At 53.9% G+C, this 123,450-nt stretch overlaps 1 protein-coding gene across 6 annotated transcripts; it reads left to right on the top strand.

Annotated features, from left to right (window-relative positions):
* The first annotated feature begins 3,444 nt into the window (after nucleotides 1-3,444).
* LRP5 (LDL receptor related protein 5) lies at nucleotides 3,445-116,484 on the top strand. Of its 6 annotated transcripts, none has more exons than XM_032490025.1 (23): nucleotides 3,445-3,592; nucleotides 45,423-45,819; nucleotides 52,062-52,259; nucleotides 59,106-59,302; nucleotides 60,348-60,479; nucleotides 75,760-76,156; nucleotides 77,347-77,518; nucleotides 81,792-82,008; nucleotides 83,746-84,035; nucleotides 85,663-85,889; nucleotides 87,038-87,222; nucleotides 89,744-90,067; nucleotides 92,135-92,334; nucleotides 96,211-96,419; nucleotides 97,910-98,100; nucleotides 98,751-98,960; nucleotides 101,315-101,440; nucleotides 104,765-105,001; nucleotides 106,904-107,071; nucleotides 107,936-108,172; nucleotides 108,421-108,560; nucleotides 114,282-114,379; nucleotides 116,107-116,484. In XM_032490025.1, the coding sequence occupies exons 1-23, from the start codon at nucleotides 3,460-3,462 to the stop codon at nucleotides 116,366-116,368; spliced, it is 4,947 nt and encodes a 1,648-aa protein (XP_032345916.1). In that variant the 5' UTR covers nucleotides 3,445-3,459; the 3' UTR covers nucleotides 116,369-116,484. The 6 variants fall into 6 exon arrangements, with proteins under 6 accessions (XP_032345916.1, XP_032345917.1, XP_032345918.1 ...); XM_032490026.1 differs by having other exon boundaries at nucleotides 106,931-107,071; XM_032490027.1 differs by having other exon boundaries at nucleotides 106,961-107,071; nucleotides 116,107-116,368.
* Nucleotides 116,485-123,450: the final 6,966 nt, after the last annotated feature.

Raw genomic sequence — 123,450 nt, forward strand, 5'->3', positions numbered from 1 at the left:
ATCTGCTATAAGGGTAGCTTAATCCAATTGGACTTTAATGTTGCAAAGTTCCAAAAGTTTAGTCCACCCTGACCACTAGGTAGGCTCTGGCGAGGCGACAAGGACACTGTCCACAATTGTGTGGCAAGTACTGGGAGGCTCTCTCCTTTCCGACTGCATAACTGCATGAGGTCACATTTTCTTCATATGCTTGAACCCGAGTAACATTTTGCAATAAACCGAATGTGGAAACCAATACGAGGAGCCAGACATGAAAGAGATCTGCAAAAGTTTAAATGATGCCGTCTTCTCACTAGTTTCTGATTTGGTAAATAGAACCATTTTTCATTAAAAAGAGGTATTTGTGTCAGCATGCAAGGGTGCTTGTTGTTTTTAAATGAATAGATAATTTACAGATTTCTCAGTTTTAATTTCTATTGTGGTAAAGAGCAGATCAAACCCTTACAGAGCTCTTCAAGACCCTCAAAAAACCATGAGTGTAAAGGAGTCCTGAGACCACGACGTGTGGGGCCCAGCGCTCCTGTAAACGCTCCTGTTCCTCAGGGTCTGACCCTCCTCTGTGGTCAAGCTCACCCTCGCCCCTGACTTCCCCACATCTATTGCCTTTGCTGTGAGTTTCAAGGGTCTGTTTTGAAACTCAAAAGCCAAGAATTGACTTTCGTTTATTTGGCATCTGGCCACCAGTGCCGGGATTGGCATGGACACCTCGCAGCCCTCACAGGACCTGCCACACCGCCCAGGGCACACAGAGAGCATTGTGGGCGAGAGAGAGTTACTCCCTCATTATCTGGGGCGGCGGGGAGAGTGTGAGGCTTACTTGTTCTTCATGGAGATCAGAAAACAGTTTTGTAACATTTAATGAGATGGAAAAATGTTCTTGTAATTAAAGGCTCTTGAGAAAAAAAAAAAAAAAAACAGCAGGCACATTCTCAGCCCGAGAACTTGGCATTGGCTGTACCCTCCGTCTGGAATGTTCTTCCTCCAGATGTCCTCTTGAGCCATCCTCCCTTCCTTCTCGTCTTTGCTTCTTGGTCTGCCTTCTCCATGAGCTCTTTCCTGACCATCCTGTGTTCTCCCGATCCCCCACCCCTGTTCCACATTTTAGTTTTTATAGTACTTCAAACATATTACACAATTACACTTGTTAGTTATTCTGCCTCCCCTGCCTCTAAAGTGTAAGCCCCATGACGGCAGGGGTCTTTGTTTGGTATCCAAGGCACTGGCCCGGACCATAGTAGGTGTTCAATAAATATTGGTGGAGTGAATAAATGATGAATAAATGTCAGGTTGATATAAAAGGAGAAACATTCATCCAAATCTGCACCCACAGAGCACACAGGAGCTGCAATGTTACGTCCCACCCTTTGTCTCGGATCTGATTGGAGCCCTCATCCCTGAACCTTTTTCAGCTTCCAGCTCGATGCCACAGCTGCGGAACCTGGAGTCTGAATAAAGTCTGACCCAGGGTGACTCCCATACGTACGAGGCTGTAACTGGAGGGACCCAAAGGTGTGCGGGCAGGGGTGTTCATTACAGCATGAGGTCTGACACTAAACGGCTGGACGATGGCTAAAAACTATTTGGCATGCTTAAATAAAGTGCAGTATGCCCGTGAGAGGAATTTTAAAACAGCTATTAAAATAGTGCTTTTAAAGAATCATTAATAATATTGGGAAATGCTCAGGACGTAGCATTAGTTGAAAAAAAGGCAAGATAAAAATTACATATAAAATGCGCAACTGAAATAACAAAATAAATGACAATCGTGTGCAGTTATAACCCAGAGAGTAAAACCAGCACCCATGAGTCCATGTTCGTGTAAGTAACTGGAAAAGTGAATCAACGGGGAGGAAGCTGTTACCTAGTTTCTTGGGCCCACGTCGTTCCCTCCCTCCCACCAATTGGATGTTTCTATCATTTTGTACAGCAATTCGTTTCAGTTTAACCCAATTATCATTTTCTTTACTCATCCTTCCTTGGTGTAACTCAGACCTGGTTTCCCACTGAAGGACATTCTCAAGCTGCTTCTCCACTGAGGGTTTGTCTGTAAACTCTCTTAGTTTTGTTTGCCTGGAAAAAAGTCTTTACTTGCCCCTCATTCTCTGAGACACTTTTTCTGAGTTTAGGACGCCAGGTTGAGACTTCTCATTCCCTGCTGGGCACTGTCGGTCTAACTGGCATTTCTTCCTCGGCACTCGGCCATTTTCTCCGGCTGGTTTTAAGAACTTTCTCTTTGGTGTTCTGCTTTCCTGCTACGCTTGCTATTAATTTACTGCCTCTCGGCCCCAATCCCACCTCTCACGGGGCTGAAAGATGCTGGGGGGACAGCAGAGGTGGAGGGGCTGTCACCCTGTTTCCATGTGCTCCTCCCCTCGGGCACTGGCTGCTTCCTAGCAGAGGGTCACCAGCGAGCGGCGTCACTGTGAAAGGGCTCCGTGGTCCCCCTGGGGCTGGGTTTCCAGTGGGTGCTGCGGGCACACCCGTGGACTTCCTGACCCCGTCCTGCCACCCTCAGTGAGGTCCGGTCTCTGCCCGGGACCTCCTCCCATGGGTCTCTGTCTCAGGCTTGGGGCTGGGTGCTCCTTACACACACTATTCCTGCATCCTTCACACTTGTCTTTATCTCTTGCTACCCAACCCCCCCATTACTCCATCCCCTGCCATAGTTAATAACGCTTTAGAATAAACTTTCCCTGTCCAGTGACTGTGTGGTTCCTGTCTCCTGATCAGACCCTGAATGATACACCTATGACGTGTCCAGGTGTGGATTTCTTTCTTCTTTTTCTTTTTAAACTCCTGCTTGGAATTCACCGAGCTTTCTGAGGCTGAAGTCTTGGTAACTCCATTACTTCTGTAAAACTTTCAACCACTATAACGTTGAATGTTGCCTCTATCCCCCTCTTTGATTTTTCCCTCTAGAGCATTGATTTTGTCTGTTAGATCTTCTCTCTCCATCTTCCAGAGGTCCTCATCTCCCTAAAGAAAACTTCATTGAGCATGCTGCACAATTTAAAGTGTACAATACAATAGTGTTTAGTATATTCACCGAGTTGTGCAACCATCACCACAATGTTAGGACATTTTCATCACTCCCCCGCCAGAAAAAAAAAAACAAAAAACAAACCCACACCCATTAGCAGTCACTTCCCAGCCTCCCCTCCCCAGCCCTCTGCCTCTGGCAACCACGCACCTACTGTCTGTCTCTACGGATTTGCCTGTTCTGGACATTTCAAGGAAATGGAATCATAATAATTAAAATGCCTGGCTTCTTTCACTTAGCATGATGTTTTCAAGATTCGTCATGTATTATTGGAACTTCATTCCTTTTTTGGATGAGTAATAGTCCATTGTATGGGCATATCACATTTTGTTCATCTGTTGATGGACCGTTGGATTATTTCCACCTTTTGGTTACTACGAGTAAAGCTGCTATCAGCATTCAAGTTTTTGTGTGAGTTTATGCCTGTTTCTCTTGAGTGGCCTCCTAGGAGTGGAACTGCTGAGTCACAAGGGAACTCTGTGCTGAACTCTTCCAAGGAGCTTCCAGGCTGTTTCCAGAGCGGCTGCACCATTTCACATTCCCGAGGAACGGGTGAGTCCGCTTCCTTTCAATTTGTTCCTCTCTCCGTGCTTCCCTTGGTGCGGCGCGGCGCAGCCGCCCCTCTCCAGCACACTCTCACGTCTCGCCAGGTGTCTAACCTAGTCATTCCGATCCTAATTTCAATTATAATTTTTATTTCTGGAATTGGTCTTTAGCCCTTTTCTCCAACATGCCTGCAAATCTGGTGATTCCTTGCCTCTTTGTCATACTTTGAATTTCCCCTTTTCTCTCTTTAAATGTTTGAAGAAGATTTCAAACCGACAGTTTGAGAGTCTGCAGTTTTTATGGCTTTGAGGCTACAGTTTGCTTTTCCTGCTGACTCTTGCTCATGGTGGTTCTTTCCTGCTGGGCTCAGTGAGTTTTGTAGCTTTATTAGTGGGAACTCTTTGAGGACTGGATCTGAAGTGCATTTGCTCCAGAGTTGCCTCTGCTTTGCCAGGCTCCAGGGCACTCTACCAAGAGGGACCATTTTAGCTCCCATCCTCAGGGTGGGTCTTGAGGTGGCTTCTGGCTCTGAAGCCCTGGGACAATAGCGCTATGCTGAGACACTCACGGAGATTTTTTTCTCTCCTTTTCACTTCTTCTGTTCTGCTCAGAACGAAGGCCAACACAGGGACATCTTCTTCCTCCCTCCCATCCCCAAGACACCCCGTGGGGCAGGTTTTTCTTGTTGTTCACTCACTGGAAATGTCCTTTTTCAGAAGATTCTCAGATTTTGGGCGGTTTCTGATCTGACCTTCCACCTTGCTCAGGACCTGACCTCCGTTCCTGCCTCCAATGTGCTGTTAAACCCAGCTCTGAGGTTCCTGGGAGCAGAGAGGCGCCCCCAGGGCAAGGCCAGCTGCAGTCTGCCCTGACTGATATGTAAATATAAAGATATTATATATATAAATGTATAATATATAAATAAATATATTTTATACACATATATAAATAAAAATAAGTATAAATTTATATTTATATATAAACATAATATACAAATACAAATAAATATAAATTTTATATTTTATATTTATGTTTATAAAAGGAGAATTTCAAATTTCAAATATCTATAAACATGCCAAGAATAGTACAAGGACACCAACAGACTCATCACACATTGTTAAAAACCATCAGCCCATGGCCAATCTCAAAGCCCACCACCCAAAATTATGCTTCTGAAGCAAATTCCAGACATCATACTATTTCATCTGAAAATACTTCGGTGTGCGTTTTCCAGAGATGAGAACTGTCTTAAAAACATAGCCACAATATCTGTACTCACACCTAAGATTTTAGATAATAATTTCCTAATATCATCAGTGTTCAGTTTTCTGCTGTAATCAGTGTTCAAATCCTCAGTTGCCTCACAAATATGAGATTGCTTTCTTATTTTTCTTATTTTCTTACTATTTTTGGTCTTAATGATGCCCCCTACTTTCCTGACAACTCTACCACGCATTAAAAAATGTTTTAAATTAAGACTGCTTGTGATATTTTTATGTGTTTTGTACCAGGTGGCATCCTCTGGGTATCTAGTTGGTTATTTTGCCAGAAACAAGCTCCTCACCATGACTTGGCTTTTGAGTATGTGCCTAGAAAAAAAAAGACTGCGAGGGAATACATAAAAATGCTAACAGTAGTCAGATCTCAACCATGAAATGAGATTTGATTTTTGTTCCCTTCTTTATCCTTTCCTATATTTTCCAACTTTTCTGCAATGACCATAAATTAATTTTATAATCAGAATATCAAATATGAAATAAATCCAGGGAATCTAATTAAAACCATAAGCACTGCCACCTAATCCCAGCCCTTCTCCAACTTTCAGCCTCACTGACATCAAACTTCCTCTAGCACAGGGCTGCCCCAGGCCACTTGCACATTCCCTGGACTCTTCACCAGACTATTGGGGTTGGCAAGGGGCGAGTAGGGGAGAATCCTGACTGCATCCCCCCTGCCTGCCGATCGGCTTGCCCGCAGCTGAGGGTCCTGAGCCTCTGGGGAGGGTCAGGACAGGCTGGCAGTGGAAATCTGCCTAGAGCTTTTCTTCTCATGTGATCTGGCAAACATGACAGGAGAAGAGGTGGGGGAAGCAGCTGTCAAAATGTTCACAGCAGCCCCCACCTTGATGAAGGGCATCTGGGAAGAAGTCAACACCTCTGACCCTGCACAAGTGACTCAGGCAGTAGTTTGTGCAGGTTTGGGTGGGATGGAGAGGGCAGAGCCCTGGGTGCAAATCACAGCTCTGAGACTGGCCCAGGTCGTGGCCTTAGGCCAGGTACTCAGGCTCTCTGAGCCTCAGTTTCCTTGTCATAAAATGGGGATGATACTAGAGTCTCCCCGCTGGGGCATCACGAGTGCTCAGTGGCCAGCCCGGGTCTGCAGACCTGAAAGTGTGAAAGTCATGGGCAGACCAGGGAGGCTCAGAGCGGCTCCCTTGAGGGGGACCTACCCAGATGTTATGAGGTTTGAGCTTCAATGCCTAGGCTCCCTCCTCCAGGCACATGCCAGGAAGCCTTCTGTGCCCTGGTAGCAACATTTTATATTTGCTGCCTGGTGTTCTTAATCCCCAGGACAGCCCAACCAGACAACGACTTTCTCCACTGGCACAGATTAGGAAACAGAGGTCCCCAGGGATTCCACAACTTGCCCAGACTCCTGCAGCGGGGACTTGACTCTGTCCCCTCTTCTGGGAGCCGAATTCTCTCCTTTTATCTTGACAGTATCAGGTGTGTGCAGTCGTGTCTCAGGTGAGGTCCTATTTCCTGGCACTCCTCCCTTTTTGCTTTTGTTTTTGGGTTTTTTGCGTTTTAAAAAGTTAGTTGTATAGAAGTGTAGGTGATTCACAGTGTTGTGTTAGTTTCTGGTGCACAGTGTGGTGATTCTGTTGTACGCATATATTCTTTTTCATTATAGGTTATTACAGGCTATTGAAAATGTCCCCTGTGCTCTACGGTGGGACCTTGTTCTTTATCTGTTTTGTGTAGTTTGTATCTGCTAATTCCAAACTCCCAGCTTATTCCTCCTGCCCTTTCCCCTATGGTAGCCGTAAATTTGCTTTCTATGTCTGTGTAAAGAAGTTCATTTGTATTATTTTGCAGATCCCACATGTAAGTAACATCGTATGCTATTTATCTTTCTCTGTCTGACTTGACTTCACTTAGTATGAGAGTCTCTAGGTCCCTCCTTGTTGTTGCCGGTGCCCCTCCCTTGTTTGTTTTATGAGGGGGAGGTAATTACCTTTATTCATTTATATTTGGAGGAAGGACTGGGGATTGAACCCAGGACGTCGTGCTCGCTAAGCACGCACTCTATCACTTGAGCTGTACCCTCCCTTCTGATGAGGTTTCTTTGCTGATTCCTGGAGCGCCAGGAAGAGCTGGACAGGGCGGGGTGCTGCTGCCCCCTCGTGGCCATATGAATCACTGCAGGCCCGAGCCAGGAACACCGGGCCCAGAAAGTGCCTGAGCCACCCTGGCTGCCCAGGGCCTCATTCCTCTTTCCGGCTCCCCCACCTCCTCCGGCTCCCAGGGCGCAGTGGGGAGGAGAAATAACAAGGTCTGCAGCTCCATTCCTTACTCCCTGAGGGAATTCAGTCAAGTCACCCAACCTGCCCTGGCCTCAGTTTTCCCCTCTGTAGAATGAGCATAAGTGAGATCTTCCCCGAAAAGCTCTTAGGAGGATCCCGATCCCGTGAGTGAGCAGGGGCCCAGTGATGCTCCTGGGGAAATAGAAAACAGGGCCTGGAGGACTCTTCCTGCAGCCTCCAGCCCAGCTAGAGCAGCGGGAAGCCCAGGGCATGCCCATTCCTTGCAGGGAGGAAACAGTCTTGGTACAAAGTCTGCAGAGCTCTGTTGGCTGGGAGGTGGGGGCTGCACATCAAAGGCGCCGCCTGCCCGGCCCGCTGTGATCTTTGGTCAGAGAATTACCGACAAGCAGGGAAGGACATGTGATCCTGGTCTGGGAGGGGCCCTGGCAGGAGGCACGTCCCCCACTGCCAGGTACCCCCAGCACCAGCTCTCAGCCTTGCCTGCTGAACCTGGTGGGGGCAGATGGACGAGGCCCTGAGAGGCCCAGGGTCTGCTCCCTGCTTTGCGAGGGTTCATGTCCTTGCTGCCCGATGCCCCAGCGTGAGCATCATCAGACTCAATGCCAGCCCCAGCTGTCCTGCTGGACCTACGAGGCCAGAGAAGCCCCCTCACTCCCAACAGGGCCTGGGGGCAGCTGCTGCTTCTAAGAGCCCAGCAGGGAGAAGGGCCCTTTGTGGGACTAGCAGGGAGCCAAGACTGCCAGGTATCCTCAGCCACAGCCCTGAGACCTGCACCCTCCTTTGTCACCTTCAGGCAAAGCCTCCTGTCCTGGGGGCCTCCCATGACTTCTTTCTAGAACCTAGAATTTAGAATCACAGCTATTGGGGATGGTCAGATCCCCCCAGACTCAGCTCCAGGAATATCCCTAAGAGGAAACTGCACGAAGTTCCACCAGGGTGGAGCCCTCATTTGGGGCACCCACCGTCTTGCCCCTACAGCCTGCCCACCTAATGGTCCCCTTCCCCTCCCACACCCCACAATCTAGCTGCTCGTGGCCCCGGTCTTGGGAGTCACTGTTCCAAACACACGCCTGCCTCCCAGGGGGAGTGCCCAGCACCTCTGTGGCTGCCTATTCAAGCTGACGCTTTGTTTTTCCAATTTTCTAATTTTTAAATTAAAAAAAAAGAATTGAAGTATAGTCAATTTACAAAGTCGTGTTAGTTTCTGGCGTACAGCATAGTGATTCAGTTATACACACATACATATATTCCTTTTCCTATTCTTTTCCATTAGAGGCTGTTACAAGATATTGAATATAGTTCCCTGTGCTGTACAGTAGGAAGCTGACCCTTTGCGAAGGCCCAGTTCACCTACTTGGCCCCCCACATCGGCTAGAAGGGACCCCCTCCCCGTGAGTTTCTGCAGCAGCTACCCTCTCTCCTCTGCCCCCACCTCACTGGGTGAAAGGTGACCCTAATAACTGCAGCAGAGGCTTGACAGCTAGACCCAGAGACCCAGTGGCCCAGAGGAACTGTGCCCGGCCTCGGGGAGGGAGGAGATGCCAGCGGGAGAGGAGGCTCCGATCCTGGAACCCGGCAGTAGTAGGGGCCACGGGGCACTGGGGAGCCATAGAGGATTTGTGTGAAGGTAGGGCCACTGTCAGATGGGCATTTTAGGACCATCATGCTGGCTGCGCTGAGGGACAGACCACAGTGGGGAGGGCTGAGGGGGCCTGAAGCTAGCTGTGGAGATGGAGAAAAGTGGCCCCTAGGAGGGCCATGCCTGAAGCAGGGGAGAGTGTGTGAGCAGGAGGGACAGAGGCTGGGACCGACAGGGAGGGAGGCGTGGGTGGAGGAGGAGCAGAATCTAGTCGTGAGATGCACCAGGAATGGCCCTTGGAGCTGGTAGTGGGGAGGTCATCACAGGGGCAGGACTGGATGAGCAGGTGGTGAGGCCAGGAGGCAGTGAGTGTAGACGGTGGGTTGTAGGGGCTTGGCGGCTGAGGGGGCAGAGAGGGGAGAATGAAGGGGAAGGGTGAGTTTTTGTTATACGTTAAGAAAAGAGAATCTTGCTCTTGTATACAAGCTGAGTGGGTGGAGCCTAAAGAGGGGGCATGAGCTGGCCACTGGCCAGGCAGGAGGGGCCCTGCAGGGGGGCCAGGACCTGGGAAAGGAGAGGCAGTCAGTGCAAGGGAGGGGATTAGCCCTACGGAGGAGGGACATGGAGGAGCACCATGGAGGAGCTGGGAGACTGAGTTCAAATTCCAGCCTGGCCGCTTTCCACCTGCCTGACCTTGGGCAGGTGCCACGCCTGTTCTGAGCCTGGTCTCTCTCTCTTTTGGGGTAGAGTTTAAGATGGGACTTTCTGGCTCCACTTCATCTGAGACTGAAGGCCTAAAACAAAATAATAAGTGTCATTTTGCTGGGGGCTCCAAGCTTTAGGGGGCCCCCACTCTGCCCCTCCAGCCTGCCCATCACCCACAGGAGACATGCTCCCTGGTGCCCACCACCACTCACCTTGCCCCAGGCACTGGGACCCCCAAGTCCCTGCCCAAACAGCACAGAACCCAAGTCCAGGCTGTGTGGGTGCCCCCCCCAGACCTGTAGTCCCACCACAGACCTCCCCTGGGGCGAAAGTCCAGGGAGGTCCTGGGCTAGGTCTCTGGTCACCTCGCTCCAACACAGAGGAGTCCGAAAAGTTCTACATAGCGCTAACTTCCTGGTGTTAATGACTGTGTATTTGTCCAGCCAGGGAGGAAGAACATTCTTTTTACTCCATGGTCTATGGTCTGATTTATCACTTTTTTTGTTTTTTACAGCCACCACCCATAATTTTATGACTGAGGTTCAAAATTGGTTAAGGGTTTTGCCACATTTGCCAAAAGGAGAAATATTTAAAGTATGTCACAGACAGTATGATGTGTCTCCATTAAATAGTTTGGGAGAGATCTCCTAAGAACATTCCCCGACATTAACAAAATAGTTTTCTAACATCTTAAAAAAAAAACCTCACGGGGGTGGGGAGTATAGCTCAGTGGTAGAGTGCATGCTTAGCATGCACAAAGTCCTGGGTTCAATCCCCAGTACCTCCCTTAACCAAAAAAAAAAAAAAAAAAAAAGAACCCCAAAAAACAAAAAAAGACAAACAAGTATTTTTAATATCATCAGTTATTTTTTAAACAGGATCTAATCAGTCAGGCTATTTCTTTTGTCTCTTTTTATCCAGAAAAATCCCTCCACCTTTTTTTTAAAAATAGCATTGATATGTTGAGAGTGATTGATAATTTTAAGTGGCAGGCCTAGACTTTCGTCCCGACCCCCACATGCTTGGGGTGAGGGTCCTGCAGACAGGAGCCTGATTCCACCAGCCGGAGGGCGACCGACTCACCCCTGTTTGCCTGGACCTTCCAGTTTTAGCCCTGAACGTCCTGTGTCCCGCAAACCCCTCAGTTCTAGGCAAACTGAGATGGTTGGTCACCCTAATTAGTCCACCGTCCACCTTGAGAGTATAGAAGAGTCCCCTTCATCCTGAGACTAGCAAGAGGGGCTTCAAGGAACCAAGTGGACGTGTGTCTCCTGAAGCCGTTGTCTGGCTGGAGGACAATGCGTGGCTCTGCTGTGCGCTCCAAGCCTGATACATTTAAGGCCAAGGCCATCACTGTAGCTGCCCGGCCACTGAGGAACTGCATGGAGGCTGTGCTTCCTGGATGACTGGGCAAAGGCATGTGTCGCGGGGGTCAGGCACCATCTGAGAAATATCTAAGGTTTCACAAAGAGCCCAAAAGAGAATGATCAACATTGGGAATCCCCCAAAGCTACAGGGTCCCGATCCTCCCTCCATGGCCAGCTCCAGGCTCACGGAGGAGAGCAGAGATGGGGCTGGCCCTCCCCACTGCAGCTGAGCTGGAGGAGGGGAGAAACTGTGACTCTGAATAAACCTTCGTTTTGATCATGAAACCAGAACTGGAATGGCATTTCCTGAGCTGACACTATTCCTGGGACTAGAAGTGACCCAAGGGCTTCACTGCACCTGAGAGTGACCACAGGGAGGTGTGGCGGCCACCTGAGGTTTCCAGCTGGGTGCAGGGAAAGATGCTCCCTGACTCGGTCTGTGGAGTCCTGCTGTTCAACTAAGTGTGTGTGGTGCCCCCGGCCCTCAGCCAAAGCCAGGTGCATGCAAGCCACCACGTGAATCCAAACAGCTCCTCAAGGTCACAGACGACTGGCTGCCTGCGAGGTCCAGTGGGCAAGTCTGCCCCCTCAGCCTCTTTCCCACTCAGGAGCAGGCAGAGTCTATAAAATGGAAATCAAAGCCCATGCTCCCTTGCTCCTGGCCTTCTGATGATCCCCCATCTCACTCAGAGGAGGTGGTCTCCAGGTCTCTGCTCCTCTCTGACCTTGGCTGTCTCTGTATCAGCTCCTCCGGCCCCCTCACTGTACCTCAGGGTCTTTGCACTGGCCTTCCCTTCTTCCAGGTCCCTGTACAAAAATCACCTTTCTAGTGAGGCCTGCCTCCCCTCTTGACCCTCTTGCCCTGCTTTATTTATTCTGGAACAGGTGTCACCATCGGGCCCCCTATAGCAGGTGGGCAAACACTTCTGCAAAGGGCCAGGAGGCAAATCTTTTAGGCTCTGCAGGCCACATGGCCTCTGTTGGGCCTCTTCACCTTTGCCACTGGGGTATAAAGTAAGTTGGAGATGATAACCTGGACAGATCCTCACTTCTCTGACCTCAGTTTCCTTCCCTGTAAAATGGGTTTGTGAAGATTAAGGACTATGTTAGATTACTGTGGCTGCTGTGACAAATCATCATGAACTGGACAGCTTAAAACAGCAGAAACGTATGCTCCTACAGTCTGGAGGCCAGAAGTCTGAAATCGAGGTGTCAGCAGAGCCTCGCTCCCTCCAAATGCTCTAGGGGAGAAGCCTTCCTCACTGCTTCCAGCTTCTGGGCACTCCAGGTGTTCCTTGGCTTGTGGCCACATCTCTCTGATCTTTGCTTCCATCTCCACTTCTTTCTCCTCCTCTCCTATTATCAGGACACTTGTCATTGGATTTAGGGACCACCTGGATAGTCCAGGATGAACTCGTCAGCTCAAGATCCTTGATTATACCTGCCAAGACTCTTTTCCCAAATCAGTTAATATTCATAGGTTCCCAAGATTAGGATGTGGATATACTAATCCACATTAGTATATGTGGGGGGAACCACTCTTCAACCTACTGCAGGTGTCTTTAAAGTGCTTAAAAAGGAAAATGAAACCTGAATGTCAATTCCTTGATCTGTAGTGAAAATAAAACTGTTAAATAAAATGAAACTGTTATAGAAAACTGTGTGGAGAGGGTAGAGCTCATCAGTAGAGCATGTGTTTAGCCAGTGCAAGGTCCTGAGTTCAATCCCCAGTACCTCCATTAAAAAATTAGATAATATGGAAACGAATATATGTATGCATATGTACGACTGAAACATTAGGCTGTATGCCAGAAATTGATACAATATTGTCAACTGACTACACTTCAATAAAAAAGGAATGCAAATAAATATATAAAAATAGATATACATAAATAAATGAACCTAATTACCCCCCCAAAACCAAATAAACAAACAAAATTGCCAAGTGGACCAGACTCTCCCGTGGCCGCCCCTGGCATTCTCCCCAGGACACGAGTTACATGCAAGCCAAACCCTCGGGAGGGCTAAAGCTCAGGGCTGCAGAAACTAAGGGACGGATGGTGACTATTGGAAGAGAGGACAAGTTGGGGTGCCTGGCACATCCACCCTCACGCCCTGTCGTGGGCTCTGGTTAATCACAGATCGCACTGACACAGGGCTTCCCAGCGTAAAGAACACGTCTGCAAGTCGTCTCTCATCTAAGGCTCACATCGGCTCTGAAAGATAAGAAGTCAAGCCAATAGCATTCCCATTTTATGCATGAGGAAACCGAGGCTTGGAGAGGTGAAGTTCAGCCTGTGTCCCTCACACCCCAGCTGTCTCTGCAGAGACCATGGCCCTGCTACCAACCAAGCCCGGACTGCCCACCACCGCGCACCGGTGGCCACCCTCCCTTGCCTGCTCCCAGTGCCAGATGCTGGGGGTGGTGCTGAGGCAGGGGAGAGGCCCGAGGGGATCCAAAGGATGGCCAGTTAGCGGATGTTCTCCCCCGTGTGCCTCCACCAAGTTGTCCTCAGGAGGATGCTTGAGGCTCAGAGAGCCCGGAAATGCTGGAGCCCAAGGACACACCTCTGACCACAGTGGCCAGGCCTGCCAGGAGGGAGGGCTCGCGTGCCCAGAATAACTCTCCAGAGTCAGCATGTTCCAGCTTGGGAGGGAAACCAGAAAGTCATTATTCCCCACGTGTCGTGGGCTGAGATGTCACCCTGTGATGGGCCCTACATGGACCCCGGCTGAGCCCTGGTGTCCAGAAACGATTAGATCTGACAGGTGCTGAGCCCCTGTTACTTCATGGGGATGGAACCTGCATCTGAGCAATAACTTGAGAGAAAACTCTTTCAAAAGCAAGGCCTAAGAAAAGTTCGGTGGCGTGATGAGCTGTGACAGGCAGCCTTCTGGGGAAGTGGAAGCTTAGCACATTCTCTGGTTGCTTCTGACATTAGTGAAGAGTCTAAAAATTACTGCCCTCATGATGCTGGAATTCTGCAGAGTTAAATAGTGACTAGTTCTCATTGTTCTTTGCAAACAACTTTTCTCAAAGTTCTGATCAGAGTTCTGCCTTGAGACCTGAGGCACAGTCCTTTCCCTCTCAGGGGGTCTCTGACGGCCCCTCCACAGTTGATACCCCACAAGTTGGCACAGGAAACCCCAGGGCACCCCAGGAGCTACTGCCAGCCTCTGCCATCCCCTGACTTAAGTGACCTCTTCTATATTCACTGAATTCTCCCACTCTGAGAGTTAAGCTGTCTCCCTCCCTGAGAATAAAGAATTTCAATATCTGTTTATATTCTTGGTTCATTTTCCTTTTCATCATTTGCATAACTGAGCACAGGGTCTTCATCTTCTCTGTATCAGATGTAGAACTTCGACTTGAACTTTGGCCCAGCTGTTGTAATAAATGTCCACTAGCAGAGCCCTTGCGGTGGGCCACCCCAGGTGCCCAACCTCTCATTCCCACAGCCAGCACCCTTAGTGAGTCCCATTAGCTCTTCCTAAAACATCCTGAATCCAGAGTCTTCTCGCAATTCGTAAGCCCCCCACCCACTGCCCGTCAGAGCTGCCATCTCTCCTGGCTGCTGCTATGGTACACACCTGCTGACCAGTCTCCTGCATCCCCTCTTTTCTCCAGACAGTCTTGTCCCCACTCAGCAGCCAGCTTGCTCCTTTTATAAATGTAAATTAGATCTTTTCCCTTCAATCAGTCATTCAACAAACATTTATTGAGAACCTACTATGTGCCAGTCCCTGGTGTAGGCTTGGGGGGCCCACATGGAACAAATCAAGTGGATGTCTCTGTTCTTGGGGCACTTCCATTCTAATGGAGGGAAGAAAAGTAAACACAAGTGGGTTGGCTGATGGTCAGTGCAAAGGGGAAACGTTAAGCAGAGAAATGGAGCAGGGAGTGCTGGCAAAGGGTGGGCAGTGGAGGGGCTGTGGTTTACAATTTCCAAAGGAGGTCAGGGAAGGTCTGGCTGAGGAGCTGAAGACGTGAGGTCATGAACCATGTGGGTAACTGGGACGAAAGAGTTCCAGCAGAGAGACCAACAAGTGCAAAGGCCCTGAGGCAGGAGTGTGTCTCCTGTGTTTGAGAACCAGCAAGGAGGCCATGTGGCCAGAGCAGGGTGAGAGAGAGGAAGGAGAGTGCATAAGAGGCTAGAGAGATAAAGGGAGAAATGTGGCTAGATCAGTCCCCTTAGGTGCCATAAGGCTTTTTGGCTTCTATTCTGACTGGTGTGGGAGCCATAGCAGGTTCTTGAGCAGAGGAGGGATGTGAGCTGACTTGTTTTGACAGCTGCTGTGAGATTAGGCTGAAGAGGGTCAAGGCTGGACAAGGGAGACCCAGCAGGGGTGGGACATGACCCAAACTGGGATGGTGGTAGTGGAGATGTGAGAAGTGTTGACAGTCTGCCTCTGTTTTAAAAGTAGAGCCAACTAGGATGTGTAACAGGGGTTGGGCAGAGGGTGTAAGAGAGGAATCAGCAAGGATTTTGCTCCTTAAACCCCTAACTGGCTTCCCATTGTCTTGGGATAAATTTTTGACTCCTTCTCCAGCTCTGATGTGCCCCAGCCCCAGCTGGCTTGTCCTACTGCTCCATTTGCCTCTGCTGGCTCTTTGGTGGTAGCTCGAATGTCTCTACCTCCCTAAGTCAGAATTTCCCTAGATCTTGCAGCCCAGGACACTTCATTCTTCATGGCATCCCTCGCTCGGTTAATGGTGTTTCAGTTTGTTTGTTTGCTTTGGTTTTTAAATTGATCTATCTTCTTGTTTTTCTTTATCTCCTTCCCTAGAATATAAACCCTGTAGGACAGAGACATTCTGCCTGAACACTAGCTTTGTAACGTTGTCACAAATATATGAAAAATGCCCATATCCATGTGTACCTGGTTGTGCATGTGAGCTGCAGCTAGTTCTTGGCACCTGCAAGGCAAGCATTGATCTCCCTGTGTTATAAGGGCAGAAGGTGTCCCAGGAAAGGTTATATTTGGACCCACTCAAGGGCACACCTGGTTCTAGGAAGCAGCAGAAGCAGAGTTTGAACTTGGGCCTCTGGGTTCCAGAGCTCGTGATGGTCCTTCCCAGCCCTTCTTGTTCCCCGAGAGATCTGTGGCTGAGCTTGCTGCTCAGGGGGACACAGAGCAGCGAAAAGGGGGGTGGGGGGCGGGGCTCAGTGCTTGCTTGTTGAATGAATCACAGGTGAGGTCTGCCATCCTAGAGGGGCTTTCTCCCTAAGGCGGCCTACAAGCACATTCGGAAGAACAGCGTGTCTACAGCTCAGTCTTCGTGTACCGTAATTAATGTAGAGGGTATACATTAGTTTAAAAATAAAACCTCAAACCCACTCCTGCTCCCAGCCCGAGCAGCCCCCGCCTCTCTCCATCATCCGCTTCGGTCCCTGCCCCGGCACGGACTCGCGGTCGCCCTCCTTTGTGCTCCCCGGCGCCCTCAACAGTGAGAACAGGTGTCGCGGGGCCGCCCCGACGGGACCCTGCTGCGGGAAAGCGCGTAGACCTGGCCCGGGGCCCCAGGCTTCCAGCCTCGAAACTGTTTCACCGTGTGCCCTCGGGCAACCCTCTTCGCATGCCCCGCCCCCTGCCTCAGTTTCCCCATCCTTCAAGCCCGATCCCGGCAGCTCCACAGGTGACACACCTGCTTCCGGGTCTCGATCTGCCCCCGGGCCCAGCGGGGTGGGAACCCGGCGCCCGACCCCGCGCCCCCGCGGAGCCCGGGTGACAGGTCCCAGGGGGCGGGGGGCGCGGGAAGAGCTGCGGGGACCGCGCGCAGCGGCCGCCTAGCCGCGGGCGGGCTCCGAGGGGCGCCCGCGGGAGGGCGCGGCCGGCGCGGGGGGCGCGGGCGGGCGGCGGCGGCGGCGGGGGGCGGGGACGCGGCGCGGCTTCCGCTCCCGCGCCTCCTCCCTCCTCCCCCCGTCGTCCTGGTCCGCGGCGCCCGAGGGGGGAGGCGGCAGGCGCCGGGAGCTGCGCGAGGAGCCGCCACCGCCGCCGCCGCCGCGCCATGGAGCCCGAGTGAGCGCGGCGCGGGCCCGTCCGGCTCCGGACAACATGGAGGCGGCGCCGCCCCGGCCGCCGCCGCCGCCGCCGCCGCTGCTGCTGCTGTTGCTCGCGCTCTGCTGCAGCCTGGCCCCCGCCGCGGGTAGGTGGGCGCGGGCCGGAGGGACAATGGCCCGGGCACCCGGGCCGCCCCGAGGCCAAGTGCGCGGCGCCGCCTCGGAAGCGACTTTGCAAGTTGGGGGCGAGTTGGGGCGCGCGCCGCGGGTCCCCGCCGCGCCCGCCGCCCGGGGGCCGCGCGCGGACCCTTTGTCTCGCCCGCCCGGGCTCCTCCCGGGGACGCCGGGGCCCGTCCGCGTCCCGGGCGGGCGAGGAGGGCGCGCGGGCGGCACCCACCCCGCCAGGTGCGGCGCGGGCGGGTCCTCACCTGCCCGGGCCCCGGGGCGCGCTCAGAAGTGCGCCCGCCTCAAGCCGGCCGGGCGAGGCCGTGCGGGGACCGTGTGGACCCCGGCCGGCGGGCAGGCACAGAGCGGGGACTGTCGGCCCAGAGGCAGGCCTCGCCGCCCTGTGTCGGGAACTCCTTCCCGACCCTGTTTCCGATGGCCGCGCGGCCGGCCTGCGAGCTCTGGGAACTGATTTAAGTTGCAGAGAAAGTTCTGAACCGGGAGCCCGGCCGCCTGGCCTGTGGCGCTGCCCCTTTCATTTGCCTTGCTGACTGTTTCCAAATGTACTGACACCTGCCAGGTGCCCGGGCGACCGGTCTGGCCCCTGGGGCCCTAAACAGTGACGCCTAGCCCCGGGGGCCGGCTGCGTGGGGCCGCCGCGCGGGGCGAAGTGTCCCAGAGCGCGGCGTGGGGCCTCCGTTGTACACACCCTTCGGGAGAGCGGTGACCGGGGACCTTTCTCTCCAACTTTTGCCTTGTCCGGAGGGTGGAGTTGAGGTCAGGAGGACTCAGGAAACTAAGCGCCTTGTGAAAAGCTACACATGTTCTTTTAATTTGGAGATTGCCATGTGGTTTTTGAAGCAAGCCTCTTGCTACCTAAATCATTCTCTTCCGACCTGAGTGTTTTGTTTTTCTGGAGTGTGGCGGGCCAAGTGGGCACGGGAGTCCTGTGCTCTCCAGGCTGCTGTTCTGCTGGTGGCAGTGGGGGGAGGAGGGGGGCTCGGATCCCTTTGTCTGGGCCTCTTTAAGGCAAACAGCTGTCTCCCTGAATATTTCCAGTGCGGACACTGCGGGGAGGTGTCCTGGCCTGGCTCTGTGGTCACACTCCTAGCCCTGCGGCCCCTCCACTGAGGTTTGGGGCGCGGAGAGGGGGTAGTTTCCTCCAGTCCTCTTGCCTCCGGGAGGCTGTTGGTGGTTTCACCCCAAATTTGCCTCCCTCGGGAGTGAGTTTATATTCTTGGCCCTGTCTGATACAAGCAAAACAAGGTGACGACGAAACAATGACAGTATCTGGGTAGTTCAGGCCAGCGCTTCTCTTTCCGGAAATGCCTGGATCACGGAGGCAAAAGGTTTTTTTGTGTGTGGGGGGGAGATGTTTGTTTTAAAGGTGGGGTTTCTCAGCCGGCTGTGTTGCTTCTCACTTCGTTGCAGTTTGGATTTCCTGTAGCTTTTGGGGTAACGTTGTTGGAGCTGAATGCCTGTCGTGCGGTTCGAGCCCCTAAGGAGACGGAATCACACATCTGTGGAGTTCAGTTGTGTGGGAGGCAAAAATAGAGCTGATTATTTTAACATTAGGAAGCATGTCAACACAAGGTTTTTAGAGTGCTGGCTAATGTGGTAATCTGGTCCTAAAATGGAAGGAAAAGGAGGGATCTTTCTGCAGAACTATTTTGACTGTTCTTGGTATGTCATGTCTCTGATTTCTGTGTTAGATTTATGCCTCAGTCCGGAGTGGAGCCAGTAAGTTGGTAACTAATTATTTTTCCTGATTGCTTCCTGTTGCAATTTGAAGCTGTAAGCCCACGAAAGTGCTTTATTCTAGTGGTCCCGGTGCTGGGAACGGCCTGCTCCAGCTCCATGGTCCAGGCCTCTCCCCTTTGGCCCCGCAGCGCTTGCTCCAGAACCGCCCCCAGGGTGGTTACTGCAGATACCCACTGGGAGGGCCCGACAGGTGGGTACTGAGTTAATGGAATGCTGTGTAGAGTCCACTGAGAGTTCCCCCAAAGGACCCTCTGCTTCTCAAAGCAGGGCCCACCTACCTTTAACCCTCCCGTTCAGTTCTAAGTCCACCCGCGTGATCCAGCATTTGCTGTGGAGATCCCGTCCTATTTGGAACCTGTTTAATTTCAGCTGCACTGTGTCACCACTCAGGCATTTAGCAGAATTTGCACACGGGGCAGGGGGAGGCGCTTGCAGCTAGGTGAGGTTCTCAGCACGGCTTCCGGCCGTGCAGTTCGGGCTTGCCGGGTCGGGGCGGGGGCTTTAGGGGCGGACCGCGAGGGTCTCCGTGCGCGGTAGCTGTTTGATTTTGGACAGCTTACTTAGCTTCTCTGTGTCCAGAGTCCTCACCTGGTCCCCCCCACCCCCCACCCAACATGATGGGGAGCCCTAGATGCTGTGTGTGAAACCCTTAGCACCATCCTGGGACCAGTGGTGGCAGAACTGTGGTGCCTGTTGTGTAATGGGATCCTTGATCTTTCTGGCCCGGAAGGTCTAAAAGCTGTTACCACACAGTCTGGATTTTTCGCCTGCCTGGGACCTTGGACATTGAGTCCACTGTCTGGCTCATTTATCGCTGCAACACTGGGTGAGGTGTCTTGCGGTGGTTAACAGTGTGGGCAGATCCTGAGTGCCCAGGTCTGGTCCCAGTCTTGCTTAGGGTAGGGGGACCTTGGGCAGCCAACTCCACCTTTGTGTGCCTCAGTTTCCTCTTCTGTAAAATGGGCATTGTCGTACTTCCTTCCACTAGTTCAGTGAGCTGACCCACTCGTGGCACTGGATCAGCTCTTACTATTGTTGCTGTTACTCTCAGTGCCTGGAACTGTGTGGAGCGGGGATAGAACTGGATAGAATGGTGGAGGAGGCCCAGGCCTTTGCTGTCAGGGTGTCCGGTTGAGGGGAAGGCAAATAGCAGCTGACTGTGCAGCTATGGGAGAGGTGGGCCCAGGGGCCCCTCCCTCACAATCCCGGAGCCCTGTCCTCAAGGACTGGGTGGGCTCTGCTGAAAGAGGCCAGATCACACTGCAGAGTCTGGATGTGATCCAGAAGGTGATGGAAGCTTCCGGAGACTTGAGTTTGGGGAGAGGGAAAGGCATCGCAGGCTGGAGTCAGGTCAGTCCTAGGAGAAAGGTATTGAATTGGTCTTTTTTTTTTTTTAAATTGAGGCGAAAAATCACGTAATGTGAAACTAACCATTCTAACGTATACAATTCAATGACATTTAGTACATTCACAATGTTGTGCAACCATCACTTCTGTTAAGATACAGAACATTTCAATGGCCACAAAATTAAACCCCATACCCATTAAACAGTAACTTCCCATCCCACCCACTGCCCAACCTGTGGCAGTCACCAGTCTGCTTTCTGTCTCTATGGAATTTCCTGTTCCGGACACTTCATATACAGGGAGTCATGGGGTGTGTTGTCCTTTGCATCTGGCTTCTTATTGGGTGTAATGCTTTCGAGGTGCGTCCACGTTGTGACATGTGTCAGTGCTCCACTCCTTTTCAAGGCTGAACGGTTTTCTATCCTATGGATAGAGCACATTTGCTTATCCATCCATCCATCCATCCGCTGATGGGTTGACCTTGGTTGGGTACCTCTCTCAGCAGGCATGGGCTAGGAGCTGGTTGCCCTAGTGGGGTTTGGATAGCGGATGCTGTTTAAAGCTGGGCTGGACATTGGCTGATTTGCTTCAGAGATGGGAGAGCTGATGGTGAAGGGAGCTGAGCCAGGGGACACGCTAAGACCAGTGGTGGCCCTCAGGAAGAAGGGGTGCTGGGATGTGGACTTAGTGCCATGTTCAATAGTATAGAAGCCCTGAGAGAAACTGGACATTTGTGGTTTATGTGGCCTTTTGGACACATAACACGCTGTCAAAATGGGGAGGCTCTGATGGGAGTAAGGGGCCCTGTCTAGCCCCTTCCCCGCCTGGGCCTGGGACACATTTGCTCAGGAAGTGGTGGCGTGTCTGCTCTGAAGAGGAGCCGGTGGCTGTGTGCAGGTGGTGGCACAAAGAGCTGGTCCCCAGGTCCCGCCTGCTGCCTCAGGCTGCTCTCTGTCTTCTCTTCAGCTCTGGAAGGTGGTTTACTAGCTCTCAGCCTCAGCTTCCTCATCCTCAAAATGTGGATGTTGGCTTGTGCCTTGTGGGGTGCTGGCTGGGGTTCAGTGAGGCGGCATCTGTGAGTAGGAACCTGGAGGCCCTGCCCTCCAGATGGGCCATCGTGGGAAGGATGCAGTGGCAAGAGGAATCCCACCCTAGGTGTCCCGCTTCCTTTTTTTTTTTTTAAGATTTTATTTTATTGAAGTATAGTTGATTTATGATGTTGTGTTAGTTTTAGGTATACAGCAAAGTGATTCAGTTACATATATATTTTTTCAGATTCTTTTTCATTATCAGTGATTATAAGATACTGAATATAGTTCCCTGTGCTATACAGTAGGTCTTTGTTGTTTATTTTCTATATAGCAATGTGTGTATCTGTCCATTTCCTTGTGAAAGAGACCAAGGGTCAGAGTCCCAAACACTGACTTCCAGTGTGAGGCTGGAAGGAGAGGAGAGGTGTTGAGGGCTCTGCTTGGAGCTGCTTTGCCCCCAAGGGGTGGGCTCCAGCCGGGAGCAAACCTGGCTGCTGACCCTCTCGGGTAAGTGGGGGGCTGTGTGCCCCTTGCCCAAGTCCATTCTTCCCATTCTCCAGCTCCGAGCAGCCCTCCTAGGCCTGCCTTTGCCTGTAACCAGGTCAGGGCCAGTTACCCTCTGCTGGCCCAGCCACGGGTTGCCTGCCGGCTGCGTGTGGACCTCAGGCTCTGGTGGCAGCGGTGGCAGCCGTGTGGTGCTGGAACTGCAGGTCCTGATGGCATGTGTGCCCAGAATCACACATCTGCTGTCCTCTGTCCTAGCTTGAGATTTCTCTTGCCTAGGACCCCCCAGGAAATTGTCATGGTGACGTCACCTCTGAGCCTTTTTCCATTGGTGGGAGATACTGCACCTTCTGGGTGTCTTCTTATTTGCTTTCTTGATTAGTATTTGATTCAGTGTGGATTTTTTTCAGTGCTTTCAGTTTACCTTGATACAATTTTTCCAGTGGTTAAACTGAAGCAAGAAAGGGCCTCATCTGTCATCCTCCCTGGTCCCGCTGTCCCTGCTCTGCCGGGTTGTGTGGCTTCCCTGAAGCCACCTGGCTCCACCCTTAAGCCTCCGAGGTCCTGCCCCATCAGGTCTGGAGTGTGGCCTCCCGAGACCGTGGCAGTCCCCAGCTCTGCCGTTCTAGCCTGTTTTTTCCCACTTTAATTGTAAGTATACAATTTAGTGGCACTAATTTATTCTCAATGTTGCACAACTGTCACCACTATCTAGTTACAAAAAGTTTTTCTGTTACCCCAGACAGGAACTGTGCCCAGTAAGCAGTCATCCCCCGGCCCCTGGGAGCCTCTATGCTGCTTTCCTGTATCTGTGAATCTGCCTGTTCTGGGCAGTTCATGTTTGTGGAATCATATGCTGTTTGTCCTTTTGTGTCTGGCTTATTTTATTTAGCAAAATGTTTTCAAGGTTCATCTATCTTATCAGAACCCCATCCTTTTTATGGCTGAATGACATTCTGTTGTGTGGATGGAGTACACTTTTATTGGCTCACCTGTTGATGGACACTTGGGTTTTTCCCCCTCTGGTGACTGTGAATAACGCTGCCTGTGAACATGGGCGTGCAAGTACCTATATGAGACCCCACTCTCACTTTTGGGGTTTACACCAGGGAGTGGAACTGTGGAATCACACGGTCACGCTGTTTAATTTTTGAGGAACCAGGAAGCTGCCTTCTGTAGCAGCTACAGCACCTGGCGCTCACCCCCAGCACTGTGCAGGGGCTCCAGCCTCTCCCCTTCCTGCCTGTGCTGGTGATTTTCCTTCTTTTTGGTTCTCACCCTCCTAGTAGGTGTGAAGTGGTACCACCTTGTGGTTTCGACTTGGTTTTCCTGGTGGCTAATGACGTTGAGCATCTTTACAGGGGCCTGGTGGCCACTTTTTTAATAGATGTGTATTATTAACTGCACAATACACAGGAATACATATAAACAGCCTCAACCCTTCACAGCATGGTCCCTCTTTCTGTGAAGATGAGTGTCTTTTACAGCCTATTTTATTTCTCTCCTCGGAGAAGACCACGTCTTCAACACATAGTTGAACGTGTTGTATTGCTTTGGAAACATCCTCATATTTTTTATGTAAATCCGGTCGCTCTCTCCCTGTCATTCTACAGCCCATCCTTTTCACTTGCTGAGGTACCGTAAACGTTTTCTGTATCCTTGCTTTTTAGATTTTGATTCCTTTTTAAAAGCGAAGTAGTATTCCGCAGCATGGCTGCATCCCGCTTTGTGGCTTTTGCCCAGCTGAAAAGCATTTAAGTTTTTCCAGGCTTTATTGCTATTACAGTGCATGACAGTGAACCGCGTGGCTTGCGTTTACATTTATCTGTGCACGTGTGTTCAGACATTTTTTTAAGTTATCCCTCATCAGAGAGTACGGTCATTTATAAAATTTTAAGAATATTGACAGATTCCTCCAAAAAGGCTACATCAGTTTCTACCCTGCCAGGTGTCTGTGAGAGTACACGCCTTCCCCTCTCCCCTCCAGTGCTGGGAATTACCAGATTCAATTTTTTAAAAACTCAGTTTGGTTAAAAATGGTAACATTCTGCTTTGCACGTCCCTCGTTACTGGCTTGTTAGCAATGTTCTTAAATCCTGAGCCCATTTTCCCATTGAATTGCTGCTTCTCTTTTTCTTACTGATTTGTAGGAACTCTTTATTTGGTGTGGACATTCATTCTTTGTTATACCCAGGTTTTTCTTCTGGTCTGTAGCTGGTCCTTCATCCTTGTTTTTGGTGGTCTGTTTTTCCAAAGACATTAGAAAGTTTCATCTGACAAAACTCAGTCTTTTCTTAATGGGTTCTGGGTTCCGTGCCTTGTTTCTTTACCACTAGTTTGTAAGTACATCTTCCTTTATTTTCCCCCAGGACTGTTACCGTTGCGTTGTTGTATATTCATACGTTCTGTCTGATTTTTTGCGGTGAGGGCTATGATATGAGGTAGGGGTCTGAACTGATCCCCCCAGTAAGTGGACAGGGGGCAGTCCCAACACCCTGATGGCATGGCTCATCCTGTGCTCATTCATTTAAAACGCCACTCTTCCACGTCCAGTGTCTGTGGTGCTTGGCACCTCATTCTGGAAACTTCTGTCCTGTACTGTTGACCTGTGGGTGTCTTTCTGTACCAGTCGCCTGCTGTTTTGATCTCCGTAGCACCATAGCATAGTTTGAGATGGATTGTGCCGTTACCCCTTCATTGTTCTCAAAAAATTGTGTTGACTCTTCTTGTGCATTTACTGTTTTGCGACGGACTTCAGAGTCAGCCTCTGAGGTTTGACCCTTTGGTCTCTTGATCCGGGGGCAGTAAATGGTGAACATTCAACAGGTGTCAGGGCTGGACTGTAACATGGTCTCTGACAAGCAGGCGGGTCTCCGGCTATGGAAATAAAGCCATCTGCCACTGCCATGGAGCTGGTCTTCCCATTTTCGGTCTGTGTTAGCACATGGAGGACTTCAGAGGTGACGTGGGGGCTGGGTTGCCCGGGACGCTCCTGCCGTGGTCCGCGCGGGGAACAAGCTTGAGTGCAGCTGACTCCAGCGCCAACCCGGAGGCAAGTGTAATTACTGCTTGAATAATTGCTCCCCTCCCCTTGTTCATTCCAGAACAAAATGTGAGCAACTCTGAATTTCTTCCCTGGGCTGTACCCCTCTATTAACTGGGGTGGGGAGGCAGTTACCTGCCTAGCAGAACTCTCAGGAAATTGCTCCGTGGGCAATGCGTGGCCTGAGTGCGTGGCCCCCGGCCAGGACCCGTGAGCCCAGCTGCCTGGGTGCCTTCCAGACGTGCTGCTTGTGGGCAGCTGCCACCGCGGATTCTGCCCTGAGGGAGCAGGCGTCCTCCGAGATGGGAGCCCAAAGGATGTCTCACTGCAAGGTGGTTTCAGAGCAAGGTGTGCTCCCGAGCTTGCTTTTGTGAGGGGGAGGGCGTTTCTCTGAACTTCCCCCGGAGGGGATTTGGTTCCCCGCAGGAGACGGAGTGGGTGGCACCAGGGTGTATCGGATCCCTCCTGACTCAGGCTGGGAGCACGGAGCCGACTTGGATGCCTGCTCTTGCTCTGCTCCCTGGATGCATGTCAGGAAGCCTGTGGGGTTCCTTCCTCCTGCACCCAGACCCTCCATACTCTGAGGCCTCCCCCATACCTCCGGCCCGGCTGTATCCCATGGGAGACTAGATTCTGAGTGGAGGATTCCGCCAGTGTCTGATTGGTTTCTGCTTTCTCGAACTTTCCCCTTGCCCATTTATCTTTCTCTCTGGCCAGATTAGTTTTTCTAAAACTAGTTTCATCATGTCCTTCCCCTTCAAAGAAAAACTGCACTGGCGTCTCGGCATCTAAAGTTGAAGCTTTCTGGCCCGGTGTTTTGTCCTGCTCCTGAGCTGGTGTTGGCCCTCTCCTGTGCTCCCCGGGGTGAGCGCTTCTCTGGGCAGGTCTGGCTCCTTGGAGTCCAGAACCTTCCAAGGTCCACCCAGCCTGAGAAGGCCTGGGAACAGAGTGTCTTCATCCCCATCCTTCTGTCCCTGGTCTGGTGTCTGGTGCGGAGCACACACTCCATGTAGCTGTCCCGAGGGTTCCCTAAGGCCTCATCTGTCCAGGAAACAGGTCTTCCCCAACCTTACTTCCTCTGGCCCCTCAATCTCCTGCCTGAGAGCTCCTGCACCCAACCCCCAGCTCCAGCCCGCTGTGTTCCCTAGTCCTGCTATGTGACAGAAAGCTTCTAGGGCTGGTGTGGGGCCCCCTCCCCTAGTTAGTGCCCATATTTCCAAGATGTGCATTCTGAGGAGACCTGCTACAAATAACACTGGCCTTTATTTGACTTCGAGAAACCCAGTGCATCCCAAATGTCTGTGACCGTGAAGCCCTGGGTCCACGTAATACTTCCCTGCCTACCGCAACTCAGACTGAGGTGTCATGAGGGGCTTGGCACCTGTGCACCTGTGTCCTGCACCTGTGATTTTTATCATTTTTCTAAAACCTTTATGAATGTTTTCAATCATGCAAACACGTGGAAAGAGTGGCACAAGAATTTTTATGCTAAAAAAGGTAGTTTTGGTGTTTTGGGGTTTTAACTACAGAGGAGGTAACTGGATGAGAGATATTTTGAATGTGCTTTCAGGAGTTTAAGCATTGAGAGAGCATTGCCCCTTCAGGGTTGCCTCTCTGAGCATCTGATGCTTGTTCCAGTCACGTTTTCACTGCTCATGTCTCTGCATGAGTTTGCTCAGCACCGATTGATTCCCGGGGCCTGTGCTGCATCTCGGGCTAGCAGGCAGTGCCCAGGTCCCAAGCCTGGCTGCTGCGGGCCTGCCCTGCTGCCGCCTCTCCCTCAAGAGGCTCACCATGCTGGTGATGGCCACTGCAGCCCTGGTCCTTGCCTGGCTCCCTGCTGCAGCTCTTAGGCTGGCCAGGACCCACGAGCTGCTGGCTGCCTGCTCAGGGCGCCGCAAGGGAGGGGGGAATCTCTGCTGGCTTTCACAGTGTCACCTGTGTTTGCACAGAGTTCTCTCCAAGCGGAGTGTCAGTTCACAGGGCTGGGATGCTGGCTCTCTAGCCCTGCCGGGGAAGCCCCAGTGCAGGGGAGCCGTGCGTGCACCCTGCCCGGAGAGTGTGGGCAGTGGTCTCCCCTCGAGGCAGCTCCTCCCCATCTCCTTTCAGAAGGCACTAACGGAGGATTGCTCCGAGCCAAAGAGCAGTTTCCATCCTTTTGGCTACCATGTCTAGTTTTTAACAAAATTTTCCCTCTGTTTTGAAAGACTTTTTCCTTCCAAGGAAAGTACATTTGTGAAGTAGTAACCTTCCCTGCTCATTGAGCCCAGACGTGCACAGTCGCCAAGTAGAGCTGGTCGGGGTTCCAGAAGCCCTGTCAGAAGCAGAGGCTTGCAGGGTTTCCACGAGCCCCTCACCGGGGAGTTTCCATCGGGCTTTTCAGCCAGGAAAGCCCCTCTTGGAGCCAACCCACCTTGTGGCCCCTTGGGCTGTGGACCTGGACTGGGAATAACTGATTCCCAGGGTGAAGCGGGATCTGCTTCAGGATCCAGGCAGCTCTGGCCACAAGGTGGGTGCTGGGCTCCAGGCAGCCCCCTTGCTCTGCACCGCCTGTGAGGGTGCTGGAGGATGCGCTCACAGCTCTCCGCCAGGCAAGCTTTTCTTCCCCTGGGCTCTGTTTCCCTGCAGGGCCCAGGGCTTGAGATCACTGGCCTTTCTGTTGCTTCTCCACTGCGTACCCGGTTCCCCATCCTGGCAGGATGGTGTGCCTGAAGATGGGACCCCCCTATCCCTGGACGCCTAAAGGGTCATGTTAGGGCCTGTGGGCGGAGTTTTCCAGGCTCTCCGGTTGGTCGTGTGATCACTAATCTGATCTTACACAATAAGGTTAAGGTCTCTTCTGGATGGCTGGGATCTTGGGGGATGTTGTGTTTCTGATGGGGAAACTGAGAGGTTCGGGGTTTTTCAAGCTTCATCAGCTCATATCAGCAGCGCAGGACCGTGATGCAGATGCGGGTGCTGAGTTAGGAACACACTCTGATCTGTGATCAGTGGGTTCCCGTAGCACCAAGGGACACATTTGGTGGACACACAGCTCCCACTCTCTGTAGGCGTGAAGAGGATAGGTGGGCCTTGTTCCGTTCTTGCCTGTACGCAGTACCTAAGGCCGGGTTGGTCACCAGTGGCCACTCCAGGAGGCCGCCCCATTGTGGTCAGTGTGGCATGGTGTGGGCTCCTCTCCGGAAGCTGTGTCCAGTGCCAGCCTCTGAGCAGATCAGCTGTCTCAGGCACCCCTGGCCTGAGGACACACTGAGCCCCCAGTGTGCTGTTCCTGCCTCCCCCAGGTTTGCTGTGAACAGCTGAGGGGGCTGCCGGAGGAATCCCAGGTAGTGAGCCTGGGGGCCCCGGGGGGCAGTCCGCCCAGCCTCCCAGACCTGGAATCCCCGGGCACATGCAGGCCCCCTCCCACCTGTTTGGGCTCAGCTCACATTCCTGGCCCCACTCCCAGCTCTGCAGCCTTGGCCAAGCGAGCTAACTACGCTGTGCCTCAGTTTCCCTGCCTGTCAGCTGGGGGGTTAATCGTAGTGCCCCTGCATAGACACGCTGGAGGATCCAGTGAAGTGAGGCTGTGAAGTGCTCAGCATGGGGTGACTCTGGTGAGTCCTCCATAATTATTAGCCATTAGGATTATTATGGCAATGATAATTGTTATTCTCTGGGGAGAGAGCCCTCCAGGGATTCTGCAATCAGGTTCAGCTCCAGCTGAAAAGCGGCTTGGTGGGAACCTCAGCTCGGGGCCACATTAGAAGGTGAGGACTGAGCTGTGTTAATTGCCCCATGTGGCCTGATGTCTCTGGTGCCAGATTTGCTTCCTTGCCAAGGTCAAGCCAGCATGTATTTTGTAGCTGGAAGCCTGGTGGGGTGGGCTCCAGGAGCCCTGGGGCTGAGGGGGTAGGAGCAGTTGTCTGGGGCCTCTGCTTTGTCAGAGGTGTGGCTGGCTCAGCTCCCTCCTCTCCCTCCTCAGAGGACACTGTTGGGGTCCCTGCTTCTTTCTTTCGCTGTTGCCTTTCTTCTGCCCTGAGAAGGAACCAGCCTGGCTGACTCACAGGGCCTCCTCTCCGGTGGGCTGAGCAGCTGCCCGCCCTCCTCCAGCCCTCTGGCATCGCTGGCCCGCCCTTCGCCTTCCTACCCCACAGCTTCCCCACTGGAGGCAGAGGAGGGAGCCTGCATGCCGGCTCTTCACCCTCAGACTGAGGTCCCCGCTCCCTGCAGCTTTCCGCTCTGGGACACGAATGGGCAGCGCCTTTCCCCTGGCGGCTGACCGGGTCCTGTGCCCAGCAGGAACTCCACATTTTACTGAGGTGCTGCTCTGCAGATCCTGCATCTGTACCATGGAGGGTGGAGCCCACCTCTCTGTCCGCTGCAGCCCGCAGGATGGGAGCGGAGCCTGCCGCCCCGAGCTCCCGGCCCTCCCTCCGCACCTGCTCTCTGCACCTGCCCAAGTGGACCTGCCTCCTTGGCCAGGAAGGGTCCAGGTTCTCCTGACCCCATTGTTGCCTCTGGCCCAGGAGTAATTTAAGCCTCTGGCAGGTGTGTGTGGACTTATTCCTGTGCACACAGCACAGAACCAGGCCCCTGGAGTAGGATGAGCACAGGCAGATGGGGCTGCATCCTCACAGCTGGCCCAGGCCGGTCCAGAGACCTGATTGTCGGCCAGCAGCAGCTGTACGGGAGGAGAGGGCTGTGCCTGCTGCCCAGGGGTGCTGCCTCGGCTCTGGCTTCCTCTGGATCAGTCCCTCTCTCGGGAAAGCATGCTGGCTTCTCTTCCAGAAGTGTTTGCCTTCTGGAGGGTTATTCCTCCACTCCTTTAACCAGCCCTGGAGGCAGGGAGGCCAGCCTCATCTCGTGGTCACTGCTGAGGCTCAGAGTGGAGACATGAGTTTGTGGAGTGACCCAGGGAGGAGCAGGCGCTCCCTCCCTCCACCCCCAGACTCAAGGCTCAGTGTGTGACAGGAGCATCGGGCTCCATCAGACCGGAGACCTGTAGCTCCACACTTAGAAGCCCTGAGGCCCCCACAGAGCCCACAGTGTCCCTGTGAGGAGGGTCCCCAGGGGAGCATGGAGCTGGGCTCTTGGGTTACTACATGGCCTCAGCGCATGGTAGGTCCCATCCCGTAGGTGGAGGCACAGGGATGGTTCTCTTCCCTGCCCCGCCTGGCAGGTGGGTACCAGGGGTGGGAGCCCCAGAGATGAGCAGGAGGGACTGTGACTCCCAGCCTGGCTGGGCTACCCCTCCAGAGCAGGGTCCTGCTTCCTGGGCCCTGCTCTCTGCCCAGGAAGAAGCCGCCAGGACCGCCAGGCTGTGGTGTGCGTCTGCTGCCTGAAGACAGAGGGTTCGTCCTGGAACGCACGAGGCCACAGTCCTGAGGGGACCCAGACAGAGGCCGAGGGGCCACGCTCCTCCTGGAAGGGTCACGGCAGCCCTTCGGGGGGTGGTCCGCCCCTGTCTGGATGCTGTTCCAGATTCCAGCCCTTTCGCAGAGAGCTCTGGGGTCATTTGATTACCCTGTTAGGTAAAATGAATGAATTTCAGGTGCTGTGGAGAGGACCTGAGATCTTTGATCTCTCATCACTGATTGGCTGAGGGTGACTTTGGTCCGGTTACCTGGTCCCCTCGTGCCTCAGTCTCTTTGCCTGTAAAATGGGGTGACAGCAGCCTCACCTCCTGGGAGGACTAAGGGATATCGGGTACACATGATGTGACTCAGAAAGGGTGGTCTGACGTGGGGAGACAGGTGGCATCCAAGAGCAGTGACTGAGAGAGAGAGGCCAGGTTGCCTTTTCCAGGTTTTCTATCTGGCGAATTCCTTTTCATCTTTATGTACCTGTCTGCAGGGTCCCCAGCATGCTGGAAGAGCTCTGCGGGGGCCCTGAAAAGCCCTCGCTGTGGGCTTCTCCACGTTTATGACCCCTCACACCTGATGCTTAGCTTGGTTCCCAAGGTAATCAGTGTGGACGCTCGGGGCTGAACTTTATAGGGGGCCCCCAAATGTGCATAGCTATTTGGAACTGGGACCCGCCAGCTCCTCCGAGAATGTCAGTGCCCTGAGAGGCTTCAGCAGGGACCAGGGTGGGGTTGAGGGCAACAAGAGGTTGGAGTTTTCTTTCATCTGATGGTTTCCGTCTGTCCCCTTCCTTCCGGGACAGAGATGTCCTGGGCCCGAGGGCCCTGTTTGGCTCCTAGGGCGGCCTGTGGGCCTCGGCAGCCCGGTGACTGCTTTTTTCCAGGAACAGCAGATCATTTGAAAACAGAGCCTCCCCATTTTGCACCATAAAAAGGAGATTTTGTAGAGTGATGGTCAGTTTGGCACATCTTGGTTATGATTATGATTTTGCAGCTACTCAAAGAAAGTAAGAGCCGGTACAAAGGAAGGTGTGTTTGTTTCTGAAGCGCGTTTCCTTTTCCAGATGTTCTTTTCTGCCAATTCCAAAATGCATCCTGAGCTCAGCTCTCCAGTTTCCTCTCTGCAGGGCAGAACAATGAGGTCTCTGTAACCACACGGGGGACACCGCCTTCCTCGCCAGTGGGCAGGGGGGAGCGGGAGGGGGCCCCCCTTCCCCCACCTCAGTGCCAACCTGGTGAGGGGCCCTGGCTGACTGTCGGGGGCCTGGCAGCCTGGTTGCCCCGGGGGGTGACTTGAGGGTTGTGACTTAGAGGCCCTGCAGCCTGCACCTTCGTCCCCAGTCCTTGAGTTTGCTGAGTGGCCTGGTGCTCGGTTCTGGTGTCTGCGTCGTGGTTGTGCACCCTGGGACTTGGTGCCCTTTCTGTCCCCAGGAGTTGATCCGACCCCTTTCTTCTTCCTTTTGTCTTTCTTGCATCATATACCGACCGGTCCCGCGCCAAGGGTGGGTCTCCAGGGCACAGAGCATGTGCAGAGTCGGCTGGAGAGCCAGGTAGAACCTGGTGGACATCACCAGAGCCCAGGGGACCTCAGGTGCTCCTTGGCTGCTTGGCCTGTCACTTCGTTACTTGAGACCCAAGGTGTGTGTGTGCTTCTCGGGGGAGCTGTGAACCACGTACACCCACGCACGCACACGTGCACACCCCCCACACCCCCCACACCCCCCACACCCCCCACTCACAGAACCCTCAGAAGTGCCTCCCTGGTTGCTTTTCAAGGACAGCTAAGAGACCCTGAAAGCTTGCACCCAGGGCATTTCTGGTACTGGTTTCCATTAAAAGCCATCTCTGTGGGATCACTTTATTCGGGGTGTGCATTTACTGAAAATCTTTATTTTTTGATTGATGTATCCTGCCTTAGATCACCTGAGATACAAATCTCTAGACTTAACAGATAAAAATAGGTAACCCTAATTGCATGTTCACAGAGTACCAGACAGGTTCTGAGAGATGCTCATTGATTCATTTAACTCTTCCGGCCTCTCTGGGGGCTGGGTACTACCGTGACCCCCGTTATACAGATGAGGGAGCTGAGGCTGGGGGGCTGAGGAACTTGCTGGGGATCTCGCAGGGACTAAGGTGGGTGGGCTGAGGCTCCAGTGCCTACCTCTTAATTGCTATTCGAATTACAAAAGTGTTTTCTTTTCCTCTGCAAAGGAAGTTGACTGAAGAGCCCCCAGTGCATTTAAATAAGCATAGCGCGGAGCCCTCGGCCCAGACCTCACTCTCCTCATATAACAGACGAGGAAACTGAGGCCTGAAGAGGGCGGCGCCCTCAGATCCCCACTCCTGCATGAACCTAGGGGTGGCCACCTGGAGCCTGTTAAAGCTGGGGCCTTGGGACTTCGGTTGAAACCACCTGAATGGACAGGCAGATGCAGCCCCAGGGCCCAAGTCAGTCCCCATCCCGGGACTGTCTCTCCATCTTTGCCGTGGCCTTGGGCCACTTCTGGAAGCCTGGCAGGCCAGGAGCCATGGAACCAAAATGGTATGTAATCAGAATGCTATATTTTGTCGAAAATAAGAATGTTAGTAATGGGCTGGTTTCTGGCAAGTCAAACTGGGACTCTGAAATACATATTTTTCCCTTGCTCTGCCCTAAACCTTCTAATTAGTGAAGACGCACATTTGCAGACATAAATCAAATGTCATATTCCCTAAAAATTTGTCCTAGGTATCACCGAGTGGGTAACATTCCACAGCCGCTAGATTAGAGCTTGCAGAGTGAGTGCATGTGCATGCGTGTGTGCGTGTGTGCGTGTGTGGGTGTGTGTGTGTGCGTGTGTGGGAGGGAGGGACAGAGGTGCCCATTGGTGAGCCCTCGCTGCCTGTTTCCTTCTTTCTCAGGCTCCTGGGCCTCTGCTTCCAGCCCCCCAACCCCCGTCAGCACCTGCAGGGCCACTGCGGTGGAGTATTTGCGCAATTAAAACATAATTATGGGGGAAATGGCTTTCAGAGGGAGGTACTTTCCCTCCCAGGAAAATGTCCACTGTACACAGTTCCCTAACTAGACCGTGGCGTCCACCACCAGTGGGCTCCGGTAACCAGCTGGGTTTTGGAAGAGGCCATTTGTCTCTGGTGACCGGCCCCAGCACGGGATGTGTCCTCCCCTCACTGCTGTTTGGACTGGACGCCAGACGCTGGTTGTGAAGCAGCCCTGGGGGCTCAGTGAGCTTCTGGGCCAGACATGACCACCGGCCTGGGGGTCCTGGTCAGCTGGGTCACTTGTTCTACACTGTTGGCTATGGGGTGTGGGCCAGTGCCTTGGAGACTGCTGGGTCATCTGTGTCTCGAGTGGTTTGTTCTAAATGATTTCCTCAGATGGACAAAGCGCCCCCATAGAGGCTGGCAGCCACTGGCCACGGCCGGAGGGGTCTCTGCAGCAGCTGCGTGTGTGGGGAGAGGGGGACATAGAGGCCCCAGGAGCCTGGGCCTCGGTGGACATCAGTCTCCTTGTGTGTGAGGGGTGGGGGAGGTGGCTGGCGGGGGCTGGGAGGCGGCTGGCGGGGGCTGGAAGCCAGGGTGCTGAGCTGAGATTCCAGGATCTAGGGTTTTTCCAAATGTGTCCTCTGGGTCAAGACTGAAAAATGTTCATGATCAGATACATCAGACAACAAATCCTGGGATGTAGGAAGAGAACTAGTTTCCTCACTGCAGGACTTCTCAGAGCCTTTAGAATGGTGGTCACGTGCCTGGCTGTGTCCCCCTCAACCTGGGCACCCTTTACAGGTTGGGAAGAGAGGGTGATGACTGTTGCATGAGCCGGGTTGTGCCCAAAGTGACACATGACATCTCCAGCACTGTTCTTTATTGTCACCCTCACTTTGATGTGGCTTCTTCAAGTTGTCACCTCTGGGCAGTGGTCCTCACTCTCCCCTGAGTGTGTGGGCTGAGCTGGCGCAAGGTCAGAGAAAGCCCCCGGCCACTCTCATCAGGGGATTTGGTAGGATTTGTCGACTTTTACGTTCTTTGAGGTACTCGATTGCTTTTGGGATTTGTCCCCTCAAATAGATTCAGAGGCTAGAGCCCGCAGGGTGATGTGGCACAGTGGGAGGCAGTGGAGGGAAAAGCCCAGCTCAGGCTCAGGGCTCCCCCGACCCCTGCCACTTGCTTTCTGCGCGGCCTTGGTGATGGTCTGAGCCTCAGATGCCTTATCTGCTTAAAAAAAAGATAAGCTCGCCCCTCCCTCAGCAGCAGGTCAAGAGTCTAAGCTGGGCAGAGGTGGAGGGTGGTGAGCACGCCTGCGGCAGTAAATGCTGCTTCCTCCCTCTGCCTGGCCCCCTGGGGTCTGCTGTCCCCCTTGGGTGTTCTGCTGGGGACTGGGCACTGGGTGTCAGCACTTGCAAGATGGGGATTCAATGACAATGTGATGTCCTGGGCTGGGGGTGACCCTCTGCTGGGTGAAAATTAGGGCCACACAGTCATTCCTGGAACAGGCCCAGGTCAGCTGGGTCAGGGTCAGGACCTTTGGAATGGCCCTTGGGAGCGGTGGGCTGCCCTCATTGGCGCCCAGGGGCCCCTCTGGCAGGCACCGGGCCTGGGTCAAGTCCTGGGCCTTCGGTCGTTCCCTAGGCCTTCCAGAGCGGCCGAGCCTGGGCTCTTCCTGGGATGGAGGTTCAGTCCGGTCCTCGGCACGGCCAGAGTGTCCTCCCACGTGCCCCAGGCAGGACCTTAGTGGCCTGCGTCAGGGCCCTAGCCCCCCATGCAGGGGACAGCAGGCCCTCTCCAGCCCATCTCTCTGTTTATCGGGAGGCCCATGTCCTAAGTTTCTTTGTGCTCTAAGGTATCTAAAATAAGCTATCTTATTTTCTTTTTATCTTTTGCAACTGATTTCTTCTTTCCTGCTCCACCCCCCGCCGAGAACCTACCCCTGAGCATCTCCTGTTCACCTGCTTCCCTGACCTTTGAAATGTGGTCACTGCTCAGGAAGCTTGCCTGGGCCCCGGGGTTAATTACCACCTTCCTATAGGGGTGTGCGTGGAGCGTGCGTGCGTGCGGTGCGTGCGTGTGTGTGTGACCGAGGTGGAAGGGAGAGGATGCTTTCCCAGCTGTGTTGGGAGCCCAGGCCCGGCTGAAGGTCCCGGGGGGAGTGTGTGGATGGGGGCAGCAGGCGGAGAGGCCCCGGGAGCCGGGCAGGTGCAGGGTGAGTGTGGGGAGCAGGGTGCCAACCACGTGGCTGGGCTGGGACAGGGAAGGGGGGATGAGCAGTGACGGCCTTTGCTCTGCACCCAGCGATGTGCTCAAACCTCGGGAAAGCAGTCTGATGAATGTCCACAGCTCCGCGTGTTAGCCCAGGTCAGGCAGAGAACTTCCAGTGTTCCGGAAGTTTCCTCCAGCCACTTCCCAGCCTTCACCTGTGCCCCCCCACCCACCCCAGGAGGCACATTATAGTTTTGTCTCTTCTGAACGCCCCCACCCTCGTGGTCGTGTAAAAGCTCTTTATAACCTGAGCAGCCTTGCTTTGGAAAGAGGCAGGCTGTCCTTCAGGATGGCTTACAGTCATCTGCCAACCGTGGCTACGTCTGTGACAGACTGAAGCACAGTGTGGTGTGTGTTCATTATTTTTATGCAAGTATCAGCAACTCGCGCTCAGTTAGTTGATCATTGTGACAGTGCCCGGAGTGGGGAAGGCGGAGGGGGGCCCTCTGACAGCAGCCCCTTCGGCGGCTGGCCGTGCTCTGCGTGGGGCCCTGTGGGTGGCACCCCCACCCCACCCTGGGGAGTAGGGTGTGGGCCCCTCCTGGTCAGGGTCCAGACAACACACTCAGGGAAAGTGGAGCAAACTGGGCGGCTTTGGAGGACCCAGGTTTTCACCTGGGCCAGGTGTAGTGACCTGGGAGGGTTTGGGGAGAGGGAACAGCTAAAGGCATGAGGGTGGAGAGGGTGGGGTCTGCTCTGGTGGGAGTTGGTCTGTGCAGGTGAGCCTCGGGGCCTGATGCCAGGTTGAAAGAACCAACAGAGGAATTTGAGGGTGTTCCCTGGCTCAGTGGGTCCTGAGATGGGTGGATGGATGGACGGATAGATAGATGGATGGATGGGGGAGTCTTTGGAGGGGGTTATGATAATTCAGCCAAGGTGAGAGCCAGGAAGTAGACTCATTCTTGGGCATCCAGAGGTGGTATCAAGGATTCCACTTGGGCTCAGCTTTCTCAGGCAGAACATCTGTTTAGTTAAAGGAAACCTAAGACTTTATTACTGTTGTAAACGTCATCTCTCCTGTAGAGGTTTAGACAGCACGATGGTGTCCCCCAGTTGAGCCTGTCTTAGCTGGGTAGAAGCCAGCCATAAAACACAGGGTTCTCTGGCTGGAATTGTGGTCCTTGTCTTTGCATGAGGGTTCACGTGGGCACAGGATGCAAAGGCCTTGGTGAGCCGAGTGCCAGGGATGGAAATGTGGGGCAGGGAGGCCCCTGGCTTCGAGGAACTGCCCACATAAAAGTGAGCCTGGGTGTTGAATATTTCTTCTGCCTTAATTAGGAAAGTTCCATGAGGAGCTGATGTGTGACTGCTGAGAATGCTGCTAAACCAGCAATGACCGTGTCCAGACATTTAAGGTGTCTGAGCTTCATTCTGGGCAGACCAGCATGGGGTTCTCATGTGGCACTTGGGGAGGAGGGGCTGAATGATTCTGAAGTCAGAGCTGGGGAGGCTAGTTCTCTTGCACTTTAGGGGACCGCACAGGTTTCTCCTCGGTCCCCATCATTTCAGCCAGATCAGCACTTCTCACCCATTTTCCTGTGGAGGGGAAATAGAACCTTCCTGCCTGAGGGTTGGGGGAGGCTTTGCTCCACTCCAAACCCAAGTGTCTGTGATGTTTCCTGTTTCATCATAAGATTCATGGGAACTTTGCAATCTCTCTCTGTTATTGTCATGGTAGTTTATTTTTTTTAATGGTTTGCATTTTATTTGGAGCACCTGAGATTGTATCTAGGAAACAATGGGCAAGATTGTGTGCAAAAATAAATACAAATTTGTGGAGACACTTAAGAAGACCTAAATAAATGTTGATGGATAGGAAGACAGTCTCATCGGGACGGTCCCCCCAGATGACCTGTAGATTCAACATGATCCCCAGTATTGTTTTCCCCTTCCTTTTCCTGGTGCAGACGTGATGGTGCCTGGCATCCACGGAGGTGAGGTGATGGCGGTGTGCCATGAGGAGGTGCCTGCCAGTGGGAGCACGGCCTGGGGGAGGTGGGGTGGCAGGGGGCAGGCCAACAGAGGCTACAGGAGTGGTTGGGAGTTGGTGATACTGAGTGAATACGTAAATATATTGACCATCACAAAAGCCGTGTTTCCACTTTGAAGAAGGTACTGACAAACATAGAAAGAGTGGAGATTAGAAGGTACCCTGAGAAAATGTTTAACATTGCAAGTTCTGTGAACTCGTGGATTTTTACCACGTGTACACACACACACACACACACACAGAAATAGAGAAATATGGTGGATGTGTGTGTATAAGTGTGTACGTATATACACATAGTGGATATTCTTAATTTACAGGAGTCCCGTCCTGTCAACTCACCATCAACTCACCACATACACCAAATGAGCAAAGACTGAACACTGGTCCTCGGGAAGATACAGGGTTGGATTCCCTGGAGCCTTTGGTCACATTTTCATCTACCAATCAATACACAACCTTGTTTGATGTTTCTGTTCTTTTTTTTTTTTTTTTTTTGCGGGGGTGCTATCTGTTTATTTATTTTTAGTGGAAGTGCTGGGGATTGAACCCAGGACCTCGTGCATGCTGGGCATGAGCTCTGCCACTTGAGCTATGCCCTCCCCCCTGATGTTTCTGTTTAAAGATGCCTACTTTAATACGTATTGTTGATTCATTCACACTGAACCCACAACCAGCGGTGCCTTCAGCTCATGTAACATACATTTCCTCCGTACACACGCCGCAGCACTGCCGTCTGAGCACTAGTAGCACCTCAGCCCTGTTCCCGGGGCTGTTTCCAACAGGGAAATCACCCGTGAAAAGCAAAGAAATGTGAACATTGCAGCGCTAACTAGACCTTGGAGAGGACACTCGTTCACAGTGTGAGCTGAGACAGGAAGGCAGAGCTGGCCGGTTCTGCCTCGGCTGGGAACCGATGTGTTGGGTGACTCCGTTTCCCCGCCACTCTATGCATGTGTGTGTCCGGGAATGATCACGGAACTCCTGAGCGTTCGTAAGGTCATAAAAACTCCTGAGCGTTGAGCAAGTGGGCGACTCTCCAGGTGGAATCTGAATGAGGAGGATACACTGTGTTCCTGTTTCCCAGCTCTGTCTGCTGAGGCAGCTCAGAAGCAGTGACTCCCAGGAGCACTGAGCACACCCAGCACCCAGGTCTTGGCTTCTAAGGATCACTCTCCACTGAAAGGAACCAGGGCTCTTTGAGAAAAGGCCGATTCTCAGGCTGGGACAGGGAGAAATACACAAGAGCCTGGAACTCCGATGTCCCAGAAAGAAAGTAGAGAAATCCTTAAGGGACGGAGAGTATGTGCCAAGAGGACACAAGAGCCAGTGTAAAGGGATTCTCACTGGCCAGACCTAGGGAACATTTGGACATTGAAGTAAGTGCGAATATTAGCTCTTAACCTATTTTAAGAAACAGGAATAGATGAGTCTATGCTGGCTTCAATGAATGCATAAGCAGAGTGTAGCAGACATGCTTTAATGACCAGCCAACATTTAAAATCAAAATCACGAGTGAAGGCTATAGCTTAGTCCCGGGTCATTCCAGTGGCTTACAATATTGTACAGCATCACTACACCGTCAGTTTTGCTTATTTATAGTATTATTTTGAATTGTGTTGAAAATACACGTAACTTAAAATTTACCATCCCGACCACTTTAAAGTGTCCAGTTCAATAGCATGACGTCCGTTCTCATTATTTGTGCAGCCGTCCCCTCCGTCCTTCTCCCACCATAATTTAATGCACCAGTAAAACCAGGCTTTTGCACCATAATAGAGCAGTGAGCACCATTGTACAGCTCTCTGTCCTGCCAGCTAAGCTTCGACATTTTCGCTTTTTTCATATTGTAAAAACTTTAAAAAGAATGCCATAAAAAACCCCAGCAGATCTTGTGGAACTTGGGGAGCTGGCTGTATAAGGTGTAAGGGGACGTAGTGGGTCCAGGGCATCCTGAAAGATGTGAATTAGGAGTCAGCAGTCGGGCTGCTCAGGCCCGGAGTGTGGTGCAGGGCTGGACAGGTAGGTAACAGTGGGTACTCGGGAGCAGACCAGGCATGGCGGAGGGGTAGCACCTGGCCAAGGGTGGCGAGGAGGAACTCCTGTCCCTGGGGACGCGGGTATGAGAGGTACACAGGAGGGTAGTGAGTACCCAGTTTGAGACGCTCAGGCAGGCAGAGCCGTTTGGCGTCAGGAAAGTTGTGGGCAGAATTAATTAACTTGAGCGCAAAGCTGCATCTTGGTGTCAGGCCTCAGCATGCTTGGCATTCGCTAAGTTGTGTTCATCCTTCAAGTCCCTGGTCTCCCTCCTCCAGGAAGCCTGCCAGGGCCACCCACAGCCAGCTTTTCCTCTTCCAGGAAGCCTGCCAGGTTTACCCGACAGCTCATGCTCCTCCAGGCTCCAGACACCTCCTGTCCATGTCAGTCATCTGCCTTTTCTTCTTGCTTAGATAGTTGTTTAAGTGCACGTGTGTGCGTTGTGTATAATGTGTGTCCTGCCCAACTGCACCGTAGGCTCCTTGAACGTGGCCCCATGTTGTCTTCCGTTTCTTGGTCTTCCCCGTGGGGCTGGCATGGGACAAAGAACCGTTCCTGACTGATAAGTCCACAGTTTGTGCCCAGGCCCCAGCCCGCTCCAATGAGCCATGTAACGCTTGGTGAATATCAATAAGGCACGTACTGAAAACGCTGCTTATTTTGGGGTGGTGGCGGAGGATTGGATTACCGGGAGCTGGGTTGTGTTTAGTGTAACCATGTGAACGGTGTAAAATACAGACTATGGGAATGGAAGCCCAGACATCTGCTCTGAATTCTATATATAAATACTGGATGTGCTTACATGGGTTAAAATGGGATTGTTGGCGCTGGGATTTTCAGGCTCCTGGTTCTACTGTGGTGGGGGTTGCACGTTAATCACAGGTCCTGGTACCCAAGCCAGGAGGGGGAAAGAGTGGCCTTTTCCTGACACTGCTGGACTAAGGGCGGTGGGAGTGGTCTGCTCGCCCTCCCCAGGCAGGGAGCTGCGGAGAACCCACAGGACCTGTGTGTGTCTGGAGCGCCGTGCTGAGAAGGGGCTGCACGCACCAGGGTCACAGAGAGGCTTGTCCGCACCCGCGGAAGCCCCTGGGAAGCCAGGTGAAGGGAGAATGTCACCGGGGGAATTCAGCGGGCTTGGGCGCAGCAGTGCCTTTAAAAAATTATTTGTTATTGATGTGAAATTCACAGAACATAAAATTAACCATTTTAAAGTGAATAATCCAGCGGCCTTTAGTATATTCACAATGTTGTGTAGCCACCACTGTCTAGTTCCAGAACATTCCAACATCCTATGGGAAACCCTGCCCCCATTGGAATGTTCCGCCTTGTTCCCTCCCTCCAGCCCCTGGCCACCACTGATCTGTTGTCTGTCTATCTTTATGGATTCGCCTACTTGGGACACTTCATGGGACTGGAATCCTGTGCTCTGTGGCCCTTTGTGTCTGGCTTCTTTAACTGAGCATGTTTTCAAGGCGCTCCCACGTTGTGGTGGGCGTCAGTGCTTCGCTCCTCTATACGGCTGAATAATACTTCACTGTGTGGACAGGGCACATTGTGTTAACCCATTCATCTGTTGATAGACATTTTGGCTGACTCTACCTGTTTGGCAATTGTGACAAAAATACCGCTGTGAACACGCGTGGACAAGGATTTATTTGAGTCCCTGTTTTCAGTTCTTTGGGGTACGTGCCTCGGAGTGGAATTGCTTGGTCACATGACAGCTAGATGTGTGACTTTTTGAGGATCTGCCAGCCTGCTCTGCACAGCAGCCCACAGCAGCCAGCGGTGCCTTTTAACTTGTTACCCTTTCCCTCTGGACAGATGAGGAAACAGGCTCAGAGTGGAGATGAAAAGTCTTGCCCCAAATCTCACAACTGGAGACCAGGCCTCCAAGTCTGAGTTCAGGACTCAGAGCTGGCCCAGGACTGGATGAAGGAAACATGTAATTAATTACTGCCCTGGCTGGTGTTGACTGCCTGCCTAAAATGTGCTGCTGCTGGCCTGGGGCTTTGTATGAACTGCTCTGTTTAAGGCTCGCAGTCTCCGATGTCGGGGTGCAGAGATTACCCCCATTTCACAGACAGGACATTGTGAGGTCAGGGAGGCCCTGGTCCCCGGGGCTGGCTCTGGGGCTCTCACTTGGAGGGCCACTCTGGTCTGTGTGCCCTACGTGGTTCTGAAAAAAAATACTTGCACACATAATGTCATAACAATGTAAATGGAATTTGAGGTTAAAATATTTAAATTGTATTTATCCAGAGACTCAACTAAGTCATCTTTCATTGTCTGGTCTTCTTTTCAACCTTTGTCCCACCTGACAATTTCTCATGCCTGCAACTCCGGCACAAGTCAGGGTTTAAAGTGCATTGTGTGTGTGTGGGTTGACTTGACACGTCTGATGCATTTTCTGATGTTGCTGTGGTCATTTTCGTCATTTCTTATTGCTTTAATGGGCACAACTTCCTCCTGAGAGAGCAGTCTAGTTACCCTGACGTTGGAGATGCTTTGTTTATTTTTTCTTATTGTAAGGAAGGCTGCAGCAAATATTGTGTCTAGGACCTTTTCCTTCCTTCAGGTGTTCCTTGGGATAAAGTCCTGGGAGGCTGATCCCCGAGGAAGGTTTGAACGTTTTATGGTCCTTAATACCAGATGCCACAGAATTTTCTGAAAGGGTTGTTCTTGCATCTGTGGCTGCCAGGTGACCCCTCGCAGGGGTCCTGGAATGTGGTGGTGGCCGGGCCAATGGGCCAGCTCTCAGCCTGTCCTCTGCTCCTCTTCCTCCTCTGCCTTGTTCCTTCTTCTCACTGCCTCAAAAGCTTGGGCCACCTGTCAAGAGATCATCCCTGGAGTGACCTGGGGCAGGTCAAGGCACCTTTCCAAGAGCTGCAGTCTCCTCCCTATACAGCTGAGACTCTGACCTTCAGGGTCTTGAGCACATGGGCACGTCCCCTGGGGAAGGAGCACATGGGACCAGCATCTGCTGCCTCCTGCATGCTTCACCTCAGGACCTTTGCACAGGCTATTCACTGCCATGGATGCCCTCCCTCCTGCCCTCTCTCGCCCCATTCAGGTCTTTGCCGAAGTGTCACTTTTTCAGTGAGACCTTCCTGACCATCTTATGTGAAACTGCAGCCTCACTCCCAAACCCTTTACCCGGCTCTGTTTTTCCAAACCACAGCACTGATGTTCCAAGGCACTGACTGCACCACCTTACCCATCATGTGTGTTGCTTATTGTCTTTTCCCCCTCCTGTTACAGGACATGAGGGTGAGTTCTTGCTCTGGTCGCAGGTCCCAGCCAGGCTGGCATGTGCTGCATGGCACCCTGCCACCTGCCCACTGGCCAGTCCTGCCCGGGTCTCAGCCCGGCGCACCTCTCTGCCTGCCTGTCCCTCACCTGGCTCCTCTGCTCCTGCTTGCATCCCCCAGCCTCTCCCCTCCCCGTGGAACACCCTGGGCCCCGAGAAGGCCACATCTCCTGGATAAGCCAGGGCACCTGGGACCCTGGTAGACTTGGGGCCACATCAGTCAGGCAGCCCTCACCCTGAGAGGCTCCCCCCTCATTACGAGTTCCCCAGGTGATGGGAGAGTGAAATGAGTGCCTGGAAAAACTTGGGGATGGAGTGTGTGGTGGCTTCTAAAGGTCTTCGAAGCAGAAGCGGCTCCTCCCGGGGAGAGCCTGCCCGCCCCGGCTGTGCCCGCCCTTTGGGAAAAGCACAGGAAGTTGAAATCTTCCCTCCTCATCTGCAGCCTTTGAAGGGTGCACCTGAACTGCCCAGAGTGTAAACTGGTGAAAATGTGGTCTTTCCAGTTCGGGGAGAAAGAACAGAGCAGAAGTAGGATTTTTTGTGCCTGGGGCAGCTTCCACGAGCCTCCCCCGTCTCTCCCCAGCCCGGGTGCCCCGGCCCCCTGGGATTTTTGCTGCTGGGAGAGGTTCACTGGGTTTCTGGCCAACAGTTGGGGCTGATAACTCGACCCTGGAGACCTCCCTCCAAAGTGCTTCCCCTCGGGGCTGGAAAGCCTCGCATCCAAGACTCCTTGTCCGTGGGGCCGTCTACATGTTGATGCTCATGCCAGGTGAGTTTGGTCCCTCACTGCGGTCACCAGCTGCCACTTGAATACCCATGGCAGGGGTGCACTTGCCCGCTCCTGAGGTGGTCCCTTGCATCGTCGCCCAGAGATGCCAATTTAGAGTAGCGAGTGAAGTCAGTGTCCGCCCTGCTGGCCTTGGCAGGGGTTCCCAGGCTGAAGGCAGGCCCACCCTGGTAGGGGGATGTCACAGGGCCTTGGTGTGTGCACCTGTGTCTGTTTCTGGGGAGAGGATCGGTCAGCTTTTCAGAGGGCTGTGACCCCCGGGAGGTTAGGAACACCTGGTGGGTCCTGCCTTCGCTGGACGAGGGGGTATGTGCTAGGCCACCTTGCCAAGGGGAATCTCAGGAGCCTGGGCACCGGATCCCTCACAGGCAGGGCGGCATGACTGGTTGTCCCTGCGCCGGTGGCCCGGAGGCCCTGGCGACCGTGAACAGGCATGTGCTCTGGGAGCACCCGTGGCCTCGCATGTGCCGTGGGGTGTCCGTTTGCGGTGGCTCTGCTGCCGTGTTTTGCGGGCCTCCAGATCTCACACGCAACTCTTCCTGGGAAGGCCTGTGATCCTCACAAATTTTCCTCCAAAGTCTGCACCCTCCCTGATCCTGAGCATCACCCGCCTCCCACTGTCCTCTCCTACCGGCTGGCGTCCAGCCCTCAGATGTCACCTGACTGCTGGCCAGGTCTCTGGAGGTGGGTGTCACTGTCTCCAGAGCCTCTGGCTGGCGGTGAGACCCCTACCCTTCTGGGCAGCTTCCCCCTTTCCTTCTCAGCTCTTGCAGGGCAGAGGTAACTCACTGTCTTGAGGTTGAGGTGCTATAGGCTGGGTGAGGAGCATGAAGTGCATTTATGGAGCAGCTGCCATGTGTGGGCCCTGGGCGGGCCAGGGCCTCCTTAGATGGGCTGGTGAACCCTCCTGGAGTGCCAGGCTCCCTGGGGCCCTCAACATACTGTAGCAGTTGGGAAAATGGGGAAACTTCTATTTTTAATAAAAAACTTTTAATTGAAATGTATACACAGAAAAGTGACATTTTTACAAACTATAAGTGTTCCAGAGTGTGGAGGCCTCTGGTGTGCTGTTGAACTCAGCTCCTTTTGAGGCCTTGTCCTCCCTTCTGTAAAATAGGCATACTGTCATCACAGCCCAGGCCTGTGTGCAGAAGGCCCAGGAGGCTCAGAGAGGAGCCCACCCAGCTCCGTGTGCTGTGTGTGACCTGCAGAGAGCTGTCAGCCTGATGATGCTTAGGACAGGGAGGGGTGAGAGTCTAGGACAGGTGTTCTTTAGTGGCCATTTCCTCCTTGCAAGAGGTCAGAATGCCAACTCAGATGTAACTGTAACATCCCATTGTTTGATTTTTACAGTGTCCCTTCCTGCCACAAATAATTGTAGACCCAATGTACTGATGGCCAAGTTGGGAGGGGTGGACCGTGGACGGTCCTGACCTCGACTCCCCATGTGTCCTCCCATCCTGCAGAGGAGGGGCCGGGATTTGAGCCAGGCATGCGCCCTGGCCATCTGCCTTACTCTGAGCCACACAAGGAGCTGCTGAAGAGGTTTGAGCTGAGTGATGGTGTCCCAGAGTGGGAAACGGAGGGCATGGTCCCCGAAAGGGGCCTGAGCTCAGGCAGTGGTCCACGGATTATAAAGGAATCCTGAACTTTCTCTGGTGTGGGCTTCACGTCCCAGCTGGGCCTCTGCCAGGCAGCATGGCCAGGGCTGTGTCCTCGAGACCTCCTCAGGCTGACAAAGTGGATACAACCCCTCTGCAGCCCCGGAGGACCAGTGCGGCCTCGTCTTGGCATCCGTGGGCAAGGTGGTAGGCATGGCAGGAGGAGTCACTTGGGCCTGGGTGGGACCAACAGTAGCCCTCAGTGATTTCTAACAACAGCACTGTCTGCTGCATTGGAAGAGCCTCTAAATGGGTGGCTGGGACCTGCCTGAGTGCCCTTCCTGTGGTGGCTGGGCAGTGGGAGGAAGGAGCCAGAAGCCAGGTGGGTGCTGGGAGTGATCCGTGCTCACAGCCCCCATCCTGGGCTGTGTGGCCTGTGGCTCACGGTTTTCTTCTGCTCCCACAGCCTCGCCGCTCCTCCTGTTTGCCAACCGCCGGGACGTGCGGCTGGTGGATGCCGGTGGAGTCAAGTTGGAGTCCACCATCGTGGTCAGCGGCCTGGAGGACGCAGCCGCCGTGGATTTCCAGTTCTCCAAGGGAGCTGTGTACTGGACGGATGTGAGCGAGGAGGCCATCAAGCAGACCTACCTGAACCAGACGGGGGCTGCCGTGCAGAATGTGGTTATTTCGGGCCTGGTGTCGCCTGACGGCCTGGCCTGCGACTGGGTCGGCAAGAAGCTGTACTGGACAGACTCGGAGACCAATCGCATCGAGGTGGCCAATCTCAATGGCACGTCCCGAAAAGTCCTTTTCTGGCAGGACCTCGACCAGCCGCGGGCCATCGCCCTGGACCCCGCTCACGGGTAAACCCGGTGCCTTTCCTCCTGGGTAGGGGTGGGTGGGGTCCTGGTTTCACTCTTGAATTTACTTGAGCCCAAGTTCCTTTTTCAGAGACAACTCGGGAATCGTAAAATGAATTCACCTTTCACATTTGTTTTTGGGAACAATTGCCCCTTGATACCCTGAAGTCATGTTTCTTTTTTGAATTTGTGGCATCTGAGGCAACAGATGTGCTTGGCTGTGGATTTGAATCGTTAAACATCTCGGTTGTGTGTGGGACGGTGTCCAGGGAGGTGCAGGCAGTCTGACAGTTCAAACGTGTACCTTTCACCTCCTTGATGACTGTGTTAGCTGAAAACGGGTGGAGAAAGTGGAACTCCTTGTCCAGAAATAGACCTTGCTGTGGGATTGTTTCTCTGGTCTCTTGCGGAAGCCCTCTGCCCCTCTCTGCTTCCCAGTCTGGCTGAGCTGGCCGTGACCCACGAAGACACAGGGCCCTACCACGAGTTCCAGGTGGGGTTTCATGAGTGGCGGTAACGCTGAGAAAATTTGCACAGTGGAAGGCTGGGATGGAGCGATGGCGGGGTGAGGGCCGGCATCACTGCCCAGCCAGCCAGGCCAGGCTCACTGCAGACTTTTCTGAGTGTGAGAGCTGTTGGCTCAGTCACCCCTCAGCCCTTCAGCCCCTCCTCCCGCAGCCTGGGAACGACACACTCTTAGCGGCTGTCAGGCATCTTGAACAGAAACACAGTAGGACCCTGGGTTCCGGTCCTGATGCCACAACTTGCTGTTGCCCCTGGCAGTGCCCTCCCCTGCCTTCGGGGGTGACACTGGCTGTGCGGCCTGCAGCCGGGCTGAGGGGTCCTGTCAGCCCGCCCCGGGGTGGGTGGGATGAGGGCCAGGGCTGTTTGTGGGTGGCTCGGGGAGCAGGCTGGGTGAAGGGGGCGCTCTGGTGGTGGAGTGAGCCTCCTTATGTGTGGCTTCTTGGCATGCTGACTGAGAAGGTGCGCTAGCCCGGCGTTTGGTGTCGGGGGAAGAGCTGGTGCTTTCCGGAGCTCCTGGATTGAGCACGCGCGTGTGTGTGTGCGTGCGTGCGCGTGTGCAGGAAGGTGTGGGGCTGGGAGGTTGTGGGCGTGTGTGTGTGCATGCGTATGTGTGTGTGTGTTCCAGTGTGCCTGTGTGTGCACCTGTGCGTACTCATGTTGTGCCTGTTACACACGCACTAGGGGTGGATGGATGGAATTTACTGCCCCAGGAGCTGACTTGCTGAGGTCAGGCCAGATGAGCCTGGTGCCCCCACCACTGAGGAGCACCCCAGCCCTTGCGTCCTGGGGGGATCCTGCCAGGCAGTGGCTTATCTGTAGGCCCTCCTTACCTATCCTCCAAGAGGGCTGAGCAGCCTCAGCTGCGGAGGGCCAGGCTGACCTTCCAGGAGGGTCCCTGTGCTGCTGGTGGGCCTGTCCCTCTCTCAGGCCTCTGCCACGCCGGCCTGCAGTGGATCACTAACCATCTTCCAGGAGGCTCCACGTCTTCCTGATGTGGCTGAGTCCTGCTGGCTAAGAGGGGCATATGTCAGCAGTGGGAGAGGCTGAGGGAAACCCCCTGAGATGCACTGTGGGGAGAAGACCATGAACGAGAGCGGTGTGTGCCCCAGAGGAGGATAAAACAGACCCCGGCACAGGGAGGGCGAGGCCAGGGGCTTCCTGCTGCAGGTCGGGAGCCTGGGAATGTCTCTTGGTGTTGTTTGGACAGGGACCTGAAGCAGAGGTGGGCAAGAGCCACATGGCCACCTGGAGGAAGAGTGTTCCAGGCAGAGGGCACAGCCCACGTGAAGGCTCTGGGCTGTTGCAGGAGTGGGAGTGGAGTGAGGGGGTGGGCAGAACGGAGTAGGTGGAGGGGCAGGCGGGCTTGGAGTGGAGTCGTCGCTGGGTCTGACTCATGCTTAGGGGGTCTCTGGCTGTTGGAGTGAGAGTAGACTTTGGGGCGGGAGCTGGGAGCTCTGTGGGCCGCTCTTACTGTGATCCTGGCAGTAGACAGTGGGCACCTGGGTCGGGGGGAGGAACAGGCAGGCTGAGGGTGAGTAGACTTGGCATCTGTTTTGAAGGTGGAACCACCTGGATTTGCTGGTACTTGGATGTGGGTTGGGGAGAAAGACTAGAAGCAAGGATGGCACAGTGCTGCTCTGTGCCTCAGTGTCCCCATCTGTACAGGGTTGTGACCATGTCACATGTCATGCAGAAAACACCAAGACTAGTCAGTGGCTTCAATAAATGTTAGCTGTTGTTGTATGAAAAATGCCGCCTCCACCTGAACTGTGGGCTCTACATCCCTGCTCTGATGACTCTTTTTTCTTCCTCATGGCCTTTTGCCATGTTGGTTAGGAGGAACTTGGCACTTGGTTGGGAGGTACTCAGGAGGTGCTTGGCTGGGAGGTATTTGGGAGGTGCTTGGTTGAGAGGTACTTGGTGCTTGGTTGGGAGGGGCTTGGTGCTTGCATCTAGGTTGACTTTCCCATCCAAAAGAGTTCATCAGTCCCTGGCTTTTCGTATTAAATGTTTGAAATCTTTTCCGATCTTTCCTCTGAATTCTCCCCCCAGATCTTGCTGGGATCACACCCCTGCCCCCAGGGGCAGAGTTGACTTTGGTGTTGGTGCCCTGGGCAGGGTTTCTGAGGGCCCAGCCCCTCCCCACAAGCCCCCTTCCCCAGTAATGATCTGAAGTGTGATGGAGGGAGAATGGTGGTGGTGAGTGTCCCACTCCCAGACAGGATGCAGGTGAGAGCTAGACTGGGGTCCTGAGTTTGTGAGTGTGGTTGAAGTTAGCAGTGCCTGCTCTGTCCCCATGTTGCTCAGGTCAGGGGCTCCAGGCCAGTGCACAGGGGCCATGGGCAGCATCCCCCTCTCGCCAAATACTGGCCTGAATAGTGGCCCCTGGCAGAAGTTTGAGTGAGTCCTGGGGGCAGGACTGCTGTCCTGAAAGCAGAGACAGTGCTTTTCATAGTCTGTCCTGGCCACAGACACAAGGCTGCGAGGAGCATCCTCCCGGCCCCGGTGGAGCCTCTGCCGGCTCCTCGCGTCTTCTTGTGATGCAGCCTTTCTGCATCATGACTGGGCTCCCTCGGATGGGAGGTTACTGCCCCAGATGTCTTCGGGAGGAAGGTTCTCAGCCTGAATGTCCACCTCAGTGTACACATGACCAGGAGCCCCACAGCTGGGAGGGCCCACGGACCCCAGGGACTGGACCTGGTCAGTTTCAGCCATGTGGGTGGCAAAGAGCAGGTGTCCAGGCCAGGCTGGGGGGGCCCCTCCGCTCCCAGCACCAGGTGCACTCGTTGGGGGCAGAGTGGGCCCTGGGAAGGACCCTCAGACCCAGAGGACCTGGGGCCAGGAAGACATCCAACCAGCACTGGCGGGGCAGGGGTGGGGTGACCCAGGCCTGCACCAGCCCACGAGGGGCAGCAGTGGCTCCTGGGTCTCAAGTTAAAGACAGGCTGAAACCCAGCCTCCTCTTTAAAATGTAGAATGGCCCTTCCCTAAAATAACACACAGCTGCAGCCGCAGCCTCTGCCCTCCGCGTGGACACCAGGTTGCAGGGCTTTTCCTTTGAAGTTGATTTTCCTCCGTGGAATTTGGCCGGGCCTGTGGCAGTGTTCAAGGCTCTGCACGAGCTCCTTCACGCCAGCTGGGCTCTGGGAACGGGGCAGCTCACAAATTCCCCATTTAAGGAAACCAGCCGGCCTCTGTTATGAAACCCGGGGGAAGGAATTTGAATTATGCTCCTCGTGGAGGTCCTGAGCCTTCACACTCTCCAGCCTTCCCTGTTGGCCGCAGTGGAGCATTCGGGGAGGGCATGATTAGATGGCTCTGAGATTTATTCTCCTGATACCTTCTGGGCAGCCGGCAGGAGGGCTGGGCTGTTTCCAGGCCACCGGGGGTGGGAAAAGCACAGGGAAAAAGGCGTCTGCACCAGGCGGGCGGGAGCCTTTGCCGAGCTGGCCCACAGCACCTGCGAGCCTCGGGCTGCTGGGAAACCCACTAGCACCCAGGCCTCCTGGCCAAGAGGTGAGTCAGAGGGTGGCCAGACTCTGGCCTCAAGTGGAGAACCAGGCTGTGCCCCCGAACATGTGACCTGGGGCAGCACAGTCCTTCTGAGCTTCGGTTTTCTCACCTGTCCGATGGGGATAGTGATTCCCGCTTTCCCTGCGTTGTCACTAGATGAAAAGGAGCGGTTAAGAGGCTTTTTGGAGAGGTGTTCCGATGAACTGTGCTCTCTTCTCTGTCCCACAGGGGCTGAGAGGGGAGCATGGTGACAACAGCTGGGTATGGTTGGCCCCTCGGACCCCCCCATCCCTGCACAAACTCATTCTCATTCATCTTGTCACAGCCCCTCCAGCAAGTGGCCATGGCACCAGCTCCAAGTGACACCCCCCGGGAAGGCTGCATGGCCCCACAACTTGGGGTGGCCCTCGGGTACCCGCAGCTCCTGGGCCACAGTGCTCCCGTCGGGGGGGAGTGGCAGCTGTGTGTGTATCACTTTCCCTCACCCGCTGAACAGAGACCCCCCATGGGCGAGGCTGAGCTTGTTCTCCCGTGTCCCTGATGGCTCCGCTGATCTCTGATGGATGGCAGCTCAGGGTTTGCTGAAAGGGATGAGCCTCTGAAGATGTGGAGGCCAAGAGCGGGGGAGGGGGAGGTGTGGGTGGGGAGAGTTGACCGGGAATACAAGCAGCTTGAGGGCCCACTGAATCCAGGACTTCTGAGAAGTGACACTGTTCTCACTCACACGATGTCTATGGCCCTGCCTCTACCGTCTGTGCTCCCGGCAGGCCTGCCCACCGTGGCATAGGTGGCTCCCTCCCCGTCGGAGTTCTGGGCCAACTCCCACTGGCCGAGCGTGAACTGGCTGCCTGTCTTTAAAGCAGTCACCGAGGCTAAGGGTAATGGGATTTGCTTATTGTTCAAGGCTGATCCTTGCCCACCCCAGGAGATGGGAGTCGGGGTGACCACACACCTGAAGAGTTTCATGAACTTTGAGTTGGGAAGGTGGTCCTCAAAGGTAAATCCAGGCACTGTCCCCCTTCTTTGCGGAGAGACACTGGTGTCCTGTGACTTGTCCACAGCTGCTGGGATGGGAGCCCTAGGGGCTCGGATCCTCCAGGCTAGTGAGGTACCCCCTCTTCCACTGGAGAGCCACACCCAGACTCTAGGGACACCGTGCGGGGGCCCCTCCTGGAGAGCTGGCACCAGTAGGGTTTGAACCCGTCACCCTGGATGCCTGATGATACTGTGTATTGTCTCTGCTCACATGGTGGGATGTCAAATAAGGAAGCCTCTAAGGAGGTGGTGGTTTCTCACTGGAAACTCTGAGAACATGGTTAAACAGAGCTGAATCACCCACAAACCCACTCAGGAGTAACTTACGTTTCAGTGTATACCTCACCGACGTGTTGTTTTTAATAGACTTTTTTTTTTTTAAGCAGCTTTAGGTTCACAGCAAAATGGAGGGGAATGTACAGAGAGTTCCCATATGCCCATGTTTAATTGGTGACTTCTGACAAAGATTTAATGTCATGTACCCACCATTCTAGCAGCCTGCAGAATCATTTCGCTGCCCTACAAATCCTTTGTGCTCCACCGCCTCCTCCCTCCCCTCCCCTGGCCTCCCCCAGCCTTGTTACTGTCTCCGTAGTTTTACCTTCAACAGGGCATCATACCCCTGGAATCATAGTATGTAGCCTTTTCACGTTGGCTTCTTTCACTTAGTAATTTAATATGCATTTAATATTCCTCCCTGTCTTTTCATGGTATAATAGTTAATTTCTTTTTAGCACTGAGTAATATTTGATTCTACATGCTTTAATTGACTTTTAGAAGTTCATTTACAGCATTTGCATGGTAGCAAAAATTTCGGAAGCAACTCAGACGTCCAACGTGGAAGCACTTAAATTATTTACAGTACTCTATTGCTACTAAAGGAACAAGGAGGATTTCTATCAGTAAAAAGAAGCAGGTACCCAGACTATATCGCTAAATGAGAACAGGTTGAAACAGCATATTTGATTATCCAACTTTGAAAATTAGTATATTACTAACTGCTTAGCAAATCAGAAGTAACAACATCCCAGGCATGGTGGTTGTCTCTGCAGGGAGGTTTTAGGGCAAATTCATGGTATCTGTTTCAAACACTTGCATTTGTATAGGCAGAAAACAAACCAAAAGCAGATCTGTGCTAGCTTCTGTCCTCATGCCTCTGCCCCCTTTCCTAGGTACATGTACTGGACAGATTGGGGTGAGACACCCCGGATCGAGCGGGCGGGGATGGACGGCAGCACCCGGAAAATCATCGTGGACTCGGACATTTACTGGCCCAACGGGCTGACCATCGACCTGGAGGAGCAGAAGCTCTACTGGGCCGACGCCAAGCTCAGCTTCATCCACCGTGCCAACCTGGATGGCTCGCTCCGGTAAGTGCCACCCTTCTGGGATCTGGGCCAGTCCCAGCGGGGCCTTGGAGGATCCTTCTTAACTCAGACCTGTGGTCTCGTACCTGTAACCCTGGGGCTTGAGGCATTCAGGACTTTTCAGAGCTGAGATCAGTAGCAGAGTGCACAGGCCACATCTGATGTCACACCTGGGCAGGGTTTGGGGTGGCACCTGCATCTATTTTATAGGGAGATGTAGACTGTTCACTCTACGTGGGATGGAAACGGCTGGAAAGGGCCCCACCTTGGCGTCCAAGTGTTGCCACACAATGAGTAACAGAGTGTTTTGGGTTTTACAACTGCAGATAAGGGCTTGTGGACCTAAGACCCAAGGCGCTGACGGGGCTATGGATTATTCTCTGCTCCCTGTCCTTATGCAGCTCTGTGTCTGGGAGGCAGGTGCAGGGCCAGGCATGTGTTCACAGCATTCCCAGCTTGCCAGAGGGCCTCACACGTAGTAGGTGCTCAGTAAAATAGGCTGAATGAATGAATGGATGGAAAGCAGTTTTTCCTTGTTGGTAATTGCTTTCAGAGCTCTCTGGGCAGCTTAACAGCACCCCCCCCCCCCCGCTGCCATGATGCTTTACCTGTGGGAACGTCCCCTGCAGGAACAGGTGAGGGGCAGTTTATTCACTGACCGAGTGCTGCCTGCTGGCTCTGTGCCAGGTCTTGGGGATACTCCTGGGAGGACAGACCCCGTTCCTGCACTGGCGGGGCTCCTGGACCAGGGGTAGCAGATGGGTGCCGGTGCTGAGGGCGGTGGTGGCACTGCGTGGGAAGAACTCAGTGGCTGGATCCTGTAGACACAGGCGGACACCCACTGGAGCAGACGTGAGGATGCGACAGGTTTGCTACCTTTTGTCCAGGCCGTGTGCAGTGGTCGTCTATTGCTGTGTAACAAAGTACCGTAAACCTTGGCAGCCTGAACCAGCAAACAGACTTTTGTAGTGGGGCATCAGGAATTAGGAGTGGCTTAACTGGGTGGTTCTGGCTCTGAGTGTGTTCCAAGGTTATAGCCAAGCTCCTGGCTGGGACTTTGGTCACTGAAGGCCTGACTGAGGCTGGAGGATCCACTTCTAATGTCCATCTCATGGCTGGTGGCCAGGAGGCCTCAGTTCTTGTTGGACTTCTTAGAGCTGAGCTGTGTACCCCGGCTGATCAGAACCATTCTGTCCCATTGTCCCTGAGAGCACAGACTGGCCCGGGGCCTGGTTTGAGATTTGAAAAGTGTGGCAACCTGGGGAACTGTGGTCCTTGGAGAGATGAGTGACCCTGGAAGTTATGACAGGTGAATATTAGAGTCTAGAAAGGCTGCAGGCCAGGAGTGCCCTGGTCAAGGGATTGTGACAGGGGACAGTGAGGATAATGGTGGCATTTAAAGCATGGTAATGGTGGTGGTAGTGATAGTGGTGGTAATGATGATGGTGGTGGTGATGATACTGCTGGTGGGGATGATACTGGTGGTGGGGATGGTACTGGTGGTGGGGATGATGGCGGTGGTGGTGGTGCTGGTGGTGCTGGTGGTGGTGCTGGTGGTGGTGGTGTGGTAACAATAGTAGTGGTGGTGGTATTAGTAATGGTGGTAATGATGATATTGATGAAGATGGCAGTGGTGGTGGTGACATGATGATATGGTGGTAGCTAACCTTTCCATGACACTTGCTATTTGCCAGAACATTTGTCAGTTCATTTCATGCTCATACCAACCCTATGAAGTGTTTGCTATTTTGATCCTCTGTTATGATGATGCACAGAGAGGCACGTGCACTCGCTCAAGGCTACAGGGCTGGTCAGAGCCAAGGCTGAAAGGGGGGCACTGTGGCTCCAGGGCCCACCCTCAGCCCCTCTTCTGCCTGCCTGACCACCAGATTCTTCTGGCTCTGCAGGTGGCTCTTTAGGGATGTGCCCGGGGCTGTCCAAAATGGAACACAATCTGCTGGTCAGGAGGGTGAGCACTGGGGCCAGATGGACCTGCTGGGCCCGTCTCGGCTGTGGCCATGGCTGGGTTGCTTCACTGCTCTGAGCCTTGGGGCCTTGAATGTGAATTGGAGATAGGAATTATACTTTCTGGAGGTATTCACAGGGTCCAATGGGGCAACGTGCATAAAGCTGGGTGCACATGTCTGGACACAGGAAGCGCTCAGTGAAGGCTTGTGTGTCGGGGTGTTCCCAGAGCGAACGGGAGGGAGGCAGAGGGGCATGGCTGGAGCTGCATCCCAAGGGGAGGGGCGTCCTGAGAGGAGGAAGGGGGTGGGCAAGGCGAGCCGAGGCCTGGCACTAGCTTCCCGTGGGGCCTGTGGCCGAAGCAGGGCTCAGGGAGGAGGAACGGCCTGAGGAATGATGGGCCTCGGGCTTCTCTGATCAGAACAGGACGTCATGGGAAACCTTGAGTCAACATAGGACCCAGCAGTTCTACTCCTAGGTGCACACCCCCAAAGAACTGAAAGTTGGTAAAAATAACTACTTATACACGAATGTTCACAGCAGGACTCTCCATAATGTCCCAAAGGTGGAAACAATCCACACGCCCACCAATGAGTGAAGGATGGATGGATAAACAAGACGTGGATGGTCCACACAAGGGAGGGTTGTTCAGCTGTAAAAAGGAGTGAGGCACTGAGAGATACCACACCACAGACGGGCCCCCAAAATGTGCTGCTGAGTGAAAGAAGCCAGACACGAGAGGCCACGTACCGTATGGCTTCGTTGATGTGAAATGTCCGGGACAGGAGGCAGCCTGGTGTTACCGGGGGCTGGGGGGGCGGAGGGGAAGAGTAACTGCTTCCTGTGTTTGGAGTTTTCCTATGGAGATGGGAATTTTCGGGAAATACCTGGAGGAATCACACACTTCGAAATGGTTAATTTTGTGTTAGATGAATTTCGCCTCCATATAGCTTCTTATTTATTTTTGGTTGTTTATTAAGTTACAGTTGACATGTAACCTTGTGTTAGTTTCAGGTGTAGGGCATTATGATTTGTTCTACGTGTATATTGTGAAATGAATCCCCTAAGAAGTTTAGTTAACATCCATCGCCCTACCTAGCTACATTTTTTTTTCCTTGTGATGGGAACTTTTAAGATCTACTCTCTTGGCGACTTTTAAATATACAATACAATGTTGTTAAGCATAGTTGCCATGCTGAGTGTTACACCCCCAGGACTTACTTATCGTACAACTAGAAACTGGTACCTTTTGACACCCTTTCACCCCCCACCCCCGGCAACCTCGTCTATTCTCTGAATCAGTGAGTTCGGGTTTTTAAATTTTTTTGAAATTGAATTATAATTAAGTAACATACAGTAGAATTATATTAGGTTCTGGTGTAAAACTTAGTGGTTGGATTATGAAATGGTCATGAAGGTCACTTAACTATCCATCACCTACAAAGTTATTACAGCCGTGCTGACTTTATTTCCTTTGTGTCCATTGCATACATCCCCATGATTTCTTTATCTTGTAGCAGGAAGTTTGTACCTCTGACCCCCTTCACCTGTTTCATCTGTACCCGCCACCGGCTCTGCTCTGTCAACCACCTGTTTGTTCTCTGTATCTAAGTCTGTCTCTGTTTTGTTTTGTTCATTTGTTTTGTTTCTTAGATTTCACATATAAGTGAAATCATATGGTATTTGTTTTTCCTCTGTCTGACCTTTTTCACTTAACATAATACCCTCCAGGTCCATCCATGTTGCCACAAATGGCAAGATTTCATTCTTTTTTTTGTGGCAGAGTCATAGTCCAGTGTGTGTGTGTGTGTGTGTATCACATCTTCTTTATCCATTTATCTATCGATGACACTTAGGTTGCTTCCCTACCTTGATTATTGTAAATAGTGCTGCAGTGAATGTAGGGGGTACACATAGCTTTTCAAGTTTGTGTTTTCATTTTCTTTGGAAAAATGCTTAGAAGTGGAATTGCTGGATCATACGGTGGTTTTATGACTAAAAATACTGTTTCCCTTAGTAGCTGCACCAATTTACATTGCCACCAACAGTGCAAGAGACGAGTGATGTTGAGCATCTTTTCATGTTCCTGTTGGCCATCTGAATGTCTTTGGAAAAATGTCCATTCAGGTCCCTCTGCTTATTTTCAATCTGGTTTAATCAGATTGTTTGTTTTTTTGATACTGAGTTGTATGAGTTCTTTATATATTTTGGATATGACCCCCTTACTAGATATATCGTTTGCAAGTGTCTTCTTCCATTCAGCAGGTTCCCTTTTTGTTTTATTGGTGGTTTCCTTTGCTGTGCAAAAGCTTTTTAGTTTGATATAGTCCCATTTGTTCATTTTTGCTTTCATTTTCTTTTGCCTGAGGAGACGTATTTAAGAAGATATTTCTAAAACTGATGTCAAAGAGTATATTGCCTATATTTTCTTTTAGGAGTTTTATTATTTCGGGCCTTACATGTAAGTCATTAATTCATTCTGAGTTTATTTTTGTATGTGGTGTAAGAAAGTGGTGTAGTTTCATTCTTTTGCATGTAACTCTCCAATTTTCCCAACACCAGTTATTGAAGAGACTGTCTTTTCCTCCTCCTTTGTGGTAGATTAACTGACCATACAAGCATTGGTTTATTTCTGGACTCTGCTGTTGCATTGATCTATGTCTCTTTTGGTGCCAGTACCATACTGTTTTGATTACTATAGCTTTGTAGTGTAGATTCATTTCTGAGTGAATATAATACCTCCAGCTTTATTGTTCTTTCTCAGGATTGTTTTGGCTATTTGAGGGCTGTTGTGTTCCCATACAAATTTTAAGATTATTTGTTCTAGTTCAAAAAATGCCATTGGTATTTTGAAAGAGATTGCATTGAGTCTGTAGATTGCCTTGGGGAGTATGGTCATTTTAAAAATACTAATTCTTCCAATCCAAGAACACAGTGTATCTTTCCATTTATGTGTCGTCTTCAGTTCCTCTCCTCTACATCCTACAGGTTTCTGAGCATAGGCCTTTCACTTACTTGGTTAAATTTACTTCTAGGTATTTTCTTCTTTTTGATGTAATTGTAAATGGGGTTGTTTTCTTTATTTCTCTTTCTGGTAGTTTGTTATTAGTGTATAGAAACACAACAGGTTTCTGTATATTAATTTTGTATCCTGCAACTTCACTGAATTTATTAGTTCTAGTAGTTTTTTGGTAGCATCTTTGGGGTTTTCTATATGTAATATGCCATCTGCAAGCAATGACAATTTTACTTCTTCCTTTCCAATTTGGATTCCTTTTATTTATTTTTCTTGCCTTATTACTGAGACTAGGACTTCCAATACTATGTTGAATAAAAGTGGTGAGAGTAGGCATGCTTGTCTTGTTCTTGACCTTAGAGGAAAAGCTTTCAGCTTTTCACCATTGAGTATGATGTTAACTGTGGGTTTGTCATACATAGACTTCATTATATTGTGGTATATTCCCTCTATACCCACTTTGCTGAGAGTTTTTATCATAAATGGATATTGTGTTTTATCAAATACTTTTTCTGCACCTACTGAGATGATCATATGATTTTTATCCTTGTTGTATTAATGTGGTGTATCATGTTGATTGATTTCTGGATGTTAAACCATCCTTGCATCCCTGGAATGAATTTCATTTGATCACGGTATATGATTCTTGTAATGTGTTGCTGAATTTGGTTTGCTGTCTTTTGTTGAGGCTTTTTACATCCATGTATATCAGGGATATTAGCTTTTGATTTTTCTTTTTTTGTGGTGTCTTTGTCTGGTTTAGGTATCAGGGTAATGTTGGCTTCACAAAATGAGTTTGGAAGTGTTCCTTCCTCTTCCATTTTTTGGAATAATTTGAGAAGGAGAGATATTAACTCTTCTTTAAATGTGTGGCAGAATTCACCAGATGGAACCATCTGGACCTGGACTTTTGTTTTTGATTACTGATTCAATTTTGCTACTAGTTATTGGTCTGTCAGATTTTCCGTTTCTTCATGATTCAGCCTTGAAAAATTGTATGTTTCTGGGAATTTATTCACTTCCTCTAGGTTGTCTAATCTGTTGATATGTAACTGTTCATAATATTCTTTTATGATCCTTTGTTCTCAGTTTTTAAAAATGACATCAAGAAAACAGAGAAAAGTTAATGTAAGGTCAGATCAAGAAAGACCATGTATGTATGTTTTTCAGTTGTTCAGTAACACCTTTTGAGCATTACTCTCTCCTAGGTGCTGTACCGGGGGGCTGAGGTCACAGGTGATGACCACCCACCTGCAGCCTCCACCTCAGGGAGCCGATAGTGGGGTGAGGGTCATTAAGCCAGATAATCACGTGCAACCAGTTATGTGAATTAGCAATTCTGTTACCAGGCAATCTCATTAAAACAAGTTCTCATTTGCTGGGCATTATAAATGCATGGAAGAGAATAGCTTTTTTTCAGGTTGATACAAGTTTAATTTGCTTTGATGGTACAAATTATTGGCATTACAGGAATGAGCAAGTACACTGGGTCCAATTTCTATTAAGTTAAAGCATCGGGGCAGGACAGGTATGCTTGTCATCAGCTTGTCTCCAGGTGTGGCTTCCTCCCTTGCCACTTTTCTTCCTTTTTTCCTCTCTGCAGGGCACTTTGCCAGCAGCTACCATTCTAGAAACAGGCTGGACGGGGAGTGGCTGGGTGGACCGAGGCCCCTGCATCACGGTCAGGGGTGGTGGGAGGCTGGCTGGGTCTGGGAGGTGGCCTGGGACACTCTGCCCTGGTCTCATGCTGCTCCATCACAGCTCCTGTGTCCTCTGTTGACCTGCCAGCAGGGACGATGGAGGGCTTTCAAAACCAGGAGACAGTGGGGACACCCTAATGGCCTCTCCCTCCGCCTCTGCCCCTGCAGGCAGAAGGTCGTGGAGGGCAGTCTGACACACCCCTTTGCCCTGACGCTCTCTGGAGACACTCTGTACTGGACAGATTGGCAGACCCGTTCCATCCATGCCTGTAACAAGAGGACTGGGGAGAAGAGGAAGGAGATCCTTAGCGCTCTTTACTCACCCATGGACATTCAAGTGCTCAGCCCAGAGCGGCAGCCTTACTGTAAGTCGGGGGCTGGGGTGGGGTTGGGGTGGCTGGCGTCTTCCCCCAGCAAAAGCCCGTGGTCTGGGGAAGGCTGACCTCAGAGCAGCAGAGGAGCAAAGCGGGTGCTTGCTAGCGTGGAGGGAGGTGTGTGCAGAGTGCAGGGCAGGCTGGGCGGGACCCCTCTGCAGAGCTGTGTGGGATTGCTTTGGGTGGGGCTCTGCCCCAGTGGTCCTCAGTGGCAAAGGGATTCCCAAGGACGGTTCCCCTGTTTTCAGGGCCCAGTGGAAGTGACATATTTATTAATGAAAAGTCTGCTCCAAGCCAAAGTTCTCAGCTTGGGGTCCCCATGGAGCTGTGTGCCAGGGGTCCCTGATGAGGAAAAGCCCCTGTGATAGGCAGGCAGCAGGGCCAGGGCCTTGGGCTCACCTGCTCCTTCAAGGACCACCACCAGCTCCCATGGGGACCCTGGAGCTGGGGTTCTGGCCATGGTGCTATTGAAGTTTCAAACTTTGAAGTTAAAAGTGGGGCCCCAGGGTTGGGGCTCTCTGGAGATGTTTTCTGGGGAGAACATCGTGGTCCTGGAACTCGGGTGGGTTCAGTGCTTTGCGTTTCACGGGTACTGCCCCCTCCCTGCCTGGGGCACAGATGCCTGGAGGGGCTGTCAGTTTGGCTGCATGTTGGTTGCAGAAGGGCTTGGGAGGCTGAGAACACTGTCATCTGTTCTGAGCGGCTCGGCCCACCGTCCAGGTGTGGCCACCAAGCATCTGTGCAGAGCCCGTGGGTTCGGGCACGTCGCAGAGATCAGACGGGCCTCTGCTCTGGGAACCGACTGACCCAGGGCCCCACCGTTGCTGCATGGGCAGGTCCTGGGATCCTTCCGGGGAGGCCTGGGGCGGCCTCCACAGAGGAGGTGTCCTTCAAGGGGCCCTGAAGAAGATGGGGTTTCTTGCTGTGGGAGGTTGGGAGGAGGGGGCAGGTGGGAGGATGCCCACACCGGGAGCGGTGGGTGTGGGGCTGGAGGGTCCGTTCTGGAGCCTTCTCTCAGCTGCCCTGTTCTCCCCAGTCCACACACGATGTGAGGAGGACAACGGCGGCTGCTCCCACCTGTGCCTGCTGTCCCCAAGGGAACCTTTCTACGCGTGCGCCTGCCCCACTGGCGTGCGGCTTCAGGACAACGGCCAGACGTGCAAGGCAGGTGAGGAGGGGTGGCCGCCGGCGTGGGTGCCCCGCAGCCTGCTGTCTTGGTGGGGGGTGCCATGTGTTCCGGGCTCTGATGCCCGATGGGCGGATGACCTCCTTACTCAGATTCTTGTCTATAAGATGAGGTCGTGACAGACAGGCAGAGACCCCAAGTGCCCAGCACGCTGCCAGCGTGTGTGGACGCATCCTAAAAGTTGGCTGTCTTTTAACTATTAGACCAAGGCTGTATTTATTGTCTCCAGAATGGTGGGGTTAGAAAAGGTGGGACGGGGCGCCCGGCAGACACGTTCTCCGGTCCTCATCCCACCCCTGCTGAGTGCACCTGCTGCTGCAGCCCCGCGGCCAGCCCAGGCGTCTCTGCTTTTCTGCTTTTTCATGAGCGTTTTCCACGTGGATATGGAATGTAGAATTGACTTTTGTCCTTGCGTCCCACTCCCGTGGAGTCTTCACACCATGATAACCCCACTCCGTGGAAACCTAGGTCGCGAATACAGTCTTACTGGGAGTTTTCTTTAGCGGGCATGAACTTCAGTTGATCTCCCCCCACCCACACGTGTTTTTCTTTGCTTTAGGTATTTTCCCACCTCTTTATTGTCTCCCTTAATTTTTAGGCACTTGCTGCTTCAAGGACTCGTGCTCTGGTTATTTTGAATGAAGCGTCTCCCTTCTCTGTGGCACTGCCTAGGGGCCTTCACTGCCTGGTGTTGGGTTCAGGGTGTGCTCCTCCGGAAATGAAGTGCATCCGGGCGCAGCCCGTCCGGAGGGATGTCCAGGGCCCAGCACAGCCAGGTGGTGTGGGGGCAGACTTGGGCCTGACCGGCGAGGGGCCTTAAGTGAGAGATGGCAGGAAGCAGCCGTCCCTGGGCTCACCCCACTTGGGGGAAAGGAAGTGGGGCAGGGGGCTTCCCTGGTGTCCTGGGGGCAGAAGAGAGGGAGCATTAGCGGAACTTGGATATTGGTTTAAAACAAAAAGTTTTAACAAGTTTGAGATGGAGACTAATGCCCTGGCAGTAGGCGGGGACTGGCTACCTGAGATGGAAGGTCGGAGAAGGTCCTTCCCAGGAGACACTGTTTAAGCTGAGACTTAAAGTATTAGCAGAGTGGAGGGAGAAGGAACAGTGAGAAGGAACAGCCTGTGTGGCGGCCCTGAGGCAGGAGCGAGTTAGTGTCAGGACTGACCTCCCAGGCGTCCGATCTGTGCAGTCATCGGGGGCTCTGAGTTCAGAAGGGCCCCATGCTTGGTTTAAAGCTCCGTTGTCAACATGAAATGCTTGATAGTTTTGAGCAAGGGGCCCTGCATTTTCATTTTGCAGTGGTCCCTGTAGTTTATGGAGCTGGTTCCACTTTGTGTATTGGAGAAAGTAAAGGGAAGTTTGGAAACAGCCTACGTGTTTCTGTGCGTCTTTCCCTGCGGTTTGACCACGCGCGTCTGTGCACTTTGCCTGATGTTGGTGCAGGTGCATTCGCAACTGTGAGGTATGTCTGCTTCCAAAACATGTGTTTCAGTGCCTGAAAAATAGTTTCTCAAGTGGGCATACCTCTGAGCCATCTTTCCCCTGTTGGGCAAGTCTGTTCTACTTGTGTTTTTTCAATTTCTGAGTGCTAGTGCCATGAGAGGGCCTGCTTGGGGCCTGGCCCTGGAGTTTGAGGGATCTGGATCGGCTGTCGGGTGCTGCCTGCCAAGCCCCGTGTTGGGCTGGTCAGTGATGTCTGCTCTGGGAGGGGAGGGCGTGGCTAGATTTAGGGATGACTGCTGTCCCTTCCCACTGTCGGTGTCTGGAGCCAGGCTGTGTGTCGACACTTGGGGAAGGAGAAGGGACGGGCACAGCTCCCCAAAAGGTGGCTCATGCAGTAGCGCCTGCCCCGACAAGAGACCTTGTGCAGCCGCTATTGTTAAGGGGCCCTGTGGGGCTCCTTCATGCATCAGCGTTCCAGGAATGGAGTGTGGGCAGAAATGGGGTGTGAACTCTTAACTGAAGCTCAGAGTCATGGTCCTGAGAAGTTGTGCAGCTGGAGAAGCCTGGAGTTCCAGAAAGGACTTGCCCAGGCTACCCTGGGGTACAAACAGCTATGGTCATCTGGGGTGGGTGGTCCCTGGGGCCTTGTCACTCTGTGCCTCCTTTCCTCATCTGCGAGATGGGGGGGGTGGTCACAGACCACCCCCTGCCAGGGGAGCTGTGGCGGACCCTGTGCATTAACAGGAATTGAAAACACCGTGCAGGATGCCCTGTGCATAGTAGGTGCACAGTGTATGGCAGTGGTGTCCACCATGCTCATTGTTGTCATCTCATCATCAGGCCCAAGGGGCTAGGTTTGCCTCCGTTGTCCAAGGGTCCTGCCGCCCCCTGGGGGAGGGCTGAGTTCTTTTCCAACCAGTAGAAGCAGGGCTGTAGGCTCCTTCCTAGTTTCCAGTAGCCAGAGCCTCCAAGCACTGGGGTTAAGCAATCTGCAGGCATTAACTGCGGGGGGGAGAGGAAGGGGGAGGGCATATCAGAAGCAGCCTGGGGTGGGAGGGCTTCCTGGAGGAGGCAGCACTGGGGGCTGGAAGCTCTGCTGTGGAGAGCTGACACCAACACCCACCAGAGCAACTGGCGGATTAGCAGCAAAGCTGCCCTTCCTGTCGGTGGTGGGGGTGGGGGTGGGGACCACAGTTCCCAGCCCCTTCAGTGAGGGTGGCCAGCCCGCAGATGCTCCGTGATTCAGCTGCTTGGAACCACCTTTCCTGGTCTTGTAAGGACTGTTTTCGCCCCACAGCTTTGAGGGACACTTTTACAAATAACTCAGTTGGAGAATGCCAAGTGCCAGGAAGAAAAACATTTTCGTTGTCGTTCCGAGGGCCTGCTTGGATGGGAGTGTGGGGCCGGGTGGGGGGTCTGCACAGAGGTGGGGTTGGGGGAGCCTCTTTACACTGAGCCTGCATCTTTCTGCTTTTGCTCTGGGTGCCCTGTCCAGGCTGTTAGGTCAGAAGGTGGGAACAGCCCCCAGAGAAACAAAAGGGATGGGACAGGACTCTTGTTTTACATGAGAATGTGACGGCTGGTCCCCGGCATTTTATGAGACTGGTTCCCACCCCCATTTGCTTCCCACGAATGCACGGGTTGGTTCTTGGGGCTCATGGCAGCTTCTGGAGCTCCTGCCCTGGACCCGTTGGAAGTTGAAGTGGTCCAGGGGCAGCTGGGGTGGGAAAGGTAAACAGTTTTCTACAAGTTGTAGTTGAAGTTGAGAAGAAACCCAGAAGCTTCTGAGAGTATTTCAAGGGTTTGCCTCCAAGATGACTTTCTGGAAATTTGAGTGGTTCTCAAACATCTCTGCGTATTTCTTCATCCCGTGGGATACAGGCATGAGTGAGAAATGGGTTCTGTCTGAGGCCTTTCTGTGTTCGGGGACAGACCTGGCGAGTCAGAGACGGTACCGTGAGTGAGGACCAAATGGGGCTGAGGGCTCCAGACTTCAGGGAAAGTGATGACTCCATGCGCAAACCGGGGGCGTTAGGATGTGATCTCCCGCCCGCCAGGTTCTATCCCCTGCCTCAAAACAGTTGTGTTAAAGGAAAACATGGGGTGAAAAGACATAGTCTTACCTGTCACCTGAGCAAGGTAGCCATTTCCTTTCCTTGGGCGGCCTTCCAAGTCATTGTGTAGTTTTACATCCGGTTGATGTAAATTATATGTGAAATGCGGATTTTGACTGCTGACAATGTGCAGGGTATCAAATGTGAAAACTGCCTGGAGATAGTAGTTGGTAACGCTAGGGTAAAATGAAGGAAACAAGACACTGAATTCTATTGAATGTCACTGGCAGAGCTCTGAGTTCCTGGTGAGCAGAGGCCTGGGGCAGGACGCCTCGCCAGCTGGAAGGGAGCAGTGTCCATGGAGGGCCACCAGCGCCCGGGAGAGTCTTCTGAGTCCAGCGTGTCCAGTGGGAGGTTGGAATTCAGGGGCTGGCTGTGGAGACCCTGGGATCACTTGGGGATCTCTTGGCCATGGAATTGGTGAGGTCCAGTATCCTGAGGTGGGGGTGGGGGTGTGGTGAAGGGCCGAAGCCCCGTGATGAGGGCTCAGGAGGTGGCCCTGGGCTAGAGGAAAGGCCTTCAGGAAAGACAGAGCTGGAGAAAGGCTATGCTGGTGCGACTTCTACTATTCCAGGGTGGAATGTGTCAGAGGTGACATTCACTATCTAGAACATGGCTGAGAGCCTGCCAGAGACTTCTGGGTGGTGAAGAAATTCGGTTTCAAGCAAACCCAGGATTTAGAGCAATTTTCAATCACGCAGTGACTTTCTACGTCCAGTCTTCATTTTGTGATACCTTAACTTACGTCCTGGCGTGTGATCTTGGGAAAATGACTCAGCCTTTCTGTGCGTTAGTTTCCTCATCTGTAAAAAGGGATGATAAGAGTACCCAACTCATGGGGTTGTTGAAAGGAAGGCCTGGTGGCCCAGCAGATACGAGCTGTGCTTGAATTTGAACTTGAACTTGGAGCCAGGCAGGCAGTCTGATCTGATGGCAGGAAATCAGTTCTTTCCTGGATATTTGGAATCAGAAATAGGTGTCAAGGCTGGGTGTTGCCAAGAGGAGCTGGGTGTGGGTGCAGGGTTGATGGGGAGCTGGTGGGAGACGGGCAGGAGAGTGAGGTGTGTGTCCTGGGTATGCTGGGCGTGGGGATCTCCTTTCTGTGGGATGAAGAGCAGCGTTGGGCTGGATGGCATTCTGGGGCAGGGGCAGGGGCTGACTGTGTCAGAATTACTTGACCCCTATGTCATATCCCGGTTCCCCAGCCCCAGCAAACCAGAGTCTTCCCGATGGGGAAGGGTGTGGGAAGTGGGGGCTGCGTCTGCACGGGACATGTGCCCCCAGCAGGCTGCTGGGCAGCAGGTCAGGAGCCACCTGCACAGCTGGAAACATCTCAAGATTTGAAGCCAGGGCCTCAGGCATGACTTGCAGATTCCTGGGGCGCTCATCCCAGGCGTCTGACCTTTTCTGCTTCATGGAGTTGAAACTGGAGACGTTTTTGTGACGTGTGTGAATCCCAGCTTTTCCTGATTTTGAGTGAATGAGAGCCAGCCTTGTGCATGGGTCAGTGCTGTCCCCAACGAAGGGGCTGAGACGGGGTGATGCTTGGACCCCACAAATGGGGGCCTGCGATGTCCTGTGCAAGGGTTCCCCGGGAATTGGAGGATGAAACAGGTGAATTCACTCACTGCCGGGAGCTCTCTGAGCTGCAGTTTCCTCACCTGTGGAATGGGGAAACCAGAGGGTCCTCCCTTAGTGAGACTTGTCGAGGGGGTCAAAGGAGAGGCTGCGTGTTAAGTGCTTTCCACAGTGCCTGTGGGGGTCCACTGCAGACAGGATGGGAGACTCGGGACTCCCTGCCTTTGGGCTGATGGGTGTCATGTACCATGGCCCTATGGGTGGGGTGACGCCCACTGGCTCTGCAGTACACTGTCTCAGGTCCCCCAACCCCTCCTGAAGTGGCCCCAGGGAGGGTCCTGTAGGTTCTGAGACTTAGCAGGCCGTCACAGCAAGTAGCCTCTCCTCGGCCCAGGCTCTGCTGGGGGCTGGGTGACTCTGGTCCCGGGAGGTGAGTGGGCCAGGAGCCTGTCCAGAGCCAGGCTGTGATCCCATGTGCCCTTTGCCCTCCAGCGCAGCCTCCCTGCCCCCTCCGAGCAGCCGCACAGACCGAGGTGCCCAGCTGGCTTTGGTTTTCCCCATGTTTTTCCAGTTATGTGGAACGGGCTAAAAACAGCAGCAGCGGGGCCTTGTTTGGGAGTTACCACCACCGTCCAAGGAGGCTTGCCGCTGCCCTCGCTCCCAGCCCCCTCCAGTGGCCGGCCCTTGGTGGGACATGCCCTGTCGTTTTGACTTTCGTCCCTGGGCAGTCCTCATCACTGGGGGCTTCTGGACAGTGTGGCCCCCGGCTCGGGGCCTGACCAACCCAGGCAGGTGACCCATGGGCCCGTGTCCAGGGTGTGTGGCTTCCCGGCCCGGGGGTGGCCGGGCCGTGCTGGGGTGTCCTTCTCTGCCCTCCCCCCAGGCCTTTCCAGACAAGGCTGCCCATCGGGACGGGCGGGAGGCGTGGGCTCAATGATTTATGGGTCCGCCTGCCACACCTCGCCAAGAAGGAGTTTTAACAGATGTTCGCAGGGACAGGAAACAAAACGACGGCGGGATGTGGCCGGTGGAGGCAGCGGGAGGAACAGAGGCGTCCAGTGTCGGGTCTGATGGGCAGACTGACAACTGGGCCCCTCACATCCATCCGTCTGTCCAGGAGGATTAGCCGAGGCTCAGGGCCAAGGAATAAGGGGTGCGTTTGTTCCCAGTCTTGCTGTCTTGTCACTTATCAGGGAAGTAGGTCGAAGGGAAAAGAAAGGAGGCCCTTGTGGCCGAGGCTGCTGCCGCCCGGGCTGTGATTGGCGTTGACTCTGCAAACAGAAGGCAGCTGCTGTTCTCAGCCATGGACCGTGAATTTTTAATAGCAAGAAAATCCGATTGCACAGTCCCAGGAAGTGGTGAAACAGGCCCCAGCGCTAACTCTTTTTTCCTTTGGGAAATTGAGGTATAACTTGTAGACAATGAAATGCACAGGTTCTGATTAGCTTTGACAGTTGTGTGCATCTGCATAACCACCACTCACTCCAGGTTAGAGTGCTTCCACCACCTGGAAAACTCCCTGGCAGGACTGTCCCCCACTCCCACCCCCTGGGCAGCCGCCGTCCTGACTTCTATCACCGTGGATTAGTTTTGCCTGTTCTGGAACATCACAGAAGTGGAACCCCACAGCATGTGTTCTTTTGTGTCTGACTGAAGACTAAGTTTTAAATCTTAATAAAAGAGGAGAGGGGAGCATGCCATATTCTTAGAAAGAGAAAACTGTCGCTGTGGGGCTGGGGCATAAGACAGACGGCGCCTTCTGGGCGCGGTGTGCTCCATGGATGCCCGTGTCCACTGGCTGCAGAGTGAGACTGTGGTCAGCCCCCGGCACTAGCCCTGTCCCTCCCAGCCTGTCCACTGTCCCCCTTGCTCCTGCAGCCCAGCTTCAACCTGGCCCCAGGCCGGCCCCAGAGCTCTTTGGAGATAAATTCCGGGCTCTCATAGTCCAGGCCCTAGTGGACCCGCCCCCACTGATGCTGCCCAGAGAAAGGCCCTGCCGTGCTAGCCCACCTGGCCACATGCCCTTTGTGCTCATCCTGGCTTTTGGTGATGACTGCAGATGCCCTGTCTGGGTTCCACTGACCGTACCTTTGTGTCTGTGACTTCTCCAACTCCATGTGCCCTGGGGGCTGTGACCAGAGGCCCCGGGTGTGCTGGACTGACACCTTGAGCTGCTGGCTTGTCATCAGAGACCAGGGCTCTTTTTCACTCTTAGCTCCTCTGAGAACCCCCCTTCTGAGCACCTGCCTCTGCCTTTGCCTGTGCTGTGCCCACAGCCTGGGGCATCTCCCCGTGGCTCCTGACCTGATGTCCCATCAGGCCTCCATTCAGACACTGCTGGTCCCTCTGGGAGTGTGTTATGCTCAGTTCCCACCTCCACAGGGAGGGAAGGAGGGATTCTGGCTTCCCATGGGACCATCGTCAGGCCCAGGGAGAGTGCTGGGAAAGTTGGTTCGTTGCCTTCAAGAGCATTTGCTGTGCAGGAGCTGGGGTTATTGGTTGTTCTGGATCCAGGAATGACTCTGGTGACGGTGCCAAGAGGGGCCTCCCCATGTCCCTTCCTTGCCCCCTCCCCCCGGGACTTGGTTTGGTGGGAATCAGAGCATCCAATGTGGCCATGACCCTGATGAAAAGCAGGATCTTTGTGCCTCATTGACCTGGCAGTATCGGACAAGATCATGTCTCTGAAAGTGCCTTGTAAACTGTAAGGTGCTGTGCACTTGAGGTGGTTTGAACTGTGTGACCCTCAACCACTTTTGAGCTGCAGAGATGGCCTTTTCACGTGGGTCAGCCTACGCTGTGCTTGTGGCCTCCATGACCAGGGCAGGGCGGGTGTTCGCGACAGTAACATTTCTCGGGGGCTGCCAGGCAGGTGCACGTCTGAGCCCTGTGCTCACTGGAGCCTCGCAGGGCTGTCAAAGGGAGGGTTGGGGGCCACCCTGCCTCGAAAGCACAAGCAGTCAGAGCTCAAGGCCACAGAACAAGGGGCAGAGATGGGACTGGAACCTGGGCACGAAGGATCGGGGTCATTTATGGGATACTGGTGGTCCACCTGGGCTCAGAAAGGCACTCCGTGTGGGCTTTTTAAGAACTGAGCTAGGGACGCAGCCCCCCTCATGCAAGTCCCCAGCTGTGTGATAGCTGCCGCCCCTACACCCCTACCTTTCAGGAGACTTGGCCACCCACCTTGAATTTGCCCAGATGAGGGCACTTTATGTGTCTGTCTGTGTCTCTCTCTGCCCCCCACCTCTTGGCCTGGGGCATGAGTCTTCATGGCGCATCTCTGCTCCTAGTTCAGCCAGGGATGGTTCCCTGGGTGTGTGTTCAACGCTACCAGGATAGGGACTTGCTCTGGAGCTGTGGCGTTGAGCTTCGGGGCTTTGTCATGGGACCCTCTCAGCCTTGCTGGAGGCCTTCTCCACACCTGAGTTCTCCCTGGGAGGAGACAGGTCGGGTTACCTGCTCAGGGTCACTCAGGGAGGAAATGGGACTGGGGAGCCAAAGTCGGGTGTGACCAGTGGGTAGTGCTACCTGGGTGGTGGGCGGCCTCTGAGGGGCCTGGGGACAGGAGAGAAGGGGCTGGCTGCAGGGAATGGGGGGTCACAAGGCTGACCCTGACCTTGCCACTGTCCGCCCACCCCAGGCCTCAGGGGAGGAGAGTGACATCCCGTTTTAGAGCTGTGCAGACCAGCCCAGACTCCAGGCCGGGGCACCTGCCTGGTGGTTCCTGGCAGGCTGCAGCCCAGCCCTCCTGTGCCCTTGCTGGGAGGCACGGGGTAGGCCGTGTGGGTGGACAGCTGCCTGGGCCTCAGGTTTCCAGCAGGGCCAGCGCCTGGCCCGGCCACTTCCTCTGTGCATTGTGACCCTGTGGTCACTCGGCGTGGTTTCCTGGGCCAAGGTGCCGTGCTGTGGTCTCCATGTTTGTCCAACCACTCACCCCAGGGGGCCAGTGGGGAAAATCAGTTGCTAAAAAACAAAAATAAGCTGGCTGCCTGCCGGCTGGAGTGCTATTTATGGCCTTGGGAACTGTAGAGTGGAGAGCAGCCTGTGCCAGGACCCAACTCTGCTCACGTGACTCCAGGCCTGGGCCCGGAGCAAGGTCGGTTGTGCCTCCTGTGGGGCGGCCAAGGGGAACGGGCTCAGGAGACCCCAGAGCTGGGACCAGGGCTGAGGACACGCCAGGGAGGCTGTTTTCTTCCGTCCCCAGCATGAGAAGGAGTCGTCCGGGGTGGGGGGTGGCGCCGGCCTTGGGGGAACCTTGTGGCATGAGCCTCCCAGCAGGGGGGGGCTGGTCCTTCCCACGGAGGGTCGTGACCTTGGAGCTGCAGCTGGCTCAGTGGGGGACGGTTGTGATGTCTAACCTGTCTGGTGGGTTCAAGGGCCCTGTCTCTTTCGTCTGTGCTGATCTGGTCCAACCACGCTCTGAGATGTGCTGCTATTGTCCATTGTGCAAACGCCCTGTCCCCACACTGGGCCGTGGAGGGGGTTGACCATGAGGTCCTTCCAGGTCGGCCCCCAGCCTGGGGTGACCACCAGCAGGTTTCCTCCTGGGCTGTCAGGGGCTAGGGGTTCTTCTACCCCATCCCTTCTTTCTGTTTTCTTCCCACCCAAATGTCTTGGAACCTGGAGGCTAATTAGATTGCCCTCGGTGGCAACCAGGGGGGCCAGGTCGTTCATTGCCCCCAGGTCACCCAGTGAGAAAGATTCCGTGGGTCCCCAGAGTCCAGACCCACATGCCCACCTAGACTCTGAGATTGTCAAAGGACAAACCCATGCATCCATCTTTTAAAGCCTTATTTTTTTTCTTATTATGAAGTAAGATTTGTGTTCAGTGTAGAAAGGCAAACATAAAAAAAATACTGGAGGAAATAAAAAGCACCCGTAATTTGGTCACCCAGATATAGCCACTGTTAATGTTTTGAGGTGTTTCTTGTACTTTTTTCTGTGCACACATCCAGCCCTCTTTTTGCATGATTTGTGCACATCACAGGGCAGCGCCACGACATGGTGCCGTCGAGGAAGCTCACGCTGGGGCAGTCCCCTGGGAGGTGGGGATATGCTGCCCCCACGCTGAACATCAAACAGTCCTGTTTTTTTTGGTTTTGGTTTTTGATTTTTTAATTTAAATTTTTTAATTATTTTTTTTCAAACAGTCTTTCGACAGAGCCGTTAGTGACAGGCCTCTCACTCTGACGTGCATGTTACCAAGAAGCGAAGCGTTTTTCATGTTTATTGGTTGTTTTTTCTTCCGTTAATTTGTTTCTATGATCTTTGCCTGGTTATTACTGCGATCTGGGTGGGGGTTTTTTTATTGATTTATATACCTTTTAACTTTGAAAAACTAAACAGACTTTATTTTTTAGAGTGGTTTTAGGTTTATAGAAAAGTTGGGGGGTCCTGAGAGCCCCTCTGCAGCCACCCTCCCTCCTGGCACAGTTCCCTTGTCATTGGAATTTATTTCTAATACTGTAAAAGTCACACGTACTTCCCATACAAGGGTTGGAACCCCCACCCATGGCCCAAGTGGCCCTGTTTTTGTGCAGCCAAGGGCGAAAAATGGTTTTTACACTTATACATGTTTGAAAGAAAATCAAATTGTGACCTGGGAAAATGATAGGAAATTCAGATTTCAGTGGCCACACATGAGTTTTTTCTTGAAGAGGGCAAGTAATTAGGGTCTTATTTATTGATTTATTTTAGTGGAGGCACTGGGGCCTGAACCCAGGACCTCGGGCATGCTAAGCATGTGCTGTACCACTGAGCTATACCTTCCCCCCGACACATGATGTTTGGTTTGCACACCTTTGCTTTCAGGCTGCAATGGTGGGGCCCAGGCATTGCGAGAAATGGCCATGGCCTGCAAAGCCTAGAGCATTTGCCCTCCAGCCCTTAACAGAAAGCGCACAGACCCCTGCTGGAGACTGGCAGGCAGGCTGGAATCATCCGGAGATAACACTGTGGGCGTTCACGTGAGGGGTTTCCTGCTGGCTTTTGTTCCTGGGTGGCCCTGCCTGTCAGACGCAGGTAGGCTCAGCTGCCCAGCTTCCTGCACGCAGAAGGTCTTCAGGGAAGAGTCATGGCCTGCGGGACAACTCCAACTTTCGGGGGGCACCCAGCCTCTGAGCTCAGATCAGATCCCTGGGGTAGGGGGCAGTTGAGGGTCAGCCCTGTTCCTGCCCACTGGGCTGCAGGGCAGTCCCTTCTGTCTGGAGTTCCCTCCCTTGAACCTGTCCTTCTATGGCATCTTTCCCCTCGCCCTCTGCTCCCCACCTGTTGGGAGTTGAATTGTGTTCCCTGCAAAAGACATGTTCAAGTCCCAACCACGAGAACCTGTGAATGTGACCTTATTTGGAAGTAGGGTCTTTGCAGGTGTAACCAAGTTAAGATGAGGTCCTGCTGGGTTAGGATGGGCCCGAAGCCCAGTGACTGGTCATCTTACAAGAGGGAGATTTGGTCCAGACATTGCAGGGGAGGAGGTCGTGTGAAGACGGAGGCAGAGATTGGATGGATGCAGCCACAAACCGAGGAATGGCAGGGATTGCCGGCAGCCACCTGAAGCTGGGAGAGGCAGGAAAGGCTCTCCCCAGAGCCTTCAGAGAGAGCACAGCCCTGCCCACACCTTGATTTCTGATTTCTGGCCTCCGGGACAGTGAGGGAATCAGTCTCTGCTGATACAAGCCACCCAGTTAGTTTGTGGTGATGAGTTCCTGCAACGCGATGCTTTCCTGCGTCTCCTTGTCTGTGTGCTCGTGGGCCTCGCACAGGGACGCTGCCCTGTGATGGACGGTGGCTTGGTCTGGATGGATGTGGGGAGGGAGGGAGGGTGTTGAACTGGATGTGTCCGTGGCATTGGGCCATCCCTCCAGGCTGCTTTTCCGCTTTGGGGAGAGCACTCTGCCAGGAAAGCTGTGCCCCGTGCCCTGCGCTCAGCCCTGAGGCAGGGATGCTCCCCTCTTTCCTGCGTGCGCGGCAGGGGAAGGGGAGGGGTCAGGAGCCCGCCTGGAGGAGGCTCCAGGGACTGCTGCCTGGCCAGCGGGGGAAGGTTTCACTTTTCTTTGGCAGCACTGTGGGGCAGGCTATTTGTTGAAACAACCCCAAAGAAAACCATTTGACCAAACTGTTAGTTTCTAAACAGTTTACTTCCCTGATGTTTAAACAAACTTCTCTCCAGGCTCTGTGTCTGGTCCCAGGGAGGGGGTTGGCCTCTCCGGTCACGGCCCTGCATGACCCGAGGCCAGGCTGTGCTTGGAGCTCGTTACCGACACCCCTGCGGCTGTGCCCGCTGGCCTGGCCCTGGACGGAGTGCCCCACGGCCCCTGCTGGGCACCGCCTGCTCAGACCTTCAGGCAGCCGGGCCGGCCCTGGCCCTCTCCCGGGGGTCAGGTCTCTGCGTTTTTCTCAACAAAGCTTAAGTAAAAACCTCAAAGGCTCTCAGCCTTGGGGGTATCAGAGACCCACCCTTTGGGGTCAATTAACATGGACACACTTATCCCAGCATTTAATTACTGCCTCAGCTAGAGATGGGACTCTGAGGGATGCTGATAATGGGGTGCCCTGATGGTGGGGTGTGCTCGAGGCTTTGTACTGCCCTGGTTACCAGAGCGCCGGGGCCTAGCGTGCTTCGCCCTGGTGGCTCTGTGCCCACTGGGCACACTCCACTGGAATCTGTGTGGTCACAGTCATGTGACTCCCAGAGGCTCTTGCAGCTGGAGGCCAGACCCCCAGTCTCAGCCAGTCTCCTTCGTGGGCACTGTAACCCCAGCTTTGCTTCCTCGCTCTGATTTATGAACAGTCTTGCTCACGGAAGGGCCCTGCCCTGTGGCCCCAGGAGCAACATGGGGCCAGTTCTTACCTCTGTTCTGTCCAACCCGCACCTGGTCCAGGGCCTGGCTGAAAGCAGCTGCCCATAAAGATACTGATGGGGTAACTGAGCCGGTTGGGCCAGCTCCTCGACCTTGGGCTCCCTGCGTGTGCCAGCTCCAGGGAATGAGGTGTTCATGGTACCTTATTTTCTTACTTGCTGCTGTGTGTCTCTGGGTTGGGAGTTAACCTCTCTGTGCACCAGGCTCCTTCTCAGTAAATGGGGGCCTGCTCATACCTGAGGGGTTGGTGTGATGATCCTGCTGTTTCGGGTGATTGTGCCTGGAGGATCATGGGAACCGGGATGAGTGAAACAGGTTCACAGTGTGTTTGGGGACCGCATGTTGGGTTCCATCGGAAACCAGCATTCTCTGTGGACTTGTGGTGCCAGTACTGCTTGAGATCAAGTTTGACATACTCTCTTCCATCCTGCACAGTGAGGCTGCCCCCAGCCTCCTCAAAAAGTTTTGCATGTGCCGTCTTAGACAGAGCTTTTCCTGGCCATGCCCTTGGGGGCTCCCTCCCTGGCTCCCCATGGTGACAGATTAAGACCTTCCATAGAGTTTGGTTTATGGTCCCCTTGATGTCAGAGCTAGACGGGGACTCAGGCACCATTGGGTTGGGCCGATTCTTTGCTATAGAGGAGGAAACCAAGGCCCAGAGAGGGCTAGGGACAGGCTCAAAGTCACACAGCAGGGTAGAGGGCCACGAGGTTTCTGCCCTGAATTCTCCCTGCTTGTCCTGGGACGTTGGCACCTGCACTGGGCCTGGCCCTGTGCTGGGGGCTGCGGAGATCAAAGGAGGCATGTGCTAGAATCCCAAAATGAGCCAGTAAGGGCAGTGCCCAAGCAGAGGGGCAGATAGCTTGTGTGTGTGTGTGCATGTGTGGTCAGTTCATACACTTGGGAGGGGAGGCAGGGACAGCTTCCTGGAGGAGGAGGAGGAGGAGGAGGAGGCCTGTCACCTGAGCCTTGAAAAACGGGCCAGATGTCACTAGAACACTTTGTCAGGAGCCCAGAGGAAGACATTCAGTTGAAATTCAGAATTCCCCTCCTCTGCCTCCAGCACAAACCAAATCAGGACTTGCACAAACACCTCTTACTAAATCTGAATATGCATCTTGGAGGTTTCCAATATAGCCAGGTGCTTTGGGCACCTTCCAAGCACTGCCTGCCACCTCCCTTCCTGCCGCCTGCCTCAGTTTCCGCAGCCCTGGGCTCCAGAAGCCACTGGTGTTCGAGTGCGCCCTCTAGTGGAGGAATCAGACTGTGAACTCTGGGCCCTGGAGCAGGAGTGTCAGGAGGAGGTCCCTGCCTTTACTTGAGACGTGGGGCAGGGGACCCCGGAACCACTCTGCAAAACAGCGGGTTCCTAGGCTGCACCCTGGTGGCAAGAAGCTGGCCCCAGGATGCAGGAGACCTTCTGTTGTGTGAAGCCTGTGGCTGAACCAGGCACTGAGGAGACTGGGCAGTTGGCTGCAGAGTCCAGGCCTGGGGGCTTCGGCGCGAGGGAGATGCTGGGCCGGTTCCATCCTGTTCCCCATCCTTCACTGCTGTGCGACTTCATATTGGTCCTTCCCCGTTTGCCTTTCATTAAACTAGAAGCCCCAAAGTGCCAGAGGTGGTCTCTGAGCCTGATCGTCTTGCTTCTGTGGGTCCTCGAGACCAGAACAGGCCAGAATGAAGGTGTGGATGATTGCCCAGATCTGGGGGAGCGGACCCCACCCTGACCCTGGCAGCCTCCAGAGGTGTTCAGGTCAGGGCTAGCCAGCACCCCCAGGGTCCCTGCATGTGGGTCCTTCTGCTAGAAGTTCTGATGAATCCCAGGGCAGATCCAGGACAGAGTCAAATGTGTCTTGCTCAGGGCAGATTATGCTCAGAGACAGAAATGGCCTTTGCCATTGGTTTATGTAACAGGCTCACTGCAGGAATTATAATTTTATAACCATAATAGTTCACAAACCAATACCGGATAGGATATGTCTCTTAATAAGTCAATAAGGAAGTAACAGGGGTGGGGGGTATAGCTCACTGGTGGAGTTCCTGCTTAGTGTGCATGTAAGATGGTGACATAAATAGCTCCAGCCTCATGGAGCTCTTTGGAGAATGAACTAGTGACTGTGGAGGAAGGTCTCGTCCAACATTACCTAACATCACCTGTGATTGCCAGGATGCCCCCAGGGACCTGGCCAAGCCCCTCCCTGGCCGTGCCCACCTTGGGCCCAGTCTCCCCTCCTGCCATGACCCCACTGCTCACGTGTCCACAGGGGCCGAGGAGGTGCTGCTGCTGGCCCGGCGGACAGACCTGCGGAGGATCTCACTGGACACGCCGGACTTCACCGACATTGTGCTGCAGGTGGACGACATCCGGCATGCCATCGCCATCGACTACGACCCACTGGAGGGCTACGTGTACTGGACGGATGACGAGGTGCGTGCCATCCGCAGGGCGTACCTGGACGGGTCAGGGGCGCAGACGCTGGTCAACACCGAGATCAACGACCCCGATGGCATCGCTGTGGACTGGGTGGCCCGCAACCTCTACTGGACGGACACGGGCACCGACCGCATCGAGGTCACGCGCCTCAACGGCACCTCTCGCAAGATCCTGGTGTCCGAGGACCTGGACGAGCCCCGTGCCATCGTGCTGCACCCCGTGATGGGGTAAGGCTGGGGTGGGGGGCCTCCCCACCTGGCCGAACAGGAGTGAGAGGGGCTGGTGGTTCTGGGGCTTTCTCCTGCGTCAGGATGAAGCAGGTGGCTGGGCCCTGCTCTCAGTGCTCTGGGTCAGGAGAACTTGCATTTCTAACAAGCTCCCAAGTGATGTGCTCATCTGGGGACCAGACTTTGAGAAGCTCTGACGCAGAGCTTGGTTACATCTATAGAAAACCCTGGAGGCCTTGGATAAGTCATTTCCCCCCGGGCTTCAATCTCCCTACCTGTAAGAGGGAGCTGTCCACTGGGGTGATTTCTGGGCTCACGGTGGTAACAAGAGTGATGGCCACCGTGCACTTACTACACCTGGGCTGGGTCTCTGCCAAGCCCACTCCATGCAGCAAGCTCCTTTTTCTCCTCTTACCCTGTGGGGTGGGTACAGTTGTACATTGGAGAAAGCTGAAGACCAGAGAGGTTAAGGGACTTGCCCAAGGTCACACAGCTGGGAGGCTGAGATTGGACCTGGCAGTGTGGTTCCAACTTTCCTTCTTAGGATTCTCTGAAAACTGGGAGCTTGTCAGTCAGTGGAGGAGCCTCTCTGAGGCCCCCCGCAGCTCAGAGGGTTGTGGCTGAGCGCCTTCCTTCATGGGGGGCGTCCCAGCCCCGAATGTGAGAATCCCAGGAGGTGGGGTGGGGTCAGGCCCGCGGGTGAGAGAGGAGAGGGTGGCCACTGTGTTCACTGTGCTTAGGGCCCAGCTCTGGCAGCTCTCCCTGAAAAGTGCTGAAGCCGCAGCCCGGAGCGACCCTCCCCGCCCCCTCCCCCGCCCCCAGGATCTCACTTTGCTCCTTGGGGCTGCAGAGGGCACGTAGCCCGCTTTGCTTTTTGCACATGGGATCCCTTCAGCTACTTGAAGGAGGTTCTACTCTGCCTCTTCCTCCCTCTGTGCCCTCGGCCCCGCCAGCCCCGGTTCCCTTGGCAGGGCGTCTGCTGTCATGAGTCCAGGGGCCTCCTGTGGTTAAGCCCCTACTGTTCTGGTGGAGCCCCTGGTCCTGCCCACAGGGCTCGTTGCTCATCATCCCATCGGCCCACATTCCCCGAGCACCTCCCGTGTGACGGGGGAGGGCGCCGGTCTCAGTCCTGGGGATGCAGCTGGGACAAGACAGTTGGACAGTGTCACAGACGTGTGCTTCTTCTCCAGCCTCATGTACTGGACAGACTGGGGAGAAAACCCCAAAATCGAGTGCGCCAACCTGGACGGGCAGGAACGGCATGTCCTGGTGAACACCTCCCTTGGCTGGCCCAACGGCTTGGCTCTGGACCTGCAGGAGGGAAAGCTCTACTGGGGAGATGCCAAGACAGACAAAATCGAGGTGAGTCATCCCAACAGTTCGCGAAGCTGTTCGGTGCAGGTGGCGCAGCCGGGCAGTCCCTGGGCCCTGAGCTTCTCCAGGAGGCCGGGCCTGGCCGCCCCTGCAGCCAGTCCTGCGTCTCAGGGGAGCGTCAGATGCACGCTCGGCTCTGCTGTTTGGCCGGACAGACTTCCTGAGATACATTTCTGACACACGGAAGGTGTGTGGCTGAGTTAATAGCACTAGGATGCATGTGGTTACGTAGGATGTTGTCACGGTGGGGCTGCACAGGGCACACTGGCACCCTCTGAACTACTGGTGCAACTTCTTGTGAGTCTTAACCTGTTTCAAAATACGAAGTCCCAGTAAAAGAAATAAATAACGCTTACCACCACCTGGCTCAAGAAATAAAACATTATCCATGAAGCTGATGCCAGAGGTAACCGCCATCCCCAATTTGGCGATTCGTTCGCCTGCATTAAAAGACGTTTTCTTTCACCACGTGGGTGTCACCATGAGCGGTACGCAGGCTTGTTCTGCGTGACCTCCCACGATGACAGTGGTGTCCCGTATGTGTTCTTTGGCAACTTGCTTTTTGTGCTCAGGTGTGTTTTGTGAGGTGCTCTTGACCACATGGTGGTTAAATTTATCCCTGACGTTCCTGCCTCTCCTCGGCGTGTATGCCTCCCTCAGACACGTTACTCAAACCTTTGGGTCAGGCCACCAGCCCAGGTGCAGAAGTCCCTGCTGGGGTTGCCGGGGATTCTGAGGGTTTCAGGGGGAACAGCTGAGGTCAGGGTCCACGTTTCCTTTCCTGAGGGCACAGTCGGACTCCAGGTGGGAGGGACGGTCAGGGGAGGTCTCGGCCAGGTTGCCACCTCGACGGGGCATGCTTTCCGCAGTGGCGGTGTCCCTGAGAGGTTATGCCCAAGACAGTGGAACAGCCAGGCCAGATGCTAAGGAGCCCGAGCGTATTTCTTGGGCATGTCTTGCCGAGTTGCCTTTGATGGGAGAAAGGATCGTGTTCAGGGTGGCTGTGCACGTGGCCCGGCCTGGGAGCCAAGCAGAGGCGCCAGCAGGAGGGAGTGCCGCCCGGTAGTGGACGGGCTTTCCCTTTGAAGAGGACATCACTCAGGCTCCCCAGCTCCTCCTGCCCGTGCCCAGGGAGGGCTTCACGGGGCAGCTGCAGCTGGGCCCCTGACAGACTGGGAGGAGAACCAGGGTCTGGGTGGCACTCATGGCACACAGATGGGGTTTATGGAATTGAGTCCAGACTGCGGGCGGGTCTGCTCCCCCTCCAGGTGGGGCCTCCCGCTGCCCTGTCTGGGACAGCCATCCCGATGGAAGCAGGCAGAGGTGGCAGTCCCTCAGATGATTAGCTCGTTGCCATCGTGACAGATGGGAGTCGGGGTGGCTCCCAAGGTGGCGTGGGTGTGGGCTCTGGCTGCCCCCTCACTGGCTCACTCTGGGAGGTGGCCCTGGGCTTCCCTCCCCGCCCAGTCCCAGGTTGGAGCCGTGTGGGTGGGCGTGGGTGCAGCCCCTACCCTCTCCCTACACCCCTAGAGCTGCCTCTGTTCCTTGTTTTCCCATCTTGGGCTCGGAGTTCCCTGGGATGCCTCGTAACCCTCTTCCTGAGTCTAGAGCCTGTGGGGCTGAAGTTCCTGCGCACTGGTGCTCAGCCTTTCCCGTGACTCCAGCCGCACCCACAGGACCCTGTCTCTCGCCCTTTGTTTGCACCTTCGCCTCCCACAGCTGGGCTCCCGACCCAAGAGCGTGTCCCTTCTTCCTCCGACCTGCCACAGCTCTTAGGTCTTGTGCCACAAGATTCAGCTTTATTTGTAAAAGTAACCGAGACTCACTGTCTCCCTGAGCTGTCTCTAATTGATGTCCCCTCGGGCCCTGCACTCCCTCCTCTCCCTCTGGCAGTGCTTCTTGGCAGATGCCAGGCCTGTGACAGCTCAGCGTGGGTCCCCACTAAGCCGTTCCTTCCATCCAGAGCTCTTTCCTGAGCCATGTGCCCGCCGCTCCTGGCCCTTGGAAGCCTGAATTACCTCCAGCCACCCACTAAGGCCTCATGCATGCGGACAGCTCGCCTCCTCCTTGCAGCCAAGTGCACAGTCTTCACAGCTGTTGGCATCCTGGTTCCTGCCTAAAGACCGAAGCTGCAGGGCCTTCCAGATCCACCTGGGCTTGTGCTCTCACTTAGCCCCGGAATTATCATCATCGTCATCATCATCTCACTCGTCTGTGAGCGACCGCGTCTCCCAGAGCAAATGAGAGCTCTCTGAGCTTGAATTGGGGTCTCCATGCTGACCTCCTGGCAGGCAGTCGGGACACCCCAGGCCTGTGTCAGGAGTGACCTCTCCTTCCTTCTCCCTCCCCCACACTCTGTAGCTCCCACTTCCCTTGCCGGGCCCTTCCTCTTGCACTTCCCTTTCCCACAGCTACCGGATGGGTCGTCTCTGAGCAGAACTTGCGTTACATCACAGCGCTGCGCTGCCTCCTTCTTCCCCCAGCTCCTCCCTACCCCTCCACGAGCATCTATTCATTCTGCAGCTTTCTGTGAATGGCGCCTTGTGCTGGAAAAGCAGTAAGGGGCAGACCGTGCCCTGGTCAGGGTCAATGTTCTAGAGGGATGCAGAGGAGAGGGGTTGGGGGCTCGGAGGGTGGGCAGGGGTCATTCAAGTCCCCCCGACAGCACCTCAGCTCTTTTCCAGCCATGTTTGTTCTGAAGCCCTGCCTTCTCCTTTCACTGACTTGTGTGTGCTCTGTCTGTTTCCTTCTGTTTCTAGGGGAGAGGGGGAATCATGCCCATTATTACTATTTTTAATGGAGGTACTGGGGGTTGAACCCAGGACCTCGTGCACGCTGAGCATGCACTCTACCACTGAGCCATACCCTCCCGCCCCCTACCATGTCCATTATTAATCCTGAAGTAGGCACCCCTGTGCACACACCATGATCAGGCGTGTCCCTGGACGTTGGTTACAGCTATTACTGAGTAGGAACAAGGATGGGCCTTGCCCTTTGTGGACTTGCGCTGTCTTTCTAAAGCTTCCTCCCCCAGCTGTTTCCCTCAGGGTTGCTCTGACCCAGGGATGAAATAAGCAGAAGTCTCACAGGCCAACCCACAGTCCAGGCTATTTGGCTTTTGGTTTTTATACTTTGAAATGATCGAAGTTCCCTGGGTGACTTTAGCTGCTCTGCTCAGTTACGGGTGGAGAGACGGAGGGCCATGGAGGTGCAGGGACTTGCCCGTGGGACAGAGCTGGGGTGGTGCCAGCCCCTCCTGGATGACCCTCCAGTGTTGTCCTGTGCTATCCAGCAACAGAGGACCAAAATCTTTTCTGCTCAACACATACCTGATCTGTCTTACGTGTTTGCCACCTGCAAAACAGAGGGTTGGTGGCTGTTTTGATGAACTGGAAATACAGTCTGTCTGTAGGAGGCCCGTCAAGACGTGCCTTTAATTCCTCGTGTCTCTTTCATCTTGGCCTGAGAGCCCGAGACTTTGGATGTTGCATTTTTATCGTCTTCCTTTTAACATAAGCTTCTACAAAATCATCTGTCATCAGAATCACGTCTTACCCTGTTTGTCTGAGTGTTTCAGTTGGTTAAGGCATTTTATGTTTGACAGTATTTTTCTCGTCTGTGGCTTTTGTGGTTGATGCTTTTAATCAGCACTGATGCTTCAGGAAAAAGATCGAGCTTTTACAGCTCAGTGAATGGCCACTCGTGTGTCTGGGGTTGGAAAGCATCTTGGAGCTGTTGGCTCAAGACTTAGCACCAGAAGCGTCCTCAGAGTTCCCCTGGTCCTGACCGAACAAGAAACTAGTCCACAGACAAGCGGGAGGCCTTGCCCAGGGTCTGCAGGGCATTAGTCGTCCAGCCTTTTGAAGCTCAGCCCCGTACTGAGGCTGTGATCCGGTGCCTCCTTGGGTTGCATCTGGGGCAGACGTTGCTAGTCAGCGTGCCCACCCCGGGTCTGAGCCCCGCACCTTGGTACTCCAGGCGGCCACTGCCAGTAGATCAGCAGTGGTCGGGGAGAGGACACCTGTTTGCCTTGCCTGTTCCAAACCACCCCTAGCACAGCATCCACACCCAGGTGGGGAGGTGGTAGGGAAGAGCCCCTGAGCTGCCCCATCACCAGAAACATCTTTCATTTGGCTGCCCCAATGGGCCATGGTGCCCGGCTTTGTGCAGTGGCCTGGCTAGGTGTGGACAGAGCTGGGCCCATCGTGTTGCAGTCAGCTCAGGCCCGAGGCCTGCTTAAATGGCATCTGCCGTCCTGCAGGTGATCAACATGGATGGGACGAAGAGGCAGACGCTCCTGGAGGACAAGCTCCCGCACATCTTCGGCTTCACGCTGCTGGGGGACTTCATCTATTGGACCGACTGGCAGCGGCGCAGCATCGAGCGCGTGCATAAGGTCAAGGCCAGCCGGGACGTCATCATCGACCAGCTGCCCGACCTGATGGGGCTCAAGGCTGTGAACGTGGCCAAGGCCGTCGGTGAGTCTGGTCAGCTGTGCCCTGGCTCGTGGCTGCCTTGTGGTACACAGGCAGCCCCGTCTGAGGCCGAAGCTGGAGCTGTGGGTGTAAGTGTCCGGCTTGGGCTCCCACTCTGAGGCTGTATGGGACAGGAGATGGTAAGAACATCTGGCTAAGGCCAGGCAGCTCTGGGGGGACTTACTGACCAGGTATGGTGACTTGGCAGTGGTGACGGACCAGCACTGCTGGAAATAACTGTTCTAATAATGGCTAACGTTTGTTGAGTGCCTGCGTGTGCTAGGCTCTGGCTGGGTGCCTTAGCGCCCAGAGTAAACATCTACGCTAATTATAGTATCGCCCCATTAACGCCAGGGAGAGGGAGGCCAAGATCAGGACTCAGGCCTGGGTCTCCCTCGACCTCATTGCTGGCCTGGGCTGTGACTGTTGTCCATGGTGACCGGGCTGCACCCTCCAGCCCACAGCTTTTATCTGAAAGCCAGGATCCACACAAAGCTCACTTAACACAGTGACTTGTCTTTTTATGAGTAGGATTCCAAATGCAGGTCTACAAGCTACGCTGGGGAGAGTTGTGTCTGGCTGTGGTGGGGGGACATATTGGGGAACAGGACTCTGATCCCAGCTGGGGCCCCAACGCCTAGTACAGCACCTGCACATCAGAGACTCTCAGCAAACCTTTGTTGGAAGGAAAGAGGGAGAGAGGAAGGAAGGACCAGAGACGCCCCAGGGCTTGCCCTCCAGGAGCTTACAGTCTCGTGGGTGACACCCCAGTGTTAGCTGTGCTGCCAGGTGGGTGACTGTCGTTGAGACATTAGAGGGATGCCTGGCTTTAAAATACGAGGGGGGTCATTTGGGGTTAGGGAGCAGGTAGAGGACAGGGTTTGCCGGGCAGCTAAGCAAAGGCCTGGAGGTGAGACTGTGGAAGGACCTGGGGGGTAGCTAGCACATCTCTGTCTCTGGGAGAGGCCTTCAGTCACGACCTGCACTCCTGAGACGAAGATGATGGAATCAACAAACTTAGTTTACCAGCCACCAATGAAAACGGCTTCATTATCTACCGTGGTGGTGATCCACCGGTGAGTGAGTGTTTGAAAAACAAAAAAATAAAACCCCAGAGATAAGGAAAATGATGTATCTGTGGGATGTGATTTAAAGTTAAGAAATTGGACCCCTCCCTCCCCACCCCCTTCCTCTCTCTCTCACGTCAGGATTTACTGAGGAAGATGGGGAAAGGATTCCTTATTTAGCTGAAATCCTTAACACTAAGTTAAAGCCAGTTTTAACAGCGCCCCAGCAGATGAGTGAGATGCACAGGCCGGCCAAAAAGATACGGATGCCGGGCCGTCTGCTGTACTAAAAAAGAGGTGCCTTTGGCTGTCCTGGGTGAATCTGAGTTTTTGAGGGTGCTGAGAGTGTCGGTGACTCGGGGGGACCGTCTGGGTGGTGTCTCGGGCTGCAGTCCAGTCGGCAGGCTGGGAGTCCAGGCCCGGCCGAGGGGGTGAGGGGGTGTGGGGTGTGCGTCTTGTCCCCAGGTTGCCACGTGGATGGAACGGGGACACCCTGGGCCCAGAACCAGCCATTGTCATGTCCATCCCCTGTACCAGGGGAGTCGCCTGGCCCCCGTCATTCATACCTGCAGCCCGCAGTGGGCACCGGGCGGAAACGGAGCCGTGCCCGACTGGGCTGGTGGCCCCCGTCTGTGCGGGGCCTCGAGTGCCTAGAGCCTGTCTTCCCGTCCAGGAACCAACCCCTGCGCGGACGGGAACGGGGGCTGCAGCCACCTGTGCTTCTTCACACCGCGCGCGACCAAGTGTGGCTGCCCCATCGGCCTGGAGCTGCTGAGCGACATGAAGACCTGCATCGTCCCCGAGGCCTTCCTCGTGTTCACCAGCAGGGCCGCCATCCACAGGATCTCCCTGGACACCAGCAACAACGACGTGGCCATCCCGCTCACGGGCGTCAAGGAGGCCTCCGCGCTCGACTTCGACGTGTCCAACAATCACATCTACTGGACGGACGTCAGCCTGAAGGTACGGCGGCCAGGGGTGCTCCCGGCACGTCCCCGCCTGTGCTGCCTGCGCCTGGCCAGCCACGGTATCGCCTCAGAGGCTTACAGAAGCTTTTCTTGATTTAAAAAAAATTTGAGGGGAGGATGGTTAGTTAGGTTTGTTTATTCATTTACTTATTTTAATGGAGGCACTGGGGATTGAACCCAGGACCCAGGACCTTGTGCATGCTAAGCACGTGCTCTACCACTGAGCTGTATATACCCTCACCCTCAGTTTTTCTTTATTTTTTTATTTTGTAGGGTTTTAAAAACTGAAGTATAGTTGCTTGTACAATATTATATGTTAAAGGTATACAATACAGTGATTCAGGTTTTAAAGGTTATACTCCGTTTATAGTTATTATAAAATATGAGCTATATTCCTCATGTGGTAAAATATATCCTTATAGCTTATTTTACACTTGATAGTTTGTGTCTCTCAATCCTTTACCCCTGTACTGCTTATTTCCCCTGCCCTCTACCCACTGGTTGTCCCTAGTTTGCTCTCTACGTAATCTGTGAGTCTGCTACATTTTTGTTTTATTTACTACTTTGCTGTATTTAGTTTCTACATAGAAGTGATACCATAGAGTCTTTGTCGTCCTCTGCCTGACTTACTTCACTTAGCAGAGTGTCCTTCAAGTCCATCCATGTTGCTGCAATTGGCAGAAGTTCCTTCTTTTTGATGTCTGAATAGTATTCCAGTGTATAAAAAGTTTTTTAAAAAGGAACTATAATACTGGGGGAAGATATAGCTCAAGTGGTAGAGCATATGCCTAGCATGCATGAGATCCTGGGTTCAACCCCCAGTACCTCCTCTTAAAAAAAAGTAATAATAAATAAACCTAATTACCTTCTCCCCCCAAAAGAAAAATAAATTAAAAAAAGAAGTCCAGTAAAATTGGAGCAGCACTTTTAAAAAACTATAATATTTATTGTAACTTGATTGAAGCCAATAAAATATTAGTGATCCTGTGTAGTCAGTAAGCTTGAATGATTATGGCGGGCAGGTCCAACAGAAACAGTTTAATTATCTGTCTTTTATTCTACCATTGATACTACATGGTTCTTTATTTTTTTTTTTTCCTGATTTTAAAAGACATAAGGTTCATTGTAGAAAGAGAGAGATAAACAGGAAAAGTATAAAGAAGAAAATAGAAATGTTCTTCTTTAACTCCACCAGCCTGAGCCAACCTTGCTGACATTTCAGTGTATTTCCTTTGAATTTTCCCATTAGTGTTTCTCATAATTACAGTCGCATGCTCCATAGAATTCTGTATCCTGGGCTTTTTCACTTCTCATTGTAACAGGTATAATTATATACTATTATATAAAATATATTTTTTCATATTTTAATAAAACATACATATAGCCAATCATTTCTTTTAAAAAGGTTGTGTTTTCTGCTTTTCAAATTGTTCATTTAAAAACTCAGAGGTTGGAGGAAAAGTTTAAATTGGAAAAGAAAGAAAAAGAGTAAAAACTTGAATGTTGGTGGTTTGGCCCCAAATGTGGTCAGCAGTTGCCAGGAGGCCAAGGATCTCATGGTTAGACATCTGCAGAAACTCTGGTCTCTAACCGGTGGCCCTTTCCTCCTCACCTGCTCCTAGAGCATCAGCCGAGCCTTCATGAACGGGAGCTCTGTGGAGCACGTGATTGAGTTTGGCCTTGACTACCCGGAAGGCATGGCTGTCGACTGGATGGGCAAGAACCTCTACTGGGCGGACACCGGGACCAACAGGATCGAAGTGGCCCGGCTGGATGGCCAGTTCCGGCAGGTCCTCGTGTGGAGGGACTTAGACAATCCGAGATCGCTGGCCCTAGACCCCACCAAAGGGTAAGGGCCATTTTTGTCTGGCACGCATGTCCCTGTCCCCCATCACGTCTCTGCACCAACCAGGGCAGTGATGGCCTTAGACCAGGGCAGGTGACTGGGGCCGGCGGGACCCTTGGAGGTCATCTGGTTCATTTCATAGAGTGGAAACTGAGGCCCAGAGCAGAAGGCAGGAAGGGAAGCCCCTGTATCAGGCACTGCACTGGGCGCTCCAGGTGGGTCATCTCATTTCGGCAGCTGGGGCGCTGCAGGGGGTGGGTATCTTTACACCTGATTTTGCAGATGCAGAAACTGAGGCTCAGAGAGGTTAGGTGACTTACTGAGGGTCACTTAACTGGTTGGAGCCGGGCTGGGCTGAGAAGTTCCATCCAGGCTCCTGGCCTGGGCTTCTCCCCTCCGGCTTCTTGAAGGCCCCTTAGCTGAGGTCTAAAATCCATATGCTTTTCTCTGTCGGGCAGCCTGGGGGCCCTGCACTGGGGCCAGAGGGGCCAGGGTGGGGTCTTCCTCTGTACACAGTGCTCACCCCATAAACCATCAGCGATGTCTTTGTAGCACCCCAAACTCTGCCTGTTATGTACTCTGTTAGGGAGGGAAATATTTCTGCACGGCAGAACAGAGAAAGGACCAGTGAAACATACATGATTCTAGAATGGGGAGTCCTTCCCTGGAGCCACTGCTCGAGGACAAGGGAGGAGGACCGGCTGGTGGGGGCAGCAGAGCCGAGTTCATATCCTGGTATTCCATTGCCTCTTTGCCTCTGGGCCTCGTTTTCTTCCTTCTTTGAATAAAGGGACTGTATGCCCTGATTTGCCCACATTCCTCCTGCCGCTCCTCCATCACCCCACATCCTGTCTAGTTTAGTGTTTGTCTCTAAAGTGTCCCAGCCTGGACGTCCTGTTACACGGTCCCGGTTTGTGTCTGTGAATGAGAACATCAGCGCTTAGCTTGCAGGGCGGCTGCTGTGGGACTTCCAGAGGCAGGAGGTCGCCGTGACCACTCCTGGGGGGACACTGGGGTGGTGGGGGCAAGGCCGTGGAGCCCCCGCTTCCTGAAGGGATGTCATCGACACGGCTCTCCGGGGCGGGAGGGGCCGAGACGGGGAGATGGCGGCAGTCGTGTTCCCTGACCTGCCCTTCTCCCGTGTCTTCCAGCTACATCTACTGGACCGAGTGGGGCGGCAGGCCCAGGATCGTGCGGGCCTTCATGGACGGGACCAACTGTATCACGCTGGTGGACAAGGTGGGCCGGGCCAACGACCTGACCATTGACTACGCTGACCAGCGTCTCTACTGGACGGACCTGGACACCAACATGATCGAGTCATCCAACATGCTGGGTGAGGGACAGAGGGGCCTGCGGGGAACGGGCATCCCTGCTGGGGCGACGGCCACCCTTGGCCCCCACTGCTCTGTGCCCTTGGCCTGCCAGGCCCAAGCCCACAGGAGGTGTGGACACGCCCAGGTGCTGACCCAGCCTCACCCTCTCCGGGGATTGTTCCTTTCTGCCCCTGGTGTCGTTGCTGTAGACGTGTCCCTAGAGGCCCCGATGACAGCTATTTCCTACACACCTACTGAGAGCCGGGCCCCAGCTAACCCTGTGCCAGGATTCTAATTTGACTTTACACCACATAGCATAGCTTTTCATTGATGGAGAAACCGAGGCCCAGGGAAGTCATGGGACCTGTGTAACGTCACAGGGCACTGCTCAGACCCCGGGGACACTTGCTCCATCTCCATCTGACCCTGAACACCTACTGGGAGACAGCATTGTTGTGGGACCACTCATAGGCTACACTCAGCACCCTGGGACTAGGTTGAAAACAAAAGCAAAAAGAACCTTTGCTCCAAGTCACCCAGCAGTGAAGGCAGGATTTAAGCCTAGAACACGTGACTCTGGACTTGGGGCTTCTGGGGTAGGGAGGTGATTATACTAAGTCTCTTGGGTGAGGCCTGGTGGTGGGGCTGCCCTGTGCAGTTGAGAGAATTCAGCTTCCTTCCTAGTCACTGCTGCTGCCACATGGTTGTACTCATTTTCCAGAGGAGGAAACTGAGGCAGAGGTGGGCTGAATGGCTTATCCCAGGTACTATGTAAACAGAGTCAGAGCGAGAACCCCAGTGACTGCCCTGGTTTATGAGGCCAAGAGTAAGGTTTGAATGTGTCTTCAAGACTGCCACCCCGGCCCCACAGTGAATTACAAGAGGCCTGTGTGCTCTGCTCCTGGCTGCCCGGTGGGTCATGTGACGAGACCACAGTTCATTTCACAAGTCCTTTGCTGCTGGTGTTGGAATGGCATCAGCGCTCCATGGGGACAATGCTGAGTGCAATGTCTGCCTCCGCCCTGTTGGGCCGATTTCCCTAGGACTGAGCTGGGGTGTCACAGATCATTGTCAGCTTGTGCACCTGTCCTGGGGCTGCTGTGTCACCTGACCAGAAATCTAATGGCTTCTAACAGCACACATTTAATCTCTCACAGTCTGGAGGCCAGAAGTCTCAAATGGGCTAAAATCAAGGTGGCAGCAGAGCTGCCTTCCATCTGGAGGCTCGAGAGGGGAATCCGTTCCCTGGCCTTTTCCATCTTCTAGAGACCTCCTACATCCTTGACTTGTGACCACTCCCTCCATCCTCAAAGCCAGGAGTGTTACAAGCATCTACCAACCTATCTTACGGTCCTGCTCTGTCTTACAAGGACTCTTGTGTTACACTGGGTCTATCAGGATAATCTGGGCCAATCTGCCCGTTTCAGGATCCTTCCTGTAGCCACACTGGCAAAGCCCCTTTTGCCACAAGAGGTAGCACATTCATGAATGCCGGAGGTTTGGGTGTGGACCTCCTGGTGGGGGAGAGGGAACGTTATTCTGCATGTAGCCTTTACCAAGCACTTACTTTGTGCCAGCATTTTGACCCTTCTACGTGCGTGATCTCACTGAATATCACAGTGGTATCACAAACCTCATTGATTGTTTTATCACAATTTATTACATTTAAGTATCCTGGATACCCTTGAGGGCACTTGTAGGAATACCCATTTTGCAGATGGGGAGACTGAGGTTCAGGGAGCTTAGACAGCTTTCCTGAGGTCACATTCTGGTCAGGGGAGGAATTGGGACGGGAGTGCCCAGTCCGACCCCAGAGCCTGGCTCCAATCACTGTGGTAGACTGCTAGGCTGAAGGTTTTATTTGGAATTTTTATTGACATGTACATACAGTCAAGTACAAAAGTCTTCAGTGGACGAGTTGAGGAATTTTCATGCACAGAGACGTGTGTGTTCACAGAAGGGCAGCCTGCAGAGCTCCCGCGCACATCAAAGCAAGGACGCTTCCAGCCCCAGAAGGTTCCCTTACGCGGCCTCTGAGTCAGCCTCCTCAGGGGGCATCGCAACCCTGACTTCAAGCTACGTGTTCTGGTTGTGCTGTTCTAGAACTTTCTGTCAGTGTGACCATGCGGCGTCCGGCTTCTTTTTCTCAGCCTAATGACTGAGAGTCCCCCACATTGTCATTCTTTCTCATTGCTGTCATTCCTGTCATATGAAGATCCTGCCCTTTTTCTATCCGTCCGACCACTGACGAACATGTGGGTTGTTGCCGGCTTGTGGCTATTTCGAACAGTTGCTGCTGGGCTCCCTCCTGCCTTTTATCTGGGTGGACGCTGCATGCATTTCTCTTGTACTTTAGGAGGGGCATTGCGTGCCCCCCGGGTAAGTGCGCACCCAGCCTCAGTGGACCCTGCTGGTTTCCCGAAGTGGTCACACACTTTGTGAACCTGACGCAGGTTGCCAGGCTGCAGGTTGAACTGGGTCACCCAACGGGCCGCCCCGGGCTGTGCGTTGCTGACGCCACACCCACGTGTCTCCACGTAGGTCAGGAGCGGGTTGTGATTGCCGATGACCTCCCGCACCCCTTTGGCCTGACTCAGTACAGCGATTACATCTACTGGACAGACTGGAACCTGCACAGCATCGAGCGGGCCGATAAGACCAGTGGCCGGAACCGCACCCTCATCCAGGGTCACCTGGACTTCGTGATGGACATACTGGTGTTCCACTCGTCCCGCCAGGACGGCCTCAACGACTGCATGCACAACAACGGGCAGTGTGGGCAGCTGTGCCTCGCCGTCCCCAGCGGCCACCGCTGCAGCTGCGCCTCTCACTACACCCTGGACCCCAGCAGCCGCAACTGCAGCCGTAAGTGCCTCACTCTCTCCCAACACTTCCCTCCTACGTTAGCTGTGGTGGATAAGGGAGAAAGAAGCTTTCTATCTGGGGACACCTTGGTGCACATGGGCAGTTGGGCAGGTTGTGCACTGCACATGTTGCATAATGTTACCTGGAGGCTCAGGCTGGGTGGAAGACCTGTTGCTTCATCAAGACACAAGCAGTGGGCCAAGCCCTCAGCTAGCACGTTCCTTGGGGGCCTCTCTGGATGTGAAAAATGGTCTCTGTGGGGAGCACTCACTTCTAGAGCCAGGCACTGTTCCTTGTGCTTTTTTTTTTTTCCTTGTGCTTTTGATAGCACTTAATCCTCCAGCCTACAGGGTCGGGAGTATCACTGTCCTCATTTCACAGACAGGGACCCTGGGCACAGAGAATTGTAGTGACCCTCCCAAGGCCACACAGCTCGGAAGATTTGAACCAGGTTTGAATCCAGGCAGTCTGGCCCTAGAATCCCCACCCTTGACCCCTTGCCGTGTGGCCTCACGTCCACTTGCGTAACCCTCACACTGACCCTCTAAATCACATAGGCCTTTTTGTTTTCATTTCAATAATAAGAAAAGTGTAGTTCAGAAGCCTGAGAGTGACTTTCCCACGGGCCCGCAGGGAGAACAGTTGTGTCCTGTTGGCAGGATTTTCTCCTGTGACCTCAGCAGAGAGCTGGTTATAACTCAACCTCTGTGCAGCGCTAGGCAGTTTATTGAGCTCCCTGTCATCGGGGCCTTGTCTGAGCCTCTCACGTCCCTGGGCATTAGGAGGACTGGGCACCCTTAGCCCCACTGTGTGGCTGAGGGACCTGAGGCCTCAGAGGGTTAAGAGGCTCGTTCGCGGCCCCATGCTGGTATGTGACAGGCCTGGGGCCACAGCCTAGGACTCCTTACCCTTGGGCTCCCTTTGGTCCTGTTGGCCTTGCCCTAGGGGTTACAACCTTGAAGGGTCAGGCAGAGATGCAGGTCACCTACCACCCAGAAGTGATGTGACTTGGGTGCCAGCTCCTGCGGCCAGCGGACCTGGGGCCATGACTTGGATTCATATGGCCCAACTGTGACTCCAGCAGGTGTCTTCACACATCCTGGGTGGTGCAGTCTAAACCTAGGCAGCTTTGCTCCCTGACGGCTCTGAGGAGCATCCCCACCACCCGGGGTCCCTGTTCACTTCGTGCGGTTCTCAGCAGTTCCCTGGAGCACCTAGAAGCACACAGAAAATCCCACAGCCACTCAAGCATTGCACACACTTGTGGGTGGGAGTGTGGTGTGCACCGCCATTACCTCCTTGTGTTTTAAGTCTTGATAATCTAAAACAAAATGGACATCTAGTTTTTTGGTTTTTTTTTCAGAGGAGGGACTGGGAATTGAACCCAGGACCTCATGCATGCTGAGCATGCGCTCTACCACTTGAGCTATACCCTCCCCCGACATCTAGTTTTTTTAACTGAAATATTGTGTTGTGTATTTTTAGCAAAGTGATTCAATTATACATACATACATATATATATATTCCTTTTCATGTTCTTTTTCATTATAGGCTATTACAAGGTGTTGGATATAGTTCCCTGTGCTCTACAATAGGGCCTTGTCATTTGTCTGTTTTATATATAGTAGTTAATATTTACAAAGCCCAAATCCCCAATTTATCCCTCTCCATTCTGTTTCTCTGCTGGTAACCGTAAGTTTGTTTTCTATGTCTGTGAGTCCTTTTCTGTTTGTAAAATAAGTTTATTTGTATCCTTTTGTTTTTTTAGATTCCACACATAAGTGATATCATAGGTATTTTCCTTTCTGTGGATGTCTAGTTTTAGAATAACACATGCGCTTATAAAATATTGAAGCAATAGAGACACGTGTCACATAGAGAATGCAGTTCCCCGTAGTCCACCCCACAGAACAGCTTTATGTCTTCCCAGCCTTTTTCCATGTACACCTAGTAGGTACACCCCAGTCTACTTTTTACTGTAAAATAGAGTGCTGCCCTCCCTGCCCACTCACCCCTCGGCCCCCAGACACTGACTTGCAGCCCCCTCCTCTGTTTGCCTCACTCCAGCGCCCACCACCTTCTTGCTGTTCAGCCAGAAATGTGCCATCAGCCGGATGATCCCGGACGACCAGCACAGCCCAGACCTTGTCCTGCCCCTGCATGGGCTGAGGAACGTCAAGGCCATCGACTATGACCCACTGGACAAGTTCATCTACTGGGTCGATGGGCGCCAGAACATCAAACGAGCCAAGGACGATGGGACCCAGGCAAGTGTGCCTGTCGGGGGCGCGGGGGCTTGGCGGGGCACTTCCAGGAGGAGCTTGCCCTGGCTGTTTCCAGGCTCCCCCTCCCTTAGTAGATGGGGTGCTGACAGCACAGTTTTGGGTAAACGATGATTTGGGCTCTGATCTGTCATCAGTGGGTGTAAGGCTGAGCACTTTGCCTCCCTTGGAGTGTGATTATATGCGGAAACTGGAACGGATAGTTGTTTAAGTAGTGGCGGTGGATGTCAGACCCCATGGGATTTTTTTCCTTTCTACAGTGGTTTTGTGCAGGGTTAGTTGCTATTGGTTATTCTAGATTTATCTTTTATTTCACGTGAGTTGTAGAGTCAGTTCTGCTATAATGCAATGTACATGTTTCTGAAAATCACAGTGCTGTGCAACATCACACAGTACAGACCGTGAGGCTGGTGGGAGAAGGGGGGCTCGGCCTGCAGCACTCAAAACCCCGTCGGTGACACACTGAAAAGAAAGAGAGGAACCGGGCGATACAGGGGCACCTTCCTGCACGTGTTAAATGGTTTGGTACACAAACGCTTCAGCGGATGTGGTGCTTGACCTTGGAAAGATCTGAGGTTGGCCGAGGACGTGGGGCTCGGAAGGTTGCAGCTTGTGGGTTTTTATGGAACAGGGACAGGAGGACTGTCTGAGACAGGACGTACTGTAACTCCAGCGTGGATGGCGTGGCTCCTGACCGGCGGGAGCTGGGGGCCGTCAGGGGCGTGCGCGGCCGTGTGCCCCTGCCCGCGCTGTGCTGGGTGCGTGCTCTGCACTTGCCTGGTGGTTCTCTCGGGTGCAACTGTGCATCAGCAAACACGAAATCCGCGGTCTGCTCAAACTGTCCCTGAGGCAGCCCTGCATTGGAAAAAATACGTGTTTTCCAAATGTGAGTTCTAGCAGAACTGACTGCTTTTCTGTGTTAGGTTTTTGTGACCCTTTCCAGGAAGGAGATTGAGACTGCAGCCTCGAGGTGCACCCAGGGTACCCACCCGTGTGGCAGGGAACAGTGATCAGAATTCCATTAGTACAGAATTTGAGGACACGCCTGGCTGGTCATGCCAGTTTCTAAAGACTCCTTTTACAAAGGCTGCAGGACCCAAACGTCTCTTTCTCAATCCAGTGATCAGTGTAACAGCTTATATCATCATGGTGAATTCTTGATCCTGTTACGACAGAGATTCAGAGGAATGCTCGTTGGTGGAGATTTTCTTCTATAACATAGCTGTTGCTGTTCCCTAACCTGAACTGGGCGCTAGTGCCGCCTGTACAGCTGGGCCTCACTTTGGACAGAGCCCTTCATCCAGCAACGACATAAAGTTAACAAGTCATCCTTTGGCTTCCGTGTCCCTGGGTGATGGTAAAAGTCCCGGCTATGCCTGGGTGGCTGCGATCGTCCTCTCTGTGGGAGCAGAGCTGCCGGGTGGAAAGGGTGGAAATGGGTTTCTTTCATCCCACCTACAGCGCAGGTGACAGTCACTTCCACTCCTCTGGAGAATGGGAAGTGATAATTGATGAACCGTGGCTTCCCCTCTGAGAAAATGGCTGGGCGCAAATTGCCTTTAAGTCTCCCGGAGAGGCGTTTTTTGCATTCTTTTATAGCATCTGGCAAAAGAGGGAGGAAGACTTTGAAGAAAAAGCCCTTGCAGGAGCACTTAATTTGGAAAACGTTCGTTTCCCTCCCTGCTAAGCTCCATCCCTTGGTGGCTTTGATTGGGGGCCCCACACCAGCCTCAAGGGTAATGTTCTTAATTATTATCTCCTTGGTTGTTTTTTCCTATTTAATTTTTTTATTCTTTTATTGTGGTAAATATACATAAAACTTACCATTTTAAACATTTGAAAGTGTACAGCTCAGTGGCATCAAGTACTTTCCTATTGTTGTGTGGCCATCATCACCCTCCATCTCCAGATGAAACTCTGTCCCCATTAAACACTAACTCTCCGCTCCAGCTCAGTGGTAGAGGGCGTGCTTAGCATGCATGCAGTCCTGGGTTCAATCCCCAGTACCTCCATTAAGATAAATAAGTAAACCTTATTGCTGCCCTCCAATTTAAAAAAAAAAAACTTAAAAAAACCCCGTCTCCATTCCCTGCCCCCCAGTCCCTGGCACCCATCACCCTCCTTTCTGTTTCTCTGAATTTGACAGCTCTTAGGTGCTTCATGTGGGTAGAACTGCACAGTATTTGTCTTTCTGTGACTGGCTTACTTCACTTAGCATAATGTCCTCACGGTTCATCCACATCATAGCAGGCGTCAGAATTTTCATCCTCTTTAAGGCTGAAGAGCGGTCCATTGTCTGTACAGAGTATGTTTTGCTTATCCGTCCATCCGTCAGCGGCCACCTGAGTTGCACCCACCTTGGGGCCGTTGTGAGTATGCTACTGCAGACTTTCCCACTTGGTCGAGTACCACTCTGTACTGGTGAGGAGGAGGGGTGTTGTGATGCTGAGTAGGATTCCGCTCAGAAATTTCACACTGGCTGGAGCACTGTGACTTAGGTTAAAATGGGGCTGGGGTTCCATAAAGCTGGCCAGCCGTGTAGTTTGCTTCCTCGTTTTCGTCCGCCTGGGGAGGGATGCTGGCAGTGTGTCGTTACACGTGCCCCGCCCTCAGCTGGTGGTTCTGGGGACTGTGTGCCCGGCTCCCACATAACCACCCAACATCAGGAGCCTGACTCTGGCCCCGGCTGGCTGGAATCCTCTCCAGCTGGGTCCGAGAGGCTGGGCCTGGGGAAGGGGGCTTCTTTTTGGCTGCAAAGCCCCTCTTGCCTGCCTTCTTGTTTTATTAATCACTGGAAGGTGGTAGAGAAAGAGTCTGCAAGGAACTGTGATCAGAGCATCATTTTGAGATGATTCCCTTCTCACACAAAGGAACCTTTTATCCAAACATTTGGTGGCGGCAGCCCAGGTGTTTGGGAAGCCCCTTTGTGCCAGGTAAGGTCACCTGAGAACCTGAGAGAACCAGATCCACCAGGGAAACAGGCTGTGGCCTGTGAGGGAGATGAGGGAACCTGGGCTCCCTCCTCCTGCATCAGTTAATGAAACAGGGTCCCCTTTGAAGAGATTCTCTGTCGGTGGCTCTGAAAGCCAGGGCTCACCTGGAGACATTGCGAGCGGCACGGAGCCAGGCCAGTCTCTCTGGGGAGGCTGTGGGGTGGAGACCCGCAGGGAGTGTGGGAGGGAGAACAGGCACTGGGAGGTACGTGGGCTCCGGTGCTGCCAGGATGTGCTGTGGGGCAGCCCTGCACCCTCACCTGGCCTTGTACCCCTGGCCTCTCTCCCTCAGGGAAGAGGGCTGTGAGAGGTGGGCCTCTGTCCTGGACACCTGTTATCCTGACACCCTAAATTTAAAAGACAATAAGACTTGGTGGGAGGGTATAGGTCAGTGGTAGAGCTTATGCTTAGCATGCACGAGGTTCTGGGTTCAATCCCCAGTATCCTCATTAAAAAAAAAAAAGCAAACAGTAAGATTTGAGGGTCTTAATCCAAAAGCCTGAGTCCAAGGAAACAAGAAGAGAGAAAGTGTCTTGAGAGGGGGCTGTGATCCTGGGCCGACTGTCCAGCCGTCAGGTAGTCCTTCTGGATGTGCAGGACCAGGACGGCCAGTCTGTGTGGGGCTGCTGACAGCCAGGTGCAGTGCATTCCCTGATACCTGGGCCTGAATCTGAGTTACTGGGCGGGAGCTCTCTGGAGGCTGTTGAAAGAATCAGTTTCGCTCTCAGGTGGACTTGTGGGTGAGCTGGTTTGAAAGGAAGGTACTTCAAGCAGGGCTGGGATTTTGACTTTTGGTCTGAACTCGGGCACTCAGGCCTCTGCCCTCCCTGAGTCTGTAGCCGGTACTCACTCCTGACTGTTTTTACAGCCCTTCGTTTTGACCTCTCCGAGTCAAAGCCAAAACCCAGACAGGCAGCCTCATGATCTCAGCATTGACTTCTACAGCCGGACACTGTTCTGGACGTGCGAGGCCACCAACACCATCAACGTTCACCGGCTGAACGGGGACGCCATGGGCGTGGTGCTCCGCGGGGACCGCGACAAGCCAAGGGCCATCGTCGTCAATGCCGAGCGAGGGTGCGGGCCCAAAGGGGCGGTGGGCACTGCGGGGTGGGGTGCTGCACTGGCTGGGGCGTGCCAGGCGTCCCTCCCATGGATGCCAGCCTCTCGGGCTGGGAGGGGTCTTCTCATCCATCGGGAGCTCCCCTGGGGCCCCCACCACCGCAGCTGAAGCAGGGCGAGGAAACACCAACTCATTGCTGGTCAGGGAAGCAGAGGCGTCCAGGAATGGACTTAACTGAAAGCCAGTGCAGGTGTGAGGGCTCTGCTGAGGGACACAGGCAGGATGGAGTCCTGATTCATAGGTTTCGTACTGTCCCATCACACCCGAGCCCTATACAGCCGTCCCTCCCGCGGCATCAGGTGGTGGCGGGTCATGTCAGTTGCACGTGTTCTGCCATGGAGAGGTCACTGCCTAACCGGGAGCTTCTTCCTCCAGTGAAGCTCCCTGATGCTCACACAGTCAGCCCTCAGGTTCTCTGGAAGGTGGGAGAGTGCCTGGGATATGTTGACAGACATGGAGGGTCTCAAAGGGAAAGAAAGACAGAGCGGGAGGGGGCTTCAAAGCCACATGACATGAGGTGTGGAAGTAAAGCAAATCACCTGAAGGTCAGGGGGCAGGAGGCGGGAGCACGGTGCCATCTCAGGTCCCCGCAAGGCTGGCATTCAAGGCGGGAATCAGACCCGTCGAGGCGCTGTGTGCCGGAGCTCATGCGTGGGATGGCTGGGCAGACCCGAGTTCACATCCTGACTCCATCCCTTACTGCCTGTGTGGCCTCAGGTAGGCGACCTCCCTTCTCAGGGATTCATTTCCCTCGTGAGGACCGCAGGCGTATCAGCCCTGCAGCACACGAGGGCTCAGTTATGTAAGGGGTTTTCAGGAACCAGAGGAGGAGGCCTGTACTAGTCCCTGGGGCCACTGCCACCAGTGACCACAAACTGAGGGCTTAAAACAGTGGATGTTTATCATCTCGCAGTTCCAGGGGCCAAAATCAAGGGTGGGCAGGGCCGCGCTCCCTCCAGAGGCTCTAGGCTTGCCTGCCTAGATCAACTAGGATCTCTCTAGATCCTGCCTGCCTCTCAGCTTCTGGCCCCAGGGGTTCTTTGACTCATGCCACACCCCTTCACTCTGCCTTCACCTTCACATTGGCTCCTTCTCTGGGCTGTGTGGCCTCTTCTCTTTCTTCTGAGGCCACTCTCATTGGTTTAAGACCCACCCCAACCCAGGTGGCCTCATCTTGATTACACCTGCAAAGACCTTTCCCAATGAGGTCCATTCCGAGGCCCCAGGTAGATAGGAGGTCTTGGGGGACACTCTCCAGCCCCTACAGGGCACGGCCTTTCAGCTTTGGGGGCTAGTCCTTAGAGGCCAGGGCTGTGTGACCGATCACTTTCCAAAGCCCCTCTGGGTGCCCGGGGTCTGGTCTCTCTGGTGTTTTGCAAGCTCGGTCCTGGCTGGGGAGGTGGCAGGACACAGCTCCTGTCCTTCACCTGCTGCCCTCCCGCAGGTACCTGTACTTCACCAACATGCAGGACCGAGCTGCCAAAATCGAGCGCGCGGCCCTGGACGGCACCGAGCGTGAGGTCCTCTTCACCACGGGCCTCATCCGCCCTGTGGCCCTCGTGGTGGACAACACACTGGGCAAGCTCTTCTGGGTGGACGCGGACCTGAAGCGCATCGAAAGCTGTGACCTGTCAGGTACGCGCCCTGGGGCCTCCCTGGGGTTCCGTCCCTCGGCTGCTGCCAGGTCTGACCTGCCAGGATGCCCGGCCTTCCTTGTCATCAGTCATGGCGTTGCAGCCGCCCCATCTGTCGGAGACCTACTGCGAGCGGGCACTGTGCTGGGGCTTTACCGCACAGAGTCCCCTGCTATGTTCCAGGCAGTAGGTCCCAGATGATCCCTATGTGGCAGAGGCAGCTGAGGTTCAGCGAGGGTGTGCTAGCTGCCCAGGGTCCCCCAGCGTGGGGCAGAGCAGGAGTCTGACGCCTCCACCTCCAGAACACACTCTTCCAGCTGCTTTGGCTGCCTTAGTTCGGGAGGCCCCTGGGCTGGAGAGGGGTGAGAGTCATTGCTTAGAGGGGCTTTTCTTCCAGAAGATGGGGTGGCCTGGGGCAAGGGAGCCACTGCAGGGGCCCATGGCTGGGGCTATGGCTCTGGTCCTGAGGCCAGCCTGGTGGAAGCAGGACTGTCTGAGGGCTGGTCTCAGATCTGCCTGATTCCAGCCCCCAGCCCTGGCCAGAGCCCAGAGTCCCCCAGGCTCCCTGGCAGCCTTCCATTCTCCCAAGTCGAGCGTGGGCCGAGCTCTTGGGGTCAGCCAGACTCAGGGAGTCCTCGTCCCTCCTGGCAGGGGCCAACCGCCTGACCCTGGAGGACGCCAACATCGTGCAGCCTGTGGGCCTGACGGTGCTGGGCAGGCACCTGTACTGGATTGACCGCCAGCAGCAGATGATTGAGCGCGTGGAGAAGACAGTGGGGGCCGAGCGGATGCGAGTCCAGGGCCGTGTCGCCCACTTGACCGGCATTCACGCCGTGGAGGATGTCAGCCTGGAGGAGTTCTGTACGTAGGGGGCGGGCGGTGGGCAGCAGTATGTGCAGGGTCGCCAAGGGGAGGGTGTCTGCACAGAGCACAGCGACCCCTGAACTGGCCCCCTTGGAGAAAGACAGGAGGGTGGGCCGACGTGAGAGATGGAGGACTGAGGCCTGTTTTCTTCCTGGCTGTCGGTCAGGTCCACTCTCGGCTCCCAGAGACCACCCTCAGGTCCTCACCCTGTTCTCCCCTCCATCAGCAACAGATCAAACTTCTCTGGAGTGCTCTTATTCCAGCTGGAACCCACTCTGCTTTCCAAGGGCCTGCGATTAGATTCTGCCCACCTTTAGATTAGTCTGCCTTTTGATTGACTCCAAGCCAACTGATTAGCAACCTTAATTTCATCTGTAATTCCCTTCTGCCGAGTACAGTAACAAAACCACAAGCATGATGGCTCATCACATCCTCCCCAGCTGGGAAGTAGGGTGGGAAATTTGGGGGGCATTTTAGGATTCTGCTTACTACAGCCTGGCTGTGCCCAGAGGACTGGGAGGGGGATGTCTGCAACTGGAACTGTATGTTATTTCACAGTAACTCTGATTTATAGCTGAGGGAAGTAGGTCCCAGAAAGGGTATTATTTTCCCCCTCACCCAGACAATAAACAAGATAGGGGTTGGATTTGAAGCCAGAGCCCACATTTTGGCCACTGGACTTTTTTCTATTGGGCTCCCTGCTCAGAACCAGGGGCAGGACCTCTGACACTATGAATTGGCCACTTGTGTGATGGCTGCTAGGTGGCAGTTTCTGTCCTTGTGTGTCCTCAACTGGGGCCTGGATAAGGCAGTCACCAGTCAGCTAGCTTCTGGATAACAGAGGCACCCCATGCATGTGAATAAGAATGCCTATGTTTACCTGGCCTTTTACAACACTGTCAGCAAAGCCTTGGGTTCCTGGTTGTCCCAGCAGAAGGGCAGAATGGTGGGCGCTGAGCCTCTGAATATTGAGACCTTCTCCCTGCTGGTACTGGCAGAAAGCCAGGTGCACTGACTGGTGGCTCCTTGGAACTAGGGGACAGGAGGGGCAGGAAATGTTCAGTGAGCAGCTGTGAGGTTGGAAACTGGGACGTGTCCGTGAGCGCTAACGTGTAGGGCCTAGGTGGACACTAGAGGCTCCTGGTTTCAGGTGAGGGCAGGAAATCCTTGGGTGAGCTCTGCTGTGTTTATCTGGGATGTGGGTCACCCAGCCTGCTCCCCTACAAGATCCCACAGCTGAACTCTAAACCCAGGTGACACCCTGCAGCCCGTGGGTCATGGCCATCACTGTGTCATCCTGGCTGCCTTTGCACTGAGCTGGCCGACTTGCCGAGTCCTGACAGGTGGCCTGGCCCATGAAGTCAAGATTATTTCCTTCCTGACCCTGTCATTTTAAAACTACCTAATCCTTGAGGTTGAGGAGAGGCAACTGTCATGTGTCCTTGGGGACAGGGTGAGGAGCAGAGGGCTTTCTGCCATTCCTCTCACCTGAGGGAGGTCACCCACCCTTCCTAGTCCTTCCCGCTGCCCAGGCATTGGGCACATGAGGTTAGTTGAATTGAAATATCCGAGTTGCCCAGGGGCTCAGCACCCTTGTTACTTTAATGCCCACATGTGTTAGTTTCCTGCAGCTGCTGTAACAGGTTACCACAAGCTGGGTGACTTAAAGCAACAGAATTGTATCCTCTCACAGTTCTAGAGGCCAGAAGTCTGAAGTCAGGGTGTCGGCAGGGCTGCGCTCCCTCGGGAGGCTGGGGCCGGGCAGGGAGAGGGGTGGTTCTTTGCCCCGCCCACTTCCTGTGATTGCAAGCGCTCCTTGTGACTGGGATGGCCTCTGACATCACCTTTTATGTCACCTCATGAGGACCTTTGTCAGGAGATTTAGGGCCCACCCAGATAATTCAGAATGACTGACCTCATCTCATGATCCTTCATGTGATTACATTTGTAAAGACCCTTTTTCCAAGTACAGTCACAGATTCCAGGTAGGATGTGGGCGTATCTTTTTGGGGGCCACCGCTCAGCCCTCTACACCATGAGAGACAGACACACAGGGGCAGCTTGCAGTAACGGCTGTGGGCGCAGCAGCAGCTGTTGTAGGTGGGCTGGGGTGTGATGCCGGGAAGGTTCTATAAATGCTTTTGGCCTCCGTCTCCTCATCTGCAGAATGCAGTGTCAGTAGAAATGGACTCCATAGGCCGCCCTGAGAATTAAGTGGGAGGATCCACTACACTCCTATAAGAGGGCCAGTTCTTGTGCATTCTTGCCTGGCCCTCATCCCCTCCACCCTCTAGGCTGCAGTCCTGAGGTAGGAGACAGAACCCAAACCCCTCCCCCTTTTCTCTCCACAGCAGCCCACCCTTGTGCCCGGGATAATGGTGGCTGTTCCCACATCTGCATTGCCAAGGGTGATGGGACGCCACGGTGCTCGTGCCCAGTCCACCTCGTGCTCCTGCAGAACCTGTTGACCTGTGGTGGTAGGTGTGACCTCAGCACTTTCTGTTGGGACACTGACCAGGGACCTGATTCTCTGCCTGCCATGTTGCTGCCTGGCATCCTATTAATACGTAGTCCCTGTGGCATCTAGTCTCCAAAGCAGACTGTCTCTTTATTTGTCCTCTTTTCTAATATGGGTCCTTCGGGGCTATGAATTTCCCTCTAAGCACTGCTTTTGCTGCAGTCCATAAGTTTTGATAAATTGTATTTTCACTTTCAGTTAGTTCAAATATTTTAAGATTTCTCTTGAGATAATTTTTTGGTGTTTGTATTATTTAGAAGTATGTTGTATAATTTCCAAATAGGTGGGGATTTTCCAGCCATCTTTCTGTTACCGATTTCTAATTTAATTCCATCCTTGCCTGATTTGAGCCCATGCTTTGTATGATTTCTATCTTTTTAACTTTGTTCAGGTATGTTTTATGGCCTAGCATGTGGTCTACCTTGGTGAATATTCCACGTGAGCTTGAGAAGAATGTGTCCTCTTTTGTTGGTGGGTGGAGTGTTCTGTAAATGTCAGCGAGGTCCAGTTGACAGATGTGCTGTTCAGGTTGTCTGTATCCTTCCTGACTGTCTGCTTGTGCCATCAGTTACTCACAGAGGTGTTAACATCTCCAATAGTGGATTTGTCTATTCATAGTTCTGTCTTTTCCCCTCCTTCTACCCTTGAGCCTCTTCTTCCCTAAGGCTGCATTCGGAGTGGTCAAGAATGTAAGCTTTAGGGTCAAAGAGACCTGGGTTCAAATCCCAGCTTAACCACTTCCCAGCTGAGTGACCTTGGGCTAGTCATGTGCCTCTCTGAGCCTCGACTTCCTTCGTTACGAAATAGGGAAATTGAGAGCACTTACCTGATGGGGTTGTTATTAAGTAACAGAGCACTCTGCATGGTCCCTAACGGGAATGCCAGCTGCTTTTAGTCATGGGGATGGCAGTCATAATAAAAAGCGATCATTGTCGTCATCACCATAATGAAGCCCAGCCCCCGGCGCGTCCTCTCCTCTCCCCGGCCCCCAGGTGATCTTGGACCCTGTTGTTTCTGTGCTCTCTTCTCCCCTCCTCCTGTACCTTTCCTTCTCATCCGCACTCCCATGACCCCCACGCCGTGTCCCACCCCCAGCGGATGCTCAGCACATGCCCACCAGCGCATGACACCTGTTCTCAGCCGTTCTTCCTGCCCCTGGAGTGGCCAGTGCCCAGGAGCCCAGGGAGCAGGACCGTGAGCCTGTCCTTCTGGAACTTTCTCCAGCCCCACCTCACACTGTGAACCCAGGGAGCTTGGCCACAAACAGAGGGGATATTTCATAACTGTCCTCTGGTGGGGGCCGCCTTGACCTTCCTGAGCTTCCTGGTGGTTTTTTTATGAGTTCCAGCCAGAGGGCTCCTATGGCTTCATGGCCCGAGAGTGACTGTGCAGCCCCCACAGACTCCCCCACTGCCCTGGAGAAGAGGGGGCTGCACAAAGCGCTCAGCTGTCCCACGGACCCCAGCCCTGGGCCTCCCCACAGGAGGGCATGCCCTTCTGTCACCTGCCCTCCCAGGCTCTGACCCTCAGACTTGCGGCTGCCAGGCCCTTCCTCACAGCCCAAGAGGCCTGTATCTACTGTCCCCGTCTCCATTCTTCCCTGGCCTCTGCTACCCAGAAGGATAAGGGCTCACTGAGGCTCCCGGGAGGTGACACGGACCCTCGTACCTCATGCAGGGACAGGAGCCAGATGGGCAGGGGGCAGCCTGAGATGCTTCAGCGTTCTCAGCAGCACCACTGCCAGTTCTGTGTGAGCCTCACCAAGGTGTACACATGCACGTGGACACACACGCGCACGCGTGCGCGTTTTCCCTGCTGCTCCTTTGCTCCTGTGAGGAGCCTGCGATGGAGGGAGGCTACTTCTGTTTTAGGGAAGAGGAAGTGGAGGCTCTGGGAGGCTGGGGGTTCCTCAGGCTGCACAGCTGCTGGGGGAGCCTGGGTTCAACCCCAGGTCTGTACAACCCACCCCTCCTGTCCTCACTCTCCAGGACTGGGGCCTGCAGAAAATCAGAGCGTGGCCCCACACAGACCCTCCTCTCCCTGGCTTGGCCGTGGGAGGCTGGGCAGTTGAAAGAACAAAGACCCAGGGCCTCTGGGGCTGGAATTGCAGAGTAGGGTGTGGGCCGTCGTCCACACACACCTTTCCATGGCCAGTGTCCGCGTGTTCTTTGTTGGTGGCTCAGTGTGTACACATCCATCACTGGCTCCTGTGAGACACTGTGGGTGTCGGGGCTCCTTTGTCCCTGGCGTGGCCTCTGGGGCTGAGCCCAGTGGGAACAGCCAGCCCTCTTTTCATTTTTACTCACATCTCCTTGCCCACCCGCACCCCCCTTCAGCCCAGTGGGACCCTGGGAGTTATGGGCTCCAAATACTGGAAGGCGTAGTGCACAGGGAAATCGATACTTCTGTGAAGTCCATACTTTTTTCCTTAATTGGGGTTCAAGGGTGTGGAGGACTGTCCTTAAACATTAAAACGAAGTCTGAGTGGGTTTCTGGGCCGCGGTTAGTGTTCTGTGACCTTCCATGCGGGGGAGAGATGATGACAGGACCCCTGGGCAGTGGGGGCAGCCTGGGGCCGAGGGGCTCCTCCTGTGTCTCTCTGCCCACGTCCCGGCCCCTGGGACAGTGCTGTTCACTGAGCGATGCTGCACATCTGGCCTCCACCTGGCCTGCGCTGGGGAAGCTGACCTTGAGGGGTGGAGTGATGTGCCATGGCTACCTGGTAGAAGGCGGCCCCAGATCTCCTGTCCTTCACCCTCCCAGCTCACCACTCTCACAGGACTCCTTCCTCCAGGGAGCTTTGGAACCCTGCCCCTCCCCCTCTGCTCCCCCTGTGGTATCCTCACCGCCTGCTTTCCCCAGCTCACTCCTCAGCAAGGTGCCTGGTCTGCTACCAGCACCCCCCCACAGCGTTCCTGTGGGTATGCTGGCCATCCACAGAGTGCTGGCTCCACTGCTCCAGCTGCCCCTAATGTGTCACAGTGTGGGTGCTGACCATTCGCTCTCTGACCCTCCTACTTCCGATGCGGGTGCAGTGGACACTGGTGTAGCCAGGCCAGGTACACAGTCCCTGTGCTTTGGATTAACAGCTTTGTCACATGCTGGGGGCTGGAGGTGGGACAGCAGACAGGATGCACAGCATTGTGGGTACACCCTCTCCTCCTCCCACTGTACATGTTTCTCCTGGTGAATTGAGTGTGTCTCTTGTTTTGAAACCCAGATGTGCTTTACCCAGCTTTTGCCTGGACAGGCCGGCCTGTGATGGTTTTTCTCTCATCCTCAGAACCTCCCACGTGCTCCCCCGACCAGTTCGCGTGTGCTACTGGGGAGATCGACTGCATCCCTGGGGCCTGGCGCTGCGACGGCTTCCCAGAGTGTGACGACCAGAGTGACGAGGAGGGCTGCCCGGTGTGCTCGGCCGCCCAGTTCCCCTGTGCGCGGGGCCAGTGCGTGGACCTGCGGCTGCGATGTGATGGCGAGGCCGACTGCCAGGACCGCTCGGATGAGGCGGACTGCGATGGTGAGGCCCCGCCCTCGGCCCCTCCCCAGCCACACCCTTCCCTGCCCAGGCCCCGCCCCAGTGTGGCCCCGCCCCGCCCCTAGGCTCCCAGGTCTTCTAGGGAGCCCAGCAATTCCCACAAGACACTTGCTCATCGCCCCTGGAGCTTAGGCTCCATCTGGCCGCACACAGTTAGGGTCGCTGTAGAACCTTTGCCTGGAGTGAAATTGCCAGGCCTCCTCAGCTTGGGAGGCAAAAATGTTAGTTTTAGGCCCCTGAGGACCCCTGCCATCTGCCCACCAAGCAATTTGGCTTGAAGGTGGACTGTGAGAATCTATTTTGCCTTCCCTCACTCAGTCAAGAATTTTACAGAAATCCAGTAGTCAGATGGATTTTCCTGGTTTACACCCTGGGTAATTGCCATATCCAAAGGGAAGTCTGTGGGATAATGCTCACTCCTGGGTGGTTTCCAGCATCCCGTTGAACCAGGAGTTGCAAAAAGATTTACTTAGTCGACCTGGGTCCACTCTGACCTGCCGGATTTCCCTTTAGACCATGACTGTTGAAACATGTATCTCTGTTCCCTCTCTGGATTTTCCTTTTGTAAATGACCTATTCAGTTGGTTCCTGTGACATATTATCAGCACCACGGCCCCATGACTAACACTGAGCTGTTAATGGGTGGTTCTAGCTGCCACCCCCTTACCCACAGGGTCCTGCTCTTGGATAATTCAGATGTTTATTTATCACTGTCCACTGACCCTGTTTGTGATGAGCAGCCTTGTTTAGGGGTCATTTCCCCAGATATTTCTGTAAAGCTGCAGTCATTAAGTCTTTCCAGCTCACAGACCCTTTGAGAATTTGATGGAGACTGTAGACCAGGGATTAGCGCAGTGTGGCCTGATGGCCAAATCCAGACTGCCACCTGTTTTGATAAAGTTTTATTGGGACACAGCCAGGCTCATTCATTTACATATTGTCTGTGGCTGATCTTGCCCTCAAACAGCAGAGTTGAGTAGTTACAATAGAGACTTTCGGTCCTTAAGGTCTAAATGCTTACTCTCTGGCTCTTTACAGAAAAGTTTGCTGAGCCCAGATAGGAACCACCCCCTCCTCCTCCCACTGTGAATGTTTCTCCTGGTGAAAGGAAGCATCTGGAGGCCAGCAGGCCCTTGTGCAGGCTCTGGGCTCCACCCTCCTCTCCTGCAGATCTTCCCACCCACGGCAAGGACAGGGTCCCTTATCTCTAGTTTCCAGAGCGAGGTGCCTGGGGCAGAGCAGCAGGGAGCTTAGACAGCAAGTATTGGGGGCCAGGTGATGGCTGAGCCCTACCCACCTGGCCACAGCCTTCCTCATGGCCTATGGCCCTGTCCAGGTCAGCGTTCCAGAGCAGGGAGGCAGAGGCAGCCATCAGTACCCAGTCTTCCTCCTCCTCCCAAAGGCCGCGAGCTACACCGGTTACTTAGCGGGGCTGTCTTTGCCTTCCCCGTTTGAGCTCTACTCCGCCTTCCTGATCTTCAAAGCCCACTGATACATCACCTATTCCCTGCCCCACCCCATCTAGGGAGCCTGGCTCCTTGTGGGTGGTCCTCTAATTGGCTCTCACCTCCCTGTAACCCAGGAAAGCATGGGCGCAGGGGCGGTGTTAGTCCTGGTGCTGTGTGGGCCTGATCCATGGTAGGAACCTGGTGAATGGATACCTCCCTGGGTCGTTGAGATCTCTTCCCTGCCCCATCCCCAACAGTGCACAGGCCTTGGAACAGGGGTCATCGAGGGGAGGGTGAAGACTGGATTTGCCGCGACTGTGCCCCAACCTGGTCCTAGAAAGGGCCCATTTGTCTGCTCTGCATTCGGAGCCCAGACCTTTGTTGCTGGGTCTCGGGGAGCAGGGTAGGGAGCATTGGTCTGTGGTTATCTGCTCAGTGCTCCTGGCCGCGTCATGCCCTCCAGCCTCTCTGAATGCAAGGCCCCTCCTTGCAGCCGTCTGCCTGCCCAACCAGTTCCGGTGCGCCAGCGGCCAGTGCGTCCTCATCACACAGCAGTGCGATTCCTTTCCTGACTGCATCGACGGCTCCGATGAGCTCCTGTGTGGTGAGCTGGCTTCTGCAGGGGGCTCACCAGGGCGGGGGTCACCCCATGCTGGGGTTCTGCCTGGGACTGTGCAGTCTTGAGGGAGGAAATGGCGGGTACTGAGGAGGCTGGGAGGTCGAGAGTATTTAGCCTTGGCAGGGAGGCAGGGAAGACTTCATGGAGTTGGAGACTGCTGTGAGGAGGGGAAGGGGAGACTGTGAGCCGAGGGGCATTCCAGCTGGGACAGAGGCAAAGAGACAGGCCCCTTTTGGAGAAGGCATAGGTTGGTGGGACTGACTGTGCCGTGTAGGGCAGTGTGCTTCTGCCCAGAGACCTCACTCGGCATCTGTCAGGCAAGATCACCCTAATGAAATGGGGGTGGGCCCCTTCCCTGGCAGCCTGCTGTCTGGCTGAGGAGGAGTGATGCGCATGTGCAAACACACACATGGACATGCTGCATGCCCCTTGAGAGACATGGCCTGTATATTCAGGGATACAGGGGTCAGAGGATGTGAAACCAGGGCAGTCAGGGAAGGCTTCCTGGAGATAGTGGCTCTTGAAAGGCTGTCTGATTCAGACAGGAAGTGGGAGTATGTCCCTGTGTGTGGGGATATGGCCACTTCATTCACTGCAGAGGGACCTGGGCTGAGAGTTTTGACTGCAGGATGGAGAAGTCTAGTGAGTGGGGAAGAAGGATGGATCCCCACTGGACTCACCAAGCACTTTCGCACCTTCATGTCAGCCTCCATCCCTCCCGCCTTCCATCAGCGGGTGCCTGGCAGGGCAGAAGCAGTCCCTCCAGGGCACACAGGACTGGCCCCCTGCAGGAGGGTCTGCTCCTTTCTGGTTCACACCCGCCATCTCTTCCTGCCCGTCCTCTGGCAGAAATCACCAAGCTGCCCTCGGATGACAGCCCCGCCCACAGCAGCGCCATCGGGCCGGTCATTGGCATCATCCTCTCGCTCTTCGTCATGGGTGGGGTCTACTTCGTCTGCCAGCGCGTGGTGTGTCAGCGCTACGCAGGGGCCAATGGGCCCTTCCCGCATGAGTATGTCAGTGGGACCCCCCATGTGCCCCTCAACTTCATCGCCCCTGGTGGCTCCCAGCATGGCCCCTTCCCAGGTAGGAGCCTGAGACGTGCAAGGGCTCTGGGCAGGACGTGGCGTGAGTGGGTCAGGAGTGCTCTTTGGACTTGACCGAAGCTGTCCTCGTGGGGTGTGTCTCAAGTTGTCTGCTGGGGAGAGCTGGGTGGGGACACATCTCACATAGAACTTCCTCACCTGAATCTGGGTCTCATGGGCAGCAGAGCACGTGCACTGTGTTCGTGAGGCACCGGGTCCCTGACCTGCCCTGTCCCCCTCCCCCCACAGGCATTTCATGCAGCAAGTCCATGATGAGCTCTGTGAGCCTGATGGGGGGGCGGGCTGGGGTGCCCCTCTACGACCGGAACCACGTCACTGGGGCCTCGTCCAGCAGCTCGTCCAGCACCAAGGCCACGCTGTACCCGCCGGTGAGTGGGGGCAGGAGGAGGCCTGGCTGGGGGGCATATCTCGTGACCTCAGGATTTCCGGAGAGATTAGCTGTTCCACTGCTTAGAATGGTGGGTGCAATGCCTGACCTATAGGTTTTCTCTTTTAATGACATCATCGTCTGCTTAGAAAAGAGTTCCCCTATTCGTTGTGGATAATCTGGAAGCCACAGAAATATCTAAAAAGTGGAGGTCTCACCCAGAATTCCCACCTCCCAGTGTTACTGCTGGGCGTTCTCGTGTCCGGGCGGCGGTCTTTGTCCTGTACAGGCTGCCCCATCCTCAGGGCCTGTCTGGATGGGATGCCTGGGCCAGCTTCCCTTCAGCGTCCCCACTAGAAACACCCGATTTTCCTGCCCAAGGCCTTGCTTGTTCCCAGACAGCAGCTGGATTGTTTTCCAAGGACAGGCACTCACAGGGCGCCTTTCGTGGCTGAAAATGCTTGCTCCCTGGAGCTTCCAGCAGCCCACATGGGGTGAAGGGCGGGCCTTTGGCCGAGCTGCACTCTAGGATGAAATGTTTGTCCAGGGCATGAGATGCTGAAGCCCCAGTGTTCTAGCCACACCACAGCATCCCAAGAGGGGACCCTTTCCCCAGGGCTGGCTGGGAAAGACCCCTACTTCCAAAAGCACGACCGTGGGGTAACTGGGGCAGGCTGGATGCATGGATGTGAATCTGGGGAAACGTTAATGTCAGGTTCTGTCTCCATGTGTTTCTGTGCTTTTTAATTCTTTGAAACCTGACTTCTGGTGATGGTGTGATTGTCTAAAGTGAAGACAGCCCCTTGAGCTTTCTCGGGCCACCAGGGCTGGGCCTTCCTGTACTTATGGGCGTAGTCTACACATCCAGGGTGTAATCCTTCCCTAGCGCTCCCGATGCTGGCAGGGCCTAGGAGGGAGCGGGCGGCAGGGGTCATTATCTCGGGTTTGCAGGATGGGACCTGAGTCTCCTGGAGGCTCCAGGGCTTGACTGTTCTTTGGAGACAGAGGACACAAGGAACCAGAAGCCTGGAGTTTAAGAATTCTTCCTCAGCCAAGGTTGTCGGGGTAGAGCTTAGTGGAAGAGTACATGCTTAGCATGCACAAAGTTCTGGGTTCAATCCCCAACACCACATATACACACACAAAAAAACCCCATACTCCCCGGCATTCCTCTCTTCCTCCCTGCTGTTACTGTCTCCTGACTCTCAGATGCCCCATGTAAGCAGCTAGAAGCACCAGGACCCCGAGTAAGACCGAGCTTACTTCAGAACAGACCCCTGGGGCCCCCCATGCTGCCACGAGGACACTCGAGAAACTGGCTTCTCCATCCCCAGCCCCTGCTGGGAGCTGGGGGAACCCTACTCGGCAGCAAGAGATGACACTGACCAGCAATTTTTAGAAATAGCTTTATTGAGATATAATTCACATACCATACAGTTCACCCACATGAATTGTACCATTCGGTGGTTTTTAGTATATTTGGAGTCATGCAGCCAGCACCACGGTTAATTTTAGAACATGTTCATCATCCCCAAAAGAAACCCTGCACAGAGCCAGCTATTTTTAAATTAACTACATTGGTTTGCATCAGTAATACAGGTTCATGGTGCAGAATTCAAAAGGTGCAGTAGAACGTACAGTGAAAAGAGCTCCCCCCCCCAACCCCGGTCAGGACTCCCCCCTGCCCCGAGGCACATCCTATGGTGAGTTTCCCGTGTGTCCTCCCAAGGGAAATCTGTGCATAAGCGGGTATACAAGAGAATGGCTTAACTATCCCAGCAAAGAGAGGAATTTTTGTTTCTTTTTACTTTTCTAGAAATTGTAGATTTACATTCAGTTGTAAGAAATAATACAGAGAGGTTGCATCTCCCCTTCATCAGTTTTCCCTGGTGGTTATCTTAGCCTCTTCGTGCTGCTGTAACAAAACACCATAGCCTGGGCAGCTTAAACACGCATTTATTCCTCACAGTTCTGGAGGCTGGGAAATTCAAGATCAAGGTTCTAGCAGGTTCGACTGATGTCTGTTGAAGGCCTGGTTCCCAGTTCATAGTGGCTTTCTTGTCTGTAAATGGTGGAAGGGGTGAGGGAGCTGTCTGGGGTCTCTTGTTTTAATTGATTAAAAAAAATGTTTGAGGGGGGAGGTAATTAGGTTTCTTTCTTTCTTTATATTATTTATTATTATTGTTAATTTATTTTTACTGGATATTGAACCCAGGACTTTGTGCATGCTAAGCATGTGCCTTACCACTGAGGTATACCCCCCCTCCCTGGGTCTCTTTTTTTTAAGGGCACTGATCCCATTCATCAGGGCTCCACCCTTGTGAACCTAATCACCTCCCAAAGGCTGCACTTCCTAATACCATCATGTTGGGAATTAGGTTTCAGCATATGAATTTGGGCGGGACACAAAACGTTCAGTCTACAGGAGGAGTACAGTGTCCTAATCAGGGCATTGACAAGATAGCCTTCGGCTTTATTCAGATTTCACCAGTTTTACATTTGCACTTTTTTTTTTCAAGCTGGCTTTTTAAAAAATTTTCCCAAATACCCATTTCCCCCCCTTGATCAACATCCCTGACCAGAGTGAGACATTTGTGACAGTCCGTGAACCTACACGTCATCACCACCCAGAGTCTATAGTTTACATCGGAATTTGCCCGTGGATGGTGTATGATTGTGTGGGTTTGGACAAATGTGTGCTGACATATATCCATCCATTATAGTCTCATACAGAGTAGTTTCATATAAACTTTTTAAAACCCACGTGGTAGCATCTGAAGGTAATGGTAGCTCCTTTCTGAGCTTTGCTTTTCGCTGCCAACAATAAGTAAAAGCTGGCATTGACCTAGCACTTCTGAGGCTCCCCACTGAGAAAATCCACTTTCCCTGTGCTACATCACCCCGGCTCCAGAAGGGGGCGCCATCGCCGTCCCATTTTGCAAATGAGGAGGCCAAGCAACTGAGTGGTAACTACTCACCTGAGGCGGTTGTGTTGGAGCCGACCACTCCCTACGATGCCTCTCCTGCACCCTCAAGTTTCTTTTGCTTGGTGGCTAAGCAGCTCCCTTTGTTGGCTGGGGCAGCTGGGCCACCCCAGTGGGTGTCCAGTCGCTCCCCGGCGGGATCTTGTTACTCCACCAGGGCCGCCTGGGACTCCTGCACTTTCCTCATGTCCCTCCTGAAGGGAGGCTGCAGGAAGAGGCTGGCTGCAGAGGCTGAGTGTTGGTCACCTTGACCTCTCTTGCCAAGTGGCCCTCGTGAGGGAATAGTCCGTCTTCCCGCCAGCAGAGGGCCACACCAGCACGACTGTCCCTCCCAAACACACTCTCTTCAGGTCTAATTTAGGGTAGAAATGGCGTGGTGCTGTCATTTTAATTTATACTTCTCTCACTGCATGTAGCATCAGATATCTTTTTGTGTGTTTAATAACCGCTGTAGTTTTATTTTCTCAGAATGGTGAATTTATGTCCTTTTTCTATTGGGTTATCAGTATTTTTAATTCATTCATAAGGGTTTTTTGTATATAGAGAGAGATATAGTAAGAACATCAGCCCATTGCCTGGGATATGTGTTGAAAATATTTTTCCAAACTTTTTATCTTTTGGTTTGGTTTATGTTGTGTTTTGCCGTGTATACAACGAAACTATCAGTCTTTCGTGGGAATTTGGGGGTTTTTTGGTTATGCTCAGAAAGGCTTTATTTGCTTGTAAGAAATAATTTCTTTCCATGTCCTCTTTCTTAATGCTTTCAAGGTTTCATGTTTATATTGAGAACTTTGATTCTCCTGGAATGCAGTTAGGTGTACTGGGTGAGGTGGGAGGCATCCAACTTTATTTCTGTGCTGATGGCTACCAGGCAGCCTTTATTTATTCATTTTTTAAATGCAGTCTTTTTTTTTTTTTAGCAACTTTTTTGTTTGTTGTTGTTGTTTTGCGGGGGAGATAATTTTGTTTATTCATTAGGTAATTAGGTGTACTTTTTAATGGAGGTCCTGGGGATTGAACCCAGGACCTGGTGCATGCTAAGCACAGACTCTACCACGTGAGCGATACCCTTCCCCCAGGTGGCCTTTATTAGTCGAAGTCCAATCAGGAGACAGAAACCACATGGTGATTTGAACAGAGAAAGTTTAATATACAGAATTATTAGCAGGGATTGGAATTGCAGGGAACTGGCCAATGAGAGGTAAAGAGAACTCTTTGGAACACAGGAAAGGCAGGTCAGCTGAGAGGAAGTGACTGAGGACGAGCCCCCAGCTGCTGCTCACCAGATGACTGAGAAGTTGCTGAGGTGCTGTACCAGCAGAACTTGCTAGAAATCTGCCCACTGCAGTAATGGGAAGACTCCTCGACCTTGCCTTGCTCAGTGCCCTGCGGGAAGTGGCACTGACAGCTGCAGAGGAGGGATCTGGGCAGGATCCCCAAGCTCGCCTTGGAGGCAGAAGTGAAGAGAAGCCAGACCCAGTCAAGTTCATGGGCAGATGCAAAGACGGGACCCCACAGGCTGGGGCACAGGGGCAGCTGGGGGAGGCCCTTCCTGCTGGGCTTCTGTGCCTGGTTTCTGCTCCCCTCTCTGAACACCGCCCTCGGCACCCCGCCCCCCAGTATTGTGCCCTCCCAACCTTGGGGTCAAATCCTGAGGAATCCCCAAGCTGGCTGTTTGTGCTAAAGAGGACCCCCCCCCCCCAGAATAAGGAGAGGAGTCTATGCCAGTTCCTAAGGGGCAGGAGGAAGGCGTGAGCACTTCGTGTATGTTACTCACCAAGAGTCAGGATAGCCTTGGGAAGCCGTCTCCTTAGCCCCATCTTAGAGATGAGGATGCGGAGGCCTATAGAGGTGAAGCCCCTCAGCAGGGGGCATGCTGCCACGGAGGTGATAAAACAAGACTCAGCCCCCTGTCAGGATCCACACCATGCTTTCTCCCTGCCCTAGGGACCTCGGGGAATTCAGTCCTTCAGGGCACATGGGACAGTCCTATTCTGTCAGCTGTAGGGGTGCCAGAAGCGGAATCTGGTGGTGCCCCCTGCAGGGACAGCTGGAGGAGGTGGGGGTGCTGGTGGCAGTGGTTGCTGGGGAAAGTGCAGACTTGGTGGGTGCCTTGGCCCCAGGTCACTCTGTCCCTTTTGTGGGGCCTGGCTCTGGAAGGCACGTTCACATGCTAGAGTTGTGTATTTATTATCACATTTTGGGGCAGTATAGAACTGAGAAAAGGGCACCCTCTCCTGGTTTGCTGAGAGGGTGGGGAGGGCAGGCAGCAGGGCTGGGCCCCTCCCTCCGCATGGCAGCCCCTGGCACAGGTCCCCTGAGTGTTCAGAATAAGGAGTGAATTACAGGGATTAGACTGTGCACCACGTGGGAGGATGGAGAAGTACAAAGTCCAAAAGGGGAGTCGGCAGAAAAGTCCCAGTGGAGCCTGGCAGGGCACTCTGTGGCACGGTGGTGACACTCTAGGGCCTGCTCGGAGGTGGGGTCCCTGAGCCCACAGCCAAGTGTCCAGAACTAGGCCTGGGGTCACCAGTGGTCAGTGGGTGGGCCCTGGCGGCCACCCTGCTCTCCCCTCCGCGTGCCCACCCTCAGGGGCCCAGCTGCTGCTTCCCCTTCCTGGACCATGAGGGGTCGGGGAGGCACCAGCTGCACCCCTACCCTGTGGGCGGGGAAACTGGGAGGGGGTGATGGGCGGCGGGGACCGCAGGCTCAGTGTGACCTTGCTTGGCTCCCCTCAGATCCTGAACCCACCGCCGTCCCCCGCCACGGACCCCTCCTTGTACAACGTGGACGTGTTTTACTCTTCCAACATTCCTGCCACCGCCAGACCCTACAGGTACGGAGCCGGGCGCCTGTGGTACCCGGGCCTGGTCCCTGCTTCCTAGGGGAGAAAGCAGGGAGGTGGGGAGCGCCAGAGGCTCTACGCTGGGGACCCTGCTTCCCCAGCCCTCCTGCCCCTCGGGCTACCCTGGCTGCCTCCCAAAAAGAGCCTGCTCCTGAGTTCGGAAACCACCGGGATCCCACATGCGGAGGGGGCTCGGGAGGTAGCCCCCGTGGTATTTTGGAAGCCAGGGCAGTCGTGCCCTTGAAGGACGCCCCCAGGGCTCCCCCCGCCCCAGACCCAGGGCCCTGCCTGTGCTTGAATCCCATGCTGGGACCCAGGGCAGGGACGCCACTCCTCAGTCCCCATAAGAATGAAATCCACATCCGTGGGGTGCAGCAAGGCGGGCCCTGGATGGGGCAATCCTCTCTCCTTACTGCAAGGGCCTGTTTGACTCCAAAAACCACATAGGCCTGCTCAGCACCCCACGCTGTCCATATTGGGGTTGCACGCCCCACCTCCCTGGTGGGGAGGGGCCCCTGGAGAGCGTTGAGGGTGAACAGGGTGGGGTACCTGGCCTGCATCCCGCTGTGTCAGAGCTGGTGTGGGTGAGGTGAACCTGCGGCCCTTCAACCTGGTGGCCGTGGCCAACTGGTCCCACCCACCAGGTGCCCTGGGTCCCTTGCCCCCAAGCGGGCTACCTGATGGGGAAGGTGGGGGCTGGGTCCCTGCCAGGCCTGCCCGCTGCGTGGGGAGCAGGGCCTTGGGGCCCTTCATCCTCCTGGAGCCCTGGACCCTCCAAACGGCGCCGCCTGCCATCTGGTGGCTGGTTTGGGAACTCCAGGGCCTAGAAGGGGAGCAGGGCAGCTGTGCCGATCCCAGAGGGGCTGGGCCCTTTACTGGGTCACTGCCCTGTTCAGGAAAACTGCGTGGCTCCCCAGTGCCTCAGTGTCACAGTCTGTCTCCAGGGCTGTCACATCCACACCAGCCAGGCCAGGCCCCTTGGCCTCCAGTCTACCTCACGCTTTGCTCATTCTGTCCTGATTTGTTTCCACCTCCAAAACCTCTGCCCTCCGTGCTGTCTGTCCGGCCCCCTTTTTGCTCCCAGGGTTCCGGGAGGTGTGCTCCTGCTGCAGCTTCCTCAGTGCAGGTGTCCCTCCCTGGCTCTTTGGTGCTGACTCCACCTTCCTGCCCATTGTGAGCCCCACTATGGCTCCAGCACACTGTGATCCCACCTCGGACTCAGGCCCAAAGGCGATCCATCTTGAGGGGCAGTTGGGAGACACCTGGGGCATCAGCTTTCTTTAACTCAGGATGGGACTATCCCAGGCCACTTGGTCTCCAGTGATTACAGTAATAAGAGAAGGGGGAATGGTTGTTGAGCACTTTCTGGTGTTAGGCACTGTTTCCAGCACTTCCCATGCAGAATTAATCCTCATAAGCCCCTTTTGAAATGGATAATGTTTCATCCTCCCCATTTTGACCATGAGAAACTGAAGCTCAGGGAGGTAAAGTTGCCCAAGATCAGCCAGGTAGGCTGTGGAGGCCTCGTTCCCCATAAAGGCAACCTTGGCCTGGGGCTGCAGTCCTTGCAGGGTAGGTGCAGGTGTGCCCACTTTACAGGTGGGGATGTTGAGGCTCAGGGAGGCCGCACAGCTGGGGCACGCCAGAGCCTGATGGGTGGACAGGCACGTGGGCCACTCTAAATCAAGGACCCTTTTCCCATTCTTCGTCCCCGCCAGGCCCTACATCATCCGCGGCATGGCACCCCCGACGACGCCCTGCAGCACAGACGTGTGTGACAGCGACTACAGCGCCAGCCGCTGGAAGGCCAGCAAGTACTACCTGGATTTGAACTCGGACTCAGACCCCTACCCGCCCCCGCCCACGCCCCACAGCCAGTACCTGTCGGCGGAGGACAGCTGCCCCCCTTCACCCGCCACCGAGAGGAGCTATTTCCACCTCTTTCCGCCCCCTCCGTCCCCCTGCACAGACTCGTCCTGACCTTGGCCGGGCCACCCTGGCCTCTCTGCCCCCCTGTAAATAGTTTTAAATATGAACAAAGAAAAAAATATATTTTATGATTTAAAAAATAAATATAGTTGGGATTTTAAAAAACATGAGGAATGTGAACAGTGATGGGGTGGGCAGGGCTGGGAAAACTTTGTACAATGGAGAAAATATTTATAAACCTAATTTTTTAAAACATCATTGCCATTCTTTCATGCCACGTGTGTTCGAGTTGAGTGTCCCCACAGAGCGAGCACCAGCCTCTGGCCCTCCCTGGATGGCTCCCTGTGCACTGGTCTTCCTGGGCACCGGCATCTCCCCATCAGGCTCCCAGGGCGGGCGGAGGGGTGAGACCTGTGGACAGGGGGCCTCAGGCAGGGCAGCTTCATGGATGCTTGGCTCATGTACGGCTCGATGCTTGATTTCATGCTCTTCTGTCGCCGTCCTGAAATTCTGAATCATCTTTAAGATCAAGGCCCTGTATTTTCAGTTTGCATTGGGCTCTACAGATTACATACCTGGGCTTTGGGCCCCTGGCCAGTCCCTGCTGACGTCTGCCCTGAGTGTGTGCCAGCCCAGGGCTGCAGTTACGCATCAAGACAGTGCTGGGGGCCGGGGCCCCTCCTGGCCCTGCCATCCGTGTTGACCCCCGTGGATGGGTCTGCCAGGCCACACCGGCCCCAAGCAGGGAAGGGAGCCCCCCTGCCCTCCCCGGGCCGCACCTTGTCCATTTCTGCAGACAGGCCGGGTGGAGCCCTGTCCTCAGAGATGGTCAATACATACTGCCTGCCCCATGCCCACCCAGGTGGTACTGGAGGCAACATGGATCAGGCCTGGTCCCTGCCCCTGGGGTCCCCAGTCTCTGGAAGGAGACAGAAATCAGTAAGGAATGATGTGTCAAGAGGAGGCTGGGCTGTTCTGGGGCCGGACAGGAAGAACCATGTTCCCAGGGTTGGGAGGAAGGAAATGCAACAGCCAGGAAGGGCCTGACCCCAACCAGGATGCAGAGGGAGGTCAGGGGAGAATGATGTGGAGTGCTGGATGCGCTCTCTGTTTGAGAATCAAAATTCAAAGATCTGGAAGAAGTGTCTCCCCACAAGACCCTGAGACTTGCACCTTGACCCACAGGGCCTGGAGTGTGGAGGTGACAGCTAAGGGCGGGGAGCCTACCAGCTGCTGGACAGTCTCCAAGATGTGGACCCCAGAACACATGGCAATCCTGCTGCTCCAGTGCTGAAGAGGTGGGACAAGAAGGATGATGGCCCAGAGAGCTCCAAGACAGCTGGTTTGGCCAGGGGACAGAGCTGGGGATGGGCCTGGTTTCCTGGGACAGACCTTCAAGGACTCGCCTCTCCTGCCCTGGCTGCCATGGTGTTCCCCCAGGTCCTGGGTCAGCACGGCAGTGATGGAGACAGGTGGACTTGCTGGTGCTCCTGCTGCTGGGACCTCTTTGAGAGCAGGTGGTGGGGCAGGGGTGACCTGCCATCAGTGCTAAGCAACAGCATGGGAGTCCTGTCCTAAGTGCCGACCCCGGGCCGCCTGAGCCCCCAGCAGGGGTTTACACTCGAGGTCCCTTTGTGACCAGAAGCATCAGGCCTGACTCTGGAAAGCTTCATCTCTTATCCACTTTATCCACTGCTCTGTCTGTCCAGAAAGGGTGCCATCACCCGCCCCTGGGGCTGTTGTCAGGCTCCCACGAGATAAGGCCTGTGAAGACGCCTCGCCCCGTCGGGGGCCTGGCAGGTCCTTGGTAAGTGGGCGAGGTGACATACTTGCCCAAGTTCATAGCGCTAAGGACCAGCAGAGCTAGAGGGTGCATCCGTCTCCCAAGCCCAAGGTGGGGAGCTGCCTGCGGAGGCTCAGGGCTCTGAGCACTTGGGACCTGCACCCTAAGGTGCTAATTAAAGCACCAGTCTCCATGTGGGCAGCCAGTGGAGCAGGCGGCACCTTTGCTGAATCAGAAGCAGCAGCTGCATCATGGGGAGATGCCCCCTCTACTCTCCTGCTCAGCCAGCCCGTCTGCTTGGGTGGCCAGGGGTCTGGGAAGGGGAGGGGGAGGGGAGGCAGAGCTGCTGCCCCCTGGCAGCCTGCGTGCACACTGGGAAGAGGGTGGAACCACCCTCCTAGAGGCCCTCCTCCTTCCCCTCTCTCTCCCCTGGCACCCTGATAGAGCCATTGCATGGCTACAGGTGCCAGAGGCCACTTCGCTGGACCCTTTCCCACCATGTGGCCAGCAAAGGGGAGTGAGGGTCAACTCAGTGGCCTCCTTCTATGGGCCAAGTAAATCTGTCAGCCTTCAGGAAGCAGCTACTGCGTGCAGAGCCCTGCACTTAATTCACAGGCTGGGCGACCCAGAGAGTAGTCAGATAGGACTCCTCCCTTAAAGGTGCTCAAAATCCAGGAATGGGGGCAGTTTCCAAAGCTGTGGGGAAAGCATAGTGTTGAGATATCCTGGGGCCCCTATTCAGATGGGAAGACAGGGAAGGCTTCCTGGAGGAGGTGAGGTCTAATCCATGTCTTAAATGGGGGGGTGAAGTTAACCTGGCTTATTTCATTTAAACTTCACAACAGCAGAGCTAGGTAGAAGGTATCTCCTATTTGTAGTTGAGGAAACCAAGCCTTGGGGGGAAAAAGAAGTAAACCCAGAATTTTTTCATTCATTTGTTCACTCATTACTTTAGCCAATAAACATCACCAACTGGCTACTGGGTGCCACTCAATGCAGCCAAAAGGGCTTCTACTTTCCTTCCAAACCCTCTCACCTCCACAATGAGACCCACTACTCCTCAAGTCTCTTCCATCCCTTACTGAGCCCTGTGGGGTCTCCCTTATGAATGGGCTCCCTCCAACCCCAGGACAGGTTTGGGAGCTCCCCCCTGCCTGGGATCCAGCAGCCCCCTTGGACCTACAGCTGCCCTGAGCAGTTGAACAAAATCCATATGACCACATCTTGTGCGTGTCCACTGTCAGGCAACACGCTGGGAAACCAGGATGTAGGCAATGTAGGCGGTTCTGTCCCTGAGAAGCCTGGGTGGTTGGGAAGTTGGGTGGGCCCCTGCAGAGTTCCTTCTTGAGAGCCCCTTGGCTGGCTCTTCTGGCACGGGGACCTCCACACCCTCAGACCATGGAGCTGGGGTCCCACTGCGGAACCCTTTGCTGGCTCCTCCCCTCATGGGCCTCTCCCAGATTCCCACTTCTCTGCCTCTTCCTCGCCACCCAAAGGCCCTCTTTTCTTTCCCTGTAAGCTCGTTGGCAGCCCTAATGGTCTGCAATCTTAGCACTTCCTGTTCTACCAACACTCAGGCCACCAACAGTCCTTTGATAGGAAGGGAAATACCTCCTCCCCAACCCAGACTGAATCGTACACAGTGAAGGAAAAGAAAGAGTTACATTTCCATGCTAAAACGGGCCCACCCTTCATAACCCCCTTCTCTCCAACCCAACCCAGCAACCACCCAGCACCAGCCTGGGCGCTTCTGGAGCCTCACTCCAGCCTCAGATCAGGACTGAGTCCTGGTGACACAACGGAAGGAAAGACAATGGGGGTCTTTGTCCTCGAGGAGAGCTCATTCCATTTAAAGCCTCTTTCTTTATCCTAAGCTAGTCTTTCCTATCTGAGTGTATGTGTGTGTTCAAATGTCCTTTCTTTTATGAAATCATGGTAATAGTAAATGGCACTTTAAAAAAAATTATTACTTGATAGAATTAAAATTTGGCAGCTCTGTGTCTGTTCCCAAAAGTGAAGGAGTCCTAGCTGGGTGTTGGGCACATGTGCATTTACTATACTATCCTCTCTACTGTTGAGTACGTATAAAATTATTCACAGTTTTTTAAAAAGTCAAGATGGGTTGAAAATCTAAATATTAAAAATTAAATTACAAAAGGATTAGGGGGAAAAAGAGTGATCTGAGGAAATCTAAACATTTTATGATGGTGAGGCCAATACAAAGCTTTGAAGTAACTCTCCTCCATGAAGCCTTAAAACTCCCCATGGTCCTCAGGAAATGGGCTGAATGCAGATGCCTCCTCCTCCAGGACGTTCTCCCTGACTTCAACCCTGCTGGTTAGGCTAGGAGCTCATCATATTGGAGACTTTGGGGGCCCAGTTATGTTGGGCAAGGTATTGAAGATTTCATGCAACTATAGGGCACATGGCTCTGTGGCCCACCTGAGTCTGGGATGGAGGAGCCTGAAGCAGGTATTGACAAGTTGTTTGATGATGAGTGAGTAAAGGGAAGCATGATCAGTGGGTGGCTGGGCCACCTCTTCCCCAGGAGAGCAGCTCCCAGCCTTGGCTGCCCCCTCCTGCCCACACACCCAGAAGTGTCCTCTGAGGCACCAAACCCTGTCAACAACACTGACTTGTGCCAGAGGACTGGAATAAAGACACGGACTGGCAAGAGAGAGACGAGGCTGAACAGGACTAAGGCTTTGTGCTGGATTATTTGGTAAGGAAAGTCAGGAGATAGCTGGCTTAAGACTTCCTCACCAGCCAAAAGGAATTTGGAAGACCAAGGCGGTCCCAGCTGCAGGGAAGGGTCAGCACCAAGGAATATTCTCAAAGCATCTGGTCAGTCAGAAGGACCAGGACATCTTTAAAAAGTTTTTAATTAAATTAACAATCATTTACTGAGTATCTACTGTGTGCTAAGTACTATGCACTGAAATACAGCAGTGAAAAAAAAAAATTAACCTCGTGAAGCTTCTAGTCCAATGGATCTAGAAATAAAGCTGAGTTTTCAGTGCTGATCAACAGCAGAAGGTCCACCTCATATTTCATATTGTTTGAAGCATCATAGCTGACAGAGTGCCCTTACTGTCCTGGGCTTCCCTGCAGTCTCTCCTGTGCTCCTTGGTCCAGCCCCCGGGGCCTGCCCCTCTGGCCCTGTGCTACCTCTGCAGCATAGCCTTGCTGCTCTTATTCCAGATGGTCCTTTCTGAAGTACGGTCAGCCCTGAATTTGCCCTTCTGTTGCTCTGAAGCTTTTCCTGGCCTCACTATCTGAGGATAAACCCCAGGTTCCTTCACTTACCCCCAACACTTCTATGAATCTCTCCCATTCTTTTCCCCCAGACCTGTAATCACCCCAATCTGGTCCTCCAGATGTGCCTCCCCCTCTACCATGCTTCTGCAGTGCCTTCTGCTGGGCATGCCTGCTCCTGCCCCACTGCTGGGTATCTGTATCTAAGTCCCTCTCCCTAGCGCTCCGCACCAAGCACACCTTCTGAACCAGTTTCAATAGTGACCATGTTCTTCACTAGCTTTGTGGCCTTGGGCAAGGCCCTGAGCCTCTCTGAGCAGCTGAATCAACACAGGTAATATCTGCCCTCGGTTACAGCCTCCCTAGAGGCCCAGTACCTTCAGAGGCACGGACCCAGGTTGGTAGGTGTTATTACCAGTACTCTACAGATAAGACCTGGAGAGTCAGAGGGATTAGATCACCCAGCCAAGGTCACTCAGCCCACATGGACCACACCCAGTGTCTAAAGGCTTTCTGGAAGAATATGAAAATGAATATACATATATATGCAAGACTGGGACATTATGCTGTACACCAGAAATGGACACACTGTAACTGATTATACTTCAATTAAAAAAAAAAGAAAAATTAGGGTCTCAAGGCCAAGAGTCATCAAACCAAAAAAATAAAAAAGTCTTTCTGGGCCTCAGTTAACTAACATGTAAAATGGGGATGATAATACTGATGATAACGGAGCTACTAGAAATAAGCTCCTAGGGAGTCTGCCTCTAGCTACAGGATCAGCTGAAGGGATGAGCTGGGGGAGGGCATCTTTGCATCAGAGACCCAGCTTCCCAGGTGCTGGGGTTGACTCCGTTCAAGCTGGGCTCCATACTCCCTGCCATTTGGTGGGAGAGCTCTGAGATCTGAGCCAATTCCGTGGAGGGAGTCTCAGGCTAGCTGGGGCCGGTGCAAAGGCGGTGCAGAGAGGTGCTGAGCATTGGGGAAGGCACCCCAGTGGCTAACTCTATGGTCTTGCCTTCCCCACTCCCAGCCTAGACTCTGGAAGGCAGCCTGGGGAAGCCCCACAGTAAGCCTGCCTCCCCTCCATGAGCTGGGGTGGTCATTTCCAACCAAGTCAGCGCCACCAGAGATCTGCTAACCTCCCGACACAGAGCCCTCATTATGCTCCAGGCCCACCACCCATGTAAGCATCAGGGCTGTTAGTTTCCCCCGGGGCATGGTGGCACTGGCCTCAAGGCCCAGCAGGACCCGGTCATCTGTGACATTTCCTCTCTCTGCTGTGTGTGTCCCTCTCTCACCACAACCCAGCCTGCTCCAAAGCCTCACCGTGGGGTCTCAGGTCTTTCTCCCTGCCACCTGGACAAAGGTCCACGTCTGTTCTCTGTGTCCTGTGGGTTGAAATGCCACCTGCTCAGGAAGACCCCCACCAGTTTGCAGTCTGTTTTACGTAACCACTCTCTAGTGTTGCCCAGGTAGTGTCTGACGTGCTCCACAGACGTGAGAGGCGGGATCCTTCGCTCCTAGCGCACCCCCGCAGGCTGGGCACAGACCAGGTGCTCACTCCAGGTCTGCCTGGCCGCGAAAGATGAGCACTCCCTCCTCAGCAGCCGGCAGCCTAAGCCTCCCTGCACCACACGCACTCTCGTGGGTGTGCGATTTTGCGTTCCGCTGAACTCCGGCTGGGTTTCACGGGCCCCCAGTCCTGCCTGCCCTTTTCAGCCCCTGCCGCCAACTTTTGCCCTCTTTCTTGTTGATTTACACGTGACTCTGGAGGGCGCTTCGGGTGCATTTAGGAAGGAGGCAGCAGCTCCTAGGTGTCCCAGCCCGGCCCCCTCGCCCTTCCAGGGGAGGCGGGGAGGTGGCAGGGGTACCGGAGGAGAATTTTGATAGAAGCTCGAGTGTAAATCCTTCTGCAAGGCAAAAAGAGGAACCCCTGCCCCCGCATTTCCCCTCCCTAGCAGTGGCAGGTGCACAATTAGGGGTGCCGGTCTTCACCTTCACCGTCTCTCCTGGCACAACCACTCTCTCAGGGATTAAGTGACCATGACGGGTAACCCCCTTCGCCGCACCTTCTAAAATTCTGCCGTGGAGA

The sequence above is a fragment of the Camelus ferus genome, chromosome 10 (genome assembly GCF_009834535.1).
Source record: "Camelus ferus isolate YT-003-E chromosome 10, BCGSAC_Cfer_1.0, whole genome shotgun sequence".
NCBI lineage: Eukaryota > Metazoa > Chordata > Mammalia > Artiodactyla > Camelidae > Camelus > Camelus ferus.

Excerpts from the sequence above, each read along its gene's own strand:
- LRP5 (XM_032490025.1), top strand. The coding sequence starts at position 3,460 with ATGCCTGTTTCTCTTGAGTGGCCTCCTAGGAGTGGAACTGCTGAGTCA. Across the intron at positions 87,223-89,743 it reads CGAGTCATCCAACATGCTGG|GTCAGGAGCGGGTTGTGATT; the intron begins GTGAGGGACAGA and ends GTCTCCACGTAG. Across the intron at positions 101,441-104,764 it reads GAACCTGTTGACCTGTGGTG|AACCTCCCACGTGCTCCCCC; the intron begins GTAGGTGTGACC and ends TCTCATCCTCAG.